We start from the raw sequence: 144,179 nt of genomic DNA, 5'->3' as shown, positions 1-144,179 counted from the left end.
CAAAATGTCAGCGCAAAGTTCAGCCAGGTTTTTGTGTGTGTGTGTGTGGGGGGGTAACTGATATATTTTGATGTTTGTTCCTAATCACCTAAACACGTTGGCAAAAGCAAAACAAACCAAAATGGTTTGTGCTCAGGAATCTGAAGACAAGACTCTGGTGCCAGTGTGTGATGACAGAGTGCTGATGATAAATATAAGCAGCCTTTCTTTACACAAGCCACGGTGGTGTGCCTGTGGCTTTTGTGTGGTTGTGAGGGGGAAACAATATCACATATCTCTCCCTTCATCTGAGTAATGCACCAGGTATGATGTTTTCTGGTCTACCTGCGGAAAATTGGTGGTATCCTGACATCACCTCGAATGTCAAGGTTCACCTACACGGTGAATCATGTCAGCTTGTCAAACTTATAATGATTCAGCACTTTCATGTATGAAGCTGCCTTAGTGTTTTTCACTCTGTGTTTTCAACAAGTCCTTATAGACAAAACAAGGTAAAGCTCATCATGTTGTGAGTGTTTAAACCAATGTCAGACACCACAACATAACAGTGATGGAATGATTATGGCAATCCAGGGATAAGCCTTCTTTCCTGGAAGGCATCAAATTCTCTTATATCTTTTTTCCCCATATGGTGGAATCTTTATTTTTTGTTTTAACCAATCCTTTTGCCCTATGTGCCATCATTCAAGCTGGCGTGGATAATTGATTGGAACAGCTCCTCCTCCGTACACTGTCCTCCAGGCCATTTGTTTTCCATCTTTTGGGCAGATTGGAGTCATGCTTGGTGTGAGTCATGCAGGGTGGGTGAATGTCTGCACAGGGTGTGGTGAGCGAGGGTTCCTACTGGCGCTTGCGGCTGCCACTAGTGGAAAGCATCTAATCTGGCTCAAATTTGCAGAAATGCAAATTATCGGGTACTATGTTATGATTATGATCACAGTTAAATATATTTTGTCACACTGCTGGTGGTATAGCCCACGTGGGAGTCTCCTCAATGTAAATACAACTGCTCCTTGGTGAGGCAGCATGCAGCCTGATGTTGTATAAGATTATGAAATGGAAATATATTTTGGGGGTATGTCCTGCTTCACCAGTCTCTTTAAAGAGAGCACCAGCAGACAGAGCTCTGGAGTCCCCCTTCTGAAACAGAGATGACAGAAACTGATATACTGCCCTGTGCTAATGTTAGGCCTGCAAGTCAGTTTCTTATAATAAAGGCAACACAGAGTAAGGTGCTTAAATTTCACTCGCATGCCTCTGCTGCCTTAAATAAAAATATATAGGTTAAGTACTGTATGGTTATGTAATAGTACAGCAGCTGAAAATACCCCCAAAACTTCCCCTCTTTCTGCAATGTGTGCGCCAGATGTAATCCAGCTGGAATTGAATGGATTTGACGATGAACAATAGATCAGCATATGGAATGTATGGGTGCGGGGGGCACGTGGGTGCTCACACCTATTTGTCTGTATGGGTGGGGTAGGTGGGTGGGTGAGACTTGGCACCGTCTCCCTTGCAATGGCCAAAAAAAAAAAAAAAAAAAAAGAGAGAGAGAGAGAGAGAGAGAGAGAGAGAGAGAAGAAAAAGAAACCACCCCCAAGAGCAGCGCGCTCCCTCTTCCTAAAAAACTTTGTCAGCTCCGAAAGAATCCTAGTGGAGGAGCTCACCACTTTGTTTGCAGAGTTGCTAAGCTGACTATCTGTCTCTCTTGTGGAGAGGGATTGACAACTTAATTGATTCCCTGAGGTGCTGTTTTTTTATATTCAGGCTTTCGTGCCGTCTGCTACACCTGCCTGCCAAGCTGCACTGCTTGATGGGCGCGGCTGGGACAAAAGCCCAAATCTCTGTTATGACTTGCCTGGGAAAGTTGTGCGAAAAGACACAAAAAAGTGAGAGGACTTAAACGCCCCACCAGCGTGCGTCAGCGCCATAATAAACATTATCCCCCTGTGGACTGGATCACCTTATCCAATCTGGGGATTTGATTGACAAATACATCGACTTGGCTGGAAGTGAAGGTATGGGACTTTTCACCTTGATTATAGCAGTGGAATAATCCGTGAATATGTGGCGCTGCTGCACAGCTAAGGAGACTAAAAAAAGATGTTTTATGCTGGATGCATCTGTTTCGGATGTTGTTTCCCCCCCTGGCAGAGGCACCTTTGACCTGCACTAATTTTGCCCCGCACTTTGGGAGCCTGGTGATGGGGTGTCAGATACTTAAGAGGTGTTATTTGCATTTCCTCGGAGCTCGAAGTTTTTCTGAACCACAAATTGATCCACTTTGTTAGATTAGATTGACGTTAGGCAAAAAAACGCACTTTAATATTCATATAGCCTAACTAGTCCGTATTGACTTAGTGTGCATGTGAAATTAAACAGTGAGTGAACAGTATCATTTTCTCTCCCAATGGAAGTTATACAGGACTTCTTATTATAGTGACACCTCAGGGGAGAAAATGATAGCCTGCAAACTACTGAGGTCTGCATAACAGTTTGGGTGTGATATTTGTACGGCGCCCTTAAAAATGTATGGGGGGTTACTATGCATTGTATTCTTTGCGCTAAACATTCAAGAAACGCCGCACCGACTTTTCATTCAGTCCCAGTTTTGGTGTTCATAACCCATTATAGACTGTTTATTAGTTTGTTTTGGTGAGCACATGTGCGCAGCCGCTCCGCTGACATAACTTGGGAAAAACCGGATTTAGATCAATGATAACTGTTGGTTTGATACATTTTCACATGACGGCTTCCCAGTTCTAGTAATAATCGTCGATGCACTTTAATTATCAAGTATTTAAATATGAAGTTTGTGGCTGGATGCACATTATGAAGAGAAGAACGGCAAAACCCTTTATCTGGTTTGGAAAAACTTTCTCCTTTTTTCAAATCCTTCAGGTGCTTTTTTGGGAAATCTTTTCACCTTCTCAGGCACTTCAAATGGTTTTGTGATTCTTTTTCCTTTTTCAAACCCTGCAGCTGGCTTTGGTATTTTTTTTTTCTACTTTTTTTTTTTTTTTAACCCCCAAAACGTTGTAGTGAAGTCGCCACTAGGTGAAGCACATGCTATTGATTTAAAAGTCTTCAGCTGGGAGGGAGTGGTGAGAAGTTCTGCTCTTTTGTGCTTTCACAACTGTACACTGATCCACTGGCCTCTTTTGTTCCTTTGTTAGTGTGGCCTTCAAAGTCACTGTCCCCAAGTCCATTGAAATCTATAGGTAGTCTCTCCCTCTGATGGTGATGCTTTATGGCCTCCAGAGCCTTTCGTGTGGTATCTGCCATTGAAATCTGTTTGAAATACGTCTGCAGAGTTTTATTGTTTCAGAAAGGCCGTGAGTGTTTTTAGTTCTTTACCTGGTCCGTCTGAGGCCTGCTGTAGTTTTGCTGCCTTTGTAAGGTCATGAGAAGCAGGTTGTTTGGAAGATTGAGAATGGGAATCTCATAAACTGGCAGCACTTGAACAAATATTTCCCTAGCAGAACTAATAACCACAGTACCACCAGGGTACACTTAATACATTGCGTAGAGGTGTTAGAGAGAGCTATGATTAGACAGGGATGTATTTCCGTTATGTTAAAAGTTACTTAACGTGATTGGTCAGTGAAATGAGACTTTTCTCTATTAATTTCCAGTTTATGGAATACACTTGCTCTGACATAATCGGCGTAATCTTTAATCCAAATCCTTGGATGTTGCTGGTACGGCCCTATTGTGACATGTTTACCCTTTTAACTTGAAATGTCTTGCAGAATGACATTTCAACACAGTGACATGTCAAGAAACAAACTTATGAGCAGTATTTGGAGCAGTTTTTATGATCCTGGTCAACATTTTTATCATTTTACCAGATAACATGGGATGGATGAATTAACAAGACAGAGAACCTTCTCCAGTGAGATATCTGGAGAAAAGGGTGAGATTTTGTTTTAAAGCTCATAGTTTATAGAAACTGTTACATAACATTAACCGCATCCCTCAGACAAAGAGCCAGATAAGCCTGTGTGAAGCTCTCAGGTGACTCTGCAGATCTCGGCATGTGAAGGCTGGTTGCAACAAAGCCGCACTCACACGTGTGATTTAAACTGGCTGTACAAATGCATTGGCCTCTGCGGAAATTTCAAAACAAGCGTGAGTCTGCATTTGAATGCTTAGTGACATGTTGTAATACGACTGGAGTAATATTACACAGCGTCATTTTGTGTTCAGAGACTTGTTGATGAGGTTTCTTGTTTCCTTTGTGCGGCTTTGGGCCACTTTCATTGCAATTCTAATTAATGTGTCAGGCCTCACAAAAAAGAAAAGCCCCCAATAAACCAATGCATTTTTTCAGTGCATGTTTGTGTGACTTTTTATTCTTCTCTTGGGTATTGCTTTTTGTCTCTCATTTCAGTCTTACTTTTACTAACAACAATGCATGCCTTCACTAGTGTTGCTCTTCATTCCCATCAAAGCTTAATTAGTAGTTCCAGCACGCCTCCTGCCACAGTCTTCCCTACTCCTCTTCCTCCAGCAGTGACAATGAAAGCCATGCTCATTTAGATAGGACAACTCAACTTGGCCCTAACGCCTTTGACACAAGGCTGGATTGAAAGGTCAGGAATGGCTGATTATATGTTTGACACTGACCCATGCTAACATGTAATCAGTCATTTTGTCCTGCCTTGTTTTATGTGTGACCTCTATAGGGGAGGAAGAGGGCAAGACAAAATAGGAATGGAACTTCCACTGTCTATAACAGGAGCAAGTAAAACTGAATGGTTGAACTGATTGTGTGCAGGAGGCCTCCCAGTGGACACATTATGTTATTAATATCATTGATCTGCTCGCTGACAAGCTTCATGTACAGTTTGAGCAAACTCAATGTGTCACGCTGTTGCCGACACGCATTAATAAACGAAAAACATGAGTATGAATTTGGGGTGACAGTTTCTGTTTTAAGAGTGAAAACACACTGTTCAGTGGTAAAAAGTCCATTTTGCTGTCATGGCATTGTATAAAGTTTGACTTTACAAAAGAAAGTTTTTGAATTGCAATTAGGGCAACTTTTCCAATAGATTTTTGCCCCGTAAATTTGTTACTATTAATTTCTAATCAGACATGCTTGTGTGATATTGATGAAGAATGTGTTACTCCCATGACTGAGCTGACTAAACACTAAAGGCCAGATTTCACCACAAAACTTATTTATTTATTTATTTATTTTAACTTCCCTCCGGTGCAATTTGTCTCTCTTTTTTTCATTTTTCTGTTTCATCTCATTGTGTAAATAAACTTGAACATGAACTCAAACCTGATTGGCAACACTTACAGATCCAGTACCACAACAAAATCATTGCAACATTGCTGTCACCCAACAGATGTAATTTAACACTTTTAGATTAGTTTTGACCAGTGGCCTCAGAGCCATAGCAACAGAAAACTCTTAAATCAACAGCTGTCAACCCCAAATAATTGTCACTGAAAAATCAACACTTCCTAGTGCTCAAAAAATTGCTCTGTAGATAAAATACAGAGGATTTTGTGTTCAGCAAAGCTACAAACTTTCTTTGTTTTGTTTTCACTCAGTTGTGACAGAAACTATAACAACGACTACACTGACGTCTCTACCACCAAGTGAGTGTCTGTCTCCGTCTCCTAGTCACGTTCTGCATGCTTTAATTATTGTTAGGACGGTTAAATATACCAAAATAATTATAGTTAAGGAAGTACCCCATGAGTAACAACTCCTTCTTGTTTTGCTGTGTATCTTCTGGTTGCTAGAGGGAACAAGCGGATCAAATCACAGGAATATGTCCAGCGGTGCTGGAGGGCTGGGCTTGGAGAAGAATGTCTTAACCCAGAACAGCAGTACAAGTTATTTCTCTTCATGTGAGAGGAACTGTTAAACTCATGATCTTGCATTTGTAAAGCTCTAAATCTGTCTTCAGACTCACTTTGAGATCCTGAATGGTTTCACTTCCCGTAGAATAATGTCACCTTTTTAATGACCAATTTGTACGTACCTAGATGTTCATTTTCAGAGTCCCAACCTCATCTGACAACTGTTGAATACCTTACTTTTAAAAAGCCATACATTTCATTTCATTGATCATTGATCCTTTGCATTTAAAACATAAATTTGATTCAAGCATATTTTTTTTATGGTGTTGGATAATATGAGTTCAGTGTAACGGAACAGCAGTACTGACTTGTGCATATCTCTCCTCCTCCAGCGTCTGTGGGCGTGAATGCCAGTGGCTTCATCTCCTCCTCAGGAGTTTACCTAGGAGACTCCTCAGGAGGAGGCGATGGAGGAGGGGGGGGCTACGGAGACGCAGACGGCTATGGAAGTGGAGCTGGAAGTGGAGCTGGAAGCGGAGGGAGCTATGCGGTGAGCTCGGTGTCAAAGGTGAGGTCCAGCTCGTCAGGCGGTGCCAGGAGAACACAGAATGCCTCTGCCGCGTTGGGAGGCCTGTCGCCAACTTTCCGGGACAGGAAGAACATATCCAGCCGCTCAGGAGGTTATGACGGTGAGTTTGGATCCTGTCACGCTTAATAAAACAAGCACTGGCATCTTGGTACGACTGTGCCAGAAACAGAAGTCTGCAAAACACAGGGAACTGCGGAACACGGGGGTGCAGTTTTCACCTCGCATAATCTGTTGTGTTTTCATGTAGGAAGTTCCAGTGGCAACTCCTCTCCCGAATTTACACGCAAGGATTATGGAAACTATTGTAAGTCAGAATGACAACAGATTGTGATTATGTGCCTCCTAATTGCACAGTTTTTGTGTCAACTTTATCCTAATTGTATGTGTTTGCATGTATTGGTGTGCCTGTGTCTGAATGTGTTTATGTTCCTGCGTGGGACTGCGTGTGTGTGTGGTCTTTGTGTATGTGTGCACGTGTGTTTTCTTTGCAGGCTCCAGCACCACCAGAGGGAGGAGCCAAAGCAGAGGTATGCTATAAGAGTTGCTCATTTTTTTCTTTCCTTTTCTCCACCCATTATTATTTCTGCACCATCTGACAGTGAATTATGCTTTGGGGATGGCTTAAATTTTTATTGAATCTGGCCTCCTTGGTCCATTGTGTGTTGTGATTTTTTCCAGAGAGCGAGATCAGAGCCAGATTACAAAGCGCCTCTCCCACTGCCTGCAGATGTAAGACAACTTCAGACAACATGGATCCACATTAGTTATCATTTTGGAATTATCTCTCAAAGCAGCAACGCATCTTTATTTGGGCATTTTTGTTAAAAGACCCAGCTGAATAATAAATGTCTTTTAAAAGCACATTCCTTCTCTTCCACATCACCATTGCATGTATTTATCTCCCATGCAGTCTCACCCCAAACCATTAAGTCCAACCAAACTGTACCGTGGGAGAACACTACTGCATTATTAACACTAAAGCTAAAGCACAGTAAATTTTCATGATCAGTGATGTTCCTCTGTTCCAACCACTCTTGCCTTTGTAAGAGTCTGGGCGCTGCTTTGATGTACCAATTCAAACTGAGTACTGATGAGGTTAATTGTTTGATTCATTTACTGCACTTGAAAAAGATAAATTAATCACTCGTGTACACTACTAAGGATTGTGGATATATAATTGAATAACAGGAAAACAGTCAGGCTTAAACAATAAAGCTCCACAGTTTATTTCCATTGTGGTCCTTTGGGGAGGATTAAGTGGGAGGGAATGGGGCAGCAGATCTGTAATGGCAAGAATGGCACACAGAGGAGCATGATTCACTCTGTAGCACCTCCTTTTTGAATCATTGCAGGGGAGGGTCAAATTACTGATATCTCTGATCGCCACCTGCTGATCACACTGGGCAACTACCACTGATTTTTATTGTTCTCACTTTTAGCCAACAGCAAGTCAGTCTGGTGAAGTTGTGAGCAAGAATAATGAGATGATGAAAATTCCACTTTGATCTTACACCTTAATGATACTCTAGAGCATGCATTGGACTATATACAGTCTATATGTTGTTTATGACTGTGTGGTGTGTTGTCCATGCTGGGTTAACAGGGTGAGTGTGTGTTTGCAGGGACAGAGCTGGGTGATGTGAAGAAGCTGCTGAAGACGGGGCGCTCCAGCAGCGTCAGCCCCACTCGCTCCTCCAGCACCTCTATCACCCTGCCTGTGCCCAGAAAGGCAAGCGTGGAAACCAAGGTCATCTCCCACACAACCTCACAGTCAGGTAGAGTCACACACACACAGCACTCACACCAGCACATCCTCATCCATACTTACATACACGTGCACATGCATTTTCTCCCACTTTATTGATGCATTTTGAAGAACACTTTCATACCTAATTTTTTTTTTCCTTTTTTCCCTGTAGTTTCAACCCCGTTTGAGAGCAGTCTGAGGTCAGGCCAGTATAGTGGCAGTGTGTCACCTGGCCTGTATGATACTGGTGTGAAATCAGGCCAATATGACATCAGCATTAAATCAGCCCAATATGATACTGGAGTGAAATCAGACCAATATGATATTAGTCTGAAATCAGGCCAGTATGATACTGGTGTGAAATCAGGCCAATATGATATGAGTCTGAAATCAGGTCAATATGACACCGGTGTGACATCAGGCCACTATGATATGAGTCTAAAATCAAGTCAATATGACACAGGTGTGAAATCAGGCCACTATGACATGAGTCTGAAATCAGGCCAGTATGATACCGGCGTGAGGACAGGAGCATTTGAAACTACTCTGAGATCAGGCCAATATGACACACTGGACTCTGCCCTTCAGTCCTTTGCTTGGGCCACCTCCACCCTCCCCTCCTCCTCAGCCGCCACCTCGGTGGCTGCTGCTGGCAGCGGCAGCAGCAGCACCTACACCTACCAGGTCAGCACCAACAACATGGCGTCAGGATCCACCGCTGTCAACGCCGGCTCGCCTACCGCCTTGTCAGGTGAGACTGACTTTGGCAAAAACGTGCCAAAGGGTAGAGATCCCTGCTCTAGTCTCACAGCAAATTAATCTCATGTCGGCCTGTTTGAAATGCTGCACTCTTCTGCGATGGTTTTTATCTTTTACATCTGCATTCTCTGTCTGCAGTTTATGGTTTCCAGAATAATCTGGCCCCCACTTCCGGCAGTGTGCTCACTACCAGTGGAGCTAACATAAATGCTAACCTAGGAGGTATGGTGGCCAGTTTCTGTACAGCTTCCATACACTTTATTGCGTATCTTAACAGTATGAATCTCCTGCAGCAGAATATAAAATAAATAAATAAATAAATAAATAACAGTGCCTTGATTATGTTTTTGTGTTGGGTGTATGTATGTGTTTTTACAGGGTATGGGGTGCAGAAGAATGTTTCAAATACTGGTGGTGTTGTCAGCACTGGAGTCTCTACAAGTAAGTTCACAGTGGTTTGTGTGACAATGGAAGGTCCAAACACTTATATACAGATTATATTATTATTATTGTGTAAGAACACAAATCAAATTAATTTAGAGAGTTTTTAAATTCTAAAAGTGTTAGTTGCTTTCTGTGGAGTATTTTCTTATGGTGCTGTTATGGCTTCAGCCACTAGGACCCAAACGGATGACGGCTACGGGAAAGACTTCAAGTACTTGCTGCTGGAAAAGGAGAACGTCCCAGTCAAAAGGGATGCAGAAGTGCTTGTTCTGGCTAAAGACAGCGGCAAGCAATTTACCAGCACCACTGCTCTTATAGGAGGAGGTCAGTCAGCTTCCTGCTGCCCCCTAGTGGAAAAACAATTCATTTTCTCTCAGCATAATGGATTTGTCAGCCTGCCTCCTCAAGTCCTCTTGGCCCATCCCACTGCACAGCACAGTCCCAACTATTCACTGTGACCTGAATGCATATGTCGCCACCTGTAAACACAACAAAGACACAAAAATATCTCTGTGCATGTAATAAACCAAACTGAATATGACTTTTACCTTCAGAAATATTTGAATGAAAGTTGCTGTGTGTTTCACAGGGTCAGTGTCGGGAGACTCCATTAAGAAAGAGAAAATTGTGTCCAGCTACTCTGAGGCGGCCCCTCTGAAGACAGAGTCAGGCAATTCTTACTGTGAGCAATAATTAAAAAATGTCCTCACATCCAAAATGGCATTAACACTGAAAAAACAATACAAAGCAGCCATAATGATTCTTAGTGATTGTGTAATATTTATTCAACAGATGGATCATCCGGAGTTGTAATGAAAGACAAAGCAACATATGCAGGTATTTAGGATTGCCCGTATGCTGAAATGATTATGTGATTTTGAGATGTGATAATAACACTTTTGTTGTCATGCATACTTTAGTATTTTAAAGTCACTGGTTCGTTCCTTCGTCTGCAGAGATTCACAGGGACAGCGGTCTCTTTGGAGCTGGTGGAGGATGGTGCTGTGGGAAAGACTCGTGTTGCTCGTGGTGGAAGTGGCTGCTTGGCCTCCTCCTCCTCTCTCTGCTTCTACTGGGGCTCTTGTTTGGGCTTATTGCTCTGGGTGAGTCACAGTAATGCCCTACTGTGCCTTTATTTGATGAACAACAGGTAGAAGGCTGCACTGTGACTTCCTGTTAGTGGGCAAGCACACTATGTTCCAAATGTGGTGAGAAAACAATGGCCTTATAAAACATTTTGTGGTTTTATGAAGCCTCTCAGTGCAGTTAAACATCTTGGGATATAATCAGAAAAATAGTCTGAAGCATAGACATGGAAAGCTGAATTCACATGCTGTAGTGCTTTTGCAAAGCAAAGCAAAACAAACCAAGACAAAACAAAAACAGGAACACAGAGTCACACAGTAATCTGTGATGTCAAGTCTCTAGAGTTGCTCTGCGCTGGAATCATCGTGAGGCTGTTTGTGGACTGGTAAATTGTTTGCTTCAGCTTTTACAGGCTGTAAGCATCATTTCACAGTGCTGCTCAGAGCTATTAGACAGAAAGTGTACCTCTGTTCCTGGAAAACTGACCCTGGGTACTGTCCCGGTGCCATAAAGGAGGTCTGGTATTCATTGTCAGTGGAGCGGCTCCAGAAATCGCTGTGTAATGACATCACAGACACAAGTTTTGGTTTCTAGCACTAGCAGAGACTGGTTGATGCATAGATTGAATTAATGCTGTCTAAGATCACGGGATAACATGAACTCTGTATTGGATTAATTTTGTCACATACAGTTATTACAACTTACTTATTACAGTCAGCCTAAGTATAAACAATAAGCACATGTTGTTCAACCATTAACAGAAGTTAAACCACGCTCTGCAGATAAAATTCCACAAAAAGATAGTGTTTTTCAGTAGTTTTTGTCTGCAGACATCCACAAAGGTAAACTGTAGCACTATGCATAGAGTTAAAAGTCAGTTTTAATGTATTTTTGAAGCTGCAACATGATTGGTTATCGTATCTGTGCATTATCTATAAACACTGAGATGAGGTTTATCCAGCAGACTGTCATTACACAGTATTAAGGTAGTCTTACATGTCTGTCCCATTTTTACTTTAAGCTATTTGGATTTAGATTGTAAGACTTTTGCAAAATATCATGCAAATAAATATACACTAACTTAAGTGCAGAATTTTGGCTTACAGGTGAATACAACAAAATAAATGAGTTAAATAATGCTGCTAAAAACAGAACTGGTACATTTGATATAGAAATATTTCAAAATAATTTTCTGTTTAGAGGTACAAAATAGCTGTATATCACCCTGAAGTGAAAATTAAAATGATTGATGTGTTAATCACACTAAGCAATAAGACTTTTATGGAGCCAAACTGACGCCAAATGTTTTGTTTGGTAAAAAAAAAAAAAAAAATGTAAAAGCTAAAAGCTGAATCTCATTTACAACAATTTGTTGTACCCCTTTTTGTTAATCCCACCTTCAGTATCAGAGGAGGGCAAAATTCAGCTCAGAAAAAAACAAAAAATGAAAAGACCTGCAATTTAAAAAAAAAGACTTGTGATTTAAAAAAATGTGACTAGATTACTATACTAGATTAATTATTCTTTTCATAAATACTTCAACTTTCAACTTTTAGCCTTTAGCAATTGTATTTTATTTTTTCAACATATTTTTAAAACATTTGGCTCTGATTTGGCTCCATAGAGGTTGAGGTTCCTGTCCAGAATCTGTGATCACAGTACTACATCAATATCTGATCCACTACCTGTTTGCATCATTGATATGATGTTCTGGGTTCAGATTTCATTATCCCCCAGTTTGAACTTATATTTTAATTGCATTTTGAAAGTAATTTTACTTTGATGAGCCAAATTATTTATTGGGCAGCTGAAATGTAATTTAACTCATTTGTTATTAGCTAACTATAAATGAAACAGTAGTTTACCAAATTACAGGTTTAGAGTAGTTTCTCAACACTGTCTTGTATGAAGCTTGTGTGTGTTTACCTATCTTAATTAATAACCCTGCACAACTCTTGATGCTCCTGTTGCAGCTGAGGAGATGAGAAAGCTGAAGAATCGAGTGGCTACCCTGGAGGCTGAGGCCTCCGCTGCTTCTGCTCATACAAGTCGGCTGTCAGGCTCTGCCAACGACATCCATCACGCTGGCACCTTTGTGGACAGTGGGGGGCATGGCCACATTGACAACACCTTACACCTAGGCGCCGCTGGAGGTGGCACTAGTGTTGGTGGTGGCACTAGCGTTAGTGGCGGCACTAGCGTTAGTGGCGGCACTAGCGTTAGTGGCGGCACTAGCGTTAGTGGCGGCACTAGAGTTGGTGTTGGCACTGGTGTTAGTGGTGGCACAAGCATTAGTGGCGGCACTAGCGTTAGTGGCGGCACTAGAGTTGGTGTTGGCACTGGCGTTAGTGGTGGCACTGGCGTTAGTGGTGGCACAGGTGTTAGTGGTGGCACTAGCGTTAGTGGCGGCACTAGTGTTAGTGGCGGCACTGGCACCAGCATTGGTGTCGGTGCTGGCACCAGCATTGGTGTCGGTGCTGGCACCAGCATTGGTGTCGGTGCTGGCAGAGGTGGAGCCAGCTCCAGTGGCCGAGTCAGTGGTGTTGGAGTTGATGTCATTGGTGGTGCTGACAGTGCTGGAACCAGTCACAGTGGCAGCAGTAGCACCAGCTATAGTAGTGTCAGCAGGACCAGCCACACCAGCATCTCTGGGTTTGACCTCAGCGAAGGACATATTGACAGCGCTTCCCTTCAGAGTTTCATCCGGAGCATGCTAAGAGCTGAAATACAGTCTGAGGCATTCAGAGGTAATAGTCATATACCAACTATACACACACACACACACACACACACACACACACATGAGTGTGCACACACACACACACACACACACACACACACGAGTGTGCACACACACACACACACACACACACACACACACACACACACACTGAATTGTTGTTTTGTGTTTCAGGTTTGCTAGCATCCTCAGTGAAAGTAGAGAGAGGACCTAAAGGTAAAATGTCTGCAACAAGTGTTTTTAATGAAATAAGCCTATTCCACATTTTTCCATAAGTTAAGGTGGATGATGAATATTTTTCATTTTTACTTTTCAGGGGATCCAGGAAGTCCTGGAATTAAAGGTTAGGGGTTCAAGAAATATCTTTTCCCTTTTTCAAATTTTTTCAGTCATATTTATGTTTTCCATCTGCTGAATACCATCCTCATTATTAAATTTATGTTTCACGCGTCACAGGAGATGCCGGTTTCCCTGGACTTCCAGGTAAGACATGTGACTGTTGATATTATTCTGGAATCATTATCGGTTTAGTTTTTTTCTTTGAGGCTTGATAAAGTCTGTTACAGCATCAGTTTTCTTACACTGACCTCTGACCTCAGGTCCTCCTGGTGCAATGGGCCATGCAGGCCCTGAGGGTCCGAGGGGGCAGAAAGGAAGTACAGGTACAGCAATCGATTTATATCTAAGTATATCATGCAAGTAGGCTGTTTAGCCCATTTGTATGAATATCTGTATGTGAATTGTCTAATCAGGTGAACAGGGATTAGAGGGGCCACCAGGTATTAGGGGTCGTGAGGGTCCAGCCGGCCCGAGAGGTGAGACAGGACCCCCAGGCTCTGGAGAGAAAGGTGACAGAGGTATGGCTTTGATTCACTGCAGTAACAGAACCTTTCTTCTTTACTGAGCATCCTAATAACACCCACACTGTATAAGGTAATGAAACTCATAAAGGCTATTTAACTATACCAGGGATCTCACCTTTTTGTTTTTATTCATGCAGGCTCTCCTGGAGAACCTGGGCTTCGTGGTTCTATTGGACCTGCCGGCCCGACTGGACCAAAAGGTAAGATCATTTTAAAGATAAAGGATTATAAATGGCAGTATCCAAGGGTTTTGAAAAGAGAGTGGACCAAGCAAGCATTTTTGGTGCTATTGGCCTGTGGGTTTTTGCACATTATCACTCAAGACATGCAAAGTGTTCTCTTCAAAATAATACCTCTAAAAATTTTGTCTGTGCTCCTCTGTGCAGGCTCACAGGGAGCTCCTGGGTCACCTGGGACACCAGGTCAGTTTTTCCCTGTGCTCATTCATTTAGAGTATTTCAAGTATGAGTTTTACCAGTGTCTTCTTCAGCACAAAATCATGAAAATGAAATGAAATGTTAGAAATGTCTTTACTTCAACCCTGGCATTTTACATGAACTGTTATATTGTAGGTCAGCCAGGCTCTCAGGGCTTCCGAGGCGAGGCAGGGCCACCTGGGCCTAAAGGTAAGATACATATAGGATGTATAGTCAGCTGCACAGTTAATATCGATCATGTTATTTGTTGTAATGTTGTTTGTTATGCTCTACAGGTGACAAAGGGTTTCCTGGCTCTCCAGGATTTAAAGGTTTGTTGCAACTATATCAAATTTCTGTAGGAAGGGATAGGTGTGTGGTTCTAGCTTTGGGGCCTAGGAAACCTCTCTAAATGTGTTTTCATTACTGTCCATCTTAGGTGATCATGGTGAAACAGGACAACGAGGTCTGCCAGGTGAGTAAAGTATCCTGGATGACTTCAAATAAACAAACAGGCACATAAAACAGTTTATTGCTACCAAATGGACATATAATATAGCCAGTGCAGTGTAAGTTGCTCCAACCAGTGGTCCTGCTCCTCAGGTAGCCCCGGTTTGCCAGGCCTGCCCGGGCAAGCTGGAGAGAGAGGAGCCAAAGGATCAGCAGGTGAGTGACAGCACCACATCAGAAGATCCCTTGGCTTATTTCACCAGCTTTGACCGGAGACAGGCTTTGTTTGGTTAAAGCTCTACACTTTGATTTTCATCACATGTATGGAACTGAGGTTGGGTACTAAAAACCATTATGTCTTCTGAATGAATTGCTCCCATGAATTGAATTCATCAGTGTGATCAAATCGAAAAGTTTCACCAATTCAAGAAAGTGGATTTTTTTCTTTAGAAAGGACTTATCATGAACTTTTGTTTGACAGTTTTTTATTATGTATCTTTAAATTGACTTTTAATTACACAAACTGCTAACTTACTAACTGACTTGTCTCTCTCATTTTACTCAAATTGAACTGCGAAATAGGTTAAAGTTATCAGCATCTTGTCGGCAGCTTAGCAACTGAAAGACTCATTAAGTGATTTTATCTTGGCAATAGTGAGACAGTTTGCACTCAATTACAAAATCCACTAGGTGGCAGTATAGAGATGGCTGCTGCTGATATCACCAAAGGACAAATCTTCCCATATTTGCCCTTTAAATTTTTGCTGTATCATCCAAGACACTTGTGAACTGATTTAGTTGATGTGTGTGTGCGTGTGCGTGTTTGTGTGTGTGTGTGTGTGTGTGTGTGTGTGTGTGTGTGTGTGTGTGTGTGTGTGTGCATGCATGCATGCATGCATGCGTGCATGCGTGCGTGTGTGTCTGTGTGATCCTTTCTGTGATCAGGACCTCCCGGAGTTGATGGTGCAAAAGGCTCAAGAGGTAAATGTGCCATTTTAAGGGTTACAAATGCTATTGCTGAAGTATTATGCATGCCGACTTTATAATAAAGTGCCTTATCAATCTTGTTATCACAAAAGCCTTGCAATTACAACTTTGATGATTTTCATGTTTTAGTTTCAGCAGAATAATATATTTGTTTATTGGCAGAGAAAATTCTGCAAACCCTGGGGTTTATGAAGGCCTTTCTAAACCCAGGGGAAATCTCAAAAATGCTTGGCGGTCAAGCTTAAAATGAGGCATTTTAATAGTTCCTGAAAAAAACATGATGTTGTTGAGACACAGTGTTTTCACCAAGCAGCTACAACACACTAAATTTCAGTTGTTTCAGTTCAATGATCTTTTTCTGTTTGGTCCCTAGGTGAACAAGGGTCTGCTGGTGCACCTGGAATCAGAGGTCCTGTTGGGCCTCCTGGAGATGCTGGCCTTGCAGGTAACATATGAGACAAATGCCATTCCAAAGAAGCATGACATTAAGCCAAATTAGAATTGTTGCAACACAATATTAATAATATATATCAATAATTTCTTCCTTATTCTAGGAGCACCTGGACTTCAGGGACCACCAGGTATGTCTGTCTCTTTAATGTATCTCACATTTTGGGTAGATTATAAATTCAGCATCATAACAAAGTGCAACAAACAGTTTGATAGAAATGCTTGTTTTTAATTTTATCACTGACACTGAAAATGTTCTCACATCATATTTTAGGGATACCAGGGAATCCAGGACGGCCTGGGGCCAAGGGTAAAATCACCAACAACTTCAGCACTTTAGATTTAGGCCACCTGCACTAGGAAATAGACATCTGCCTTTTAACACACTGGTTATACGCTATGGATTTCATGCTCTGCAGCTACAATAGTATGTGTTTGTTTCTTTTAGGCGACATGGGTCCACCAGGAAGAGTCATTAATGCAGGTATAGGATATGATTAAACTTTAAAAACAAGTGAACAGACAAAATTTCCACACACATTTATTGTTTGCACATGTATGCTAATTATTGTATTTTTCCAGCTGGTTCCAGCTCGGTGGCTATCCCTGGACCTCCAGGCCCTGCTGGTCCCCCCGGCCCACCTGGATCACCCGGATTATCAGGTCTGATCTTTTGCATCCAGAAAAAAGCCAGATGTCGTCCTTGGCATATACACTACTCACAAAAAGTTAGGGATATTCGGCTTCCGGGTGAAATTTCAGGATGAACCTAAAATGAATTCTAACCTTTACAGGTGAACTTAATGTGACCTTCTGTAAACTTTTGAATGCACATGTCCAACTGTTCAGTGTTTCAGTACTTTTTGCACAAGTTGCTGTTCTCTAACAAGGAGCTTAACGGCAAAATTCACATCAGGTGTTTGATGCTCCAGCTCATCGAGGTCGTATCATTAGGGAACGGCTGCTGGAGACTGGGGTACCTCAAATGGAGTGGCCTGCACTTTTTCAGACCTGAATCCCATAGAAAACCTCTGGGATCAGCTGAGTCGCCGTGTAGAGGCTGGAGCTCTGTACCCCAGAACCTCAATGTCCTGAGGGCCGCCCTTCAAGAAGAGTGGGATGCCATGCCTCAGCAGACAATAAGTCGACTTGTGAACAGCATGAGACGTCGTTGTCAAGCTGTAATTGATGCTCAAGGGCACATGACAAGTTATTGACACTGACATTTTTTGTTGTGGTATATCCACCACTGTTTTTGGCTTTTGTTTCAAGAAATTGTTTGAGGTGAGGAAATCACCAGTGTATGCTTCTACTTAAATGCCCTACTTTCATGATATAATATCACTGTAGCGTGAACATTTTACATTTTCCATAAATTTCACCCAAAAGCCAAATATCCCTAACTTTTTGTGAGTAGTGTATCTTGCATCTTAGCCCTGAATAATTATACCATATTGCAATTTACAATCCTCAGTACCTGCTCAATAACGTAGTGATACATTTCTTCATGTTTTCATTAATTCCTGTTTTTATGCATTCGATTCAATGTCCCTACTTTTTCTTTTCTTTTTCTTTTTTTTAAATGTTGTGTTAATTTACCTCCTCAGGTCCCATTGGCCCTGCTGGTCTGCCTGGCCAACCTGGTAGGTCATCACGTTTATAAAACCTAAAGGCAAACATTTTAGATTGAAAAATTTAGCTGTTCAATTGTTCTACATGCTTAAGTTTGTTTTGTTTTGCAGGTCCTAAAGGTGACAGAGGAGAAAAGGGAGACCAGGGAGAAGCAGGAATCTCAGTGAGAACTAGTGAAACTATCAGCTCATCCAGGGCTGAGAGTGAGTACTTTTTATGATGACTTTTCCACAGTAATTAGGGGTAAGAAATTTACTGCCATGTTTATGATGAAAGATTATCTGCTGCAGCTACACTCATATTTTTTTTTTCGCTGGCTTGTGGCTATGTACAGATCAGGGTGATGTCATTAAATACAGTTCATTCTGTAACATCGTGGTTTCTTGATTCTGCTTTAGGGCAATATGGCGCTGCTGGAATTCCGGGACCACCTGGCCCTCCTGGCCCACCTGGGTCTCCTGGGCGTCCAGGTAAATGACTTTCAACATGTCAATATATGCTGCAGTATGTTCAGAGTTTTTGTTAGTACTTGTTTGGGATCGTCAGAGAATAATTACATGCTGCTTTGTAGAAATTAGTAGCGAGGGGTCTAGCATCTCACATAGAAAATCTGTCAGAGAGTTAGAGTCTTTAAAATGTGTCACTGACTGTTTGAAATCTTTTTCATTAGGAGAATCAAGACAAGGACCTCCAGGGCCTCCTGGTCCTCCAGGTCAGCCAGGTAAGTCTTTGTGCACGTCAAAGACTTCAGTTCACTGTCTTAAATACCAAGGGTTGTGGTTGTGTATTGTACATTAGAGAAGGTAATATGCTAAAGTTGCATCAATTCTTCATATCAGAGTTTTCATTTGCATTGGCACTTTTTAGGATATGGAAGACCAGGACCAAGAGGGGAGAAAGGAGAACCAGGAGGCTTTGCAGCCAGCTCAGGTATGATCAGATATCTCAGTGGTGCTCTGTGTGAACATGGATCAGACATGCCAGTAGAACTAACAGATAGCATTAAAGACCATACTGGAAATCTGTGACATTGCTGATTGTGACTCTATTCTTCCTACAGGAACATTCTATACTGGGCCACCAGGACCTCCTGGACCTCCTGGACCTAAGGGATCAACAGGTTGGTACCAGGGGTCAACCCTGCTTGATTTTCTAAAACTATCTGACCTCTTTTTCCTGATGAAAAAAGCCTCCTTTCCCTCACTTTCAGTAACATTATACCATCTCCATCATTTTAGGTTCTCCTGGACCAAGGGGGTACCAAGGTAATTGACTTTGTTTATTTTGCATGTTGAATTGTTTGACATACTAATGATACTCACTAATTCTTTGACCGTGCATTTGTGTTTAGGTTGTGCTGAGAACTTTGCCCTTCAGTAACCATAATCTGACCAAAATGTCAGAATACAGTTGAACTATCTTTTGACGAAAAACATTCAATTATAAATAACGGTGACTCTTTATTTTGGTCTCAGGTGAAGCAGGCCAGCCAGGTTTGCCAGGCTCCCCAGGAAGACCGGGAAGCTCTGAGAGAGGTCAGCACTTCATTTGTGTTTGAAATCAGAGAATGTCGATTTTTGTGCAATTAAATCGTTGGAATTTTAGAAAGCATGACAAGAAATCCTCAAGGATGCTTGTTAACCCGCAATGCCAATTTGGTGGACAGCGGGTTGGCAACCATGAGCATAATAGCCTCTAGGACTGAGGATGTGGTGTGAACAGGCCTACAGCACAGTGCAATACAATTATATTTTTTTGTTTGTTTTGTTTCAAACAGTTTCAAGTTATGGTGTTGGACAAGTGCAACCTGGACCACCAGGACCTCCAGGACCTCCAGGGCCTCCAGGACCAGTGGGACCTAAAGGTAAATCTAACAACACTGGAAGCTTTTGGTGGCAAATGTTTGATCCAAAGCTCCTTGGTTGTGTGCATCACATGAAATACATTTTGGTAGTCATGTTGTTCTTTTTTATCATTTCAAAGGGGACACTGGAGCTCCTGGATTCCCTGGCTCTTCAAGAGGTACAATAAACTAACATAACTGTCCTTAGCCATTACAATAATGCACAAATTATTACATTTAACAACATAATAACATGAATGGCAAAGACTGACCAAAGACTTTTTTTCATACCAGCTGGTTAAGTTTGAGTCTTTACATTTTCTTCAGTAAGTTTATTTTCCAATTTTCCCTCAGGCTCAATCTCAGTCACCTCAGGGCCTCCTGGTCCCCCTGGTCCTCCTGGCCCTCCAGGCCAGCCAGGGTCCTTCTCATCTTCAACTGAGATGCGCCAGTACATCACTGACTATCTAAGTAAGAATCTCTCCACCAAACCTACCATGCATACCCTCTGCAACACCAAGCAAAGCTTGACAAAGGTCACATCATCTCAAAGGAACAGTGTACTATATGAACATGGTTTCTTTGTGCTTTGCAGGTAGAAGTAGACAGTCTGGCATCCCCGGTCCCCCAGGCCCTCCTGGACCACCAGGAGTCCCTGGATCCTTCTCAGGCTCCCTGGAGGACATTTCTGCTCGTGTCATTGCCTATCTGCGGCGTAAGGCATTGCCTTTCCCTAGAATTTCAACTGCCAAATGCTAATCTATGGAGTACATATTTGGTATACAAATGAGCACCACTGACAATATTGTACCATCTTAGGTTCAGGATCCGGTTTCAGCACGGGTGCTCAGGGTCCCCCAGGACCACCTGGCCCTCCTGGCACCCCTGGCACTAGTTCTGGATCCCTGTCAGTCAGCGCTCTCATTGCCATGCTTCAGAGTAAGTAGCTGAGACAACTTGTATCAGCATTGAACCATGATGTGTACTATTGTGACTCTTCCATTGTCCGAGTGTGCTGTCAGACAGTTTTTGAGGATAAAATTGAAACAATACATAGAACACCATAAGAATTGTTTTTCAGAAGGTGCCCTGATCTAAAAAATGTCTTGTCTGCACTGATGTCTGTGTTCAGGAGACGAAGTGAGGCGGTATTTGACAGGCCCACAAGGACCACCAGGGTTACCAGGGCCACCAGGGACACCAGGGACATCAGGAGGAAGTGTCGCCAGTTACAACGTACAGGAGATTGCTACTTATGTATTCAGAATCATGAATGGTAGGCCGAAGATATATATATGTGGAGTATAACTGTAGAGTCTAATCCATGTTTCACTTTTTTAACCACTAAGCCACTCAGTTGACCTTCTAAAACGTACTCAAGGATGCCACTCAAAACTGCTTGTTTGTTTGTTTTGTTTTCAGAGAGAGGAATTTCTGCAGGTCAGCCTGGACAACCAGGTCCTCGTGGGCCTCCAGGTCCTCCAGGGCCTGGCTTCTCTTCTGCTACAATTGACTACTCTGCCCTGATGAGAAGTAAGACTGTTTCCCTGGCTTTACCCATTGACAGTGACGTTGTCTACTATACTACCTACTTATGAGAGCTGAGTGAAGATGTAACAGACTACTAGGGTTTAGTAGATCTACCAAGCTTCCTGTTTTGCTTCTCGTTATTTACAGATTATGAGCCCAGTCATGGCTGTTCCAGATCGCTAAAGTGTAACACAAAAAACCCATTTGCTCATTTTGTATCCGTGTCTTCCCCTCCATTATTGTCACTTCCTCAGACTCAGAGTTCCGTGCATTGCTGAGCCGCTCAGCATCGCAGCCTGGCCCACCTGGTAGCCCAGGACTCCCAGGACCCCCCGGACCCATCGGACCCCCAGGCCCACAGGGACCCTCAGGAGGTTCCACATCCACTGTGTACGGGAGAGGAGGTTCTGGCTACAGCCTGGAGGAAATCCAACGTTATCTGCAGAGTGAGTCCAGCAAAGAGGATGCACATAATTCATTGTAATGTGCCGCTATCTGAATTTATCTGAATTTCTTTTACAAGACCAATCAGTGATTGTTTAGACCAAAAATAATGTTAATATCTAAAAAAATTAGTAAGTATGCCTCAGTTATACGTTTTATAATATACACTCATATGAAGTGATGATTTAAATTGTTGTGTAGGCTTTTATTATACATAGCTCAGGTCGCCTTATTTTGGAGACCACCATGTTTAGATCACACAATATGAAGGCTCTTCTACACCAGATCACTAGGAGACAGTACAGACTTCCAAAAGTAGTGTAAAATAGCTGTTTCAGAGGAAAATTGCTTACCTTTAATTAAAAAGTGAAAACTATCTTAGCTATTTTCATGCTTGCCAGTGGTGAGAAAATAGACAAATAAATATATAACAATAAAAACAAAATTAAATCACCAGTAACAGCTTATGACTACAACTTCATAAATACTGTTACCGTGGCTGACGATGTTAGGTCCTATAGGTTAATATGCAAAACGCAACAATCATGTACAGTTCAAAGTTATGAATGACTACGTCCAAGCATATTCAAATACAATGATGAAATTAATGCTATTGCTGCTGTAATCTAAAAGTTGTTTTGAGTAGATACAAAAAAAAGTGCTATCCAGGAAAGCACAGCACACCCTTTTAATGTAAATACTAAGTGTCCTGCAGCCAGCATACTTTATATTCACTTTGGTACTAAAAAACATTAATAAAATTTACATTTATACCACATTTTTGCCAGTAAGTAAAGAAATGTCTCCAGAGCTAAATATCTTATTTTACAGCAGCAGTGATAAGGAAAGGCAGATTATCACCTCAGCTGACAGAAACAGAGTACACACACACACACACACACACACACACACACACACACTTACATTATCTCAGGAAACTTTGAAAATAAACAACAGGGAACGACTACATGTTGGTCAGTTTCAATAACTGACTTCTTTAGTTGCCTATCATTTCATGAAGAGAATCCCAGTCTAACCCAGTCTTGCTTATTCTACTACGGGCACATCTTTCAAAGTGGATATCTGTGAAACACATTAAACAGCTGCTAAATATACATGTTTATAGAGCAAAAACAATTTAAGAGTTTTTATAAACATAAACCAAACACAATCTGGTTGCTAATCTGTGTTTTATTTCCCATTTGCTTACTTTAAATTACCACAGAAAATAACTAGGTTACTGCCACAAACACGTTAGACATGCACAATTTAAAAAAAAAAAAAAAAAAAAACCCTGAGAAAATCCCCACAGTCTCTCAGCAGCTTCAGCAGATATAGACTGTCAGCCTTCTGGTTAGCATAAAAAGTTAGAACAAAGAGAAGACCGTAAATCAGCAGAATATAGCAGATTCAACCTCTATCAGTTACCTCTCTGTGTTGAATATTTGTTTGCAACTGTGATGCTGATTTTAGCAGTGCACAGCGGTCAGTGTGACAGGAAGGCTCACCCCAAATATAGACTGTTTGCTCCCGCACCTTCTGGCAAAAAGTACGACAGCCCCTGGCCCAGAACCAGTAGACAAGTGAAAGGTTTTTATCCCAAAGCCATGAGAAAACTGAACAGGACTGTGACACACACACACACACACCCTGATGAACTTTACTGATCAGCATGCTTCTGCTGCACCTGCCATGTCTCTGACAAGCACAAAATATTATGTAATATATATTATAACATAGTATTACTACAACTCCAACAGCAGAATTTACACAACACACTCGGTGAAGTACCATTTAGACTCAACTGACTACGTGCTTATTCCATGTTTTTTGTTTGTTTGATTTTTGGCAGTTAATGTACTCCTTAAATCAACCCTTGGCAACTTTGCATCGTGGACCTTTAAATTCATGCTTGACTCTTTCTTTTAAAAATCCTGTAATGCTAGTTAATTTTCATGTCACATGCTATTTTGCTCTGTATTATTCATTCTGCTTTCTTTTTTTGAAAAAGAAAAAAAAAATTTAAAAAAAAGCTTTGTTGTGCTCTTGTGTAAGATGAAGTGACAATAAAATTGTCCTGAACATATCGCAGGCTCTGGGTTCAGAGGTCTTCAAGGCCCTGTTGGCCCTCCAGGCCCTCCAGGCCCTCAAGGACCACCAGGTGTTTCCCATGGAGTGGTTTCCTATGGGGGATCCTTCCCGCGAGAGAGCATCCGTGCTGAACTTCAGGAATATCTTAGCAGTAAGCTTGAACTCATGAACTATGTTTAACATGATCCAATCTGTGCATATGAATGTATCCCCACTGCCATTTCTACTGTCAATAAATTATATTGACACATATTTTTTTTTCTTATTGTACACATGCTTTACAAAAGCCAAAATAGTTCTTAAGTGAAAGCACAGTCAATAATTTCTTAACTTAAACAAGTGGATAATAATGGGTGTATTTTTCTGTTAGGGGACAACATTCGGCGTAGCATCATAGGACCTCCAGGGCCTCCAGGACCCAGGGGTCCAAAGGGAGATCGTGGAGAGCCAGGTTACATTCAGGGATACGCACATGGCCAGAGCTACTCTCAGGGTGACTCTCGATACGGCTCTCAGCGCCGTGAGGTCGACGTTAGCAAGCTGACTGAGACACTGGACTACTCCAACGTTGCCCTGAAAGTTACCGACTACATCAAGAGTGAGTATGCAGGGACATCCCAGTGGCCCAGTGGTCCAAAGTGCATACTGACTGTCGCATCCTGGCTTCAAATTCAGCCAAGGATGTTTTGTCATCTATCAACTGACTCTCTCCTTTCATCTTTCCTGTCTAAATAAACAACGGCTAAAATGTTACAACAGTAGAACATGGAGAGAAATGTCAACCTGAAATAAAGTTCTTGTGCCATTCATCAGTGTTTTTCACTTGAAATAAGTAATTAGAATGAACACAGCAAGAGATGTACAACCTTGTCCCTGGTAGAGTATAACAGAGACGCTGTGATCTAATCCCCTGCTCCAGACCAAGGCCTGCTGCAGCAGTACCTGGTTGAAGGCCCCGTGAGACAAACTGTCAGAGCAGTTCCAGGACCCCCTGGCCCACCTGGCCCCCCTGGACCCCCTGGCTACAGCCGTGTCATCGGCTCCTACGGCAACGTCACAGCTGACCTCATGGACTTCTTCAGAAGTGAGGATAAGGGCTAAACTCTCCAGCAACAGCAAACCACCAGGAAATGTGTAAATTTGGAAAAAAAAAAAAGCATTTTATTCCCACTGAATGTGCTTTTTCTCTTTTGCAGCCTACGGCACCATCCCTGGCCCTCCAGGAGGTCCTGGACCAAAGGGAGAGAGAGGGTACCCAGGACCCAAAGGAGACAAAGGTACAGTCAAATGGAGTTGACAGAAACAACAGTGAGCAGCCTCTGTTACATATGGGCATATATTTCGAGGGGTAATGTCAGTCTGAGAGTCTCATATGGTGTTCACAGGTGATGCTGGGCACCCAGGTCCACCAGGACCACCTGGCTTCCACACTATTACACACAGAGTGCAAAAGAGGGAAGCAGGTAAATGGATTTAACTGTGTTGTCAAGTCACTGAAAGAATGTTGAATGCAATACAGACCTGTGTATGTAATGCACCACCATAACATTTTTTTTTTTTGTCCATTCCAGAAAACGACGGAGTTAGTCATCGTCAGCACCGTCGAGCCAACGGTGGCTAAGATGTTCAAGGGCTACTATACTACTGGGTCATGCTAGTTCTCATTTCAGTTTTACTGTCTTTTTTCTGGAAATGTTAAACAGTATCAGTTCAAATATTAGAGAATGCTTTTTTCTTGCCGTTTAAATTGAAGTCAGTGGATAATACAGGAAAAATTGAAAGTGGCAAAAATGCAGCTGTTTCTTCAAAAAAAAAAAAAAAGGCTTAAGTAGAGATATGGATTTAGCTGCTGGTCAGTGTTTTGTGACACAGACAATTTTAAAATGATACATGTGGGTGTATGATGTTTACTGTGCTTATTTTTTTGTAGCTTGTTATTTGAAACTTTTTTTTTCAAGGGCCATCTTTGTTTGGGAAAATATTTGCAGCAACAACTAGCAATGGCTGATATTTTATTTGCACTTTGCATCTTTTTCTACTGCTTGTGTGACTCGAGTGTCTGATGTATTTTATTATAATTTCTTGTCTACTGAGGATTATATTGTATTGAGGACTATAAAAGTGTTCTACGTTGTTAATGTTATATCCAGGTAACCACTTTATTTGTTTCATGAAAGCTTTGAATAATGTCACAATGTCGCAAACAACACCAGTGGTTTGCCATATTACCCACTTCAATCAAGCGCAAAGTCCAGGCTTAAAGCCCCCCACCAGTGACCCCTTCACCCCAGACAAACTTCAAAGCATTTTTATTTTTTCATAAAGCAATTAATCATGTCAAAGTGACACAATTCCAATCAACTACACCGACTAAAGATAAGACTAAGGATTTATATGCATGATTGGTTTGGTTACTGGAGGGGGACTTTCTCGGAAATGGCTGACTGGATTGTATATTTTTTATGAGCGCACTGAAATTGATATATTTTCGTACCTTAAATGATGGAAAGAAATTAAATTATGAAAATGATGTAATAAATTGGTCCCAGATTTTATTTTACATTTTTTGAACTACTGACCTTTGGTCAACTTGCCCCAACCCAATTAATTTCCACAGACACACAAATAAATCTATTTTTCGATGCATGAGTCTTGGTATTTATATGATTTTTATTACAAATTCATCTGTAACAGCTGGTACAGTTAATAAGCTCTTGAAATAATTTCCATCCAGATGTCTGAAGACAGTTTAAATGGTAAATAAACAGTTAATATTTTTATTTACAACAAAAATGTCAACTTATAATGACACCTTAAATACATACGATCTCACAAATGCAAGTGAGTATTCAGTGTGGTAGAATGACAATTTATCAACATCAAATTGTTACAACATAATAAAATAAAATATTTGAAATCTATGGGGTTATGGTGTAATTCAAAGCCAAAATTTCCAATACCCCAATAAAAATCCAGCATTCAAGACACTTCATCATAGCTTTGTGAGAAAACAGATTTCACCTAAAACTAGATAATGTCAGCATACTTTGAACTTAGCACACAGAAATTATTACATGCACTGATGATATGTAGTGGCAAAATAAACTAATAATGTTATCTGCCTCTTGAAACAGGTCTCCATGTGAGCCATCAGTACTTTGTTCTTATCAGAAAATACAGCAAAAGGACACATTCTGATACGATGGGGTCCATACACTTAAAGACTCACAACACAATATTATACCTTTCATTCACCACTGGTCTCAAAAAGTCACCATAACAGTGACTACAGCATTGATATATCATGAATACATGTTGTGAAAACTAAATGCAGTCATAAAATACTAAGGGCATGTTCAAATGTATTGGGAGCCAAGGGTAAAATTAAAAGTAAAAAAATAAAAATAATCAAAAACAAAACAAAAAACAGAGGACTGCACTCAGCAGAGTGCAGAGCTCCACCAGGTTTCTTGTCTTACCTTGGCATGCAAATCTGGACAAGGACAATTCCAAAACCCAATTCTTAGACCCTTTTTTCCACCTACCTGGAGAAGGGATGCTATGGAGGCACTGCCTGCGTTTCTCCCCTTCTCCAGTGCTGGCAAAAAAACAGCTGACGGGTTAGCACTCAATTGCGATATACAAGTTTGTAAAAGGTTTTGAATCACTACAACCACTAGAGGTCTTTGATCATACAGTTATAATTGTGCACAAAAAATATTCGGCTAATAGGCCTGGTTTTATGTGAGATTAGCTGCGGACTGATGTACACACAGACAGATACACACGACCAAATGCATGATCCCCTCCAGGCTGCTGCTGGCAGAGATACAAAGCAGGCAAAATGTTGAAACAATTAAGTCAGTTTTGAGTTCAAATAGGCTTGGGTGAGGAAAAAAGGTGACTTGATAGAGGAAGTCTGAACATTCCTCCTCACTGCCAAATACACATGACAGTATCCTACTGCATATTTTCAGCTGGAGTGGCAAAACAGTGCAAATCAACAGCTTTACATTCCTTTAGTATAAGCCTGTGTTAAAATGTCTTATGAAAACGTCTCAAAAACGCATTCATTTATGTGAACAATATTCAAAATAACTCCAAGAAGTGATTTCACATATAAAAATGTTTTTTTTTTTTTTTTTTATGAGTATTAAGTCACTCCAAGAATTCTGACCGACAGAAATAACAAGTTACCCCTCTGTGAAATGATACAGGGGAATGTGTATTGTGGGGTAAAGCACTGAAATAAAACAATATACTAAAGCAAGAGATTTATTCTTCTCCAATAAAATCTGAAGACTGTAAAATCCTCAGTGTATGTTTAGCACAGTATCTAACTTCACTTCATACATACCAACATACAGTTAACAGTTTATTCAGCACATCATATACAAGACAGTACATTCCATTGGATTTTAACACAGCCTTGATCCCACTGGGGTGCATACAGGCATTTTGACCCCCATGACAACATCAGACAATGGGCACATAAGACTACAGAACCATGTGAAACCCCTGTTAACTAAGAGACTTCACTGGAGTCCCCTTGCCTCTCCCTTACAATAGCTCTGCCCCTGTACAGAGCCAAATAAGACCTCTTCACCTGGCTCGAGCACCAGCGCGTGTGAAATGATAAAAATAATGCTTCATACCTTGTAATTGTGGTTAGAAATGCTAACCGTTTTGTGTGATTAAGTGCAAAACATTCAGGGGACACTATTTACTGCACTCCGTAAGAAACACAGGCTGTAGCCTAGATGACTAAAAAAAAAAAAAAACTTATTAGGCACTGGAGATCATTCTTACTGTAGCAGGCTGTGCTTATATTTCATTTGATAAGCATGATTTGCCTTAGCTACCTACTGCAGATTTTTACAATTTGAAACATGCTCAGAAAAAGTGCATTGTCATTGGACATTTCCCAACAAGCTGAGAGAAGAGATAAAATGCGGGGACAGTATGTTTTTGTGTGTGTATGTTTTTGTACTTGAATTAGGCACGTCACACTCACCAATGGTGGAATCAAAGCAGTGCAGACAAAAACATTTACATGTTTAAGGGGATCTGTGACGGTCAGAGTAAATGTGGTCCACTCCACTTGGGAAGGGTCTATGAGCACAGCCATGTTTGTTAGGTGTGTCTGCTCAGTTGTACAGACTGACAGAGGGCTATAAGCCGGAGCTGTGCATGTTTGGTATGGGGTAAAATTTGGAGACTCGACTCTGGGTGGTGGGGTTAAGGCATTCGGATTCGCCACTCATCTTGAAGAAGACCTCCTGCTCTTGAAGCTTGCGTGTGAACTCCTCCTCCAGCGCCTGCAGGGGGCAGCAGATAAACACAACTGTGAGTTGGAGATGGATGTGTTTGAGCATGAAACTTGGAGGTTTTTCAAGTGTGGAAAAATGGCCTGGGGACAAAACAAATATTAAGAAACCCCACTGTATGTCTGAAAGCAGGTGTGCTCACTGAGACTATGCCATGTTACAAATGAATGACAACATTTGACCTTGCTGAGCTGTATATGACGCATACACACAAGGTGGCAAAAAAGAACAAAAACAAAAAAAGGACAGTGATGAATGACAGATCGGAGTAGACATTTTATTACTACACAAGAGGCAATCAAAAAATAGAAAGAGAAAATCTGTCTGTCTGCTGTCTGAGGTCTTGGGAACGAAAGGGAAAAGGCACAAAAATTTGGCCTTGCTTCTCCAGCTGCACTCTTACATGAAGGATCTAACAAGTGCAAGCTATGGTGTGGTGTGGTGGGACTCAGTGAAAGACCCATGAATTCTTTTGAGAAGAGCAGTAAAAGGATGTTGAGGTTACCTTCTTCCTGGGCCTTAGCTTCTCTCTCCACTCCTTTATCTCTTGGCTGTGCTCCTCATCCAGCTCCTTCAGCTTCTGGGTCTCATGCTCAATCAGCAGGTGGCACTTCTCATTCTGCAAGACAATATGGGATTATTTAAAGCATTTATTGCTCAATCAAGACTCCTCTATATATTCTTATGGCACTGAACCTGAACTCTGTCTCTCTTTGGCTTGTATTTTCTTTTCCTATAGTAACTTTATAGTCACAGACATGACCCTGATCATTGCAACCCTGCTAGTTGGAAGCAATTTTTCAATTTTGTGATGTACGCTCATTCTACTCATGGTCACTTTAAGTCACTCTGGATGTAATCGTAGGAGTTAAATGCTTGATGTGTAATATAAAATATAGAAGGAATGTGTGCGTGTAGGAGGCATGAAAAATGTGTGTGAGTGTTTGTGTTGGCCTCACCTGTAGCTGCTGCAGCTCTCTGATGTTTGAGTCACACTGCAGCTGCAGATCCCTCATCTGGTTCTCATGTTTCTGGTGCTGGTGCAGTCTCTCGCTCTTCTGCCTCTTGTCCTCTTGGGAAGCAAACTGGAGCCAACAGGCAAAACACAAGAGACCATTAGGATTCTCTTTTTTCTTCTCTCCACATGACAACATATAATGATGTACCATACATACGAGGCCATGTATTCCACCTGCATTATGACCACTGCAGGTGGTGGTTATGTGTCCAGTCATGTCTGCCTGTCTGTGTACCAGACACAATGTGTCCTGTTCTGATTCACTCACAATCAGACTTTACAGATATTTTCATAGTTAGTCAAGTTTTTTTTTAATCCAAATGAGGGAAAGCACAGTTAGCACAGTTTACCAAACTTGTTGCACTGAGATTAATGAAAATGCACGACCACGTTATTTCCAGGCCAAGTTCCATGACGCCTTGCATGTGTTTTAGCAATGTGTGAGGGTTATCATATTTGTTAATGCTGTAAGTATTCTTCCAAGTATTTCTGTTCATGCATATTAGAATTGTATGTATCTGGCTCTTCAAAAATCGAATGATTTACGAAAATGGGTGTATCCAATGGGTGTGTGTATTTATATGAATGCACCTTTACAATGAAAAATAAGAGAGAAGATTTATATTAATATTAATTACTCCATTATTATGGATCAATATTTCTGTTTATATTTACATTTAGTATGTATCAGCCTAGCATGAACATGGAAGCTCTGAATTGTTTATGTTGTGTTGTTCTTCTTATTATGCTTTCTAGTTTTCCTGTTTTAGCGCATCATAATTCTGTGTGATAGATGAACAATCTGGGGCCGGATTCTCCAAAAAGTTCTTACTAATAATCTTAAGACGTTTCTTAAGAGGAAAAATGAGAAGTTCATAAGAATGTTCTCAAGTCCTATTCCCCATTATTTTCTTAAGAACTGCACATTATCTTAAGAACTTCTTAATTTTTTCCACTTACGAACTTCTCAACTATCTACCTTTATGTAAACAAACAGCCTCGAGCTGCAACCCACAGCAGTTCCATCTAAAATACAACAAAACAATATCCATTATAGTCTCAACTTTGATTTGATGTTATAAAAGTGTTTTCTCAAAAATTGAGATACATACTTTGTATTGGACAGCGACGATATTACTAACCTATTAGTTAATGGAATCTAAATATAACTGACACTTGACAAAATGTCCTCATAGACTCAGAAACAATAGCCTACATGTGTCTAAATATTGGTTTAGATATTAGGCTGAATTACAGTTTCGATAACGATTATCACTATGTTAACATATACAATGTAAAATTATTAAGGTATTAGCCTACTACATTAATCTATGTTATATAATCAAATTCGGCTCTAAATTAATCAAAGATGTTTGAAAAATAGCTTACCTTCACAGCATGTGGTTACTTAAGACAACCTTTACCTGTCTTAAAGTTACGATACTATTTAAGAAAAATAGTAAGATAATTTCTTTCAAGAATCCCATTTATTCTTAAGAAAAATCTTAAGAATAAAGTTGAGAACATTCTTAAGATCTTTTGTTTGGATTCTTAAGATATTTTGTTTGTGAATTCGAAAATATCTTAAGATTCTTCTTAAACCCAAACTTAAGAAAAAAAGTGGAACTTAAGAAGAAATTTAATCTTAAGAACCTTTGGAGAATCCGGCCCCTGGTCATTATTATATCATTGTTTGTGCATTGTTTTTTTAGTGTGGGTTTGGTGTGACTTCTGATAAAAAGCCCCCGCTCCCAATGAAGAAGTAATGTCTGTAGCCATGGAGACAGACTCTCACTGGCTTGTTTTTGACAGAACAAGGTAATACAAGTGCACTGTGTCCCACTGAGCAGGAAATGGGTCTCTCTTACTGGTATGCTATTAGGCTGCACATGACAGACTTGTATTACAAAGCCGCAGACTTTGCACAGTATACAGGTGAAACTTCAGCAGCCCTTTTCCATGTTAAAAATGTGACTGTCATGTGTGACTTCCCTCATGACGATAAAAATTGTATTACAGGCAAGCAGAATGCATCTCTCTGAATTCAGCTCAAGCTGGGTTTGTTTGGTCCACACATGTAGACTGCAAGTCTTATTTTGAAACACATATGCTGCGGGCAGCACTGGCACATGGCACAAGGCCACTAGGGCAAATGATGAACATGGACTGGTCCACTTCTGAGACATACTACAATTATTTTAAAGACAAAAATCAAGCTTTTCTAGGCAAAATGCACCACATCAGAGGCTGGTTTTCACATGCCATTTCTGGCCTCTTGGTATGCTTTCCTTGTGGGTTATGCATGGCTCACATTTGGACGCAAGATGTGTGTTAACAGAAATGAGCTGCAGCACCATTTTGTCTTCACATGTGAGAAGAGGTGACTGGAAAGTTGCTGGCCTTAGTTACAACATTGCTGGTAAAATACAGAGAACAATAAAAGAGTAGTGCTGCTCTCGGGTGTGAATGTGTCAGGGTGCAGCAGCAAGTTTCTAAAAAAACAGACCAAGGGTGTTCTGTCAGCTCTCCTTAATATGACAAGTGGAACCTGTAAAACGACAAGGCAGTATGCATGCACTGTGCCATCACCTGTTTTATCCTCTCCCTCTCCTGCTCTGGCGTGCCAGCGGCAGCAGTGATGCGGAGGCTCTTCTTGTACATGGCCATGCGTGTCTTGGCCTCGCTGCGCTGGATCTTGGGCAGACGAGCTCTCTCCTGGGTTTGTTTGTTCTTCATCTCCTCTATCAGCCGCTGGTTGTAGCGCTGCATCTGCTCCATTTCCTGTGAAATGCACACATGCAAACAAGCAGGCATGCACAGACACATACACACGTAGTATCGAGTTAGTAGGCTTGTTTCATGAGAGCTAATTTAATGCTCTGACATAACATGTTGTAGTTCACAAAGTATGTTTCTTTATGTTTGCGCTTTAACCTTCTCATGCCGCTTTAGCAGCTGGTGTCTCTGCATGAAGTACTGGTCTTTCAGCTGCTGCTTTAGCTGCTGGTGCTTCTCCTGCAGATGGCGCTCCTCTAACTCCCACATTGCTGCTTCTCGAGCTAAACAAGCCAAATTGCACCCAAGCACACACATAGTAAATTCAATGAGTAACTTTGCAGACATGCACATGCATGTTAGTTAGTGATAAGTGGTGTGGAAAAAAAAAAAAAAAAAACTTCTAGTGATGACTAAAACAGACAGGAAGTACTATCAGCATGTTGGACAAGCTGCAACATGTCTCCTTAAAGGGCACCTCGGTATTCTTGCTTGTCTATAAGCTCCATAGTCATTATACACACACACATGTAAAGAGAACGAGTTCCCTTGACATATGTTGAGCAGATCACATTTTAGCTGGCATAAATTTAATGAGCCGATGCAGCATCCTCTAACATCTGTATTCATTTGTCACTATTACTAGGCTTTTCTCTGTCCCTTACCTCGCATCAGCTGCTGCTTGTGGTTGAGGCAGTCTCTTTCGATAGTGGCGATCTCAATTTTATGTTGCTGGATGATCTTCTTCAGAGCTCCATCCAGCTCCTGTTGTTGCCTCTGCAGAAACTCCTGCTCCTGATGAGCCAGAGAGACGAACAGCAGTGAGAAGGAGCCACAAAGTACAACAGGTTGAGAGACCAGGACAGTGGAGAACAGAACGAGAGACAGAGAGAAACTGGATTTGTACAATGTGTCAGAAGTATAGAGAGGGGCTGAAATTAAAACTTATAAATCTGATCAAGTCATCCACTACTCAAGATTGATTCAGAGGTCTGCAAGATATCATATCATCAATTGGAACCAGGAAGAGGAGACAGATATCATGGATGACAACGATCCACAATGGATATGGAGAGAGAAAGAGAGAAAAGTTAACATTTCAGCAGAGATTTAGATTCATAGTTTAATGCAAGACAACATCTACATTGACATTCATAGTGTCCAGAGTACATGTATATCCTACATTATGCATGACTCATTATGCAACATGCCTGGGTTATCTGATTATATTCTGTCTTTAACCTTTAAACATGATATTAACAAATGATATGGTAACTTATTTACTATTTTTGGTTACAGCACCTAGCTCCTGACAACTTGCATACACTGCCGTTATTTAGCACATTCAAAAGTGCACTGCATCAACAGATTAGACAGTTCATTTTGTCTCATCAGGAAAACCTAAGAAATATTCTTCTTAAAAAAGTTGGATCCAAAACAAGCCAGTTCAAACGAGACAGGTTTCCACAACCAACTAATGCAGAATGCAAACTCACTTTAAGAGCTGTGCATCTTTTTATAGCCTGGTGATGGAGGCATATTAGGGAAGGTTCAGTCAGTATTTGGACCTTGGGTAGTGGTAGAGCTCAGCGATATGGTAAAAGAACATTATATTTGAGATTAATTTTACAGGCAATGTAATTGCAATATGATTCACAATTTAATAGGAATGATCATTTTTGCATTCAAACCTTCATTTTTACTGATAAAGCTATTAAAATGATGACGGTGTGATTTTTGCTGGGGTCTGTACCAAACAAACACCTGGAAAATACAATTTGTAGGCCAGGGTGTCTTTGCAGCACCATAATACTTTATTTATGTCTTGTCACATTTTACCTTCAAAGGTAGATGGCGCAAAATGTTTCCAGACAGAGGGACATTTAAAAACTACAATATATGTAGGCAAGAGCAGTGTACATGTTGACTCCTGGTCCCCACCTAGTGTGATGTAAAAAGCGTAATATTGCAGAAAATACCCAGACAAGGTACAGGACATTTGCGACTTGGTGGAGAGAAAAAAACTGAGCAGAGGAGGAGAGAACCACTGCACAAACACAGTGACGACAACACTCCAAAAACAGCACTGCCCATGCTTGCATGTGCTGTTCTTAGAGTGAAACTGAACCATCACAAACTATCCTGTCACTATGTAGAAACACTGCACACATCTAAGTATGGGCCGGAGACGGAGAGAAAGGGGATTTCGGGGGACTTACATCCTGCATCTGAGCGTTGAAGAGTGCGCATGAGGACAACTGAAAAGACTGTATCATAACCTGGGCCACTGCCTGCGGAGGAGAGCACACAGCGCACTCGCCCTGATCAGGGACAGACAGCACACAGCAGGCTGAGGGTCTCTCACCCACTTACATTCACTCTCTCACTCACTCACACTCACACACACACACACACACACACACACACACACACACACACACACACACACACACACACACACACACACACACACACACACACACACACACAAGCACTGATTCCTCCTGGTTTATGTAAGAGATGGCCGCTTTCCACTTTGGGAGCATTGGTGAGTGTAAGGCGCACAGCAAAGTTCGAGGTAAATGTTAGGAGGAAGTCAATAAATTAGTTATTTATGTTCTTCTCATCTTCTCATGCTTGAGCGAGGCTCGGACATCAGGCACCTGATGTTTTAATCCAGCTTGTAGAAGAGCAGTTTTAAGCTACTTTCCATGCTACTCAAAAAAGTCAAGTGTTAATAATCAGCTATTTTGCAAAGAAAAGATGCATTTTCCCTTATGTGCATTTTTCAAAAATTGCATAGAGAAATTAATTGAAAAGGGCTTTGAATGCAGTTGAATGCAGATTTTTATGTGGGCGTCTGCATGTGTGAGTGAGTGCATATCTGTGTACAAGTGCATATGAATGACTTACAAGAATGAGTCAAGATATAATTGAGTGTGAAAAAGGAGAAAGAGGAGGAGAAAGAGAGAGAGGGAACAGACAGCAGGTGATGGTTTACCTCTGCAGTCTTAAGGAGCCATAGGTCCTCCTTTAAGCGTTTCAACAGCTCTTTTCTCATGTGTTTGGGTGACTGTCCAACTTCCTGTTTTGCCTATAGTGTGTGCAGACACTGGCTGTTGTAGTTTTTGTTTTTTTCTTGTCTCTGAAAAGCTATTAAGAATGGCCAACAATAGTAGAAAGGCATGCAAGGCCCAATTTGAGAGGAGATACTGCACCCCGCAGCCACTGTCTGATTAAAAGTCAGCATGCTCCATTCCCACAGGCTAGGTCTGATGTCTTCGGGAATCATTCAGCCTTTTGATTAGTAGCCTTTCACAGCACATTAAAAATGATTGAACTGAGATAGATTAGAGTCATGTAAGGAATCTGATAAAGAGAAACAGCTTTGACTTCTACATAGCAAAAGATGTTAGATTCAAAACAGTGTCCCTTGTCTAACCCTGCATTCAATTAAAACCCAAAGCAATTCACATGATTATTTGGCCTTATGAAATTAAGAAGTTAGAGTAACTGAGTTAGAGTGGTAACAAAGAAAAACTGACTCTTTAACAAATCTGAACTGCAGACTGCTAAGAGGCATTCAGTTTATTATTTGATCAAAATTCAGATAACTCTTAGTCTTGAGTCTTGTTAATATACTGTAGCCTAAGTGTTGAGGACTCCATGTCAGTTACTCTGACTCAAAATATTAATACTATCTCCTTATCTGAACCCAAAACCATATTGGAAAATCTCCAAAAGTTGACCATCCCATTACCAAAGCCACCTCACACACTCATACAGGAGACAGGGTTAGACACACAATATCAAGTTGTACATAGCTGAAATACATTTCTAGTTCATGATTAAGAATACAACATAACAGAATAATAGTAAAAAAAAATATATATACATGATATATAAGCAAATCAGTTAGCATAAACATATGTTTTTACAGCCACACATACTGTATTTACGTAGCTGAAAAAAGCTGAAGCAACTACTTTAAGCCAGCTGGCACCAACTAAAAGAGTATTGCTAAGCACACTGATAACATACTCTTAGCAGCCAGGTAAAGAAACAAAGAGAAGCACGACAACTAACCCAAGCATCATACGTCAAAATGTAGCGCAACACAGAAAAACTGCCGTGAAGAGACACGAAAGGCAAAATTCACAAACTAGGAGCACACCCGAAATACCAAGAAAGCAAGAACAGGCTGAAAAGCAGAGAAAGAGCCCAAAACAGACTGAGATTGTATTCAAAAACACAGCACATATAATGCATCATGAGTCAAGCACACTGTCTTGATGAGGTGTTATGCTTTCCCAGAGATTTAACTTTTTATTAAGCAGCTCTCTAAAAATAACAAATAGACTTTGGTAGCGCAGTATTGCTTAGGAAGCACCCGGAAGCCTCGGGGCAGATGAATAATGGATACAACAACGTGGAGCTAGCAGCATCTAGGAGAAAGATAGCATAGTCTGCCAGTTACCATCATTTGCACACATACTAGGCAGAACAGCAAGAAAAAAAGCCCACAGGATTGATATGACATTGTGTCACGGCAGAGAATGCCACTGGGCAAGATGTTAGACACATGCGCCATTAACTACTTTGCATTTGACATGCATGTGCTTGCAATCTCCAGCCTCCACCAGCAAGGACCAAATCCACCCAGCAAAGTCAATTCCATGCATAATCTTTCATGCAAAGCTTTACCTCTTTCTTCCGGTTCTTCAGCATGTTTTGGAACTTAGAGAGTTCCTTGTCTTGGTCTGCTTTGATGCGTTTGGCCTCGTCCCGGAGTCGGCTGGTGTGGTCCTGTTCCAGACGCTCAATGGTCTGCTTCTGCTTCTTTTCCAGGTTCTCCACCTCTAGATCATACTGACGCTTCTTACCCTGCATTTACAGCATCATCAGTTATTGTTATAAAATTATCAACAAGTGATAACTCTGAAAGTATTCATACGCGATACTGCACCATACCAGTGACACTTTGACATAAAGGCCTGTCTTTATGCTAAGAGGGTGGGAAAAAAATCAATAGCAGTAGGAGGAAGATAAAACATGGTATCCTTTAACCTAATCATAGCCAACTTTTTCAAGACAATAAAACTAAAATCTTTTCCATGATGACCACACATCACTGATAAAACCAGGTTGGCACTTGAAACATGAATGACGAAGCCAGATTTAGAGCTTTTCTATCTCAAGGAACCTTAGTACCCAGAAGGTGTTTTGGCTACATACTTCACTTAACTCCTGCTATTGGATTTATCAACTTGTCTCCTAGGAGCTGGCCAAATAAAAACATCACATTGCTCAAGGTCCCCATTCCCCTGCCCGCTGACTCACAGTGGTCTCCTGTTCAAAGCGTCGGTAGATCTGCTCTCTCTGCTGCTGCAGTTTGTTGCTGAGCTGCTGCTGGGCCCTCTGCTCCTCCTTCTGCAGGAGGCGCAGCTCCCTTAGCTCTTGGCGCCTGAGAATAACACAGTAACAATGAAATCACATTCCCAAGACATTTACCTATTCCATAGTTTTTCTTTGATAAGATAAATTGTGCTCCTATACAGTATGTGATATTTTGCTTTCCTAAGATATCTTTTTTATTGATTCTGTCATAATGCGCTTTTCATTTAGGCAACAGCTATTTATTTCTAATGAGAGATTGCTTTTTTTCTTGCTTTGGTGTTCCTGATCAAATCACACATTTTTGAATGAGTGGTAAATCAGTGGTAAATATTACTGAAATGAGGTTATGAGCAAAAGATAACAAAAGATAAAAAATAGCTCTTGTTGAAGCAGGGGATTTTATCTAGTGTCTTTAAAAAGAAACATGAAGATTAGTCAGAATGCTTCACAGCAGATAACCTATCTGGTATTTGGAAAAAGCTGTGGGAGTTGTGAATTGAAGGGGAACTATTTAAGGCAGGCATGTTAAATAGGTCATGTCCCACATTTAGGTCTACAGCAAACAGTCCTGGAAAAGACCCACCTCAGGAATCTCATCTCCTCATTCTTCGTGTCATTATCTGTCACTATCTTTGATGTGGTCACGCTGACCTCAACGCCATCCACTATGAACTTGCGTGTCTTCTTTAGAGTCTTCTTCTGACGTTTGGTATCCTGAAAAAGACAACAGGGATGTTCTGGGGCTGAAAACTTTGGTTTGAGTGTTCTCTTGGTGATAATTTATTTTCAAACTATCAAATTCATTTGTGTCGGTATGCAAAAATAGAAGCAGTCGTTCACCTGCACAGAAACAGAGCCCCCGTCTTTGCTCTTGGACAGGAAGCTGGAGATAGACAGATTGAGGTCAAGGCTGCTGCTATCAGCAGCAGAGCTGCTTCCAGAGTCTGAGTCCTTCTCCACATCTGGCTTGACCATGATGGCAGGGCTTCCCTGCTCTGTCTTGGTGTCTGACTCAGTTTCACTCTCCTGGACAGAAACAGCATCTTGATGAGTGCTTTCTTCTTCATGAGCAGCCTTGTCCTCTTCTTCCTTGTCAGGGCCAGCCTTAGACAGGGTCACTGTTTCCAAATCCTCAAAGGTGTCTTTGGTTTCCTCTTTGACTCCATTTATGGATTCAGTTGCTGTGTGGTCCTCTAGTTCACTCTCCTCTTTGGCCTGCTTATCTTGTGTAGACTGCTCTGCTTCCTCTAGGGCCTCATCCTCTGGCTTCTCTTCTGTCATTCCACTGAGTTCACTCTCTGTGGTCTCTTTCTCTACCAAAATGTCAGTGGAGCTCTCAGCCATGGTTAACTCTGTGTCCGTGGCTCCGTTTATGTCTATATCGACAACATTTGACCCCAGGTTTGATTCTATATCTTCTGATTTGTTCATTTTAATGTTGATACCATCATGCACGTGGGCCTCTGTCACCTCAGTAACTTGTTGTGGAGGCATGTCTTCAGCAGGTCCCTTGCTCTCTTCTTCTGCCTGTGTTACTTCTCCCGATATAGAATCTATTTCATCTCGGCCATGTTTAGGCTGCTCTTCTGAGTCTGTGGGTTCAGTAGGCTGAACACTCACCTCATTATCTACCGTGCTTGTTTCTTTTTCATCTTTCTCCTCTTCTCTCACCTCCTCAGGCTCTGTTTCTCTGGTTTCATAGGATATATCCTCTGTTGTCTTGTCTTGTGTCTCCGCCTGTCCCTCTTCTGTTTCTTGACTAACCACCACAGGTTCTTGCGTATCAGCTGTGTCTAAAGATTCTTCTAGCTGTGATACTACAGGCCCAGCAGAAATCTCCTCAGCTTGAGCCTCCTCTGGTTTAGGCTCTGCAGAATCCTCTGAGATTAAGCCCTTGGTAGGCTCCATTAGCCCAGTGGCCAGGTCCTCATTACTGGCGTCAGACACCTCATTGAGTTTCTCCTCCTCAGCCTTGTCAACCTCGCTTGTCCCCAGTCCTTCATCAGAGAGCTTATCGCTCGTCATGTCTTCAGCAGGCTCAGCCTCTATCTTCTCTGTAACAGACTCCAGAGTGGAGGTAGTGGCAGGAACTTTGTCATCCTCTGAGCTGGCCACACTGGCATCTGATGGTGCCCGCTTGTGTCCGGGAACCACCTGCAACAATGTGTTGAGAAACATGAACAACACAATAAATGACACATGAGTGGGAAATAAATGGTCACAGCACGGCCTTTTATGGATATCTCAAAAGTGCACTGTTGTGCGTAATATATCATTTTAAAAACATTAGGCTATTTATTCAATATCATCCCAATATACATATTATATATACCACAGGAACATCTGCTTCCTCCTCCTCCTCCTCCTCTTTGCCTTCTTCAATCTCCTCTGTTACTTCAGCTTTGGCCTCAGCAATCAGCTCTCTCAGAGGTTTGCTGTCAGCTACACTGGTGACAAAAGGGTGCTGTATGGATGAACAGGAATGCAAGGGAACAAAGTGAAAAATAAAATACTTATAATTACTTTACTTATAATTTGGTTGAATCAAATGAAAAAGACCATCTCATCCTTTAAAATATGGCACACTCAGAACACTTATTTCAATGTGTCTGCACTCTTTGTGGTTTAAAAAAATTTGTTGACTGTAGGGGCATGTTAATGTAGCATAATGTGAAGTGAAGGAGCAGGGTATCTAACCTGTAGGAGCTGCACTGTGCCCCATCGATTGTCCACATTCTTATCAAGTGCCTTCCGCAAAAAGTCATTAAATTCTGGTGACCTGTGAAAAATTAGACAGAATCGGTGTGTGGGATATTAAACATACTCAGCCTTATTTCTGTCTCCAGATTCCACTGAAAAGAATCATTTCAACCAATCTTAAACAATCTGGTGCCATTCAAGTGTATCATCTCTCACCAGCGAGAGGGGTGCATGAGTGTGGGTGGCTCAGACTTGGCTATTTTCAGTAGCACTCTCATAGGATTCATCTCGTGGTTGGGCGGCTCGATCTGCGCCAGCTCAATTAGGGTGACCCCAAGGGACCAGATATCAGCCTTGTAGTCGTACGGGCGGTCCTTGGAGGTTTCGCACATTACGACCTCTGGAGCCATCCTGCACAGAGAAGAGACAAGTCAGTAGGCTGGCAATGCTGGTAATTAGCATTGAGCAAAGTTTGTACATTATGTGGATGCGTGCATTGAGAAGTGTTTTGTGAAACTTTATGGATTACTCAGGGGGAATTCTTTCATCACATTTTCCAAGGCAAAAACATCATGAAAAAATACTGCATGTGTGCATGTGTGCATGTTTGCTACCAACTATTCGGAGCTGAGGTCACTAAACCCTCAAGTGCATTCAACACACCAACACAAAAGACTTTTCCTTTTCCCCCAGTCCATGGCGGCTCTCTTGACACCACAGAGAAAAATGATCACCCTGTGGCTGTGGGAAACTCTCAGGCGATTATCAAACGAGCAGGGGTGAAAACACCCCTTGATCAAAGCTGCATGACTCACCAATATGGAGTGCCAATGAAAGAGTCTCTTCTCTGTAATGTCTTGGTATTTTTAGCAGACACCCCAAAGTCAGCTGAAAGCAGAAATGAATTACGGTTCTCTTAAGTTCATAAATCAAATTACATAGTACAATCAACACTTGTGTGTCACACAATAAGGTCAACAGAGAGCAGTGACAGATGAGCAACAATGAACAACACATCTCTAACAGACAACATAGCTATGGGAAACATCTCTCTGAACTAGTCTGCTTCTAGCTATTGAACATGAACTGAGTCACTTAACAGAAGAGCCTCAAAAACCTCTTTATAATGCTCTTAGAGTACATCATGTCCAAGCAGATGTTGCCTGCATGATTATTTCAACCTGCACGCTTTCTCTTGAATCACTCATGTCCATGTGAGAGGCAAAAAGACATGTCATTACGTCCCTGGTGACTGCCTGATAATTATTGGTATGAAAGGCAGCATCATGGCTCTCTGCCTACATAACATGAACGATCAAAGATATAGCGGCTATGGAGTACAGCAGCAAGATGCATACACTACCAGTCAAAAGTTTGGGCACACCTTCGCATTCAATGTTTTTTCTTTATTTTTACTACTTCCTACATTGAAAATACATACTGAAGACATCAAATATATGAAGCAAAATATATGGAATTATGTAGCAAAGAAAAAATTGATAAATAACTCTAAATTTGTTTTATATCTTAGATTCCTCAAAGTAGCCACCCTTTGCTTTGTTGACAGCGCTGCAAACCCTTGGCCTTCTCTCAATGAGCTTCATGATGTAGTCACCTGAAATTGTTTTCACTTCACAGGTGTGCCTTGTCAGGGTTCATTTGTGGAATTTCGTGCCTTCTTAATGGGGTTGGGACTATCAGCTGTGTTGTGCAGAAGTCAGGTTGGTACACAGCTGACAGTGCTATTTGCTAACTGTTAGAATTCATATTATGGCAAGAACCAATGAGCTAAGTAAAGAGTAACGACAGTCCATCATTACTTTAAGAACTGTGGGTCAGTCAGTCCGGAAAATTGCAAAAACTTTGTGTCCCCAAGTGTGGTCGCAAAAACCATCAACCGCTACGACGGAACTGGCTCACGGGGACCACCGCAGGATAGGAAGACCAGTAGTCACCTCTGCTGCTGAGGATAAGTTCATCCGAGTCACCAGCCTCTGAAATCGCAAGTTAACAGCACCTCAGATTAGAGGCCAGATAAATGCCACACAGAGTTCTAGTGGCAGACACATCTCTACATCAACTGTGCAGACGAGACTGCGCGAATCAGGCCTTTATGGTCAAATAGCTGCTAAGAAACCACTACTAAGGAAAAGCAACAAGCAGAAGAAATTTATTTGGGCCAAGAAACACAAGGAATGGACATTAGACCAGTGGAAATCTGTGCTTTGGTCTGATGAGTCCAAATCTGAGATCTTTGGTTCTACCCGCCGTGTCTTTGTAAGACGCAGAAAAGGTGAACGGATGGATTCCACATGCCTGGTTCCCACTGTGAAGCATGGAGGAGGAGGTGTGATGGTGTGGGGGTGCTTTGCTGGTGACGCTGTTGGGGATTTATTCAAAATTGAAGGCACACTGAACCAGCATCCTGCAGCGACATGCCATCCCATCCGGTTTGCGTTTAGTTGGACCATCATTTTTTTTTTTTCCAACAGGACAATGAACCCAAACACACCTCCAGGCTGTGTAACGGCTATTTGACCAAGAAAGAGAGTGATGGAGTGCAGCGGCAGATGACCTGGCCTCCATAGTCACCTGACCTAAACCCAATCAAGATGGTTTGGGATGAGATGGACCGCAGAGTGAAGGCAAAAGGGCCAACAAGTGCTAAACACCTCTGGGAACTCCTTCAAGACTGTTGGAAAACCATTTCAGGTGACTACTTCATGAAGCTCATCGAGAGAATGCCAAGAGTGTGCAAAGCAGTAATCAAAGCAAAGGGTGGCTATTTTGAAGAATCTAAACATGTTTGAAACATGTTTTTGAGTTATTTCACACTTTCTTGTTTACTATATAATTCCATATGTGTTCATTCATAGTTTTGATGCCTTCAGTGAGAATCTACAATGTAAATAGTCATGAAAATAAAGAAAAAACATTAAATGAGAAGGTGTGTCCAAACTTTTGACTGGTAGTGTATATCTACTTTCACTCCTGGAAAATAATGTTACAAAGTCTGAACAACTAAATTACATGAGCATGTAGTTTGCAAAATAAAGTACGTGTCCTTACTAGCTACATCAGTAATGTGCTAAGAACAATTTGTTTTCTAACTACTGTTTTGAACTTTTGTGCCAGACCCTATCAGTCACTCACTCTGATTTTATTGTATGTACATAAAGTGTAGTATGCATTCCACCATTATCCTGAAGTCACAGAGCTCAGCCAGTTGCCAGAACACACATGGCAAAGACATTCACAGTGGACTTTACTAATTAGCTTTTTAAGCCTATTAGAGTTGGCCCTGCAGGAAGGTTCAGAGAGGCTACCAAGGACACTAGCTGGGAGAAAAGTCAGCTTTGAGAAAGTGAATCAACTATTATCCTGCATACTATTCTAGAGCAAGGGCCTTAAAGAGTGCTCCATCGGAATATGACTCATCTTTCCTTGTTGAATAATCCTTCACATTCAGTGAAATATTACAATTGCAAATGCAGCACCAGAGATTAGAGATTTTTACCCAGTTTCACATCTCCGTCCAAGGAAAGGAGAATGTTCCCAGCTTTCAGGTCTCTGTGGATGACCTTGTTCTCGTGGAGGTAAGCCAAGGCCTCCAAGGTCTGCTTACACACCACACGGATCTGAGGCTCCGTCAAGGGCCTCTCCAGTTCTGTGGATGTATATGCACACAATTATTTCCAGTCTGAATCTTTTGACTCTTTATGCAAGTGTTCCAAATCCTATTTTTATTATAGTTTATGTGTTGTACATTTAATACATAGATTAGGACATTTAGACATAACAATATCAAGTGATGGCCTGATGGTATCCCATAGCAACTAGAGAAGAACACTCCGCCTTTGCACCAGCCAGCTTGTATGACTGGTCCAGAGGGGTGGAAGAAATTTGTTATAGGTGAGTCAGACAACAGGTCAGACTCTGCCAAAAATCCCCAAAATGGATTCCTGTGGCAATACTGATTTGTGAAGATCTAACACTGAAATTAATTAATCATGCACTTTTTGATTCACAGTGATGCCTGTTAAACCAAGAGCATGCTAAAAGTGGAGTGGCGAGGTGTTTCTCCAAGCTTCAAAATAACAGTGAGAAAGTGCTGAGGCATTAGAAGTGGACTAACCACTCCTTGAAATCTGAGCTACAATAATTACACACTTGGAAAGGCCTCTCAAACTGCAGAGAGGGAAAAATCCCACAGAGGAGGTTTCTGGATGGAATAAAAGAGCTGGCACTCGAAGATGGAGCAAAGAAAAATGTCCAAAACTTTATAAGCTTTTTTTGTTTCTCTCTATGAAACATTAGTGAGGGACTTACCCAACATGATGGCATCCACTGCACCACCCGCACAGAACTCAATCAGAATCTGCAGAGGGAAAAACAGAGGAAGTGGAACAATAAGAGGGGTGTATTGTAAGGCAATTTATCCCCAGTTTTACCATTCACACGGGATATAACATATAACAGAAAGGACTTATGACCCAGTTATTCTAAACGTGTTTCAACAGAGTAATGCTACTAATACTGGACAGACATCAGTACATCCCACACTTCTTTGTTACTGGTCATCTGAGACATTCAAGAGACTAATCAATCAAAAACCAATCAGTCATAATGACTGTAATCTATGGACACATCTTTTCTATTTCACAACTGGGAAAAAAAAAATCCTATGGAAAGAGAACAAATGCTAGATGTGCAACAGCTTATAGCCAGGATATTTCATCATATATTCTGGTGAAAAGGGGCTTCCTCATTTTGCTTGGTGTTATTGTATATTTAGGAGATAGTGCCTTAACCAAACCCCCTCTCCCAAGTCAAGATGTCAATATACCAGTTAACATGCAGTACATACGGTTTGACTCCTGGACACAAATTGTTTTTGAAAAAAGGCCCCTCTTCATTCCTCTACAGTACCTTTTCAAATCCGTCCACACTATTTATATTACAGGAAGAGGTGAAGGGAAGCTAAACGTTCTGGCTCAGTTAGTCAGTGACTCACTAACTGTTTTCTGAGACAAACTGCTTGTCAGCTGCAGAATGAAGGTCTACATAATGCCATACGACTCAAACCTAAAAGCCTAGACCCCAGTCTAGAGAGGGAACGCTGAAATGGCAGAAGGGTTTTCAATGGAAGATAATTCATTTCTGAGGCATGTACACCCAGTGACCTGTTGGCTGAGCCTCTGAATTCAGCAGTTTATTGAATGCATTTGAGCTATCTCTGTGAGGCTGCGGTGCATTAGATGAGCATAATGACATACGCTAATACTGTTACAGAGATGTGAAGCTGACCAGTGTCTGACCTCAGTGGTAATGGCGGATGCAACGCAGTCGACCACCAGTTACTCTATACTGGCTTTGCAAGCAGTCAACACCTCAAGGTATCAGATGATAGAAAAAAAAGAAAGAATAAAAGAAAAAAAATCTAGCACCACCCTCCATTCAGGCACTGGAACAAAAAAAAGAGAAACCTAGTGGTTGTTCCTGTTCTGCATCCCATTCTATCGTTACATGGAAAGCTTGTTTGTCATTTACCTTATTTTGATTCTAACATGTGTTACAATTGGGTATAAACTTTAAAATTCTATTCTAATTACAAAATCAGATTTAAGTGGCATCACATATGCAAGGCAAGTATCAACATACAGCATTAAACTTGATTAATCTTTTAATAAAAAAATTAAAAAATAAAAAATAAACAGCTGCAGCAACACCAAAACAATCCAAAACATTAAATCCACCCCAGACTCTACACATTAACTCAACACCTAACACATGCAGAGGGGAGGCAGTTATACATTCATCATGCTGCTCAAAGAGTGGGCCGGAGGGAAAACCTGCATGCAGCTCTGAATTATTAACAGGCACTTTCTCCAGCCACCAAAACCACTCCATTATCTTTCCATAGAAGTGGCCGGCTCGCAGAGGCAGAGGGACAGTCACATGACACCACCTGCCAAGACCTAATTGCTCTGGGGCCTGTCCCCACACGCAGGATGAAATCCACTGACAATGTTTGGACTGCACTGTTCAAGGTATACTGTACCTTAACACAACTGTACCTGTAGAAATGGGATTTCGCAATGTGGATTCTTTTATTGTCACTGGGAGACTGGGAAAAATGTCAACATGGGAAGTACTTATTTGACAAAGGTGTTGCAAAAACCATTTTGGCTAACATGCATACTGATGAAAAATAATGTGTTTCACAATCTGTCCAGTATGAAATAGAGCAGAACACAATACAATGTTGCTTAAGAATAATATGGGAGTCCTTTGAGGATCTGCAGTGTCTTCTCCTGTAGCATGTGTGTCTCTGAGTATGGGTGCATGACTGGCCCACTGCCTCTGTGTCTTCTTGGCTTTAAATCAACATCAACACATGAGAGAAAACTACCTCCCCCTGTTGGGATCTTACTTACCCAAAGTTTGGTTTCATAATAGAAGGCATCCAGCAGTTTGACAATGTGATGATGGTTGCAGGAGGCCAGGATATCAATCTCCACCATGTAGTCCTCCAGCTCCTCCTCTGTCTTAGTGTCAATCACCTTGGCAGCAGCCAGCGTCCCATTCTGCTTGTTCTGAGCCTGCGACAAACATTTATACAGAACATATTCTTGAAGATGGAACATATTCTTGAAGAAATGAGAAATATGTAAATGTGCAAGAATAATAAACAACGAAAGTGGTTATGTCAATTAAGAATGTTTTTTTTTTTTTTTTTTTTTTTTTTTAATAACCAGGGCAGCCCTGCAAAGAAAGAGGCTACTGTGAAAGAACATTTATTGATATTAAGATTTTCATGAAGAGACCCAAGCCATTTTGGAGTTAGAGCAATGAACACCGATGTGGTTTATGGCCTGTGTAGCAGAAAGCACTTCTCTAAAAGGTCACATATATTTAGGCAATAGATCCATTTCACAGAAGCATAAAAGGTGGTTTTATACTTAAAAGATAAAAGGCTTAAAGACAAACACAGTAGCCATCTGTGGTCAGAATATTTACAGTAAGCAAATCATCATCTAATCTACTTCAGGACAAACTATCCAGATCTGTCTTTGCTGCTTGCCTCCTCGTCCCTTCCTCTCACTCTCCTCTCCTTCCTTTCAGTCTTCCTCTCTGGTATATCTTAGGTCAAACATGAATAGCGGCATCAATTTAGAACAGAAGATGAAAAATTAGATGGTTTAATAATGATTCAAGTGAAATAGGTAATGATTCAAGTGAAAATAGGTTACACACACCCAAAACACCACACAGTGGGCTGTAGCTGAAGAGGAAGAGGTTGATGGAAGAATGACATTTTAAGCCACACTTCCTCTGTCACACAAGCAGTACTGCAGTTATTTTAAGACTAGCTTTGGGCTTAATGTTTATACATACAGACACAATCTCATGGAGTTAAGGAAAAAGAAGGGAGGGAGTGTTAATGTGAAGTTGCCAACTACTGCAGTGTGTCAGACTCTATATTTACACACTCCTGACCTGACACACACCCATTCTCCTCCTCTTGTGCTGGCTGACGCCTGTCTAGCACAGGCCATTATCCAGATAAATGCCAGTTCAACATAAGATAAACAGCGCTACTGCAGGCTGAAGAGGGTGACATTTCATAATTTGCTCTGACTGTCAAAGAATTATTCTAATGAAGCGTATAAACCTCAATTGTTTTGTGCATGGCATTTCACGCTTCATCAAAAACTACACACCGTTTTGTTTTCAGTGGTCAAACAAAAGTGGTCGTGGGTGGCATAACAACACTGAGGTGTGATGCTGAACCGCGCTTCACACAGCGCCAAAACAATGATCCACATCATTAAAGGGGCTTCAGTGTCACCAAGCCGAAAACTGTCAAAATTCAGACCAAATAATTTCTAACTGAATAGGAGTCAAGTATAATAAGGACAGTCAGTAGGTGGTGGGTGGAGTTACTTGTCTAACTATGTGAACTAACTAGCTTTGTACAGTTTCATTTCATCAGGGTGCGCTGTTATTAATGGATAAACACAATGCTCTGGCATATGTCAGTCCTCACACCCTCCTCACTAGATGAAAGTAGAGTACACCTCCAGCCATGTTTGAGTGTGCATGTGTATGTCAGGCCAGGGCTCACCTCTTTCACAACCCAAACAGCTAATTCATCCGCTGCTAAGAATCATACACTGTTACCACGCCCAAATGAGGTAATCATCAAACTCCTGTGAAATAACTGATGAAATACTCAGTGATAATATTGTGACCTAATGGAGACAACTCCCTACACTTCCATACATATGAACGTCACAAAAAGCCTGTGTACTGTAGTGAATAGTAGGCTACAACTTTAGTGTTGGAAGACATCAGTGTCTTCTGGCTTTCATCACTGCAAGCTAATCTGCTAATGAAGTCTTGGGAACCAGCAAATTAAGATTTCTGGCCAATCAACCACATTATTTGATCAATGAACTTCCAGGAAGCAACAGCAGTAGCCTAACACACACACAGAGCTGGTCTACTGGGATTTCCGAAGTGTCCTGACCTAGTGCAAATATGGAACTTCATGTTATGTTACTTTGTAATTATCAAATACTACACCTCACACAAAAAGAAACCAAATTATAACATTATATTGACAATATTGAATAACAACATTAAGTTGCAATGTGAATTTAGCAACTGAATACATTTCCTGCAAATTATGTAAACTAGGTTATATCAACAAGTTTTGATCTTCCTCATTTTTCTATTTCAAACGATGATATCAGCCTAATATAGATTCACACATAAGTAATACGGATATCACAAGAATTAATATGTGAGTTGTAACTTGTGTTATTTTTCTAACGTTCCCTTCCCTTAGGCAACCTCTTTGGTTTAAATGCCTGAAAAACACACAATTACAATCACGCTTTCAGGATGGTAAACCAAAATGAGAGCACATAATCATATCATTGGACTTGTTACAGCAAGACGTTCCATGCAGCCTCTTATTTGAAATTTGTTTAGATGCTTTGTTTTCTGCTTGAGGGCTACAGGCTAGTGTTGTAACTTGTACTTCAGTGGTCTTATTCTAATACAGCCGAAATGTTTCAATAATTGAAAACACATCAAGTTTGTGTATATGATAATGATTATACAGCGTTTTTAAATACAGAAGTGTATGCGGAATGGGATTCCTATTTTAATCGTGGTATTGAATCAGGAATTATTAATTATCTTGGAATTTCACTGACACTGGTATCTACTACCCAATTTCTGGTAATGGCACCCCTAATTGGCAAACATTATGGATAGATGACAGCTGTGTGTTCTACCCTCTCAAAAAACAGGAAATCCCACTTTTGGCTCACTGGTAAACCTTCAGCTAGTGGTGTAGAAATACCCTATCAGCGTCAAAGCAAGAACTGCCATTTAAGTAGGCCTACTACAGGAAATGTACATTCATAGCTGTGCACCTGCCACAGCATATGGCATTATCAAACACCCTACTTGCCCTTGTCTGTGTAAACAAAGTCTTTGTTTACAAAAGGCTGACTCTACATGGCTGCAAGTAACAGTGTAACTGCCAAGGGATTTTGTACTGCTCTATGGGTCCTGTGATCTTTCACAGCAGCCATCCTCAGACACCTCAAACAATAAACTTGGCATTTGACAGGCCCTGTTTACTCTGTGAGGCTGGGCCACACCTTTCAACACCTGAATGTCGACTAAAGCCAAGTACAACTCAATGACAAGCCAAAGTCAGATTACCAATATGTCAGTGTATTTGGGCCTGCTTTGAACATGTAAACAGGATATGCCTCAGAGACATTTCTAAGAGAGAAAACTACTACCAAAGATAGCCACTAGGCCATGTTTGCCTTACATTTCCTCAAGAAGATGCAGGGAAGATGCAATTGGGTGAATTGTCATAGCATGTATCTGAGACAAAACGTGAATACACATACATCTGATTTCAAATACCACCAGGTCGAGGAGCCCGGAGGATGCTGTCAGTGGTCATCTGCATTGCAAGGCAGTCATGAGATAGCCTATGACCAAATCGCAATAGGCAACACAACCGAGGCTACTGACAAGAAGAGGCTGAGAAAGGCCACCGTGTATATTACCTTGTATACTTTCCCAAACGCCCCATCTCCCAGTTCCCCAATGATCTCCCATATTTCCTCAGGATTCACGTCTCGGTGAACATGTTCGTACTGCTTCTTTTTCTTATCCGGTCCTAATTTGAATATCTTCCGAAAATTGAAAAAAGACATCTTCGGAGGAGAGAACTAGGCGCTCAGCTCACGTTATTTCCGCCAAGAAAATGTATTCCGGACGCAGAGTTCAAGTGACTATCGACAAAACAGCATGTAAGCAAGCCGGCAGGTAGTGTAGCCATCCAGCTGTGATAAATACAAAAAAAATCTCAATGATAATTCGCCTCGACAGCAGCTGTTAACATCGTAACATTGTTAACAGGACGCTGGTCAAGATGGATAGCTAACGTACAAAGTAGAGTTGGCTGTTCAACACGGGGCGACGTTTCTGTTTCCAACGGCTGGGAGGTTAAAAAAAAATCAAATACTGACTATATCTTCACAGCCTTGACGGTACAATAGACGACAGTATCCACGGTTAAAAAGAAAAATAGCCGAGAGACCTCATGCTTCGACTGGCTGACCACACAGAAGTTAGCGGACCACCGTCAAGTCGCTAGTTTAAAAATACCACTTCCTGTCGAAATTTCCAAAATAAAACCGTTATCTGCTACAGTGGGCGGTGAAACGCTTAAAGGTGGAATTTATCGTTATCTCAGGTAGGGTGATGGCCATACAACGTCGCTGTCTTACGAAATAGCCGCTGTGGAAATTTAGCTTTGATGTCAGCAGGAAAAACCGTGAGAACAAGCATGTAAATTATTTGATGTTTTAAGTGTAAGCCTCCCATTTCTCACAGACTGTTGAATGAAACTGCAGTTGCTTCATGTCCTGTTCACACTACATAATTATTTTAGCATAGACCAGTTCAAAATGCTGATGATTTGTTTGATTGTTGTTGTAAAAACATAGTGATCGCATTTTTGTGCCTTTATTTTGAAGGTAAAAATTCATAATTTCCGGCGTGAGTCTGCCCGTGTGTGTTTACCTTGACGCGGCTGGTTAGCGGTATCTGTATCCTGAAACTCTTGTCAAAAAGATGTGCTCAGCCCCCTCGGCTCTACCACGCATGCGGCTTGGGCTGTTGTCGTCATGAAGAGGAAAAAACAAATGGAAGTTGTTCCACTGTAACCTAATTTAGCCCAAATTAGGGCCATGATATGCCGTTTTATATTATTGATGAGGACGTGATGCTACTCAGTTCAACAAATAAAATCCAAAAAGCAGTCGCATCTTATTGCAAATTATATATTTCCTCGCCTTTCCCGTATACTAGAGTCATGCATAGCTTTAATTGAAACTATAACTTTACAAAAAGGTTTAGTAGGCCTTTATTCAAATTTCACAGCAAAAGAAAAAGTCCTATTTGGGAACACTGCTTTATCAGGACAAATACAACAAAATGACCCCAGTTTTGATCATTGGGTAGTCTACCACACTACTGGTATGTTGTACTGAGAAGTTGGGCGGACACTAATGTATGTTGGCAGCGGAAACACAAACCACTACTTGTTGCGCATTTAAATTAATAAGAAGAGACCTAACACTGCATTGTGTAGCGCCACCACCTGGGAATTTGCTGTCAGTGTCTAACACAGTGGTGTAGGAGCGGAGCATCGCCTAATTGCTTTTCTTGTATTTTATACAAGAGACAGTTTCAGACAGAGCCGAAAATGGTCCCTAAGCACGCAAATTACCCACATCAAGCCCACACCCTTACCCTAAACACATTTCGAGAAAATTAATTCCCAGGCTCTCTTTAACCAATTTAAAAGCGTTAGTTGAACAGTGGATGGAGGTTGGGTTTTGGTCCAGTGTGCGCCTTGCTGCGTCTGCCTCCTCTGCTCCGCTAGGAGGAAGCAAAGTCATTTACTTTATGTGGCGTTCAAGACCTATTGGAAATATCGTTATTTTCATTGGTCATGTGAACTACCCCAGGAAGTCACGAGAAAAAGGTGATGTGTGTTGGGGCTGCATCTATCTCCCCTTGTCTTTCCTCTCTCTACTATCACTATCAAACAAAATGAAATGCCATGAAGGGTTACGTGTTTACGTGTGCTCTTTTTGTGAATCATCTGCATAGCCAACCATGTGAATGAATCTGTATTGTTCTATATTTCATTTTTACTCTTTACTGACACTATAGCCTATTCCATAGCCAAGGCGACTTGATTCACTACCTTGATGTTGAAGAGACAGTATTTTGCAAATCGTTTTTAGTATCGAGTTCATTACTTTATTATTTATTTATTAGAACAGATGACATGCCTACAATAAAATTAGGCGAACATTTTATCATTGGGGATAATAATAATAATAATAATAATAAGTGGGAATTATATGACCACTGCTGATTTTATTTTTATTTTTCCATTGCAGCATAAAAAAACTTTGGTCGCTTGACGTCTAGAGGAAAAAACAAGAGCGACTCAAAACTACTTTTCTTACGGGGCCAGTTTTACTTATGCTACCAGAGACAATTGCCCTGCAGGAGCGACTCAAGAGTGGGAGAGTTGAGAAGTGGGAGGTTACAGGAACACATGAAGGCAGCAACACTGCAACATCAGCCAAGTTAATGCCACCAGCCCATTTCCCATCATGTTTGTAGATATATATATATATATATATATATATATATATATATATATATATATATATATATATATATATATATATTTTTTTTTTTTTTCTCAGTTCAGTTAATGTTGTTATTAATCAGTATTTATGTTGTCTTTTCACCTCTAATACACCTGCCCCCGCCAAAGTTTTATTTTATCATGACATTTTAGTTTAGTACGACTGTTTCATGTGGGATAATTAAGGAAAAACATTGATCAGAGAGATTATAAATTAAACCGACTGGCCTCACTAGCCTATAAGATCCCAGTTTGCCTGCCATTTAAAGGGGGACGCCCCAGAAATTGACTTTTACGCACGGACTGCTGTCCTTCCCGTGCTTTGCTCCGGAGGTCCAGCCCCTCTTGAGGGAGGAGAAGATTGTTTAAACGCCTGTTTTATTGCCTTGTCGTGTTTGACAGAATATCCTTCTGCGTGGTCCGAGCATGGCCAGGAGCGCTTAGACCGCCTGGCACCATCATTTCATGGATACATCTGTAGCCAATAAGTGCGCAGACGTTCTTGCTTCTTCTATCAACTTTGCTGTCCCAAGGAAATTGTTTTCACAAGGCTGCCCCCCCATGATTTTCGAGACTCAGCAGCGATTTCATGGTGACCGTTCTGTCGTGTAGCGTTCACAAGTGTTTGTTGGTGTAAATAACATTTGACTCGTCAAGATGCAACTCAGAACTGTCCTTGACGTTAAAGTTGTGGATGTGCAGAAGAGAAGGAATCCATCTAAACACTATGTAAGTTGTCCTCTCCTTAATGCATTTCTGACTCTAACGTAATACGATGTTCTTCCACTGTAAAGTCACAGATTTACACGTTGCATGCCATTGCTGTTAAAGTTTTGAGTGCATTACCCTTAGTGACATACTCTTGAGTAATGCCATTAAAGCTCTTGGGACATGATGGTAGGACAGTTCAGGTCTCCATGGAGCTACACAAATCAATTAGTGCAGCAGGTTCAATTGGATTCATCAACCGGAGAGTTACAATCAATTGAGCCAATCCACTCTTGTCGAGGAGGGCTCCCGAAGGCCCATAAGCACAGAGCAGCGACTTTCCCTTGGGATAGAGGCATTTGGAGGTGAGGGGTTGACTGGGAAGTCCCCAAGGGGGGAAGACGAGAAGGGAAAAAATAAAATCGCATTATCTATGAGCTAAGCAACTGAAAATGCTTATCCGGTTTGAGAGAGAGGAAAGAAGCAACCCTTTGTCTTTTGTTTCCAAGGTTCAAGTGTGACTTCCTTCCAGGAGAGGGACTCGGGGCACTGGAGCCCGCAGAGTGCATGGCAACTAATCTTTGTTTACAGACTGAAACCACCTCGCCTGCGGCCACGATTTCAGAAGACATGAGGTCTGATGGAGGGGGCATTAGTTTGTGCAGAATTTCTACACATCACGCATTAAAACTTGGAGCCAAAACAAGTACCTGCAAACCATCCTCTTTGCACTCTTCATGCAAAGTGTACCGTCATATGGCTGTGTGCAAAACATCATTTATAATCGCGTAATTTGTTGGCAAATAAAAGCAATGATGCATAGATTCATAAGGTATCAGTAAAATTAGTTACGAGTAAGTTAGTAGTTGGCCTATTACCCACTACACCGAATTGTGCAATTATCATAATCCTTCCCTGAGGTTATTTTCAGCTGCAACATTCACAAAACTATGCATGAGATATGATTACGTGTTTCTACCATTGCATTGGTAATATTTTTATGTACGCCTTGTCTATCTGATGACTATATAGGAATGAGGAGGATTCTACATGGTAGTGTTAACCAGATAAGGTCTTTGAACTGTATTGTATCCTAAATTCAGAGCATTGGGTTATGCTGTCTGCATCTAATTAGCGAGCTGCAGGAGAGCTCGTTCCGCCCGGCCGCGCACTCCTTTCTGTAACGAACTGCTGTAAAATGAAGACTTGATTTGAAACGGGCAACCACTGTCCTTACAGATTGTTACCACATGTGTAAATGTTCCTTTCCTAACCACTCGGTGCCATGCGCTGACATGGAAGGGCATTAGGTTCAGGCATCTGTTGTAAACCTCAGGGCGTGCCCAATTGTTTGTGGGCCATATAATGTAGACTCATGTTCTGAGTGTCTTTTGGGGAAACTTCAGACAGGAGTCTTTTGTTATGTGACTGGCTGCCTGATGTAGCTGTCTGAGTAGGAAAATAATATCTCTATTTCAGGTTCTGTCTGAGTAAACAAACCTCCCTTTTGTTAGTCCTGGTGATGGGTATATAAAGATGTTGACATAATGGGAGTGACATTTGTTTCCTCAGACAGAGCATAGGCAAGGGCATCAAAGTAAAATGCAAAGATGTTACTGAAAATACAATACACTGTGCTGCAATCTTAGTGATTACCATACCAACACATATTTTTTTGGCTTACTGTTTGTGCACTAGGAATGACAGCTTCATGGCCCTGACTTACATAACACTGTAGAGCCATTTGTAAACTTCACCATCTTTCTTTGTCCTTAAATATTCCAGCACTGAAGTCAGAGCAAAGTTAGTTAAAATCATGCATACCATTTACTATTCTCGTCTTAAATGAGTTTAAATGTTTGAATGTGTCAGCAAGTACAAATTACATAATAGTTTAGAATCTACTGGCCCCTTGGCAGGTTTCCAATGTGTATCTGAAACAGACAGATGTAATGAGTTTATCTGACCTTTGGTGACCTCTTGAAGTTTAGTCAGGAGGGAATGCACTTTTTGTCGTTAGGGTAGTTCAAGCTGAAGTGGTGCCGCAGTGTTTTTTACAAAGTGCCTTTGTTCCTAATGGCCCTCCTTTGTTTATGTTTGTCTTTCTCTCACTAGGTGTACCTTATCAATGTCACTTACTGCGACTCCACTTCACATGTCATCTACAGAAGATACAGCAAATTCTTTGATCTACAGGTATGGTCACTAAATATTTTTTTGTACTGTTTCAAAGCCTAAGAGATTGTAATTAATGTTTGACTTGTTTTTTTCACATTTGGGAAACTGAGACTTAGTCATGTTATTACATGTTTGCATTTGGGTGAGAGATTGCCCAAAAGCAACAAAGTTGTATACATTATGGGTTCATTTGGCCTGCGTGTTTCCTGTTCATGTGGCCATACTAGAGTCTATGAGGTCATTTTGACCTTTTGATGAGCGGTCTGGTCAGTGGCTGGGATGCAAGCCTCAGTGTGTTTAGTATGCTCCCTATAAAGTGATGCACCAACCAGGGGAAGCCCCCCCATTGAAAGGTCTCATTGACAACCAGTGGAGCTTGGCGGAAATTTGGAAATGGGGGAAATCCTGTGAGCAGATGCATCAGATTCATTCACATGAGGAAGCGAGAGGAAAACATGACCTCAGTCAGCATGAGAAACAGTTATTCCTCAGTTAGTTTGAAGAATCCAAGTGAAATTTCAGCAAAATGTCCACATTTCCCAACTGTGAAACAAGTTTACACTTCAACCGCGCAGGCTCCAATCGTCTGTACTCTAGCTTGTTTGTCAGACAACAATTGTAAACAAAGCCTTAGATGGTAGAAGTAGCCCAAGGAACAGTATGGGGAGACAAATGAGAAGTTTGTGCTTAAAATGGGCATGCACTTTCCTTGTTAAAGGCAGTCTGGCTCCTCTCAGATAACCCACTCAACCCACTCAGCCAGGCTGCACGCCACAGCTCTGTGGCTCTGGTGGGCTGACTGTGTTGACGGCAGCAGAGGAAACCCTTTGTTCCAGGGTCTCATGCTAATAGCCAGGAAAATTCTGCCCTGCTCTGTTTGGTGGAAACAGAGCTTCTCTCCTGTCTCTGTAAACATTAATCTTGTCCATATAACCCTCCTGCCTGTGTCTGTATGCCTGGCCATGGAAATCAGCAAAGAACAACAGCCAGCAGCTGTCCATACAGAATGGGTGGGGTTAGTGTGTTTTAGTTGTACAGCTTATATGAACATAGTCATATGGCCAGAGATAAGGTGTCTGGGGTATAACACACAGGCCATTGCAGTATGGCGATCCAGTATTAGAACTGAAGTGAACAAGCATACACGAAAAGAAACATTTTCCCATAATGATGCTGTCATAACGTATCAAGAGGCGCTTGATTCAATGCTTGATTCAGAATCTGATTACATCTGATTCTGGAAACGAGTTCAGCCAGTGAGATGTGTGATAAGCACAAGGATGCAGATTGGGATCTGACAGGGCCAATCCCAGAAGACACTGGATGAAGACTGGGAGGAAGTCAGAATCAGGAAGATGTTAGGTCACCAGCAACTTGGATCATAGATACGCACTACTGCACATGTAAAGCACCCAGGAAATTACCATGCCCTTTAAGCTTAATCGTAAATTAGTGTTCAGTTTGTGCTCAGTCTAAATGAAGGGAAGATGCTGTCTCTTTGACAGCTATATTCAGTTTATTGTGCGCAGCATGTGTCTTATGTATTGATACTTGCGTTTCAATAATATTACACAATGACGGTCTACTTTAGTTTTCACTTTCCTCGTGCCTTGGATTAATTATCTTTCTGCTCATCCACTAAAGTGTTTGCTACATAAAATGTCTTTTTCCAAGTAGACACACAGCTTTTGTTTGTGTGTCTGCCAGCTGACACCTACAGTTGGTTTCAAACACTGCATTGCTCTTTGTCTCTGTGGCATTCAATTACATGCTCAGTGTGCACTTGAAGCTGACACGGAAAAGAAACACAGTTTACACCCTCTGTGTGACAAGTATGACCATGATCTCATTTGGTATTCAATGATCCAAAATGAACTAATGCAATGAGAGCCTGATGTTGTTTTGGATGTTGCGCCTGGTCAAAAGCTAAGAGTGGTCACAGCACAGGAATCTTGTGAAATACCTTTTAGCCAGTTGCTGGTAATTTGTGTGATGTCTGTCTAACATCAACCTTACGCAGCTGGTCATATAAAACCCTCTGCCAACATGAAGAAGCTTTGCTGTTTGTCTTGCAAGGATAAAGTATCTCTTTGCAGTGGCATGATGTCCTAAAGTGCACTTACCCCTAATGTTTCAAGCCTCTCTAGTGCACTCTTCATAACTTGTTACTGCCCCTCTGGGAAGCAATCATCATAAATCACCAGAATCCCATGTCCTTTTCATCTGATTCCCCCTTTCCTCATCCTTTTTTGCTGACCTCAGAGCGCGCATACTCTTTGTAATACATGTGCAAGATCCTGCGTATTTTGATCTATTTGTTTTTACGTAGAATAGTGCTGAGCCTGATTTCCAGCAAACGCCAGCTCTGGTGTCAAAGGAAAATGTTGTTGACCCACGCATGTTTGACGTGAGCAGAATTGGTCAGTGTGTCAAACAGAGTTTATCCTGAGAGTGAAGTGAGTAAGGTCTCCCCCTCCACACCCTTCAACCACAGAGGACAGAGCACATGGGTCACGGCATACCACAGGGGGATTGTGGAGTGCGCAAGCTGGCCTGGTTTCCTTTTGGATAGAAACTCCTCCAAAGATCCCTTAGTCGTCATTATTTTTGGATTGGGGAATTGGACCAGGGTCAGCTCTACCCTGTCTGCACTGTAATTTGTCTGGCCTACATTCTCGACCTAAGCTGGGCCTTTAACAAGGTTATTTTTCTCAATGCACTCCTCTATCAAACCTGAGGTACTTTGCAGTCATACGAGGGTGGAAGGACTAATGGTTGAGCATTAATGTAAAAGACAGACTCATGTTACCCTGAAGTGGAGGATTACTGAATCAATAAACTGACCAAGGCTAATTGAACCAGTGGTGTGCAGAGATAAATGGCCCAAAGGTGATGAGGTGAATTTCTTAAGGGCTTGCTGAATGTAAATACTCTTCCCCTGTGTAGCAGCTGTTCAGCACCACAAAAGGCATACAAATGTCTATATATTATTCAACTGATTTGTCTCCCTGGTAATAATGCCAGTGGAGCATTTGCAGCAATACATACATGCACAATAAAACGTGATTGTCTCCAAGTAGGATAAAAATATTTTCTGACCAAGAGGGCAGTTGCAGATAATCTCTCTGCAGTAAACAAATGTCAGATGGATGTCAAAACACAATCCAGAGATGGAATTCGATTGTTTTCCCACTCAAACATTCTTCTAAACTCCTCCTGTCTTGAGATTCTGTGCAGAACAGCTTCTTTGTCTGCACACTGCAGTCTCTCTCCCCCTCTCTCTGTCTCTCCCACTCCTGTCCCTTGAGTAGTGCAATTAAGTTTGAGTGCTTCAAATTATTATCATTATACTATACAGAAGCTATCTGGGTTTTTCTGTCTCAATAATTCAAATCTGTAGTGTCATAATGTCAAAACAGCGATGCATCTGGTGACTGCATGTGTGTTGCACTTTCTTTCCAGACCATTTATTCACAGTGCTGATTATAAAGTACAAATCCCAGAGAAAAAGACATGGAAATATGACCACATCGTAACACCTGTTGCTACACAGACATGTTCATTTTCCCAGTGGGAACACTTGGCTGACACCACAACTTACACTGCAGTGTCTTGCACAGAGTTTAGGAAAGCAATGCAGTGCAAATACAGCTTCAAGCTGCTGCATTAGAAGTGCCTGAAATTGGAGAAATTTTTGCCCTGCAAGTTTTGTTCCAAGTTGTTGGGCTGTTGCCATAGGGACGGCTTTCCCACCTGTCCTGTGGAGCAGTGAGTGTATCCAGGCAGGGCCTCAGGGGGGATATCATCATCGCTCCTGGATGAGAAGCCTCTCTATCAGCCTGGGCGGTTTTGGAGGTGTTGAGTGAATGCTCCCAGCTTGGAGGGAGTACACTGCTACATCCAGCAGAGCAACTGATAACTTGATGAGCGTGTGGCTTAGTGTGTCATACAAACAATAAAATGACCAATTCTCCTACATGCTGTTAAAATAACAGTGTGAAAGTTGTGGATTTTAGAAAACATACTGTACAATGATGTACTGTTTACCCAATAGTAGCGTAGTAGGATTTTTACATTTATTGCTGTTGCATCTGGACACGAAATAGTTTGGTCTATGTAGATATTTGGTGGTCTTCCTTCGAAAACTCCTTTCATGAGCAGATCTGTGCATTACTGCCTACTTAGACAGCTTTGGTTAACCAGAGCAGTTCTTTATGTTCAGCGTTTTACCTTTTACTCAAAACACAATAATCATGGCTGCTTGCTTCAAAGGAAACCACTCCTCATTTTGCTGTCTATATTTCTGAGGAGGGGGGAAATGCCAATGCCAGAAAGATTTGGAGTTTTAGCAAAGGCAGCAGACGTGTAGAGAAAAAGAAAGAACCACAAAAAGAGAACCACACCACCTCTGACTGGAAAAGTCCCACAAACAACTCCTACAGACCCAGACAGACTGGATCCAACTTTACCCTCCAAGCAGGCTTGATTCTGTTTGTCCACCTGGTTCTTTTTGGCTCTCTGTACACTGAGACTAGTCTCCCGGTCTCCTTATTCTAGATGAGTGTGCTTTAGGTTGCCGTTCACAGCCGTTGCCATTCAACAGAGCACATCTGGAACAAGGCAAGGCAGAACCAAGGCGGAGCTACATCTGGATGTCGAGCGTGCTTTCACTGTACTGTAGGATGTTCTCATGTGCATTCATTTACCTCAGGGCTTTGCTATGATTTATTAGACAAGGAAACTAGAAACTATGTGGCCATGATACGAACACACATGGACATACACTTAACATTCAAGCCACTTACAGTATGCTTCTTAGGCACTCAACAAAATGTACTCATACATCATGCATGACACAGCACAGGTTTGCTTGTACACATGGGACACGTGCACATATGTACATGTATCTGAATGGACACAGGCTGAAACACAAATTGCTGCACTGAGAAGACAGTGCTTGCATGCTGTCATCAAAAAAGACAACACAATATACGTTCTGTAGCTATAACTGGACTCTGGACACTGGACTTCACTGTATAAATTGTCTATATGTATACTCCACTTGTTTTTGTGCTTGAATAGTTCACACATCAAAGTGTTAACTATCTGCCCTGAACTTTTTTGTGAACCTCTCATGTGGAACTTGCTGTTGAGAGCGTTTTCAGATGAGTGTGGGTGACGTAACCTTGTCCACTGCTCCAGAGATCAAAGTGACCCTGTGTGTAGTTACACCACACAGTAGCCTTTCAGAGGACAGTAATTGCACCCTGTATTGCAGTCATTTAGCATGGTAGGGGCGGGGGGTTGTCTACTCCTGGAGAGTTTGTGACCCTCGTGTTTTTCTATCGGTGTCCTCATCTCAGATTCCTTCACTTTTAACCCTCTCTGATAAACTTGTGCGAGATGAAAGCAGATTCTTGTTTTATAGCCATCAAATAGTCAGCTGACAATGATTGCTGGCCATTTAGCTTGGTGGCATTTTCCTCACGAGCTGTCCTTCAAAGCAGCTGAGTGGTGGCTAAAAATGGGTGTTTTTCAGTTTTGCTCAGTTATGCTCTGTTCAATGTCTGCCACCTAGCTCACTCTCTCCGTCGCTTTTCTAGATGCAGATCCTTGACAAATTTCCAATTGACGGAGGACAGAAGGACCCCAAAAAGAGGATCATACCCTTTTTGCCAGGTGATAAGCACCCACAGTACAACATAACATGAACAAAACTTTACCTTTCTACCAGTAAACTCTCACTAGTTTGTCTCACATCCACTCTGCTTCCATTCAAGAGCTTATAGTGCTGACACGCTTTACAAATACAAGCAACAGAATGGGCTGCAGACATTTCCATGAACAACAGATGTTTGTTGGTACTCCTACATGCTCCATAGCATGGCCTACCACATTGTATTGTGTTAGAATCTGCTCTGCTCAACCCAAGCCAAATGAGTTTGTGGTCTGTCATGGAAGTAGGAGGCTGGCAGAGAACGATTAGTCTAATCTGATAAACTCAGTGTGGCCCAGAGCGGTGTAGTGCAGTGAAGAGCTCCTTTGTTACACAAGCTGCACAGCTCTAGTCTGGTTAATGCTGTTTTGATCTCTCTTCAAGCCCACCATGGTGTGTACTGTATTCACTTACACACAGGGAGGTAAATAATCACCATTTGAAAATGGGCTCTATGCCTTTAGACACTGATAATAGAAGACAGTTTCCCTAAAATCATACTTTAAAGGAAAGTAATCAAGTCCATGTTTTTGCTCCATTCCTAATAGATTTATGCATTGTATAGCTTTTGGAGTACATTTATTTATAGACTCAAGCCTGTGCGGTGATTCTGATTACAAAAGATGAAAAAAAAAACCTTTTCTTTTATTTACTTTTGTTTGAATTTGCTATTGGTAAGGCATACAGTGATTTCTAGCAAATGCAGGGAAACAGTTGCTTTCAACCTCTGGTACTCGGAACTAAGTATACCCTGTGCATTTACTTGGTAGTCACTTAAAAAAATCACTCCTTTGATGTGTAAATTGCAAATGTCCAAGACAGCACTACAAGATTCTACTGTAGTAATATTCCTTGATGTTTTTCCTACTTTTATTCCACTGGTACTTTTACAAATGCATAGTAACCATGCAGACCTTTTAATAAGTTCTTTCAGTTGTCTAAAAGCTGAATACTTAAATCTAATATTTTTAGGGTTGCACATTGTTCATAATTCATTGTGTTGGAAGTCAGAACAGGAAGAAAATCTCATAGTTGCTGATAAAAGGCAGTGTTTTGTGTGTGTGTTTTTTTTTTTTTTTTTTTTGCCTTAGGTAAAGTCTTGTTTCGTCGAAGTCACATAAGAGATGTCGCTGTCAAAAGACTGAAACACCTGGATAACTACTGCAAAGTAAGACAAAGCCTCATGTCTCAAAATGAACTCTTTGAGTCCATAATGAACTCTTTGAGTCCATAATGTGTTTGTTTTATTGCTGACGCCCCTCAAATTATTATGATGATGCTGCAGGCAGTAAATGTTTGGTGCTTACTTCTGGTTTATCTGTGGTTTATGTTTATACCATACTCCCTGCACATATTTTCCCCAACATTTGCAAAGCAGACCTCATCATGTATCTCTTCCACCAGCCTCAGCAGGAAAGCAGCAGCTCTATCTGCACTGGTCATTTCCTTTTGCCAGTGTAAATAGGCAGCTTATCAAGGAAGTGGGGGAAACAGGGGCGCAGAGGGCAAAAGCAGCATCCGCAGAGCCAGAATGAATCAGCAGACGTGTAGTAATGTGTAGTAGTGAATGCAGCTGGCTACCTGACCTTCTTTTATTCATTAGGTCAGAGAAGGAAATGTGGGGCAGGCAGGTTGCCAACTATGGCAACATTAGTGTTACCTTTTTTCCCACAAAAAGTGGTAACACTTTATTTTAACCCCCCAAATGAAGCATTTAAAAATAGTGTATAAACAGTAATGCTTTCTAACACGCTATAATGTATGCGTAAAGCACATATATTGCTACCGTTAACACATCTTAAACTGTGAATTCATTTTTAAAAGTTATATATCCTTACCATTGTGTTAAATTGTGTTAGAAAGCATTTGGTAACTTGTTAGCTGTTTATGTATAAATGCTTAATGTGTGAGGGTAAAATTAAGTGTAAGATTTCTATGCATTTTTTTAAAGACCTTTTTTCCCATTCTAATGCCATGGTTTGAAGTATCTCATGTTAAATGCATACCTCTCTACAGTGACAAGATTGCACTGTATCACCCTCCATCTATTTTCCTTTGTCTTATCCCTCCCTCTGGGCTCTGAACCCTCTTCCTTCCCCTCCACGCCCTCCAAGTCTGTCCTTCGTACTCCCATCGGACTGACCATACAATGACGAGCTTAAATACGTATTCATTACTCATTGCCATTCAAACCAAACTAGCACTTTTGGATATGTGGCCTGTTACGAAGCAGTATGTGTGCCACAGAGGAACTGCCATTGTGTGTCTGGAAATGCACTGAGTAAACTAGTTGCTGTCTTCCTCCCTACCCTCCCTTAGGCTCTGATGAAGCTTCCCTCCCACATTTCCCAGAGCGAGGAGGTTCTGAAGTTTTTTGAGACCAAGGCAGAGGACCTCAACCCTCCCAAAGAGTGAGTGTTATTGATTGTATACATTAGTCATCAGCCTGTTTATACAGGCTATCATTGAGCATTAGAATCACCTCACTGGCCCTAATGGTAAGGATATCAAACAATGCCCTCTGGCAGGTTATAAAAGTAGTTTAAAAAAGGCTGTAAAAGTGGCTGAGTGTATGTGTGTGGATGTGTTTTTTGTGTGTAGTTCAGCAACTGGGACAGATGCCTGTCACCCACACTATCTCATCCAGGCTCCGCAGGCTCTGCTGTGTCTCAGAGATGATTGATTGCTGCTTGAGAGGCACTGTGTTTTATTAATGATGATATCTGGGAGGTGACACCTGATCCCCCCGTCTCAATGCGTAAGGTTTAGTGGCATCATGAGAGGGCAGCTAAGTTCAAGTTTCAGGGCAGATGAGGCTCTGAACCCATTCATTTGTCATACCCAGCTCAAAGTCAGAGTGGGAGCAATTACAGAGTCGTCCTCTTGAATGGGTGTCAGATAGCCTTTGGGTTAAGGGTTTTTCTCTGTTGTTGCTGTTGCCTGTGATTTATGTTCAGCTGAGTTTGTTGAAAGCAAAAATGTCTGTATGTCTGTGAAACTATGTTTCTTTACCAAAATCATGACTGTTCAACGCTGTATGTTGTTTTTGCACTATGCCGAGACGTTGTGGGAGAAAAATAACATGTGCAGAACAATGTCCTGAACGCCTCTCTGCTACCACTAGTGTCACCCAATCTAACCTCCTTTAAAATACACATACATGATAATCCCACTTCAAAGTGAGATCCTCCCTCAGTCTCTCAGATGGCCCAGCACAGCTTAAAATGAGATGTTTATGTCTCAGAGCCATACCACCCAAATGTTCGGTTCACAGCACTGAACGTGGGAGATCTGGACCACTTCAAAGTGACTTTTTGGATGTTATTCTGGGATAAAAATAGACATTCACCTATATTATTTTGCTTGGAATTTGAATTGTGACTCAAAATTCAAGCTTGAGTCACAAGTTCTCAAGATCAAGATCAAGAAACGGTGCCATTGCCATTTAATTTGAAAGCTTGACAAGCTTTTTTGTTTATTAATTTACTGTATTTAACAGGTATGGTCTTGAGAAATGTATAATATTGAAATCAGGTTCGGAAAATGAATATACAGCTATCTCAGACAATGTAGTACAGTGACACCACTTTTTAGAGCCTGAACATCAAACTTAACAAAAGAGAAGAAAAGTCTTTTAAGTTCTTGAAAAAAATCCACTTTTATAGGATAACAGGATCAAAGTCAGTTTCCAAAAAAAAAAAAAACCCTTTTAATCCTATTAGATTAACAGTGCTGATCTGGTCTCAGTTTTGCTGCTCAGGTAGTAATGAGTTGATAAAGGCCCTCAGTCAGCAGTTTTAGTAAGAGAAACTTGATGTATACTCGCTGTAAACAGCAAAAAGTCCAGCTGTTCTCCACTGAGTCCAGCATGGCCCGAATACAGTGATGTAACCAAGTAAGTTGATTCCATGATGCAATTGGTTATATTTTCTTGTTGAAATATGATTCAGACCCATTTCACTATTGGCTCTCTGCTAATAGCCACAAGGTATTACCAGCTGTTAGACAGCACTTCATCCACTGCTGCCATCTAATGGTCCTTTAGATTGCACTGCACACATTTTTGCAAGCATAGAAAAATAAAGGGCCATTATATTGTTCCGTCACAAGAGGGAGCCATGCATCAGTGTGGGGTTCTTAAAAATGTAAGAGGGATTGAGAAAACACTGTGTATCTCTTCCATCCAGCACAAGTGATTGGTGCTATTGGAAATTCATAATGTAGAGTCTTGACTAGAACATTCAAGGAGGTGGATTCTTTCTCTTTTGAACAAAAGATGGAAGTGCAAGTGATGATTAGTAGAAATTTGTGTGAAACTGAGAGCCTTTGCCTGATTGTAATTGTGGATGTGATTGAGTTTTATCTCCTGGAAGAGATGTTCAGGGCGGGTGTTCATTTGAGCATCAACTTCACTACCATGTGTATCTATGTGCATGTGTGCCTGTGTGTGTGTGTGTGTGTGTGTGTGTGTGGTGTGTGTGTGTGTGTGTGTGTGTGTGTGTGTGTGTGTGCGTGCGTGCGTGTGTGTGTGTGTGTGTGTGTGCGCACGCGCGTGTGTGCCTGTGTGTGTGTGTCTGTGGTGTTGTACATAGAGGATAGAATAGCATTATTCAGCTGAAGTGATTTGTCCTCTGTAATAATGATGAAGTCGCACATGCACACATCATACTCACTCCCCGGCAATAAACACTTCTGCTCTGAAAAATTCATGTTGCCTGGCCTGTGTTTAATAGCCCAATTACACTCTTAATGTCGGCCTTTTTTAGAGTCTTTGTGATTAACATCTTGAAGACAGTGCAACTCTGGCAGGTTTGTTAAATATATATGCACTGTGGTAATGTCCATGAGAAAAACCTGCATGAAGTGCCGGCCACAAAATCTTTAATGCTTTTACCCAAGTGGAAACCAAATGGGAAATTTTAAGCCTGAGGAGAGTGAGAAGGGGTTATAAATTGCTTGTTCTCCTTTGATTAATGTATATCTTTAAGTGTTGAAATACTAGTATCAACATGATTGTGCACACAGCAGTCTGCAAACAAGCTTTCCTTAGCAGGATACTGATCGTCTGAAGTGAGTAACTGAACTTGTTTGAACATTCAAACCTGACATAATTTAAAGATCAACGGTTTAAGAGTCAGAAAGGCTGTGTTTTTCTCTGCACATCTTCTCATGGTAACAGCACCTCCAATGACTGGCTGTGATGGAATGCATGCTGAGAATATCTAATTGTTGAATTTAGATTCCCATTGTGAAAATGGATGGCACTGGCCGGAGATAAAATGCAAGCAGAAATTTTTCATTATCTTTCATTTGTTACATATCACCAGCTTGTTATAATGCAGTTCCAGTTTGACACACCATTTCAGTTTGGAAAAAAAAGGCAATTATGGAGAGCAATTTGTATCAGAAGAGGCAATTTTACAGTATTGATATTTTTGAGATCAGTTAAACTGTTAAACTATTTTGCTAGAAGAATACATGAAAAAAAACTGTTTGTCTGGATGTGTTTTTTTTAATGAAGTCTTTACATCCACTACTTTCTTATCTGCATTGGAATTTTCCTATGTTCTTTAGTTTTTAATATAAAAAAATTAATTATTTTATTGTACAGATAGGCTTAGCTTAATCATGCCAGTTGGCTTATGTTTGTTTATCTTTTTCAGTTTTTGGTGACATGTTGCTATACCTTTATTCATTTTCCCAACATGGATCCAAGCAGTTACATCAGAGCTCCTAATAGAGGTAGTTATGATTGCATGTCCTTTGATTTTGCAAAAGTTTTTGGTTAGAAGCCCCAACATGTCGTATCTCAGACGTGGTACTACAGGTCAGCCAGATTTCATTCTATTGGGAAACAGCATGCACAAAAATAACAGGATCAATGGATGCTGCATTCAGAGGAAATGACCAGCAATCCAATTGCAAAGACTTAATATGCACGGACCATCATGTCTTCATTCATTCTTAAAACAGCCCTGGGCCATGAGCACATTTGTCTGCTGCTGCTGCTGCTGCTGCTGCTGCTGTGTTTTAACAATAGATGAACACATTCCATGCATTTGGAGTGATGGTCATTTCTTTTTTAAATGGAGGATTGTATTCTGTCCTTGGAACATCAGTCTGTTGTTGGCTCCAAATCTACATCTGGTCGTCTTCAACGTAATGGTACCCAACTGTCAATACACAACCAGCATGAAAACTTTGAAAGATGAATTCATATCTCTGATTTTGGACTACCAGGATGTTTATGTTGCTTGTTGATATTTCATGTGGCCATGAAAAAGGAGGTTGTAAAGATAGTGTGGCTGTTCAGGCAGCTTAATATGCTCCCCATAGTTCTGACTACAGTCATTGCATATGCGGATGCTATAAAGAGGTAGCTGTTAAGAAGTATTTTAATGCACATTTTTGCATTCCTGGTTGACTGCTCTCCAGCCTGTGGGCCCATCCATCTTGATAAATGGGAATCAGTAGTCTGTGCACATTTTGAACTCCCTCATTTCCTTCTGGATTTAAGGAAAGCAGGAAGAGAAACAAGTTCATGACACTGACATCAAGGCTTCTTTCACCATAACCCTGGAGACTGTCCCTTCTGCCATCACAGTTACAGAGGCCAAGATCCTGATCTGTGTAGTTCTAGTTAACATCAAAGCAGCAAATCCTCTGCAGCTAAGGACTTCTAACCCCCATGTAGAAAGTGAATCACTGCTGTCTAACTTTGGAGGTCAAACAACTGTCTTTTCATTCACGGGATCAAACCTTCTGGACCTTGTTGTCCAATTACCGCTTCTAAACAAAATAAAAAAGAGAGATGGAGTATTATAAGCATGGCTTTTTTTTTTTTTTTTTTGGCCCTTCCGCATATGCAGAAGGATGGAAGAACATGAAATCTGACCGTACAAGTTGCATTTTAAGTGATTATTCATGGTCAAATTGCTTCATTTAGTTACACTAAAAGCAGTAAATCCTGTAATCAAACCTATGGAACAGAGTTTTGCTCTTTTTTTATTCTTTGCAGCCTGCAAAGGCAAAGACTCTCACTACAAACCTGCCAAAAATGGGGAGCCGAGTAAAGCTGCCTGAGAGGATAACAAGGCTGTCTCACTTGCACAGCCTGCATCAGATTTGCGAAACTGAACCTTTAAAAAAAAAAAAAAAAATGAAATCATACTGTTGCTGCAAAACCAGTGAACATTTCCAAACATGCACATGAGGTATAGCTCGACCGCAACTGTGCCAGTGTACATAAACACATACACATGCACGCGCACTCAATCACTTTATAGTTGTTTTACAGTTTTTTTTCTTTACTGGCCAACAGTTAGTTTAATCTTACAACAGTGTTTCACCTCAAGGGATTTTATTAGTTGATATGTGGTCAAACTAACATTCTTTTTCCTTGACATCACTCTGCAGTCATGACCAAGATTTGCTGGAGATTTAGGGGTGTTGTGTATGAGTGTATTGCTTGTGTGTGTGTGTGTGTGTGTGTGTGTGTGTGAGAGAGAGAGAGAGAGAGAGAGAGAGCACAGGTTTATATCCATGCTCTCTCTGCACACGCATATTAGAGTGTGTGTGTGTGTGGATTTAAACAGGCAGCTTCATTATCTTATATCTCAAGGACACACAGACACACACATCCTGCATCATTTCTGTGTCCCCACCAGCTCACTGTTGAGCATAATGATTTCCCTTTCAATGACGTCGACCCATTGACCTCTGAGTTGGAGGGGTTAATCTGAGGTCAGCGTCAGGCAGCAGTGTCTGTTTAATGTATACTCGGAGCAGACCAGACACTTCCCTCCTCTGGCTTCAACCAAAACGTGAGCAACAGACTAATATCTCACACATTCCATCCCTAGTAGGCCCACCTACCAAGGCAGAGCTGCAGTTATGCACGGACAGATGGCTATTCTCAACTTGAGCTTAGGATGGACTCATGGACTTGGATTTTAACGATGTGTTCAATCCTTGCAATGTGTGTGTGTATGTGTGTTTATGCGTGCGTGTCCACACATGCATGTCCAGGGACCGGTCTGCATTGAATCAAAACTGGATGAATTATGAAGACTATCTCTCAACCTCTAAGACGCCCTCCAGTTAACCAAAGGTTAAACTCCACTCCTGAAAACACAGGCACAAAGTCTTAAACATTTAATAGTGTTTGGACATATTTTCTCTCCCCTTACCTTCCCCACATCTATTAGATTTTACTGGTGGTAGGAGGAAAGTGCATAGAGCCAGATTTGTGTGCTCAGTCTCCTCCTGGGAAGAATATTATTCCAGCTCAGTGCTAAGGGTCACTAGCTTGCAGGGCTGGTCAAGCATCCACTTTATCCCCATCATTTCTCCCCAGCTCTCCATCGTTCCCTCAGTTTCATCTCCACCCTACCAGAATTTGGCAAAAATATACACAGAATGCATCATTTCATACTTTAGAAATGTTTAACATTTAATTTGTCTCGCATGTTGTCACTTCTCTGGCCGATCAGCTGCCAGGCGAGCTACATCAAATGAACGGTATTTGAAACCAACGCCATAAGCACACTGTATTTCATCCATGTGTTTATACTACTTTTATCTAAAGAAATGATTTCATCACTCACCTCACTTGCTTTTCCACCATGAAAAGCAGTGAGTAAATTGAACTACAAGTTGTGAATTGTTCATACAATATGTGATGTGATTTTTTTTCAGTTTTGAAAGCTACTACATATTACTGATTTGCACTCACTGAGGTATCAGAGGGTATAAGCAGTCTGTTATGCCTTCTGTATCATCCTGCTTAGACTATGCATTCTCACCAGTATTTCTGATGAAAACTGCAGCCCTATTTATATTGGCTCAGCAAAGCATGTAACATTTTATTTTCCATCCATCCTATAATAAGTAATGAGATTCTGCGATTCTTATTCCACAATGTAGACATTTCCAGAACATCCAATGTAAACATTTTTACACTATATCGCAGTAAAGTTTTGTAATCAAATATGTATGCGTGGTTGAATTTGCTGTAAGGTAATATGTATTTTATGCTTTTTATGAAACACAAATATGTGATGGGAAATGTCTCATGGCTGCTCTGCCCCATGCTTATTTATGCATTCGGAAATTGAAAAGCTCTTTGCCAAAAATGACTTTAGCTTAAGTAACAGAGGAATGCAGTTATTGCAACAGAATTGTTTTGATTAAGCAAGAAGTGTTGCTTCACTTGAGATCTTTTTATAGCACTTGCCAATGGCTGACTTACCCTACATTCTGTCGTTTCAAATAGATGTGCTATTAATGTAATGCCAATGTGTGTCAGTTAATTGAAGTCCAAACCTCCCTGACTCTCTCTAATGCAGAAAACATGCCATATTGCCCTGTAATATCACAACAGTGTGTATTTATTTCCCTTTAAACATCAAAAACCATGTTGTAACAAGAAAAGGCTCATACACACCACAGTGCATACTGTATGAGTCAGAAGAGTCTACCACAGCAGTGACAAAAGTAGTTGAGATCCTACTTTTTCTGTGAAATTTAACTGTGACCAATGAAACACGGAGTTGACAAACAGGCTGTAACCTGGAAAATGTTTGACAGGGTTTATCCAAACATGCACTCATATCCATAACTGGCCATGGCTCCAGTCCTGCTGCTGGCCTCACTAAAGAGCCAGGTGTCTGTTTCCATCTGCCTCAAACCCTAGTTTCTCCTCACTGTGCTCACTCTGCAGCTCAGCTAACTTAATGAGGACCTGCAGATAGCCAGTGCTTCCTTAACATGTACATCAAGCTGCAGAGCATATTACTGCAAACACACACACGACTCCAGTATTTTGGTTTACACATCTCGGTGGTATGACACATTTCTGTTAGTCAGGATGAAGTAATTCCAGTGCAAATAAAGTAATATCATTCATGAAATTGTATTAAATTAAGTATGATAACTGATGAAACTGACTCAAAATGAAATAAAGTAAGCTGTGAATGAATTTAATTATATTCAGTTTGTATTCATATTGCCGATGCATGTCAAATCCTCAAAATCTTCTAAATGACTAATTGACATCAAACTGAAATAATTGAAGTGTATGTTCTCTGGGTACAAAGATCCAGTTACCATCATATTACAAAAAATATGTACATTCTAATAAATCAGTTCCAGTATAGTTCATAGTTGAACAAATGTGTGATATATTGTATTTTTTTTCTTAAAACTGTGTCTGCCTGATTAAAATCAACTGTAACTTGTCCTGTATTACTTTAAGAGAGTCAGTTTTCCCTTTTCTGAGTGCGTGGATGCAAATATGCAAGCAGGAGCTCACAGAAGGGTGGAGTTGCTGCTCTCCAGCCCTCTCAGCAGATGGGTGTCAATGAACAGCGTGGGTTCATTGACGCTAATGCATCCATTCAGAAAGAAATGTTTGGTACAGTGCAGGCTTTGGAACAGAAAGACACTTTCACAACTAAAAGTGAATGGGACTTTCCAAGGGATATGACACTGTTGTCGATGAAATGAATGCTGTTCTGTTGAACAGGGGCAGCTGCATCTCCCTATATTTCTGCCATTCATACAAACATGTTCAGACATGGCAGTGTATTGACTGTGATCACTTGCCCTGTTACTATTCTTGACACGCTTACTGTACACACCCATTTCTATCGCACCCAATCCCCCACCCCCCAAAATACTGTAAGCATTCTTAATTAGGGTTTGGCTGTTCGTTGGGACTGCTTTTGGCTGGTGACTGATTAGCGGCACAGATTTTTCCATGACTGATTGCTGGTATGGTGAGCCCTGCTTGTGCTCTGACCTCTTATCCATACAAACACACTTACCATGCCTCTCTGGTGTTGCTTCCTTTTCAGAGACTGTGGTGGATCTGGCAAACGCAAGTCAGGTAAGAGACCTGCAATTTTAAGATAATTCTGTGCTCCACCTATTGCTCTTTGTTGAATGTTTTCAGCGCTTACTGCAACAATATCATGATGATGAGGTCACTTTGACGCACAACTGATATCTTCAAAGGTTAGAAATGCTGCTGCCAGACCATTGCACAAAACTGCTTGAACTTTAAAAGCACTTCCCTGCTGTTGATAACCTTTCTCTGGACCGAACAAAGCAGCAAAGTAAAGTGCAGAATAATCCAACGCATGATAACACATCAGTACTGTACTTAATACTCACATCCTGACCCAACATGGCTTTAGTGTGATTAAACGGTTAACAGCTTTGGGTGTTTGTGAAACTATGATCTGCATTAGCTGTGCGAGGGTCGGGTATTAGAGTGGTGTTTGTGAGTGTGTGTGTGTGTGTAAGAGAAACAGAGAGAGAGAAAGAGAGAGAGAGAGGTTGAGAAAGAGAGAAAAAAGAGCAAAAGAGAAAAAGATAGTGACTCAGCTGAGCATGGGGATACAGGCGTGGGAGGCGGCAGGAAAAGTATGAGAGAGGTTTAGCGAACAGCTGTGCAACTGTAGTATGACTGTGTGTGTGTGCGCGTGCACTTGCATGCATGCAGTCTTAGAATAACCACATGCATTACTAAATAGCACATTTGTCTTGCAATCAGATACAAAATTGCTTTCTGCTGCAGTAAAGTATGGCTTAGTTGTGGTGGCATTCTCCCTAACTGACCTGTAAGTTCATTTTGCTGCTGGCGACCCACTGTGAAGGAAAGCTGCACTTAGGAGTTGCCACTAAATGAAATAAGACCCCAACCTAATTTCATTATGTGTTCCATGGTATTGGAGCTTTACGTAACAGGGAATTCCAGCTTCATAGGGAAATGGAAAGATTGTCTTATTTCAGCTGTGTGTGTGCGTCCAGTAGCCTGCATTCAGTCTGTGCAAGATATTAGATTGGTTTCAAGTTGTGGCCAGATCGGCTGCCTGGAAATTTGCTCATGCAGTGTCTGTCGTTTGCATGCAGATTTAAATGACACTCAGCTGTTTTATTCGGAATGGTTTGATGCCAAATACATTATCAGCTCTGTTGATTATAAGCTGCACCCTATTTATGATGACAAACAAAGCCCATCAGGCTTATTTGTCATGTTTGACATAAGGGTCAAGTCAACTGATCAAAATGATAATTCCATGTCCTCTGGTTTGCACAGATACAGAAGATGTCTTGCTGAATTACAAAATGAAAATGTGGATAAAATGAGGCACAAGACATCTAGATATTAAGTATTCAGTGAAATAGTGCAGCCAAAAAACAAATGGCATGCTGGGTTTGTATATTACATCACATTGTATACAAATGTGATGTGGCTTCAATGAAGTGTTGGAACCAGCAGATACGGACGATGTATTATTTGTGGAATTGTTATTCGAGATGGGAAAAATGCGTTTTTGTAACTTTGAAGGGGAATTTTCTGGTAAAATTGAGAGTTTAAGGAACTACCTGTCCAAAGTCAACACTGAGACCTCCATTCTTTCACTTCACCACAGCAACCATAGTGGATATTATGGGTTAATGCAGTGAAATATTGACATTTCTCCTTCAAAGTAGGACAGAAGGGAGAGTGCACTGTGAGTCTATGGTGAATTTGTGCTGTAGCTGCAGCTTATGGTTGCCATAATTACATGGTGCTGGTCTCCCTTAAGAGTTTACTAAGCCCCGGACCTAACGGGAGAATGTTGCCCCTGGCCACAAAACTGCAAGCGGTCGGAGGTTGGACTAGGAACTGTGTTTACCTGGCATGCTGCAGAAATCACAGTCTATCTGAAGAGCTTACTCTTACACACAGATAATCAGTCACTGTTGGCATCGTCGTCATCTCCCTCCTCCTTGTTGTTTCCTCCTCTCACTCACCTTCTCTATTATTCTCTTCAGTGGTGACTATTTTAGCACTAATACTAGATGATAGAGAGAGACCACTGAAAAAGACCCACCTGCATGGAAAGGAAATTGCATTATTTACTCGGGGATTTCATCCTTCATGTGGTTTCAGTAAGACTGAAGACTTGGCCTGTATCTCATTGTTCTCCAACTGCAGCTTCCCCTGCAATCAAATGAGGAGCCCTGTGGGGTTAAAGCAGTCAGCATTACTGACTCAACATTATATCTAAACCCACTATCTTTCTGAAGGTTCATAGAAGGACACACTGTCTATTATAACAGGGATATGATGGAGATGTCGGGATTGATTGCTGATAAGCACTTATCAGCATAAACCATAATCAGATAATTGGAAACTAAGAAGACACACGCTACAATAACTACAAGTTAAATGAGACATCTTTTTCCAATATACTTCTTTTGTCAATTTTCTCTCTTATACTTAATGGATAACGAGAACACGGGAGGACTCCTCAATAAGGAAGGGGATTGAATATGCCCACTCATTTAAGTTTTTAGGACTAACCCATTGCTTACACATTTTTTTATGAATAAACATGGACATTTTAGGATGTTATAAACATTGATTTTGCCTCTGATTGCCTTTAGAGTATCAGGGCTAATCTTAAGTTAAATTGGAATAGAGAAAGCTGGATGGAGACAGAGACAGTTAGAAAAAGATTGAGTAAGAGAGAAAAAGAGACAGAGCACTCGGGGGCGTAGTGCATGTGAAAAGCAGATGGAGAGGAGGTTTACGTGGCAAGTGGAAACCATTTCAGTGTTACGCACGGACTGAGGGAGTGTGTTTATGTGTGCAGCGTTGCTTGCTTTATTTGAGCTGCAGGTCCCGGGGGGCCTATAGGGTGTGTGTGTGTGTGTGTGGGTGTGTGCGGCATTAGTGTGTGTATGTGGGTGTTCGCAAGTTTGGGTATGTATATTTGTTTGTGTGTGTGCATGCTTTGTGGGAAGAGAAGGGTTAATCTACGCATGGGTTAGAGGGCGGGTCAAGAGGTCTGCACGTGTATGTGTGCACACACGTGTGTGTTTGTTTGTGGGAGCACATGATGAGATTTTAGCATGGAATAGGAAATCATTATGACGGATGAGAGCTCACCAAACACTTAAACAACTATATGCTGTTTCAGCAGCCACACTCCTCTTTCTCGACAAACAGCCACTGAATACTGAGCCTTTTGATGGATCCCACCTCCTAAACTTAGAGCCTTTATTCATGCATGGTGATGAGTTTCATAGCACCCAAAATACTGAATTACCTCAGTCTCACTGCCAGCTTACAATTGTACTCTTGTGGGCTGAACCAAGCTAGAATCAAATGTGCCATTCTTGCTTTTTCAGCTAATGCTTTTTCCAATCAAGGACACTGCATTTCAGTGCAAGGACACAGCCACAAAGTCACTGTAGAAAAGTTTTAAAAACTACCACAGCATTGAGAGCAGAAATCCAGTTGGTGCTGTGCACTGACAATGTCGGAGTGGCTATAGCAAGCTGGCAAACATCTGTCTTCCAGCACAGAGCTGATCCAATACAAACCACTATGCTTCTGAAAGTGTGACCATTTGTCACAGTGTGGCCAGATTATTTTTCTGTTTTTTAAATCGGTTATTCAGAGTGCCATGCTGTGCTGCAGTATGGCCTGGCTCAGCAGCGTATATAACTATATAATCAAATCAAACCTGCTGCATAATTCTTCTAAGTAATTCACAACAAGAGCAAGCTCAGATATGCTACCAGTATCTCCTGGGACTCCTCACATGTTTTAAATGCAGAATATCAGTTTATGCCCTCTAATACGTGATTTAGGGTCCCTCAGTTTCAACACAACAGGTTGAAGAATTCTTTTATGCATCAGTCTATTTTGTTGCAAAACCAAAATCAGTGTACTGCTAACTGAGATCTGGATGCAGAGGATATAATGTGGTATGTATGATGTCATGAATGCTTGATGTGTGTTGTACGTCTATGAAAAGTGTCACAACTGTATGTTTAATCTGTGTGTAATCTCTTGAACAGAGATGCCTAAGTATGCAAAATGAATCATGTTGAAAGCACAATGGTTAAGCCAGAAAAGAAATGTCCTGCAATGAATTTGACCACCAAATGAGGCAAAGAGGACAGCCTGATCCGCCCACCCACCAGATGTGGGCAGAATTCGGCAGTAGCATGCAACACCATCACTCTTACCAGCCACTGCAGTGGGTGGCTTTTTCTATAGCAAACAAAACAAAACAAAGCATAAAAACAAACAAAAAAAAAAAGTCGTTTGCAAAAGGCATCTGAAATAAGAGTTGCTCAAGGGTTAAATCATGTACATGTTGTACTACATGATACTACTACTCCCATGAGCACTGCCTGCACACTGTGTGCTCATCCCATTGGTCCATCCACATCATTTTCTTGCCAGTGACTTGTTCAAATTAAATGTAAAAATGCATGAAAAATGCATAAAAAATGCATGTTAGACTCTCCACTTCCCTTTAACAGTTGAAACCTCTTACTGTGATCACGCCATCCGGGCCAGATTGATCTATTTAAGCAGATGATTACTATCACTGATTTTTTCAAATTAATTTCTTCTGTGCATGGCAATCTTATTGATAGTTATATATTTATTACATGAACATAATGTGATGAAACCGACTGCTTCAGTATTTACTGGATTTTATTGACTGTTTGAAAGTATAGTACAGCTGTTTCAAACATTTGTCAAATTGCAAATTAATTTACTGTATAATTCAAATATAATACAGTACAGTATATAAAATATACTGTAAAACAGTGGATAAGTGCTTTACACTGCATAACTTCTGGTCTGCTGGTGCAAATGGAAAGTGGCTGGTAAGTTTGGAGAACCACTAGCCGCAGTGTCTGGTGAGCCAAATAGTTCATGTCAAGCCCTGGTTCTGAGTTTCTCCAGGGAGAACAGTCTGCTTTGTCCCTTGTTGAAGAGGGCTTAAGTGTTATGAGGCCAGTCCAATTTTTTTTTTTATTATATGGACCTTAGCGTACGTGTATGAGTCTTCTCTCTTCACTTCCTCTCCCTGGATGACAACCAGGACAGGGGGGGCTCCTGTTCCTCTGTATAAATAGTCTCTAAGTGACAACAGCATGCTTCTCACTGGAAGGTATTCACTGATAACTTCCAGTTTGCCAAAAAATACACTTATTACCTTTTGTTAAATTCTTTCAAAATCTTCACTTCAAATCGTATGAGAGACAGACAAAGACAGACATGGATGTAAGCTGCAACTTGACTGATTGGTGCAGGCATAAAACTGCGAGGTGGTATTTCTAGATCAGGAAAGTGTGGAATCATGAGTAGCACCAGATATTTTTCTTGTTGCACTCCCCTGCACACAGTTGTTGTCAGGACAGGTGATGGTCTGAAGCATCAGGGTTTGTCAGAGTTTTTTGACACTCAGCATATCAACATTTCAGCTCCTTGAACAAAGCGTTGCTAAAGTATTTGAAAAAAATGTTTTGAGAAAAATATAATATACATGCAGTATGTATAGCTAAAGCAGTGTTCATAATTGTTAAAAGCCATGTGAAGACTTCTACTGTAAGTTGACTGTGGAGGAAGTTTCTGTACTATTTGTTTGCGATCTACGCCTTCTCTCCCAGGGCCACATACTGATTCAATGACATGAGTGCATGTGCATGTCCCTTTCTAATCCAACTACACATCTGCTGCTGATGAGCCAAACAAAGGCATTGCACTTTGCCAAATTATGCTCCAATCCAAGCAAGTCCGCTCTCATGACGTTAGCCCAAGATTTGAAGCATGGCAGTTTCACATACTATATCAAGGCATACTATATCAACCAAGTTAGCCTGAAAAATGAAAACAAACAAACAAGCATTTCTTGTTTCCTGTCGTATTTCTTCTTATTTCTTAGAATGAGAATTTCTTGGTATAAACTGGCAGGGACTTTCAAATCCCTGACTCCCTGGTTTCCTCCTCTAGATGATGCATTATTGCGAAGTTCTGAACTGTCGTCGTCTTTGGATGGAGCTAATGATGAGTGGGCAGGGGGGAGAGAGGGAGTTAGGGCGAGTGGGAGTGCAAGGGTGGGAGCAGGAGGAGCATGTATAAATCTGAGTGAGGAGAGACATAAACAAAGAGAGTGGCTAATAGGGCTATCTGATAGGAGCCCAGTGGAGAATGCTTTCTTTTCATAGCTCATAGCACTTTAGGTGTATGTTGTACATAAAAGAGGGAAACCTGCCTAATACATACAAGATCCTACAGATATACACACATGCACAGCCACATGGACTCAAACACACACACAGTGTTGCGTATAGACTGTGAAATCCCCCTTTTTCAGGGAATGACCGATTGAAGTAACTTTACCTAGCTGACTAATTCAATTTAAATTCAGGTTTGTATGTAGCAAATGAATTTATACAGTTATTTTTTTTTACTCAGCCCATATTCCATTTGAAATTAGATCCCATCCTGTCCAAGGCAGTTTCTCTTCATTTTTCTCACTCGTGTACTCCTTGTTCTGGCCCTATCTTTCTGCCAATGCAAAACATTTCATTTCCTGAATGAGGTTAAAATGTTAGCTTTTGTTTTTCAAGCCTACCAAGTTTGCTGACAAAGTCTTTGCTCAGTTACCTTGGTCTCAGATATACCATTCAACTCCAAAAATAGTGAATTGTGTTTTTGAAACCTCCATTCACAGTAGTTGAGGGAGCGTTTGGATTCATAAAGTAATGTTTGAACATGTTTGATGGACATCTGTCTAGAAATTACATTGCATTGATGCTATAAACGTCCTTTCCTGTCCTTGATAAGATAATTCCCGAGATACGGCATTTATTTGATGTTGGATTGTCAGCCATTCCTCTTAATACCATTCATGACAGGTCATAAAAATACTTTTAGCTCTGGTTTTCCAAGGCCATGCTTTGGCACAAAGTAATGGAATATACTGTATAACCACAGGGTTGCTCTTGTTGCTGCTCTTATGCACTTGATTAGCTGAGCAGAGATAAAATTACTGATGTAAAAATCTACAATAATTGAGAAGAACGAAAGAGTAACTTGTTTTTTTTGTTGTTTTTTTAAATGCAAGACCTGTTAATGTTAGTGTCTGTGCAGACGTGCAAACAGCGTTTTCAGACCTGTAACTCCTGACAGACCAAGGCTGTGGAAGACGTCCAGGAGCCTGACTTGGATCTGTTGACACACACTGACTTAACTCTACCTTATTTCCCTCACTAATCACTTGAAACTTGGCCCATTTTTGCAGATTGCAAAAATCTGTGGTCTCTACCAGATGCCATTTACAGTGCAGCACGATTCAAAACATACTTAAGTAAAATAACTGATTAAAAAAAGACTCAAATCATGCGCTCTCAAAAAAAAAAAAAAAAAAAAATGCAGTTACAGCAATCATAGAGCTTATAATTTGTCACTTCTGACAGCCAAGCAGTACTTTACTCACACATCTCATGTCTTTCTCGAGCATACATTATCAGTGACCACTTTTAATTGATGTGTAAGTTGAACAAACCACGCAACCACATGCATTAGCAACAACATTGTCTAAAGAAATATCACTATTCACTGTAACTGAAGTAATTACTGTTATTTTATACGTTTCTGCACCCAACTTTGTGGTTTAACAGAACGTCTTGCACAAATAATGTGAAGCTTCGTAAACCACAGCCTAACCGCACCGATCAAGTGTCAGACTCTTTGGCAGCTTTACAATTCTAGATAGTAATGGTGCTGAGTTCATCTTCATAAGTTATTAGCTCCCTGACATTTCAGATTTAGTTCCTGTATTGGAACAGTGGATGCAAATATTATCTCAATTTACAGAAATGTTAATCTCTAGTCTGGGAGCCTGTCGCCAGGTCAGCTCTTTGGAGAACTGGCAGCTTAATCCAAGCTGTCTCAATCACTCCTTATCTAAGCCTCAAACCTTCCGTTTATTGGACTGGATTCTACTTATTTTCCATCCTCTGAATAAAATGGAGTTTCGCCTTCCAGAAACTGGAAAATGTTTTCATTTGGACTTGTTTGGCTTTTCCGAGCTGCTTTAGACATTATTTTCCTGGACATTTTTGTTGATTACGTGGGTCAAAAGCTCATGTATTTGATTTCTTTTTTCACTGACTATGGCAACTGATGTCAGCTTGCAGAGAAGCAGCACACTAAGCACCCTATTACGGTAATAGAGATGATCAGTTTTTACTGTTTGGCTGTAGATCTACATCTTGTTATTGAAATAAGCCCCATAAATGTATGTTGTTTATTACAGCTGGAGAGATATTCAGAATACATACATTGTTATGGTAAATAAGTGCAGTTGATCTGATCTGCATGCATAAAAGTCACATTTTTGTATCAGTAGCATTGAGCTCGATGGCCTTCATAAGCATACGATAATGTGTGAACTGAATGTCAGCTGGGGCTTCATCTGTTTTCCAGCTGACACTTGTTAGTTCTGCTCCTAAACAGAATCGTCATAGTTTATTCTGAGTTTCTTCTCAATGTATTTTACAAAACTCTTTTTTGGGATTTAGGCTTCAACAGGACTTAATCAGACCACCCTTACTCTTAAAAAAGATTTAAGATTTTTATTTATTTATTTATTTTATTTATTTATTTGTTTGTTTACATTTGTAATACATTTGTTATCATATTCTCTGAACCACCTCAAAAATGAGAGAAAATTATTTCTATTGGAGTTGGACTGAACCGTACTCTGGTTAGGTAATGGGTATTAATTCATGAAAGCGATGCCAAACTGCCAAAACTAAGTCACTGCTGGTGCTCATATGGTTAACCCAGTGAAGTAAAGAAAGGCAGATTTCCATTGGCTGGGCTGCATGCTGTAGTCAGAGCTCTAGTGTTTCATGCAGACAGAGGGCCGTCCCTCTCAGCACAGCCCCAGCCCCTTCATCTGGTTCTATTTAAGGCCTTTAGTGTCGACTCTTATGATTGGCGTACACAACCCCCTACTCTTCCTCCAGCTCCAGCCCCAACTGAGGAGAAGGAGGCTTTTTAGCAGATGGTTTATTTTCCAGGGGAAACCATTTCTTTCTCCCACTCTACTGTCCTGTCCTTAGTTGGCTATTGCTCACCTCTCTTTTACTGTCTGTCTAACTTTCTCTGCCTCCTGCTCTCTGGTCCCTTCCCACTCTATTTTCCCCTCAATGTGTCTTCCTACATCTATTGTACCTGTATCTCAGCTTTGTTGGACTATAAGGATGAGGCCTCCTCTTTAATAGAGAATGGATTCTCTTCAGTTGACTGCTTGATTCTTTACTTTTTGGAAAGAGGCTTTTCCAAGGCTTTCAGCCTCTCCATTGCCCTCAATGCTGGGCTGGAGAGGGATGCAGCTCTATGGCTAGACTCTCAGGAAGATGCACTGAGCCCCGTGAATATTGTGATTGGCTGAGCTCTACAGACAGATTGGCCTATGGCACAGCGAGTGCCCAGCAGTCGTTCTCGGGGACCTATGGCTGGCAGCTGGCTGACAGCGTGTTTTTTCCCATCAACCCCAGGTCTGGATGCCTCGGATCCCATGCTTCTGGAGCAGTATGTGGTGGTGGCCAATTATGATAAACAAGAGCCTGCTGAAATCAGTCTTCAAGCCGGAGAGGTGGTGGATGTTATCGAGAAGAGTGAGAGCGGTGAGTGATCAAAGCATACATACAGTGGGAAAAAAACATGTTCATCCATCAACAGATGGCCAGTGTACACATACATGGTTGCAGACTGTCGCCTAAACACTCAAACACAAACAAACACACACACATACACCTCCAAAAATTCCAATCTGGCTTGCTTCCTCAAATGTTCTTCCCCACTCTTCATTTTCCTATCTAAACTCTCTCACCTCCTTCTTTGTCTGCAGCCTGCTGGTTGTTCCTTAGCCCCATCTGGAGGCTCGCTTTGGCCTGCAGTCAGGCCTGTTTTTTCCCACTGTTGGTTTAGGCTGTGGGCCAGAATGTTGCCTCTAGCAGGAGGAATGTCTTCCAGACTCATATTAATTATTCCACCTCGCTTTCATGGAAAAAGAGGAAGACATGCTGGATTTACAAATGCCAGCTGCAGGGAGTCCTTAGTCAGCTGTTTAACCTCTGGAAAGGGCTTACAAACTGGGCCAAGATTGTGTTTCACAATATATATTTGTTCTGTTCTGGACTGCAATGAATATTTTCAGAGTCAGTGTGTTTCAAACTAAAAGTATGACTCCAAATGATATTTCAGGAGTATGCCACAGCATTTGTCATAATTCTTATAGGAATGAACATCTTTATGGAGGACAGAAGTATACAAAAAAAAAAAGGCCTTGAATATTGTTTAGCAAAGGAATATGAATCAGGTGATGTGCAATACAATGGTGAGTGCTATTTAAGTTGGTAATTATAGAACAATAAAAATGATAAAATTACCACCCCACTATCACTGAACTATATTTTAAAGGTGTAGTCCCTGATTTAGACCAAACAAGCTGTGTTTATTTTCTCAAATATATATTAAGGTACTAAATTTTGCATCTTAAGAACACCAACTCAAATTTCTTTTGTCTTAAAGAGGATTTGTCCCATGAATCTCAAAAGTGACTGGAGAGGGATAGGCCCAGTAAGAGGGTCAGACATACAGCTTTAATAGTGTGCTGAGACAGTAAAATAGTAATGGGACTCATGTGTTCTTCACAGGGAAGGAGAAAGGGAGAGGGAAGGGGAAACAGTGACCAGGAAAGCAATTGGACTTGGGTTTCATGTTGGGTGTGAGTGAAACCCCATGCCACAGTGGCCTTAAGGAAGAGAGTCAGTAGAGTGCGACTGCTTTGAAGTGTCACGTGCCTTGCCTTTGGGTTCATGTATTTGTTTTCACTCCCTGGTCCAGTAGGATTTCAACGCAATGGGGAGCCACTGTGAGGCGGATATTCCAGCACCATGAAGTCCTTTTACCAGGGGCCTTATATGAGAGCTTGCCTCCAGGATACGCACAAACTTGAAGTGCATGGTCCTGTGCTTTTAAGTAGAGGCCCCCTCACTTTTGTGAAAGGGTACTTTTGATTTTAGCTGATTGCTGTGCAAATTTATGTGTGGTTTAACCTGAGAAAGGTGATGATCCATGTGGAATGAGAAAACCATGCACTTAAGTGGTCTCATTGCAGATTTATTTATTTATTCCTGGGTGTCTGCATTATTTAATTTCATTGTCTTCTGTTATGGAAGTTATATTTTGATGCCCTTCTCAGTTCAGATCTTTCACCTCTCTGCAATCTGTCGTGAGTTTATATGAAGCAAAACAGTAGGCCGCGGTTAAAAAGCTACTTAAAACACAGCCTAAGGCCATCTGACATATTTATGATGCACTGATGGACACTTCCACAGTGAGCTGAAGTGAATACAACCTCCGCACGTCATGCTGCGGGGCCCATTTCCAGCAGCACAACCAGCATTTAGCTGAATGCTCAACACCTCCTGCAATGGAAGTAAGCTAAAGCTGCTCCGCTTGGCTGGATGACATCACCTCACATCCCTCTGCCAATGCTAACAAGGCCAGGTGCGCGCTAAGAAGATTTCAGAGCTCGTTTGGTTTACCATCCATTCCTTAGCAAGATAGGTGTGCACCTTTAATGGTTTCTGACAGACGGATCTGTGCATTATGGAGCGAAGTGGTTAACATGCTGAACATATGCGCTTTATGAACTCACAGTCCTAAAAGGTGTCTATTACCTTTGCAATGACAAAATGGTGGTGCAGATTTTTATGGATGTCTGAGCCAGGACCTGTGACACACACATTTTCCTCTGTAGAAATATTGCACATTTCAGCTAACATGGTTTTACTGCAGAGTTTTTGGATGCCGCCACTGGAAAATCTCCTTATATGCACACTCTCTTTTTCTAATTTCATTTCTGTGTCTAATTGGGTTTATATGAAATGTGTTGTATGTGTGAGAATGTGAGAGAACATGATAGTCATCAAGACATGGATTATTACCGGCACCTTGTTTTAGTAGTTCATCGTAGGTCATCAACAAGAGATATCTAGCTGTTATCTCACCCTTTATTAAAGCCACTGTAATATACAGTATATTGTCCTTGTGCAGTAATGGAGTTTTCCTTACCTTGTATTAGATAATATATGCCTGTGACAGGGCACTGAATCTAGGTCAGACCTATAAGCAAGCTCAGCTTTCTCCACTTTTCCAGCCTGCTGTCCCAAGCCAAGGCAGTATTTTCCTTTGCACTCGTTTGATGATACCATTTTTGTGTCCTGGCCTATTTTTTGTTTGGTACAGTATCATAGTTTATGTTGATTCATGTTTTGGCTTGTGGATATTTGTTGTTATTGAAATTGGTGCAGCATGTTGTAAATCAACAGGGAAGAAATGCAGACACAAATAAGTTTGATGTTGTTTTAGGTGGTCATTTTTGACATTTGTTTCAACTGGAATGATATTCTTGAAAGACAGACATTCTAATTTGCCAAGATCCCTAAAAACAAACACAAGGCTTGATCTTAATGTGCAATGTGAAAATGTTTGCAAAGTTGCAAAAGAGTGCAGTTATCACTGTCAGAAACTTTGCTGTAAGTGCTTAATCACAGTTTGTTTGATACTCACATTAATTTTGTCCTTTTTTTCTGTATAATTGCAGTGATTTTATTTGTCTATTTTTACGAGAGCTTGCCAGAGGGAGACGCTGGCTCAGGAGGGAAGAGTAGAGTGCAGGGAGAAAGTCGGAGGGAATATGGAAAAACCCATTTCCTGCCAAAGTTAGCGGTTCAGAGAGGTTGGTTCATTATAATGGCTTAATGGATCCTCCAGGATGCCTTCTCAGTTTACACTGTATTGGAGAGATGTTAACCAAAAGCTAAGCTAGCAGCCTTGCTGGTCAGTTCAAATGTACTGTGTTCAACAGTTTAAACTTTGGCTACTGATGGAATACCCCATAGGAAAAGGAAAATAATTTGCATTCTCTTTCCCTCTGGAAATACTGTATCCTTTGCAGCTTGTGTGCCTACACCTGAATGGCAGCGTTGGGTCTGTCGTGCTGGACTGATTTGGGTTTACCTGGGCCCCATTCCAAGTCAAGATCAACCCCCCTAAATTGTAATTTACCAAATGAACTCCTGGAATGTCTGCCAGTGTTGGCGAGGGCAGCTCAGATCTGACTTCCCCAGGCTTCCCCAAGACCCCTTTGTACTACCGCCCATGTATGCGCTGTATTTCCACCAATCCACCTTGCTTGAATAAGCACTGCCTCATTTAAAGACACTTATTAAGACAGTGAGCTTGTCTTCAGAGTGCTGCCCTCTTAATTTCAGCGACACGTACGATTTCAGGCTTGCCAAATCTTAGAGAGCAGAGCAGAGCAAAGGGCACACAAGAATATCTTGCAGTTGACATTTAACTCCCTGGATAAAAGCCCATAATGTCAAGATTACTGGAGTGAAATCCTTGCACTTGAAGAGGACCTCATAACACGACAGGGTGGCACAGATATGGCACAAAAGGTCCACCACTGAAAAACTTGACCTGTACAAATTAGGTGGGCGGTCTCCATCTTTATGCTCGGGGAAGGATGATCTATGGCCTTGGTCTAGCAGGAACTCGTTTTCCAGAAGGAGGGAGTATTTGACTAATCCAGCAAAGAGAGCACAAATCCCTACCAAAACTGAGCAGTTCTCCAGCCTCCTCTAACACACAAAGGCATCACTTCTATCACTTCAAGTGAAAATTAAATTGACTTTTTGTCCCTGCAAACATCAAGGCTCTATCTCCATCAGTTTCAGTGTTATGGCAAAAAAAAAAAAAAAAAAAAAGAATCATCTAATGGCAGAAATCCCAGATCCAGATTACCAACAATTGTTGCTTTCCCTGAGGCATATGCGTCCAACAGATTTCATGTAAATCTGCTTATGTGATTTTTAGATACCATGCTGACAGACAAACAAACAAACGGGGATGAAAATATGACCTCCTAGGCGGAGGTAATAAACTGTGACCGTCGGGGTCCCTCTACTCCCCCCTTGAGTCCTACAGTCCAAAGATCATGCTTCTCACATTTAGCCTGGACGAGGTTCAAATAATCAGAATGACAATTGACTTTCCGCTGGAAACTGAACTGGATAAAAGCATCTGATGCTCCAGCAGCTGTGTTGCCCCGTTCTTTAACACCCCTGCAGTGTGACTCTGTTGATGTCTTTATAGAGCCAAGTATTAGTTTGGATTTCCCCATGAAAGCGAGCAAGCATTGATTTTCTCACTGTTTCATTTTCAAGGAATCAGTGACCCTGTAAATGTGACACCATCAAAAATACAGGCCTCTCCACTGAAGCCTGTATGCAGGAGGCTTTTCTGGGTAAGACTGGTGGTCAGCTGGGGTCCTGTGTTCAAACCTTTAGCTCCCCACTTTGGTATGTTGCAGTTTCAGCAGAAATTAGTTTGGTGAATAAAACAATGTGAAAACCCCATAACTCTTGCTGCGGGACTACTGTTGAAAAGATGCAGAAAAAATTGCCAAGTGTTGAATGTGTTTTTACGCAAATGTTGCAAGAGCATACGGAAGACACATTATCCACTCAGCCCCCTCCACTCTCCACATTCATTCAACTCACTTTACTGTAGGAAGCAGCTGACCTTCGGTAATGATCACCTCAAGAACTGAACGGGGGTTTCAGTCATAACGGAGAACAAATTTGAGGTTTGCAACTGTATGGCATTGACATTTCAACATAGGAATTGATTGCTTTGTTCTCTAGTATGTTCTGAGAAATCAATCTGGGGAAATGGAAATGAAGAAATGAAGGAAGAACATTTCTCAAAAGCAAGAATGGTCTTTATGGATGATGTGAGAACATAGCAATCAGTCTGTGGGCTTGGACAAACAGATCTAGAAAAAAAAAAAAAAGGCACCTCTCTTTCACCTAAGAATTGACCATTGTGTTGAACCAGCATTTTAAGGGGTGGGCTGTCAAGCAGTGAAGGATTTCTGTGTCTCCAAATCAGTGAAGCTTAGAAAGTGCTCAAGCTGTGGGATGTAGCTTAGTTTAGACCATGAGGGGATCCTTTCAGAGGCTGGGAGCGGGAGAAGGTTGTTCCTTAGGTCAACATTAGCTCTTGAAAGTCGTTCTGTGCCGTTTTCACCTCCCCCCTTGTAGCAAAACCACTCAGGTAATTGAAACCCAGTGTTTTATGAAACCTGGAAGTGCGTGTGTGTATTGGGCTGGATACCTTTTCCCTTGTGATTTGATACTGGATATACTGTTAATAAATACAGAAGCTGGAAATTAATGTTTTTTTTTTTCTCTCCCCACTCTACTCAGTAGTGGTGTCAGATATCTGCAGGACTGCTGAACCACTGCATTCCTCATCATTTCAGGTCCCGAAAAAAAAGGCCCTTCATGCTGCTGAATATGTGGTTATGATATTCATCCCAAATCTGTTACAGATCTTTAGTGATTGTTGCATATCGACTCCAAAGCACAAAGTAATGTGTTTTGCGAAATGCACCATACGGTGCTTTACCAGGGTGTACAACAGGGTGACGAATAATGAGTTTTAATGAGTTTTATGCCTCGGTATCCTACTTTCCTAATTGACAGGAATGAGTGGAACGTCAAGAAATAGGTAATTCTTTGTATGAACGCGCTGTGTTATGCACTCTTTTGTGCAAGTATGCTTTTAGCTGGTTTGCTTTGGTTAGTCCTTTGGTTTACCGAGTCACTTTCACAAAAAAAAAAAAAAAAAAGAAGTGGCAGGATTCCAGTTTCTAGCTGCAGCAGAGGATCTGTTGTCGATTACAGTAAAAAGGAGGCATGAGTCTTAAACCTGATAGAGTTTCCAGATGGCAGGTACTGTATGGGAGATAAATAGAGCTCAGAAATGCTCCTCTCTCCCTCTCTGTCCCTCCCTCTCTCTCTGTGCTGTTGTAGAGGTTGAATGCAGGGTGAACAGGGTTATGACGACAGCTTCATCACTTTGAAGTCTGGTCCAAGCATCTGTTCACATGCCGTGCTTTTTCCTTTCAAAAAATATCTATCTCGATTGCAACTTTTTCACCCCTCGCAGCTACATTACAGCAGTGCATGCGACTTGCATAGTAAGCAGTGTTATTTTTTTTTTATTATGCATAGTCATCACATTTTTCAATGTATTTCTCATTGTTAGTGCTTTCGAAACTGGAATTGGGTTTGTCATGCTGCGTTAATTAGGCTGACATCACCAATTTTCCCACCATTGCAGTAATTGACTAGAATTTAATGCAGTCCATTGTTGGTACCTCACAGCAGGCTATATCATGCATAAACTTTGTCACATCTTGTCCTCTTTACATGCAATTTTTGATGGTCTCCTTGTAGTACAAAACAATAATGTTGTCAAGACAAACCATTTGGTCTCCCCCTTTGTGAGGCTGTGACATTTGAGGTTGATGTTTGCGGTCATGATCCTATGGTGTGATGGTGTTATATGAGATCCCCACCAGAGGGCTGTGGGTTTGACTATTGTCTCGCTCAACCGCTGAGCCAAAAGGGAGAGCTGAAAACTAAACTCTGCTCAAAAAATGTTCTAAAAGGATTTTTGATTTATTCAGGATGTTGACTGAGGACCTATAATCGTAATATTGAATAATGTTAAGCAAAGTGTATTGCCAGTCAGCATTTGGCTGTGGTTCTTTCCTTTGTGGTCAGAAATCTACAGCAGCCTAGAATTCTCCATGATCTATCTTTTCCTCGCACAGATCGCAAGGCAGCAGGGAGAGAGGCAGGTTGTGATACAGATTGATGTGGCTGCAGAAAGAGATGTAGTCACAAATCAGACGGCAGACAGTTATTAAAAAAAAGGAAGCCAAGATGGTCAGTGGTAGTTAAGATGGTCAATGAATCATATTTATACAAAAGCACACATGCAGATTGGCATGTATAAAGACACATACATCCTCATACACTTCCAGACATAAGACATGTCTTACTCACCTTTGTTCCTGCCACATCTGTACAGACCATCACTGCTATCCAGAAAACAGTTGAATCTGAATCAACAACTTCATGCACTTACCTGTCAGAATAGTGTTGTTGTTGTTGTTTTAACTGAGGTTAGTCATTGTTCTGTGCTCCATTTTTGTGTCTTTGTGGACTTTTTTTGTGATCTGATTTTTGCTTTTTTGTCATCTAAAAGGGAGAAAAACAGAAACCAATGCACAAAAAGCAAAATCTGGAGAGAAAAGGTGACCTGAAATCATCTGCTGAATAAAAACTAGAATGTGTGGCGATGTTTTCCAAGCTCCAGCAGTAAAAGTCTGAAGTCTTGCAGTAACACGGTGAAGATTAACACGTCAACAAACTGCTGTATGTATTCGAAATGATTTGATGGATGATGTTAGGCATCATCCAATTCTACAAACTCAGCAGTAGAAATGCCAGATAGCAACTATTCGTTAATCATGTCATATATGACTGCCTTGACATGATCCCTAAATGTGACAATCACATTCCCCTTTCAGCATATACAGAGAAATTTGAAAGAGTCAGTGCAACATGCCGTCTGTGATAATAGCGGGTGAGTTGCAGTTCAGTTTTAAATCTTTTTAAAGTTCTGTGGATAACTTGAGAATTAATGATGTGCTAAGTGTTTGGGTATTAAGTTGAGGCTGCACCACATATGTGTCTCAATCTGGATCTTTGTGATCATGTGTAACCCAAATACACTGAGTGGTTCAGTTGTTGAGCTGGTTTTGTGCAAGATTGGATTTCATTCACTCCTTAAACACATGCAATGAAAGACATGAAGCAGGCCCCTCATTATAAAGTGTATTTTTCACACTGTTTAATTCCCACCTGTCTGATATAAACCTGCATGGCCAGCAAATCAGCACTTGTGCAGTCGGTGTGTGTTTTTCAAAGTGCTTTTCTTTCCTCTTTTGAGGCTGAGTGAATTCAGCCTAAGCACCTGACATTTGGGAGGATGGTTGAAAAATACAGGTGAGGCAGTCCTGGCCATCACTAACAGCACATATTTACTCAGACCTCTAAAGTCACAGTGTGTCCTTGCTGTGTGTGTATATTCAAACTTTTAGCCGAGCACTCTCAATTAAAGTACATTCCTGCACCTTATTCTCATTATTTACCTACATTTCTACAGCTGCCACTTTGCAGAAGTGAAAGTGACATTTGCCCCAACTGGCATGCCAGTGGGAAAATGGTAATTTGCAAATTTAATGATTTTTTTCCCTAATGGCTTGAGACAGGATTTTTTTTGCTTTTGCCAAGCTGACCTATCTCCGTAATGGTCAATTTAATTTCATTTGCCAGTGATGTAGTTGCTGTTCACATGGTCACTATCAACCACAATTCATCAGATTTTATGACAGTTTTCAGTGACTTAATGAAGTGGAACATGACACGCTTGGATATTAAGCAAAATCTAGTTATACTGGACCTAATTAAAACTGCAGTGTCAGTGTTATTGGTGTCAAATTTACAGGGACAGTCCTGTAATGTTCCTTGCAGTACTAAACATCATCACTCCACAGGATTATGCACAAGCCTCCCTCCAACATGGAAGGAAACAGTCTGTGTTCTGCATCCTGTGGTCCTGAGGGCCACAGACACCATTTTATTTTTTTAGCTTGCCGCTCTCTTTCTGATTTATTGGCTTAGGGTTTTGCTGAAGCCACAGCTTTGGTGCAAAGACTGAGCACATTACACGGCTTGTTATGTCCTTGAATCGTGGCCAACATGGTAGTGAAGGCCAGATACTAACGGCACTGGCTTTTTCAAATGTGGACCCGCCCTGTCTCTATGCAAAATAGTTCTGATCTACAACAAATGTTGCGTTTTCTGTGTTGTAGCCTAGTACGTCTGTCATTTCGCATGAATCACGGCGGCCACCGTGTGTACTGTCGCTTGCAAGAATGAAAATTCTCTGTGTTATTACCTCCACCAAGGAGGTTACGTTTTTAATCATGTTCACTCGTTTTCTTGTCTCTCTGTCAGCAGAATATCTCAAAAACATTTCCACCAAATTTGGTGGATAGATAGGCCTTGCAACAGAAGAAACAACTGATTTCATTTTGATAGTTATCCAAATCTTGGGATTGCTGACAGTAGAGATTTTAGCCCTGAAAGTAGATGGATTTGGTGGCAAATCAAGCACCAAATCCTAAGGGTACATTTTCAGGGTCCAGAGATCAATTAAACTTAAACTCTAAGTGATAGGAATGATGTATTTGGGTGTAACTGCAAGTTGGAATTGTTCAGTATTGGCAGAGGTTCGTGCTCTTCGGGTACATTGTAGTTTGTTTTGTTGAAGGATTAGCTGCTGTGCTCCAACAGGAATTACACTGTGCTCATGCTGTCATTGCCCAAATTCTCTCTCTGCTTTTTTCAGAACAACTTATTTCCCATAAAGTTTGTACATCGGTGAGTGAGAGAAACCTTTGACAATATTGAGAAGGATCTTTCACCATACCTCAGCCTCACCCTGCACTGGGCATGCTTGGGAAGTCACTTGTCTTAAACTCTTTCAGTCTCAAGGGCCTTTTATTGCTCTCTCTCTGATATTGATACATGATGACTGCAACAATAAAAATGTTGTCATAAATGTACACTGATAAGTCCAGAATATATATGTCCTGGCCTTATCAGGTGTACTAACAGCAAAAAATATTGTCGACCTCTTTCGATGGTGACAGTTCTCTATAACTTTCATTCAGTCTTGTAAATTAAAATCAAATGGACAATCTTGGAAGGATTCTTTACCATCCTGTTCCATGTGGCCATTTTACCCTCTGCATCACTGTAATTTAACAGAACAACCCTCAAAACACACCAGTTCTTTAGAAAAATGCACGCTGCAGGCTTGCACCAGCTGTGAAAGCAAGATGGAACATTCATGTCGTCTTTATGGGATGTGAAGCCAGCTGTCAGGCATATTGTATTCCTGTTACCACAACAAATAGTGTATGTGGGGCATACCACATAGTGGACTATTTTTGTGAGGCCATTGTCACTTTAGCCTCCTGCAGAGAATAGGCACAGTCTTCAAAATGTTGACATTATTAGCATACTTGTTTGTACTTGCCGGTGTTTCCATCTAGAGAAAGCGCTGATTTAAATTTGCCCGAAGGCCTCATAAAACACACCTTATCTATTACAGCACATCACTTTACTCCACTCACTTCATTAATTTCAGTTTTTTTTTTTTCAATGGAACAGTGCTGTATATGTCTGCTACCTTTCCAAAACAGGAATTTGCCATAAAGCACTTATCAGAGCAATGCTGTCATACCCCAAAGAATCCGACCAAATCATCTAAAGCGAAGCTAATGGAGATTTTGGCCAGTTTCAACCACAGTGTTCTGCCCACTGAAATCATGATTGATGCTGATGAAATGCAGGTTTAACAAGATCTCGTCATGAGTCAAGCCACAGCCAGGCGGTCTTCCCTCTGATGTTTTTGGCTCGGGCCATAGATATAGATTCTGTTGGCTACACAGTGGATTTTTGGAAAGTTCTGTACACGTGTAGCTTTTCCATTGAGGGCCCATTGCCTAGAACAGACATACATCAGGGGATATAGGCCATGTTAGAAGATGTTGATCTATAGTCACAACAGCAGACATCAAATATGTTCAAACTGATGTGTTGTGAGTGTTCTGGCACAAAATGGCTGCCGTGCTTCACCCAGTTGGACATTACACATTGGTGGGGGTTGGGGTGAGTTCCCCCCCTTCACTGTGAAGCCCTTTGGATATCAAGATAAAGCGCTATATGAATGTAATCTTTTATTAGTACTATTAATAGTAGAAGTATCATTATAATTATTTCAATATCATTGTTCAGTGTTTTGTTTCACATGCTATATGCAGAGACCATTTGCATATAGGCAAATTAGAGATGTTTATGTGCATAGAGTGCCTCTCAAATATTATCCCAAATCCATCAGCAAAATCTGCACACAGTTCCAGTTTGTGTCATGCATTGCCTGCATCCCGTAATGCGTGACTTACTTTACCTTGCCTCTACCATATCCACTATATCACAAAAATGAGCACTGTGTTAAGGAAGAGCCTTATACAAATTTTATTTTAATAAATTGATATGGGAATGTTGTTTTAGTCTGTTTGTCACTCAAATTCTCCTATATATTGTATGTTTTATTAGTGTATCCCGGTCTTATGCAGTAGGTTGTATTTTAAAGCCTATTTGCACATCTTAAACTCTGTAGGGTGCTATAATGGGTCATGATCATGACGCATGCATCATTATTATATGTATATGTATTATATGTATTGTATCATAAGGTCCTACCGTACACGCCTCCCTCAGATTAGCTATTTTAAAATATTTCTTAAACATATATCACACTACACACCTGACTGCCTCAGTCTGTTCTACTTGGCTGTGATCTAGGTGATTGTCTATTTGTCTCTTCACAGGGTGGTGGTTTGTCAGTACAGCGGAGGAACAGGGTTGGGTCCCTGCGACCTACCTCAACTCTCACAGTGGAACACGGGATGATTTGGAGCTGGGGGCCTCCAAAGTCGGGGAAGGTAACACTGCAAACCCTACCACCTCTATCTGCCCACACACACACACAGACCTACTCTCACGTACAGATGCACACACACACACACCACCTCTGCCCTCAATCCTCAACGTTCAGTCTGACAAAATGCAGCAAAGTCACCCCGAGACCCACTGCCGGCCTGAGCTAACGGCTGACGCCTGGTTGGTGTGAACAACTTTCTCTGTCTGCTTGCCATCGTAAGCACCCCTGAACAGACTACAGATTCAACCCTGGGTAAATAGTGAGGAAGATTGCCAGGAGAGACCTGACCGCAGCTGCGTGCTCCGGTGCCCTGAGTGATGTGCCGTACAGTAAAGCACTGTACAGTAAAGATGCAATGCAATACTAAGTGATATGACCTCCTTGGGGTGGACTTGTGAAAGAGGCGTGTGTTTCTATCAACAGCAGGGAATGAAACATGGAGATATTTTATGAGTCACTCTCATTAAATACATGGTTATCACCAATTCCAGCAAACTTTGACATGAGTTATGGCGTTTCATGCAGTTTCTCCTTATCAGGGATTGTTTTAAGTAGGTTGCTGATGATGTACAGTACATTACAGCACATGAATGTTGAATGGATGTTCTGTGTTATGTTTGAGTCGGGGTCCGATCCAAACGTCTGAGAGGAAACACACCAGCGAAGGGCTTGGCTTGCCAGATTATCATGTTGACATGTGAGGCTAAAGATGGTGTTTAGTCATGCAATCCTGATTTCCCTCAAGTGGCCCTGTCAGATGTGGTTATCAAGCCATGTCACATTCTTCAAGTGTTTACAACGTTACCTCAGATGACTTTTTAAATCTCCATGCAGTAGAGCTGCAGTCGTGTTACCGACTCTGATTAATAGGCCTGCAGGGCTCAAGTTTGCAGATAGAGTAAGTCATTTTAAGGTTTCGACAGGTAGAACAGTGACTGCAGTGTGCCTGCTAGGATTTTTTTTTTTTTTTACTGTATTTATCTGAGAGAAAAGCTAACAAACTGGAGGCACGGAAATCATTAAGTTGCATCTTACACTTCCAAACAAACATCAGGATTTTCCAGTACTCTGGCCAAAACATCTTTTGCTGTACGATTTGTGTGCTCTGTAACAATGGGACACAGGATCCCCTTGGTATTGTATATCTTATGACTTCAGCAAGGGGGAGAGAGAACACATTAGGTTGAATAGTACTAAAGTTTCAAAATATCCTTCAATGCCCCTTTCCTTGCCATTTCGGCTTATATCATACATATTTACGACCACACACAGACAAACACACATATATACAAATATGTTCACTCAATATTGTTATCTAAATGGTCACACATAGCTGGAGTTTTCCTGCCAGGGGGTTTGGGGAGGACAATCTGTCAGTGCAATCAGTGTTTATGTGTCTAGTCAGTCATGGGAATAGCTGAAAACCCATAAAGCATCTCTCTGTCAGTCCTACTGTCTCCAGCAGTCTGTGCCACCTCTCTGTCACAGGGAAATGAATATATATTTCCAGAAAACTGGATCTAAAACTCATGATGCAGCACTCTAAATGCCAAGAAATGGACATGTTGAAAGCTCAGACAGTTGGAGATGCAAGTGTTGCTTTTCTGGTTAAATGAAGTGTGATTATGGCGACAACACGTGCATGTTGTATTCCTCCTTCTGGCGGTCATATTTCATAATGCATTTCAAAATGCATTGCTAAAATTTCATAATAGTTATGAGAGTTATTTCATGGTTTTAGCTGGACTTTGAGCCATTAGAGCACTTCAGCAGCTTTTTTTTTCACACAACTGTTCAGTTTTACTTTGCTTCTCCCAAAATCTCTCTCAAATTCTATCTGGTTTTTCGCCAGCCTTGGAAATTGAGAAGAGAATTAAATTATGGAAGGGCTTTTTCTTGCATAAGATCATTTACGTTAGCTTCACCTTTTATATGTGACAAGAGGTTTCTCAGTCGGATGAAATCATTCCCATCCCCTGTGTTTTAACCAACAAAAAGCCTCATGAATTATAGACCTGCTGAGGCGCACAACTCCAAGCAGCGGTGTTCTCAGCTGCTCTATTAATCGGATGGCATTCCTGGAGCAGCAATGTGTGTCCCAGATGCTCTAACACGACAGGATGGGAAAACCATGCTAATAGGCATCCTAATTACAAGCCATGGAGAAGATGACTCGGTTTAACACTTCCTCTGTAACCTTCACTCACCCATCCATCGATCCACCCTGTCTGCCATGTTTTGCAATGTGGTCTTGTTTTATATGTCCTTCCATGCATCTAATAATGGGGCTTGTTTGGTTGGATCCATGTTGTATGTGTGATGTTTGTGCTTGCTCTTTGTTTTTTTCATGTTTCTTCGTGTGTTTGTTTCTGGTCACCATGTGTGTCTGTCAGTTACTAAGCGACATAAGGCCCATTTGAAGAGGCTGGACCGGAGATGGACGTTGGGGGGTGTCATCAGCAGGCAGCAGAGCCGAGGTGAAATGAGACAGATGCTGCACCACCTCCTCCCTCCCTCTCTCCCTCCCTCTCTTCGTTATTGTTCCCCTCACCCCATCTTAACTATTGTCTCTTCTGTCCTATGTTCATACTCGTTCAGTCTTGCGTCTCATGTTGTCTTCCAGCAAATGCCTTTATCATGATCCATGACCCAAAACAAGTAACCACTAACAGACATTTAATATGTGCTGAGCCCACAAAGCAAAGGTGAAATCAGCAACTTTATGTGCACCAATTATGGAAACTGAGCTTGTATAATGTGACAAAGTTGTTCCGTGTAAGCACGTTATTATAATTAAGCACTGTGCGCCAAAAAGTCTTTTCTGACATACAAAATAAGAAAAAAACCTACCCACTCATCTAAATGTGGTGGAGTAATAGACCTTGGAATACCACATCTTGTACTTTTGGAACCTCGCTTAGTTTTTTATGAGCAAATGAAATGTATTACGTTTTTCTAAAGCAGTGTGAGGTGGAAACCCCAACATTTATCCTGTTGCGGTGCTGATAGCAAGTGAGACTTCTATTCATCAATCAGTTGGTTAGTGAAATAATCAATATTATTTGCTCTTGCACATGTTCCTCCCACCAAGGCCAAGAGTTTTTTTTTTTTTTTTGTGACAGGAGATGCAGTTGGAGTGCTGCGGAGTGAGGAGAGGCTGTTTGAATCCAGCCCAAAATTTGTGCTTGGCAGTGGTTTCCAGAGAACTTAGTGCTGCTCTCTGGAGTGGAGAGAGGGTTTTTTCCACCCAAGGATTGAAATCCTGCTTTGTTTAAAAAAAAAAAAAAAAAAAAAAAAGTATATTGTGCTGACTCTGCAAAAATAGTTTATAACAGTGATGGAGGCAATGCATGTTGTGGTTAACATAAGATCTGATTCAGAGTTTCCCTCGCCTGCTTGTTATTGTTTTGAAGAGGTTAAGGAGAGCCACATGAACATGGTTGCTAAGAGGGAAACGTTGCACCAGTCTTGAAACAAAAAAGGCCGTAAGCTCCAGAATTCAGGGGAGAGGAAAACAAAGCATTCAGAAATTTGCTTTCCCCAGGTCTATTTACAGTACATGGAACGTTATTTTTGCAAGTAAAGCAAGTTACTGTCCCACATCCATGCTGCCCCGCAGAACCTTGTAAAGGGCGGCAAAAAGGGAAATGGAAAAAAGTTGTGACTCGCTGTTTACTGGGAGCAAAACACACAGAACAGCCTCTCTTTCCTCTCCTCTCCCCTTTGAGCACACCTCCTTTGCCCATGCTGTGTATGTTTAGACAGGAAATGCTGTAATGACAGGAAATGCTGTCACTGAGTGTGCCCCTTCGGCACGGGGCCTCTGCTCTTTATCATGAGTTAGGTTTGCTTTACAGTGGTTAATTTATCAGTCTGCTATACTAGATAAGAAAAAAATGACATCTTGAGAAGTATGCAATACTACCTATCACCGCATATTGATAGTGTTTGCAAGTCCACAGAAAAAAAGTTAGGATATACGTCTTCTTTCTCTCTTTGGTGGATTTCCCCCATTTTATTATATTTTGTTATTTTAGACATGTCTTAGCTCTCAGAACCTGACCTTTGTTCTTATGTACCTGTCTGCTCTGGCCTTGGCAGAGGAGAAGTACATGACAGTGCAGCCGTACTCCAGCCAGGGAAAAGATGAAATTGCTTTTGAGAAAGGAGTTATTGTGGAGGTGATTCAGAAGAACCTGGAAGGCTGGTGGTTTATCAGGTAAACCATCTGCTTATACGGAGTTAAAATTTTAGGGCAGATATATTTGACTACTTTAGTTAGGCAGAGTGTATCTGCCCAGTCACACATTCTCTCTTTTTCCCAACAAATTTCCCAGGTACCAGGATAAGGAGGGTTGGGCTCCAGCCTCCTACTTGAAGAAGGTGAAGGATGACTTCAGTCCCCGTAAGAAGACAGTCACTGGCCCAGTGGAGATCATTGGCAACATCATGGAGATCAGCAACCTGCTTAACAAGAAAGCCCTAAGTGAAAAGGATGTGCAGACTGAGGGCCTGCCTGAGAGCCCCCAAGTGGCCAGGAGGGAGATCAGCTTGCCTGTCCCGTGCTCTGACTCCAGCCCTGGTAATGCCCCGCAGGAAGGCAAAGGCAAAGCAGAGCCTGCTTCTCCAGCCATAGCCCGCATTGCTCCTCATCGAGTGGAGATTGGTTAGTCATACCACTGTGAATGTGTGAATTTTTCACAGTATCTGAGGATTAATTAGCTTGTGATGTAATAGCAATTGGTAACACTATAGGATAATGAGGTAATGAATGTAATTGACTGAGTTACCAATGAATTAATAAGCTGAATCATTAATGTTTAAATCTCAGTAGTATTTTATTGCTGATATCAATCAGCCACCTCTCAATATTTTTTATTTATGCCCAAACCAGCTCATTCCAATGGAGAAAGTTATAGCTTAGAACTCGTTTGAAAGTTGTTGGCCATTGTTCCTTTGGCACCACATTGTTTTTTAAGCTTTATGACTGCATAAATTGTTTGTTGTTTGTTGTTATTGTTGATTAGGACCTGAAGGGGTTATTAATTTCAAGCAAATTTGTGGTTCGTTTTGTTTTCTTGTTTTATTTTGTCATATCATTTTGTTCTGTGATTAACAGTTAAATAGTTAAATCTAGTCTTTTGAGGCATGTTTGCAGTGACAGGCTATGCAAATTACTCAACTTCATTCAGCAGTCATAATTCATTTATTTAAGCATTATTTGATCCATGATGAACAAGTAATTCATTCATCATTTGTGAAACCAGTTTTGAGATCTTTGTAGTTAAAAAAAACAGCATTGGATAATGATGTACAATTAATGCTCTAGCAAATATATTCTTCATGAATCAGATGTAATTTTTAACGTGTCATTACAAATTACGGTTTAATTACTAATTATTCAGTTGCATTTTTTAATCAATTCCTCATCAAACTGCTTGTGAAGGCTTCTAAATCCCTCACTGTTTTTAAGTTGTAAATAACAATCTTACATTTATTCTCTCGATGCTTTACAGGTTCCCCAGTTCTCAGGCAGAAGCCTCCTCCTCGAAGAGATGCAACTCTGGTAAGAGGGTGTTTGTTTTCTTCTTCTGTCATTCACATCTATGGATGATAAATTATGCCCTTTGTGAGAAATTTCTAATTTCAGTGTGCAGATTGTACATTGGTTCTGTACTAAGAGTTTTCTCCATACATACTCCTAGATGTACAACAAACCAAGTAATCTAGAAAAAAAAAGATACTCAGAGCCATGCTGAAGAGTTTGTCTCCAAGTAACGCTCAAACATGCGTCACTGGCATCTTTTTCCTCTTTATATCTTGACATCCTGTCTTAAAGCATGTCTACTGTATTTTATTTCTATTTAGGGATTTCAGTTGCCCTCCCCACCAGAGCCCCCTACAGTTGAAGCAGAGTACTACACCATTGCAGAGTTTCAGTCTTGTATATCAGATGGTATCAGTTTCAACGGAGGACAGAAAGCAGAGGTAAGCTCTTTGTTACAAGGTGCTGTTCAATAACAAAATAATATTTTCCTTGTGTAAAAGCCATACTGTTCCTACCATAGTCCAGTAAGAGCACTAAACTGCATTACAATGTGTGATAATGCCACCATATAAAATTAAAGTGACATATTCTGGGATCTGTGTTTTAGGTCATTGAAAAGAACTCTGGTGGTTGGTGGTATGTCCAGATAGGAGAGAAGGAGGGCTGGGCTCCCTGCTCCTATATTGATAAACGCAAAAAGCCCAACCTGAATCGTAGAACAAGCACTCTGAGCCGCCCAAAAGTTCCACCTCCAGCTCCGCCAGTCAAAAAACAGGACTCAGTGGAAACTGCTCCTCCCAGCAGCCCTGGGTCTGAAGCCCCAGAGTCCCCAGTATCTCCTGGGAAGCCTGTGTATGAAGAGCCAGAATATGATGTTCCAGCCATTGGTGATTTGGACCTAGAGTCTGAGTTTGAGTTTCTCAGGGGAGATGGTTCTTTGGTGGATGGGAAGAATGAGGATGCTTCTTCAGAGAAAGGGTCCCATCTGTCTTCCAAGCCGTCCCCAGCTTCATCACTTCACAGTGCCTCCTTCAAGATGGGGGAGTCATTTGAAGATGGCCATGAGGCAGAGGTGGAGGGAGATGAAGAGTGTATCTATGAGAATGACAGCATCAGGGCCTTCAGAGAGGCCACAGAGAGGCAGTGCAGCAGGGACTCAAATTCTTCCAAGACAAGTGTCCTGTCAGAAACTGGCAGGACTGCAAACTTAAAGCCAATATTAGGAGGAAGAAAACCTACAGGGAACAAGCTCAAGATTGACTTGAATGCTACCCCGTTTTCAACCAAAGGTGAAGAGGCCTCTAGTCCTAAATCTGCCTCCACGGAGTCTACTCCAGATCTGTCCCAGCAGTCCAGATCTAAGAAAGACCAGGAGGAGAACAAAGCATCCTCCTCTACCAAGTCCTCTAAACTGAAGCCAGTGGTAAGACCCAAACCACAGCTAGCTAAAGCCTCCAGTTCAGAGAAGATGGACATAAGTACTCTGAGAAGACAACTACGGCCAACAGGGCAGCTTAAAAATGGCACCAAAACCTCCAAAGGTGAGGACTCAGAGACAGCTTCAGTCATCTCCTCTGAGGACTCCTTCTCTTCTCAGAGCACATCTGATCTCTCCTCCATCTACTCCAAGGGCAGTCGGGGAGACTCTGACCTAGAGGGCTGCAGCCTTTATCGCACCACAGATCCTTATGAGAAGGTCCAAGACTCTGAGCTCAGCTTCCCAGCTGGAGTTGAGGTGGAAGTGCTGGAGAAGCAGGAGAGCGGCTGGTGGTTCATTCGCTGGGGTGATGCAGAGGGCTGGGCTCCAACTTACTACCTGGAGCCTGTCAGGCAACAAGAGGACATGGCAGGGTCAGAGTCTGATGGCACCCCCACCAAACCGGGAAGCCTCAGCAAGTCCAACAGCCTGGAGAAGAATGAACAAAGGGTACAGGCTTTGAACAACATCAATCAGAACCTGAAGAGGGTTACCCCACCCATACCCTCCAAGCCGCCAGGCGGGCTCTCCAAACCCACAGGCCTGGTCAATGGGTCACTTAAGCAGAATGGCTTCAAACAACAGCAGGTTGTCAGACCCCAATCTGTCTTCATATCAGCCCCCATCATGGATGGGCCCAGCCCTATTGGCTCTCTCAGGAGGAATGAATCCCTCAACTCCGCTGACCACCCACGCTCAAGCCCCACTGTGCGACGCAATGCCTCGTTCGGCACTGTGTCACGCAGCCCAGCACCAAATAACTCACTGCTACCCAACAGGAATCGATCTGGGACCGGCAGCTCTGAGTCTCTCGGCCACAGCTCTCAGAAGAATGCCCTCCCTGTATCTACAGTGAAGCCCAAGCCCCACATCATCCATAACAATCTCAGAGAGGTATATGTTTCCATAGCAGATTACCATGGCGATGAGGAAACCATGGGATTTCCTGAGGGGACAAATCTTGAGGTTCTTGAAAGAAACCCCAATGGCTGGTGGTACTGCAAGGTTCTGGACAATGGCAGACCTCGAAAAGGATGGGTTCCCTCAAATTACCTCGAGAAAAAGCACTAGCACTCATGTTTGGAGCTGGCAGAACTCTGTACATGTGTGTAAAGACTACTTAAACAGACACAATTGTTTTGTGAAAAAAGATTAACACAAAGATGTCAAGAAAGGATTTAAAACTTAACCGGTACCTCTGCCAACCTGAGCAGGCAGATCAAATTGTTACTTCAAAATGAAATGAAATTCATCTACATAACACAGCACCTGAGACATTGCATTTTGAGCAATATTGGAATTTGGTGACAGTCAAGCAGAACACCAGGAAGAACAATGATTTGTGATAAGTGGTGGGCTCTGCTATTTGTCAGTGATTACCTTTAACTTGAAATAACATCTGAAAGCATTTGAGTCTTTTGGTGTTCGATCCTTGAACATTTTTGTAAGTTTACTATATATTTTTTATTTTTAAGCATTTAAAGCTTATTGCATGTTTGAAATATACTGACAATGCCTTGGGCTGTTAAAAGTAACATTTTCTCCCATATTTTGATGAAAAAAACAAACAAAAAAAAACTCAATTGTCGCCAAAGCTGCTTTGTGTTAGTCTCATCTTGATATTGTCTTTTTGCATGTTTTTTTTATATCCCTTTTATATGTCACCTTCATGTGAAATATTTTACCCACTTTATTGTGTAACGTTATTTTGCCTGATGAAACAATCTGTATGCTTCTCTATTTGTCATATTTTCTTCCCCTAAATGTGTTTCAAAATCCTTGATGATTTTTCTGAAATATATTGCCTTAAAATGAAATTGTGATTTCTCTTCCACTTCTATTAAGACTCCCTTACTTCAGCAGCCAACAATATTTATTCATTACTGAGAACATAAAACTATTTTTCTTCTTATTGTTTTATTATTAATGAATTCACAGATTAACAGTTGTTCACAACTGCAAAAACATTTCTAAAAACTACTCTATTAATCATGTTGATAACTTTCAATTTCTGCTGGGCGGTAAATTTGACATAAATCTTACATGCAGTGTTGTTTTATGTTAACTGTGTGACCAGTGATAACTGAAGTGCCAAATGAATGAAGCAAATAAATGCACTTTTGCACAATCAGTGCATTTTTTAGTCTGCATTACTCACAATTACTGTTTTCCTACACATCAAGTTTGTCGTTTTTGTTATCTAATATTTTAAACTTCATACTGATGATATGAAGTAGATCAAAATGGAGCTGAAAGAGCATCACCATGTGATTTTCCAGTGGTTATGTAGTAATAATAAATTCTTATTTTCTCTTGCATTGGTGGTAAGACAGCTTTTGCCTCTCATTTTGATTATTTGATTTAACCAGAACAGATACACATGATTATTGTTAACAAGTGAAAAAAAGAGTTAACTCTAGAAATACAAAAAAAAAAAAAAAAAAAAAAAAAAAAAAAATCACTATAACACCTTTGATCTGCAATTTCAATGATGAAATTGCTTTTATACTGGCTCCCACATAAAAAGAAGATATTTGAATCAGCAGTAAACCTGAAATTAGCCTAAGTTCTTCTTCTTACAAGATTTTTTTTTTTCATGCAGCTCATTTGGGCCTCTAATTTCTTTTACATGAACTCCTTTTTAAATTGTTGGGCAATGATGCATACAAGATAGGAACAGGTAATGTATAATAAATATAGCAAATTAATTAGTAATTAATGTGGACTAGCAACAGTTTCAGTGAACACTGACCACATTTATTGCTGCTATTTTTGCTACATCAGATGCTTTCCAGCTTTAATATCAGTTATGATATATCAGTACAGAATCTGCTAAATTCAAGAACCATGTCACTATTTTACCTCTTTTAAACATAACGTTTAGCCAGATGAAGGTAATGCAACATGTTACACAACTGAGCTGAAGCATCTAACCAGCTGGATTCTGTATTTTATGCACAGACTTTGTTTTTCAGCTTGGCTTTTATTTTTTTTTCCACCAAAGGATTGAGCCAGAAAGTGGTGGAATTCACTGAATAGCAACTTCCTCTGCACATTTGACTATGTCTTCGATGGTTTTTGTTGTGTAATCACTAGCCAGCTCCATTTAGTACACCTGAAACAGCAAAAATTTCTATTATGAATATGGATTTGCAATGTATGATACTGACGTCTTCAGATATAGAAGATGAAGAGCACTAAATCAAAGCACCAGTATAGTTTCCAATAGCAGACAGTGGATTTTGCTGATTTATTTTGCACATGAAATTTAGCAAACCTTCCAACCTCCAGGATTTTCATGTGAAATATGTTCATCCTATGATCTGTACGTCCAGACTAGACTCTACAGCTTAATGGGTGTCTGTGATCATCTGTTGTTTTACCTTTTTTTTCTAGTGGCTATGTGTCTCTGTGTGTATGCTTGCATTGTTTTCTCAGGTTTATATGTTTAATTTATAGTGTATGGGCATGAAAATCATAACCCAAAGGAATAAGAGAGGATAAAAAAGAAAAACAACTTGCGTAGATGAGATAAAGAAAGCCCAAGAGGCTTATAAATACATGTCACCTCAAAGATGGAGCCGTGGTATCAGTCATTATGTCAAACGATGGCATTCTATATGATGAAAATAAAACTGAGAAATGGCGACATATTCCCATTTTCATCGTAGAGAGATTCAGAAACACTATGTAAAATAACTCAGATGAGACATGTTTATTTTCCTTTTAAGATGAAGTAGCACATGTCAGTGCCGTGAAAGTATTTTTACACAGTGAATTTTCTGTCCAAGGGTTCTTGTTTTCATGATTTTGAAATAAATAAGTAGATATGCAAGCTCTACCATGAAAACAAAAATACCAAATACTACAACTATGAATTAATCTATTTGTGTATGTTGAATTTCTAATGCGGCACTCATATTTGTGTTAAAACAAAAAAGATTTGAATGTAATGTCTAGCAGTGGTAGGATGGATCATCCTTTCACAGTCATGTGCATACATTGCTATGAATAGCTGACAATAACACATCAGTGAATATTTTGTTGCTGTCGACCAATGTGTCCGAGCTCTTTATGGCCACTGGAGGGCAGCAGCACTCAGCAGCTCAGTGCAGACTGAGGACAGCACCACAGTAACCTTCAACTCCCTTTTCATCAACACACAAATTAGGCATTGTGGGAATCAATGGTCATTTTTGACTTTTTAGAGATTTCAACTTTTTCAAAATAATTGCAACCTTATTCCAAGGCCGGCCCTGAGCGTGGCGAATCTGACTGAGGAAAAGGCTTCTACATCAAACTGTAAGCCCAGAGCTTAAATCCTCAACTATAACTGAGGAACAAACTTAAACTCTATGGATCTGATGTCTAGTTAGGATGCAAAATCAGCTGCAATGTGCCTCCCTTGAATACAAAATGAATGTCCTAATTGAGCACATGTATATTTGCCCAAACAGCTGCCTTGAAAAGATATCGCAACACAACTCAAACAAGTCTGCCAAGCCCTTAAGCCCCCTGAAGGAAGGCGCCCAGGTTCACTGAGAGGTCTGAGTGGAAAGTCTGTGCATACACAGACACCGGAGAGATACTGTATTCATGTCACTTTTGCAAACCCTGGCTGTGTATTTCCCTCTCACCTCTGACAACACTTGGCCATGAACAACGGCCACCATCGCCTGTTTCATGTCCAGACGTCATGGACTGTATTTGTGCCTGTTGGAGTGCAGTATAAAACAGCCCCGCATTAGAGCCAGGCCTGCAGGGTAGTAAATAACAGATGATGTTCGCTCTGGCCAGGTCTACATACCACAGCTCTAAACAGTTTCTCGGTGAGTTATAGCTGTTTACTAAAAGCCCTCGCCTTGTTACTCATTCAGTATGGTGGGATGTTACAGCGGAATACTACTGTGGAGAGTGATCTTGCTGAGTATTAAGGATCTGAGACATGACTGCCTTTTTGTTCTTTGACTATTGCCCAATTTTAATCTTCTTGCTATAAAGGCTTTTAATCATCAGACATCTGTGTCTTTGGCACTGATATTCTGTCATTTCTAATCTCTTTGTCCAGACAGCTACATAAAAAATAATGACTGTAGCAAAGAAATGCTCAGTTTTAACTGTTTATTGCAAATTTGAGTAATTATACTGTATGCCTGCACCAAAGACAGATTGGCTTTACTTAAGACAGAGTAAGAAATTAAAGCCTGCAGTTTAGACCGTTGTTGAACTTTATTGAAAGCTGTGTTCATCTGAGAAACATAATGAACATAATTAGCAACTTCAGATTTTTTTTTTTTTTTTTTTTTTTTTGGACAACTGTTGGAAACTGTGGCACAGGAAACCAACATTATGAGCTAATTTTCCCCATCCAAAACACACCAGGCTCTTCTTTTGCTTACTTGCTGGTTTTATCTGGACTGTAAATATTTGGTCATATTCTCAAACAAGTTGTCAAGATTGTGTCTATAATGGCACTATTCATGCCAGCTCTACTATAACATCAATTGCAAGATAGAGCTGAAATGTGCAAAAGGAGGAAAATCAGAACTTGGATACCAACTAAACAATACCGACTTTACCCTCTATAATCCCATATTAATACCATATTTTGTAGTGAAAATCAGTCAAAACAACCACAGTGCCTCAGTAGGGAGTACTGTTTTCTTTAGTCTTTAACTCTGCAACAATAAAGTTACAAAACAATGCTTTTTTATATATATATATATATATATATATATATATATATATATATATATATATATATATATATACATATATATATATTTAACATGTGACATATAAAACAAACAGTGATAACTCAATATAGTAGCATTGACAAAATAAATAAATCTCATAATATACAGTTATAATTACACTCATCATCATCATCAATATATATTTTTTTCTATCAAAATGCTTCACAAGGTTTCATTTCTGCAAGGTCATATTTGGTCAGAAGAGAAAAGAACAGAAGAAAAGGAAAATGAAAACAGGTAGAAATGTAAAGGTTGAGCATTTATCAAGCACATCAAATTCCAGTATTATACAATATAGTGACAGAACGGATGAGGCGATATTTAGACATTTTGTCATCAGCAGTGAATGGCTTCATACACTGATACTGTAGCCTATTTAACACACTGAAAGTAAAAGTCAAACAGAATAGCTTTGCATTGGTACTCGATTTGTGTGATTATAGCTTCTTACATCAGAGACATCACAGCTATGTGAGAGTGACTCAGGATTGATGAACCTCAATATTCCTCCTACTACAGAATTGGTTTCCACAGTGTTGTAGCCGAACTGACAGATGCACGTCCAGATTCCTGTCTTAAAGGCACACAAGAACAGTAAGATGCCACTTGAACACAAACTCTCCTGCACAATTGCAAATCTTCCTCTGATAGTGGCGAGATGACCTTGGATGTAATAGTAAAAAAAAAAAAAAAAAAAACACCACTTTTTATTATCTTACAAATTACTGAGCAATATTTTGGTGAAACCAAACACCTGAAAATGGCTTGTCTTTTTACAATTCAAAGCGGTACATAATGCATTAGCGAAGTGAAAATGTCCTAGGAGTTTGCTTGAGCATTTAAAGACAGAAAGCAGCACTCAGCAGCTGATATGCAAATGTAAATCTCACACAGTCTAACAATAACAAGCTACATCTTTGACACCAACTGCACACGTGTGAATACAGTTCGTTTTTTTTTTTTTTCTCACTTCTGCACTGAAGTGCTATATCACGTTATCCAACACAAATATTTGTTCATGTTCTATTTTAACATACATATCAAGGAGAAAATGTGTAATCTGAAGTACGCAAACCCATCAACAGCTTATAATGGCAAAAGAAAACAATTTTATAAAAAGAAAAAAGTGAATTCATCATCTGCTTAAGCCATTTTGAAACTATTACATGGCTCACCAGTGGTTGCTTAGATGACTTTTCTCCTTGTGCATCATCCACCAGCCTTGTGGAGGTGCAACTCGTGCAAGTCCAACGCTTTACGGGCCTTTACACAGAGTTTTGATGAATGTGGTGTGCCTGAGCGAATACTATCTTCACACTAAACGCTGTGCAGACGCACTGCAAAGGTGCCCCTTCCTCCACTGTCTCACTTCTCTCAGTAAACACGCAACATCCTCTCTCCACCTCCTCTCGCTCTCTCCTTCTCCCTCTTCACTGATTTACATCCTCATCCACTGCGTGACCTTCTATGGCACGAGTGTTCACACATTGTGCCCTTCACACCGTGTCGCCTATCTGCCTGAGGTTCACAGAAGCGTAGCGTGTAGCAAGAGGATACTCTACACACTTCATCTATCACCTAAAATACAGCTTCTTTAATGATTCCTTTGGCTTTACGGGGTTCACACATTTCACTGAGTATTATTATTGCAAGAGGAGCACTGCTATAAAATAAATGCATTTGAAATTCTCAAAATGGATTTTAGAAGCACTCCAAGGCTTTTTTTTTTTTTTTTTTTGTTTCTTTTCCCACATGGCATCCCTTGACTGTCCAAATAAGCAACAGTACCTCTTCCTCTTTGTTTTTCCTCTTCATCCCTGCCTGGCTTCTGATACCAGCAACATTCAGAAAGCCTCTGGTAAAACTGTTTTGTGGTGATTTTCGCTCAGGTTCACTGGAGGATTGATTCGCACTCTAAAACAACACTTTTCAGCCTGATGTTTTCTGACAAGAGGTGGAGGAGCAGCTGATGAAGCCGCAGATAGTTCCTCTCCTTGCCTCCTCTGCAGCTCTGGACATCTTCACCTCTTTGAAACTACTGTTAGCAGCGATGCTATCAGCCGCGGAGTGGAGGGTTATTGTTCTGTGGTAAGTAAGACAGATGCCTCTTCAGATTACACTTCCTCTACAAAAGATGCACAGACCACAGACAGTTGCTGGACAATAGGAGGCCAAAGTCTGGGTGTAATTGAAGCATACATTTCGTCTTTGTTGACCTCTGATGAATCTCACTGCTGGCTCTTTTCTGAGAACTCACCGGTAGTAAGCCATACTGAGCTCTCCAAGGCTATGCATTTCATTAACATAGATATTAATGCTATTTATCATGGCATTTAATGTCCTGCTGTTAGTGTACCTGAGCCGGATTTCACACAAACAAACAAATGGTGTTTTTATGCTCTGCTAGGTCCATGTAATAATGTTTCTGACTGTCTGGCTAAGCCTTAAGTCACATGTGCTGTGTTTGTCTCTACAAGGTCTTACATGGCCTTTCAACAATCTCTGAACCTCAGCTGCAAAACATTGTCTATTTCAATCCTACGTACTTCGGTAGGTTTTTATGATGTCCTTGATTGTCCTCCTGCAGATGGGGCAGCAAGCGTTTGCCATCTTCTTGAGTTTGAGGCCACAGGCGTAGCAGAGACACATGTGTCCGCAGGCGTAAAGGACCGTGTCCACGACGTTCTCGTAGCAAATGGTGCACTCGTCGCTCCACGAGCCAGAGCATGATGGGAAGGTAGGAGACTCTGGGTGGCTGGAGAATGGAGAGCCTGGAGTTGTACCTAAGATGAAGAAAGAAACAGAGGGCAGATTTTAGATAAATGTAAATGAATGAGGAAGAGACTGAGGTGGTGACAAAATGAAAGAGAAGAAAAATTAAACCATGGACCAATAAGTGGAAGACGAAAGGACATAGCCTCTTCAACCCGGCCGATCTCATCAGAGTGTTCATTATTACAAATGCATGCTGCTTTCTGCAAACCCCCTGAACTTTCATTTAAAATTTAATCTAATTTTAATTTTAAATTCCAATGGGGATCCCACTGTTACAAAAGATACAAAATATGCCCAGCTGAATTACAGGGAAATGTGTATAATATGATGCATACAACATCTGGATGTTTTCTAGTTGATGTAATGGTGCAGCCATAAAACAATGGCATCTTGAATTTTAACATTTCACTCTCTAGAAGTGTGGTGTAGCTTCAATGAAGTGTTGCATCCAGCAGATACATAATCTATATGTGCCACTGTTGTACAATATAGAAAACATTTAGGAAAAAAATGTTTTTTGTTTGTTTGTTTTTTTCAAGTTTTGAAGCGGCTTAAGGAGAAATCTGAGGGAAAATCTGAGTTCAAGGGATTAAGCAGGAACCAGCAGGGAGAAATGGCCCAACCTGTGGAGGAAGTGAAGGCTGGCTGGTAGCTGGTGTTCTGGCTGGCGTTGAGGTTGATGTTCAAGGGTGTGTTGAGGTTTGGCTCTGAGCTGCCACTGCACAGCAGTGTGGGGGTGTTGGGCGTACAGGAGGGGGAGCTGGGGACCGACGGCCCGCGGAGATCTGGGTGTAGAGATGACCCTGGAAAATGATGCAGGAAGCACAACTGTCTCTCAATAAAAATGTCCTTTTTAACTTTTGGTCTGTTTTGTGTACAAACATACAGATAATGCATGAGCTCTATGGCTATGCTGTTGTAGGCAAACGCTGGGCAAACGCTAGTTGTGTAACAAAGTTCTCCATCCTTCACAGCATGTAGATCTGAGAGGCTAGTCAGAGCTGATAATTTGCAAATGGAGGAAAGCGGATGTCTTGGCACATTTCTCTTTCTCTCTCTGTCGCAATCTCTCTTTCACTCTCTCTCACACACACACACACATACACATATATACAAACTCTGTGCTATCTCATTGCAGAAGACTTGTGAGCCCACAGAGTGTATGTGGGTGTCTGTGAGTGAGTCAGGAGCCTGTGAGCTGGTGCAGTCTTGCTGGGGACGCCAAGGACCCCCCCTCCTTCCTTTCTCCTTCATTTGCCCATGATCCCTCTGGGCACGGAAGACAACGTTTCCACAGAGTGGCTGTTGTCTGTCCCATATCATCCATCCCCATCTGCCCCCCATTACCATCAGCCCTGGCATCAGTTCTCATATTGGCAGCTCATCTCACCTCACACAGGAGAATACCTACGCCAATCCCAGAGACAAATTCTGATCGAGTCTGTCTGGCGAGTGCAAAGCATTGTTGTTTACACATTGTCCTTCGGCTGACCATGATAGAAATATTATTACATTGTCAAGCTTGGCACAACCATTTTTCCTTGTGTCACGCATAATACACACATTTAACACTATTAGTTTACATCCTATCCAATTTTGTTAGTAATTTTCTCACCCAAATTTCCCTACGGTGACAGTTCCTTACTTCCCTGATAGTGTTCTGACCTTGCTCGCTAAGATGAAAAAGAAGAACCAAGGGTGAAAAGATATGAAATAAATGTTTTTTTTTTGTGAATCCTATTGCTATGACAAGAATGTAAACAATTTGGTGCATAACGCCAACAGGCCATATTAAAAAAAAGCTTTGAAAGCAATCCTGATCCACTTCCCTGAACTCTGGTGTCTTTAACTTGGACCACCCCAGCTACTGGAGTCTCTGTTTCTACCTACATAAGCAAACCTTGGTAATCTTTACAAACACACAGTCACGTGGCAATGCATTTTACTCTGAGGATCAACAGATATAACAAAGACATGTGCAAGTCCAAAAAGTGTGTGCACTGAGGAAGATTAGGAACATCTTTGCACCTATTTGCAGAGATGCATACACTCTCAGAGTAATCTCCACTATAATCTCCAAAGCTGTAGTGTGCATAGAAGCATGCATGCACACAACAACATATTTATATATACTGAGAGTACACAACTACAGATAAGTCCCTATCTTTACCTGCTTAACATGATCTATGTGACAGTCCAGCTCTTGGTTACCTCTAATAAGACAGAGTGAACAACCTTCACGTCTGCTTATGTATCCTTTCATCTAGGGTACCTTTAACCTTTTATCATAATATGAATTTACTGTAACACTGACTGTGTGACCAGGAATGTGCTGGTGAATGCAAGAGTGTGTATGGCGGCTTTCAACACATGCTAATCACATGTAGACGAGGCTCTTTGTCTACTTCTATGATGGTATCTGAGAAATTCATGATTTATGATTCGAGCCAGCCACAAGCAGATACACACACACACACACCAGCACCCAGGGAGACGGCTGTAATGCGGAAACAGATAAGTAGGACATTCATTACTGATTCCAAAATCTAACATGCGCAAATGTAAAACCTTGATTTCTAAAGATAACGCAGACAAAATGACCAAGTGACAGCAACAGACTCCCATCTGTTCCACTTCACAGGCCTGACAACACTCGACCGTGAAAAACTGTCACTTGCCTCAGCGGCTAGGTGTTTCCATGGCAACTCATGGTGTGCGGCTGCAGTGAGTGGGTGAGGAGAGACGTCACAACCGCACTCTCCACAGCTGGAGTGGGTAATGACTCGAGGAACGCTCATACCCCCAAGAATCTGAGCAAGGGGGAGCAAGGAGGAAGACGCATGGGGAAAGAGGAGATACAGAGAGATGATTGGAAGACCAGCGTTAAGGGAATGTGGTGTGGGAGGAAAACCCCAGTACCTCAAACATCCACGCAATTATATTTTAATAATGCATACAGAGGGCATCATAAGAAGCTATAACAGGCCCCCTCCAGATACATAATGCTCACTGCTGGGAGCCCACGCAAGACAGAAATAACGTCCTTAGCCCTGGTCTGACACTTCATGAGAGGAGAGGAGAGGAGAGGAAAAGATGGTATGAAACATGTAATGCCTTTTCCTTTTCTTCAACACATTGTAATCAGGAAATGAATTATAGGAGGAATACAGGAAAAAAGAAAAGAAGACATACCTAAGTCACCATGATCTCTGAGTGACAACATCACTCAAAGATCTCAGGAAACCTCCCCACTAATGATGTTTTCTGTAAGGAGAATTATCTAACAGGCTGGGACAGAATCATTATCATTAACAACATGATCAGCATACAAAGCTGGGATGGAGGAACAGAGTGTTCGAGGCTCAGAGACAAATGCCAGCCTGTGCAGAGGGCTTCTAAACAACTGAAAAGCACTCCTATGTGCTTGCAGGCATTCTACAGTACTTCACAGCTATATCGTAATGAAATAATAAACATCCAAATGGCACTACAGCTCCATCGTATGAAAAATAAAGAGAATTTTAAATCCCTGTCAGCTGTAATTTTAAATTGAATTCATGAATATGAAGTGTAGAGTTCTGCACTTCATTGAAACTTCACAAATTCAATTTGCTTCATTGTGGCCATGTATGCGTCCAAATCTCAAGATTCATAATGATTGACAGTACAGAAAAAAAGAAAAAGGTTAAGACTACTACTGAGTAGCTATGTAGCTCAGTAGAACTTGGTGATGTTAATAACTCCATTTGTGCATTCCCAACATTCAGTAAAATGATCAGAAATGTAAGACTTCACTGAAGAGGTTGGAAGCGTGCAAGCTTTCTCTGAGTCAAACCAGACGACTGCAGCTGCCACTAACCATCAAAGACACATCTTCCACTATCATCTTTTTTGTTCTGGCCTGTAATCATCACCACAACATGTGCACGGAAACACAAACAATATATCCATCTAATGAGTACAATACGGCAGGTACAGTTACAGTTATGCCTTTACATCAAAATCAGCCACTTGAAACACTTATAGAAAGAAAAATGACCTCAAACCACCAACCGCCGCCACTGCTTACCATTAATTCCCAATTTCCCACTGTTCCTGGGCCTGTCAGCCATTATTTATGTCTTTGACATGTTATTATTCTGGTCAGTTGGAGTCTGATACTCCTGAGCCTTCCCTGTGGTCTCAGATTCTGGGAGCTAGAATCTCAACACCAAACGGTGGGAACTTGCTTTGATCAAGGCAGATTTCTACCCCCTCATCCAGACAGGGTTGCCATGCATGCCAACTGGGCACAGCCTGTTAGTGTGTCAGTGTGTGCGAGTACTTATATAATAACTATGAATAATTTCAGAATAACCTCAGTTGATCTTGTGGTGAAAATTCCCACTGGAGTCAAATAATAATTGACTTGACCAAAATTCTGCAAGACTAAAGATACAAAGTTTACATTCATATGCGAACTATGGGTGGAGAATGTAAATTCCAAGGGAGATATGCGAGCTGATAAAGACACAGAGAGCAGCACAGAAAGCATGGGAGAGGGAAACTATTTCATGACTGGGCTGAGCTGGAATCCAGCCTCCAAGGGTCATTCAAGGATCAAAGACTGCATTTACTTCTGAATGGAAAAGTTACCTACATAACTTACCAACGCATTGAGAAGTGTTTTTTTTAACACCCCTGTATTTCCTGATTCATATGTTCTTCTTTTACTCAACTGGCAATCAATAACAGGATGATTTGTTTATCCCTGTAAATATATTTCTTATCTCCGTCCAGGGAGGCCAGAGCACAGGAAACATGACAGCATCAGTGGAGCTGGAGGGGAATCGACACCTTGCTGAAGGACACTTTAGCAGTGCAGAGTAGATGCTAACTGATACAGGAGTCCCTAATCTCTACACCATCAATGGTTGCCTCTGCATTGATCCATAAGTATCACTAAAATCTACTGAAATAAATTTCAATGGGAATTAAGTATGCTCTATGTCTTTTCTGTGTAATTGTCATGTTTTCTCTGCAGTCACATTGGTTTCCTTTGGGTGCTCTAGTTTCCTCCCACATTCCAAAGACATGCGAGTCAGGTAGATTCGAGACTCTAAGGGCTCTATTTTAACAATCTAAGCACACACCCTGAACAGTGTGGTGCAAGTGCATTTGTCCAAGTCCAAGTCCACTTTTGTTATTTTAACAGATGAAAAAAGGGTGGTTGCACAAGATGCACGGCGTGTTTTTTGGGCATACCATGCAATAAACCAATCGGAGTGCCATCTCCCTTTCCCTTTAAAAGCCAGATGCACTTGCACCTTGGCGGATTGACATTATAACGGTAGATTTTCCAGGTAAGAGGGAACACTTCTCTGCAGAGGAAACGGATCTGCTCATGTATGAAGTGAAAGCAAACGAGCAGATCATCTATGGCAACAGCGGGACTCCGCCAGAGCTCCCTGAGGTGAAGCAGGAGTGCTTAATGGTGGAAGTATGTAAGCGTGCATTACATTCTTGATAATGAATATCAATCTATCTTGATACGCCCAAAACAAACCCATGATTAATTAAGAGACTAAGCACATCCCTTTTGAACTATGTGCTGGCACAACAACCTTTTTTCCGCCATTAAAATAGCAAAGTGGACTTGGACACACCCTAAATGCTCTTGAGCAATGGTCTTCAGACCATGTGTTCAGATCGTTAAAATAGAGGGCCCTGTGAGCCTGGATAGGAATAAGCAGGTAATGAGCAAATTCAAAGCTGAAGGTAAAGTTTAGGAGTAGTCGTCTTTAGTCTCGAAAGGTATGGCAACGATAGAAGTCTTCAGTGTAAGTTTTCATTTTTCCAAAATGTTCACATTCCAAATACTGTTTGTTTTACAATCCAAAAGTCGTTTGTTGAGATAATCAATAGAGCTGCACAAGAAATCTATTCAGCTGAGTATTGCAGTGTCATTTTTCACACAAACTGTATTGATTCTTTATTCCCTTGTATTGATGTGAACTGTTTATGCTCTTCATTTTCATATGATGTTGACATTTCACATTTTAGCGCACTGTGTTAAGTCAGTGGATTGTGCTAATTCTGTTTTAATAAATTGGAGTAGGAATTTGGATTGTTTATCACCTGATTTATCATATGACAGGTTGTCAATTTTCTACTGAGGTGTTATGCAGTAGGCTGTAGCCCTTTATCTAGACATGCTCAATTCAATTTTTCAAGTCAATTTTGTATTGCTGTAATGAATTGTGATACAAATAGTGTTTGTGACCCATGTATTGTGCTATCTATTTTTTTTCAAGACTTCCTTGCTAATACCCAGCCTTCATAATCAAGTTTTTTTGTTTTGTTTTGTTTTTAACTAATTAACTTACAAGTTCAGAGTATTTCACTCACCCTTGCTTAGACTGCAGAGATTTTAATAGTCATTTTATTCTGTTTTGGGAACCCAAACCAGTGAAAAATAGTGCAACTAAGCTTACCTAAGATCCTGAGTTGCGTGATGGTGCCGTGCAGACCATAAAACATCCAGAGTGGCCTGGAGTTATCCACACATAACTGCATCCCTGCATTTATGCCATTATGGCTCATCATGACTTCGCCTTCTGCATTCACCACAAAGCCCAGGATATCTCCATTCTGGAGAGGCGCCGACACACGGCACACCGCCCAGAACTCCTTACGGTCAACCAGGGATTCTGGGTTGTAGGGCAGGTCGCTAGGCTTCAGGGTGCCTGGGTCACATGATGTCACACCATAGGAGAGAGAACCAAGCCGCGTGGCACCAGCCTTTGTCACCTTCACAAACACAGTCTCCGAGCAGCGCATCGGGCGGCTGGTGAACACCAGGGTCCTCTCATCACTGTGGTGATCCAGCCGTGCCACCGTCTGCTCATCCAGGGCTGTAACGTGGATGCCGTGCACTGAGTGGAAGCGCAGATCAGTGTCCAGCTGGGGCGGCAGCAGTGAGCACTGCTGGGAGTTTTGAGAGTTTTGGGGCACATGGCAAGAGAAAGAGTTGGAGCTCAGGGGCTGTAGCTGCTCCTCTTCCTCATCATCCTCTTCCAGATGCAGCTCTTGCTGCTGCAGGCTAAGGTCACACAGGCTGATAGAAAGCCGAGGGTCGTCACCGTTTTGCCGAATGGAGGCCCGGTGGGCAGCAGTAAAAGAGCAAGGACGCAAGCAGTCAAGAGGAACCATCTCACTGTCTGTGGAGAGAGAAAGGTTATGTAATCACTCCTTAATTAGATTATGAAATGAAGACTTTAACATAGAATATCACCATCCGCACACTCTAATCTGGAGGAGACACCTTATTTCATGTGTTCATTCAAGCATGCCTGTGTGTCTTATGCAGACCATTGGTTTGCTTTAAATTCATTCTCCATACTGTAAGCTATTCATTCATCATGAGAGCCATGGTAATCAAGTGGTGGCTTCAGGCTTCACTGCTTTTTAATAATTCTTTCTAATACATTTTCTCCGTGCTAAAGAATGTTGTACAAAAAGACGAACAAATAATTTAATGTTTATGTGTTCAGAAACAGATCAGGACTTTAAGTGGGGACATTGCTGGAGGCCACTGGTTGTATCACAATAAACGGGGAACAAAGGCTTTATGTAACATTGTAAAATAGGCGATTCAGCTGAAGCCGCTGCAAAGACCATTAAGCTCAGCTGTGTTCTAGGCACTCCAGTTGTACCCAGTGCCTTAGTCAAACCCATTACAGCTGTACCACACACAAGCACTTCAACTGTACAGGGTACCACTTTAATTAGGCTCTAAATCTCTCTATACCTTGGTTTCCTATGAAAATGGGCCGCATTCTTATCCACTATAGTTTACATGGAGTGTTACCACAATTAAGGGTCGAATGGATGAAAATGCAGACAATTTTTATGAGCTATTAAATCCCGAGTTTGAAATTTTATCAAAGGCTACTCCCTAATGAAGCCAACATGCCATCATTCTTTGTCTAAAGACTAAAGTGTATGTATCATAATTAGGTTTCAAATAGCTGCACTGAGCCATCACCAGTCCTATATGTTTACACACAGCCTCAGTAAAGATGGAATAATGTACTCTGATCTATTTTTACAGACTATTAACATTTTCAGCTATGTGTATGGCTGTTAAAAATGGCCCTTTCCTGTCACCAAAAGGGACAGGCACCCACATGTCTGTCTGTCCTCACAAATAGCCTTCTCAGTACTAATTTTGCTGACTCTGGAACAGGAACCACATGGGAAGTTCATTGACAGAAAATAACAAACCTGTCTATCCACACAGCACACAGCTGGTACAAACGGATCTGCATCATAGCACGCCAAGGGACACGCTGCCAAATTTAACATGGCCCTCTAACATGGGCTAAAATTAGCCTGATTGGACATTCGAGAAGGGCCTGGCCAAGGGATGACTGACATGAGGTCTAAGGTGTGTGGCTCTCATTCAGCTTTGGGCTTTCCCTATGAGAGGCAGATAGAGAGTAGAGGGAGAGTGTGACAGAGAAGAGAGAATGAAAGATAGGTACGGTGAAGAGGAGGAGGAGGAGGAGGAGGAGGAGGAGGGGTGGGCATTTAGTGCACAGAAAGAGCAAACCCTCACCAACCCCCCTTACGACTTTATCACACAAGGACAGCACATCACCGGCCAGCCACAGATAAACTGCTTGACCTTAATTACTTCCTAAGTCAAGAGTGTCCACAACCTCGCATGGGGCTCATATTATTAGCAGCCTTATCATCTTCAAGGCAGAGTTAGCCAACAATGGGCTACAAGAGATTATTTCTATTCTTGCCATTATAGCCTTTGGCAATTCAAAATTTCTGGTTTTGAGATTGACACAACAGTCAAAACAATTTGTGGGAAGAATCACAGCATTACCATAAAGTTTCGACCCATTTCAGAAACTTCTAAGATGAAAACAACAATAACAGCAACAAAAACAGAAAATAATTTAAGACAAAGCGATGCTCTGAATACATAAAACCTGATGAACATCAAGCACAACCTAAACTAACAGCTTGACATGCACTAAGCATGTGTGTGTGTGTGTGTGTGTGTGTGTGTGTGTGTGTGTGTGTGTGCACACACTAGCCTTTTCAACATGTTTGCATGGGTTTAAAGCTGGTTCCTCTCAGGCGACGTGCCCTGTGTTGCATTATCCCACTCATTACAATGTCAGTCACACACAGACATGTGCAGACTTGCATCTTTTGTCCTCTGAAGATCCTTTGAGTCAATTAGTTCAGAAAATTGAGCATGGAATTCATAATAAATTCACTGTGGCTCAAAGTAATGTGCCTTTTTTTTTTAGTTCCTCTTTTTTACTGCTTCATTTGGCAATGCTCCAATGGCTTTATAATAGCATAATGGTGATTATATTCTACTTTGAAACTTTAATGCTAAAGTCCTTGAAGCTTTTACATAGCAAGAGAAAGTTGTAATCACTTTTTTAATCACGACACAAAATAATACCAACGTGATTAAGCACATGGCTGAAATTACCCTTGTAAAATTAACTGGTCTTTGTGTCTTTGAAAAGCTGCAGCTACTCAATCTCTGCAAAACAAATTTCTCCTAGTGTTACAAAAAAGATAACCTTGAACCTTGGGGGAAAAAAAGCGCAGTTTACATGAGAAGAACACATACCAGACTGACACTGTTCTCTGTGGTCAGTGGCTGAACTTTTAGCTCTGGTGTTTTATTTCTGTAGTAGCCGTGAGAAAAATCAGAAATCAGACTTGCTCAGTTTGCCCTTGTTGATCATTAAGGAAGAATGTCTTGTCTAAGGGGAGTTAGGAAAACACACCCACACCTAAATCTGCACTAGCAAAATGAATGAATGGAGAGGTAAACATCTCCTATTCCAAATTTACCGATCCAAACAAGATTTCAGCTTGTCTGGATGAAAGACAAGCCTTCATCTGAGACAAGTCTTAACTCAATCTGGTAAAACCAGTTGCTGTGAATGGTGGATGTCGAGGACATGGCTGAAAAAGAAGCATCCTGTTTCACTCTTTGAACACATCCCAGAATAATGCCTAACTTAGCGCGCCTGCGAGGGCTTTTTTGACACTCCAGTGCCAAAACAAACAACCTCGCCCCACCTCTCACCCCTGAAACATATTTTAGTGGGACTCCAATGGGTTATCTGTATGCATTACCCTTAAGTGCTCTTAATTTGAATCATTCATTGTAATTCAGGAATTTTAGGCATCCTATGCCTTTTTTAGTCTTGAACAACACCACGTTAGACAATGGTGCTGAATTTGGTCAGGAGGGTTCAGCTCATTCCTTGGCCCAGTGGAGCAGGATTAGGGGGCTTTTGGGGGGGTTTTAGTGTAGCTCCAACCTCTACACAAGGTCAGCTCTCGACTGTGTGTGTGTGTACGCATGTGTATGTGTCTGTTTGGGGATTTGCCCTAAGTATGCATGCCTCAGGGGCCTATCCAGGGCTCTGTCCAGAATGAGTGAGTGAAGTCATCTGTCATGAGAAGGAAAGTTGGGGGGCTGGAGAGGGTGGGGGTCGCATGTCTGTCCCAAAAAGGAGAGAGAGGGGCTTTCGCTTATCAAAGAAAAATGAGAAAGGGCTCCGGGGAAAAACTACAGTGATGAGCTCTGAAGGAGTGATGTCCCAGCGAAGATAGTGCCAGAGTGTTAAGCATCGGGGCGGCGCTAGGAAAGTGATATGCGGGAGAAGTCCACGACTTTGAATGAACTGAGAGTCTATGAGATGCCATATGCAACAGGAGCCACATATGCGGCGTTGTGATGAGATCAAGGCGACTTCTTTGGTCTAGCGCCAGATGTTTCTGATTTCTGGACTGTGATCGTGCAAAGAAAGTGGGACACACTGAAGTGACAAATAGAAGCGGAAAAAGCCAGCTCAGCACTTCAGGGATGTCACGATTCCTCCAAGGTCACTTGTAAGCCACACGTGAACTGAAGTGTCTGAGTTTGCTGCAGGAATAAAAACACAATGTTTGACAGATCCCTGCTCTTAGGGTAACACACAAACTTTTTGTTTTTGCCAAATAGCGTACTTCTATTTGCAAAATCGCTCAAATATGTACAGTAAATTCAAGGTGTGAAAATTGCCCGTAAAAACCGTCCAGAATATTTTCATTTGTATGGGTAGACTCTTGTGTCTCTAGTGTTTCAGTCTGATCCCAAACACATTTCTCCAATTACAGTCTCATCTCACTGTTTTGATCCATGAGAGATGGAGCAAACCTCTGTGAAAACCACAGCACACACACTCATACAATAATGCAAAGACAAACACACACACACACACACACACACACACACACAAGTACACATCTCTATTGAGACAACTCTGGTCATCTGAAAGTGATTAGCTTCCTCTCTGAAGGCTTCCCCTTGTACAATTCAGCTCCTTAGATCCAAATCTGACAGGCTCCATTACGATTTCTATTTTGATTTCTCCGCAAATCTGTTCGATTCCATCTGGGCCGATTAAATAACAGCTGAGGCGCAGCAGCCTGTCCAGCGGCATTTATTTTGGTTCAGCAAATCAAATAAATTCCAAGCACTGAGATCATTTGAAACAGAGCTATCATAAATACATAGACCATAAGCCCAGTGTGTACATAGTGGCAGATGTTAGGTCAAAAGACAGTCTTCCAAAATCTTTGTTTGAACCAATCCCCTCCTCCCATTGTGTCCAGCTGTCTGATAGGCTTAGGTGTACAGAATTACTTTACTTTAGGGAAAACAAAGGTCCCAATGAGAAATGACGAAAAATCAAAATAGTATAGCAGTGAGTTATGTACAGTCTATCAACTTATCATGGTGGATAAGGAGCCTATAGTTTATGCAGAAAAGCTGAAGAGATTGGTTTAGTTTCCTACTATAACATTTAAACAAAGCACAATAAGCAAAGACAGGGAATATACCCTACAAGGATGATGGATGCACATTCCTTATTTGTTCTTTTACTTTTTAAGTCACAGTTGGCTTGACCATACTGTGAAATACCTTAACATAACAGTTCGTGTTATGGTTCATGAAGGCAGTGACTCAGAGGCTGTATCCGGGAAGGCTTTTAAGGCTCCTGAGAGCTCAGTTGATCACAAATCACCATCCCACCTCATCCCAGCATGTGTCTTATCACTGCTGTCCAACTACTTCGTCCAAATCCAGCTTAGTATGCTTTCTATGGACAAAGTTACCAACATAATGTCACTGCAAAGGCACATTTGTACAATTATCAAGTGTGGAACTTTGTTATTTATTTTTAATCCCTCTAGAGCAGCCCTAAAACACTACAGGACTAGCAGCCTGCAAGGAGGCTGGAAAATATGAATGCACTGCGACGTGGCAAAGTGGATAAGCATGTTTTTGTATCAGCCTCAGAGGAAACGTACAATGTTGGGCGACAGACATAATTTGACACAGAAATTGTACGCCCTATCAATAATCTGGATGCATTGGCGGATGTTTAATTTCTTAAAGATAGTAGCAGAAGCAATATGGAAATGGCCGATCAATATAAAAGAGATACATAGATATGATTAGTAAAATAAGATAAGTATTAGATTCGTGTTTAAATAAGTATTTAAGTATATTTTTAAGTCTCTGTTTGTGGAGACATTTAAACACCATACAGCAGGACAATGACAATTGGAAGGTTTCAGTGCTCTATAGGCTAATGGTCAAATTTTACAGTAAAAGCACCAGGGATAATGTTTCCATTTCATGTAGCCCAACATTATAATATTACGTAATTATCTGCAGAAAATGATATATGAAAGTGTCATATTTAACGTCTGTTCCAGTGCAGATATCTATAGAGCGTCAACTTTGCGCTGACCTCAATTACTGCTCCGAGGCGGGAAGTAGGAAATTCCAAGACGGAAATTCCCAGCTCCCACATCTCCTCTAATGCAGCATCAGCATTGGCCGTGGGACAAAACAGACAGACAAACTTGTAGCTCATAATGCGACAAATGCTCTACAGTCAGCTCAAGCTTGAAGATTTTTAACCAAAAAAGGTATCAAGAAAGGCCTTAATGGCTTTCTTGACATGACCTGCTTATTCTAACATACAGCTGTAGCCCTCAGTGATTTCCAAATAGGGGAACTTGGGACCGAATCTATAGTCTTGCAAAATCTTAATGTGACTTTAATCAGGTTTAAGTGTCCAATCACTTGAAACAGGAACCATTTTCAGATGATTTATTAGTGTGATCAGCATACACAAAGAGGGAATGAGGAAGGAGAGAGAGAGACAGAAAAAGTGAGACAGTACAAGGGAGACAAAGAGATAGGCTCTAGTATGATTCATGATTTTAGCCTAATTCTGCCAAAATAATTCAGCTCAAGGAAATTACTAAATGTTTATAATATGGAGACATTTAGCTTCTCCCTCTGCCTCTCTCGCACATTGTCTGCTGTTTGCCTTTGGCTGGGAACAGACTTTTGACAGATGACTTTGCACATTGTTATTACCGTGCTGAATTTCCAGTTTAATGTTTTTGGAGGATTTGGCTGTAAGAACCAGACCAGTAATTGGATGTATTAGTATAGAATCCATTTACATGAGGATAGTTAGAACCTTCAGGCATATCAAATGTCTTCATCAATCAAAATGAACAAAAGAGCTCAGATTTGCCTTCTTATTTAGTAATGAAAGCCCTGTGGACAGTAGAAGGAACACAATGTTCTGTGTATTAAACCCAACAATTTGGAGTAGTACATGATTAAATATACACTTTAGCAGGAAATATGCAAAATCCTGCCGGGAAAAAAAAAAACCATGTATTTCTTCTTTAATCCAATGCCTCATTTTTTTTTTTTTTTTTTTACATCATCATTTTGCTGTTTGTTGTTGGATTTAAAAACAGCCACCTGTATTGTCCTCACAGCTATGACCAGCCTGACCCTAACATTGTTTTGTGCCGTATGGTTATCTGGCGACTGACGTCAGATTGCACCTATCTGAACTCTCCTGACTGAAAGCAATTCTTATCCACATATCAAAGCCCCGTATAACTCCACATAATATCTGTGATGACAAGTGAAACAATAAGCGAGGTCTGTAGTATGTGAGCGCTGCGTGTGCGTGCCTTGTGCGAACACAGACAGAAATAGACACAAAGAGAGGAAAGTGCAACACAATCAGCTTGAAACAACTCAACATGTTGATGCAGCACCAGCTTTTTTAGCGCTATCTCTTCATCTGTTTGCAAAAAGGTAATAAGCAAAGGAACGGTAATCTTTAAAAAGGATCACACCGTTGCAGTTTCATTTTAACTAACCTGTGATGTGAAAGCTAAGAAGAGCTAAATGCTCAGAGGGTAGGGGTATCAGATATTGAACTGGCTGCGACAAGAGAACAAGGGGCCTACAAAATCCAGGTGGAATTTAAAAACTGTACTACCTTTACACCTTCAGCTCTAATCCCTGCGCTGGAAAAGGCAGCGATGGCCAGCAGAATGTTAGTAATATGGAAATCACGCAGCAGATGGTTTTCCCTACCATGATGCTTTACAGGTCTAATGTATTGCAATGCCATGTACACAGATGATTGATGTCAACACCCTCCTCTTAATCACCCGAGAGGCACACAGCCGCTTGACAATCTGGCAGCCATTTTGGATTCTTCTCTAATGACTAGAGAGCAGACAGGTTGTAGATGATGTTAGCTGACGCCAGTCTCATGGATCACTACCATTCTGTCAGTGATTAAGTGACTCATCTACCTCTAGTAAACAAACCCCCAGTGGACTGTCTTGCATCCATCAAAAGATGCCTTCGACTTTGCTGTGTTGATCTGCGTTGGAGGAAATCCATCATACCTGTAAGGAACAGTGGAGGCGGCGCCGTCTCTGGGGAGATGCGCCATAAGCAAACATACGCAGTTTGCACAACAGCCATACATGTGTAAACACAGGCGTGATGATTTCCCATTACTTTTTTGACAGCAGAAACTTACACCACTTTCAATGTGTTTTACCTCTGGGAAATAACACTAAAATCAAGTTGTTGTTTTTTTCCTAATTTCCGTTTTGTTTTGTTTTGTTTTGTTTTTTTGTTTTATTTTTTCCCAATAAGTCTGGATGACCCTAAAAAAATAAATAAATAGATATTCAAGGGCTGAGAAATATGCTGATATTATATCAATGTTACAGAATTAGATATCTTCAGGGATTTTGGATATTATAAAATTGTGATACAACAAAAGTGTTGTCTTTTCCTGGTTTTAGAGGCTCCATTACAACAAAAGGATGCAATTTTTTTCTGAGCTTATTGTACTGTTTTGTCTGATTTTTATTTACTTCTACCTGCATTGAGACCATATCCACATTAGTAATGACTGTTTATCAAAAATTTTTGTGTGTAAATACGTCATGAAACCAAAAACAGTCATCCCTCCAATACTGTCATAAAATTGATATTGAGGTATTGAGGTAAGATATTGTGATATTTAATTATGTACATATTGTCCTGCAATATTTTCAAAACATGTGATTAAAAAAAATGTGTCAACTGGGGATGTAGAACCGAATCGTAAAAAAACTACCCTACAAAGCTCTGGCCAGTGATGGTTGACCCTCCAGGGAAGCTGAGTGTTACCTGACCATGAGTGTTCATTATATATTGAACTGGTTATGTTACAAACACATCCGCTGTATGAGAGCCATACAACCACACACACACACACACACACGTATATATATATCTATATATATATAGATATATATATATATACACACATGTGTACACACATTTTTTTTTTTTTTTTTTGCAAAAATACTGAGACAAAATACTGAGAAAATTGGAAATGATAATGTTTTTTCCTCTGTAATGTACAAAACAAAACAAAACAAAACTGTGACCTAAAAACTGCAATAGAAAAATACTTTTACACCCCTAGTGTCAGCATTTCTTAACATTACAGTCATGATAAGCTACTGCTAGAAAATGGCCCCTATAAAATTATTTGTTAGGAAATGCCTGATTCCCCCTTCAATGTTGTATCTAAGGTTCTGTATAATAAAACTTGCAGGAATACAGTAAACAGAGATGACATTTGTGTGAATATAGCTGAACAAATAGAGCTTTGAAAACGTTCAGTCTGCATGAGAAATAAAAGACAGAAGAGGACACCTTTTGTTAGTCCTTCAAAGGGCTGATGTGTCTCTGTGAACTGTGTAGAGGCGCATCAGCACAGTCCATTCTGTACAAAACCCAAGCAAGGCACTTCAGCCTTTATTGATAGCTGTGTGAGTAGGAAGAGTGCGGTGATGTAACAGATCTTTCTTAAATTGCATGGGCAGCATTGTTGGTCTGGACACCCCCCGAGGCTCGGTTTGATTTCAGCAGATTAATTTAGCTTCCTCTCTTACGCAACAACATCTCAGCTTTCAAACTAGTCTCGCTGGTCTCGGGATCACCTCTGACTCCCTGCCTGGGTGGGTAGCTACCAAACTGCTCTCCCTTGATACTGGCTTAGAGAGGCAACAGAACTGCTCTTGAACAGATCGTTAAACATCACAATAAGATCTGATATCGGGCAAACTGCATGGTAGCAAGCGATGTTGAGAGAGAGAAAGAGCACAACCCAAAAGACAGAGATGGATGGCACCTTTGATGAATTCCTTAACACAGTATGTAACACTGTAAAAGATGAAACGGACACTGCTGCACGAGAAGCATGTGTTAGATCGAGATTATCCACTGAAAACACAAGCAAACACAAATTTTATTTGACTGTGGCCTTGTTAAAATGTTGCCCTCTCATAGCATACCGCTGCAGCTCGGTGAAAACCTGCCTTCTTCAAAGAGCCATGAATTTAGAGAAACAGTATTATTTTCGGCTTGATGCATTTTCAAGATTTTATCATATAGGCTCTGAATGGGCTTCACACAGACTCTCTCTGTTTTTGTGCAACTTGTTCAAACTTGTTCACTTCAATACAGATTTATTCTGCACTCATCCAATTCGGACAGAAAGGGCTATGGATGCAGATCGTTTGCATTGGGAAGAAAAAGTATTGCAGTCGGACTAACGTGCGCTGCCATGTGATCAGGGACAGTTATATAATTAATCCTCAAAATATGAAAAGCAAAATAGCCGAGTTGACCAGATACAGTTATGCTCTTGGACGACATGAAAGAAATGGAAAGTAAAAGCTGGTTGGGCTAAGTTGCAGGCTATGTCAGCTGGGGAATGAAGGCACCAGTGCAAAATTGGTTAAGCGTCCGTGGAACAACGGTTATCTGTTTTTGGGGAGGAGAACATTTGAATGGTGATCTCTATTCATGCTTTCATTTTCCCAAAATATTGTTGTCTTGGCTGCCGCATTCTTATCACGCTGAGGCATAATCTTCTCATGAGGTCACTAATGTACTATTTAAAGCAGTTTTTTATAGCACTTTTATAGCACTGGTTTACCAAAATTTAATTTCTCTTAAAGTTTTATTTGTTTTTCACATTTACCTCAAATCAAGGTTATCTAAATAAAACAAGTCTCTGCACTCCACAGAGTTTGTTCACAGCAACTCGCTCCATTTGTGCTCAGTGGAAAACAACTGCTGCAGACCTGTAATTCCCACCTGGACAGATTGTGTGATAAAGAACTTTGCTCACAACAGGTGAAATTTGCCTGAATTTATCAGCTGGTGTAGCGTTAATGTCAGACCCCGGTGTAAGCATCATTAAGTATAAGAATGCAACCCTTCTGTTAAAGGAAAATAAGCACATGTGCCAGTTCACAACACCAGACTTTGATGTACCCGCCCATATTTCAGGGACTAAGTGCTTGTTGAACTGCAGCCAACTGCCGAGACAATACTGGGGCTTTGAGATATACCATGCTCTTGACTGGTGACGTTCTCAGGCTACAGAGGAGAGCTGATAGCAAAGTGACCCTCAGCTGACTCAGGGTTAACACTGAACCATCAGTGTGGGCATCAATGTGCCATAACGCTACAGCATTAGGCTGTAGGGCTGCTCCAAGTGTGAACCAAAGGCAAAAATTACACAGTGGTGTCAAAATATAGACAAATAGCTCAGTTTCAATACTGACACAGTGCTGTCGGGATGACTTCCGGTGCTTTCAGACAAGCTCTTTCTTAAACAGTCATAAGTAAAGTGGATAATGATGATTAAGCAAGCTGAGGCAAATAACAGCTAAAACTGCATCACTTTACTATAATGCCACCTTTAAAACCACAAAAAGACAAAACACTGATGCCATATTGCGATATTACCATATCCAAAGGCCCTAGATGATATTTAGTAAAATGTTGCAATCAGAGGTGGAAAGATTATTATAAAGTGGTACTCGAGTGTTAGTACTGTTACTTTGCTGATATTTTACTGAGGTAGAAGCAGAAGTACTGCTGGAAAAGTCTCCTTCAGTAAAAGTAACAAGTAGCCTATCAAATGTACACACGGTTAAAGTTCCTGAGTTACTTTTTCAAAACTGTGACATTGTTAGGTGAGATGTTTTCCATAAAAAAGGATGAGAGAACACGGCTCATAGTTGATTCTCTTAAAGGTGCAGGTGAGGTGAGGACGCTGTAGAGTCAACTGTCAAATTTTTCAGACAAGGAATTTTTAGTTTTTCAAATGTACTGACTTTAAAAGTACAGAAGTGTACAAGGACCAAAAAAATTGCAGTAACACAAGTAAATGTAATTAGTTACTCCCACCTCTGATCACAAAAACACTGATATATTGCCAAATCCTACTTATGTTTCCTAAGTATTTGAGTAAAGACACAAGGCAATATGTTGATGTCCTGTTAAATGCATGAATCTGTGCTGAGGATAGTGGTGTTGTGGTCACACATGGTCCTGTCCTGGCTATCGCTGCATTGTCGTGAGTACAATTCAGAGCTGGAGCCACACACTGAGACATTCCTTTGGTTTGATTGTCTGGGCAAATGGCCCCAGACGTGTGAGTACCTGACATCATCCCTCCTCTTGTCTGTCGAAGAACAAGAGCTGTGTGCTGGTCACCACCACAAGGCCACTGAACTCCAGATAGTGGCACTCTGGTGCTGGATACTGAACCGCCCATCACTAGATAGCACTGTCAACTTCCACCACAAGAAATGAGGTTAAATGACACTATCTACACAATATGGGAGCCTCTTCTATTTTTATTAGTGCCGATGACAGCTTCTATTCTTTAAAGAGATGCAGTGCACTTCGTGGAAATGGTTATAAATAAGTGGTTATAAATAAGTAAGGTATTAGAAAGGATTCCTGATCATCCATTTTGCATAGTTTTGTTTTGACTGCCAGCTGTTTTCATCACATGATGAGTTCAACAAATGTATTTCAATCTTAAGTGTAAACATACCACCGATAAATCTATCAGTGCAGTGGAAAACCACTGCTAATGATTCAGCAGTAACTATTTACTCTTAATTTCTTCTATCTAAGGGCCCATCAAACAGGATCGTGAACTTCTTACTGCGGATTTCAGACATTGTGAAATTCCCCTTTAGGAACGTTTCTTTGATACTAATGACCGTAGTAACTATACAATTTCCCTAATCTCCCACCATCTTTTTTTCCACTGGGCTATTTGGTGCATGTGGGAAAAGTGTAGCAGCTGTATATAACATCACCTATGACGATTCACACTGGAAAACATCACATGCAGCACATTTCCAAATGAAAAGCAGTTTTTGGTTTTGGTACTTTATATTACATAAAGCACTGAAAATTGCTACTCAATCCAAAATAGAGATTTAAGATACAAATTAACTTCAAGTCAGCTACTACTGATAGATTCATCATCTCTCAGAGAGAATCTCCTCAACACTTGCTGACAAAAAGCTGGTCTAGCTCTGAAAGCAGGACTCACCTAGTAGCTGGACCCCTCGGGTGAGGCCGTAGACGTCTATGAGAGCCCAGAGGGGTTCGGAGGCATGAACCCCACTGAAGAACAGCATGGGACTGGACTCATTGATTCGGTAGAACACCCGGCCCTTCTTGTCCACCCAGAAGGAGATAATGTTGCCCTCGTTGGAAAGCTCCTCGGGCAGGGCTTTTGCCCAGAAGCCGCTCTGAGACACCAGGTCAGGACAGGCGTACTTAGGCAGGTTGTCTGGATTGATCCTGGACGGGTCTTTGGAGGTGAAGCCGAGCCGCAAAGCACCACTCCAGCAGCACTGTTTTTTAGTAATCTGGAGAGCATAATTTTGTCAATGAGGACATTTGGGAACAAACTAGATCTGTAATACTAAAGGTTTTTGTGTTATCTGTGTCACGCCGAAAACAACCCATCTGTCATACACAAGGACTAAGATCAGGTACCCTGGTATGTTTATCGCCTGCAAAGTTGCTATTTTTGTCTTATTTAGAACCTCTATTAACATTGCATTTGCCGTGCAAGATAACAGTATTCCTCACATGGCAATGCTTGCCTTGCTCTCTCACTTTTGAGACATAGATGGCCTGATAGGTGAAATGGAAACTTGTTCTAAGCTGCTGCTTTGGCCCACACAGGAGTAGAGAGAAAACAAGAAAAAAAAGCTCAGCAGAGCGGAGAAAAGTGAAAGGACAGAGCAAGAAACAGAAAGAGAAAGGGCAAGAGAGTGAGACAACAGAGTGTTTTGGTAGTGACTTGTTTTTGTAGGTCAACCTGGACGTTACATTGACCGATGGGTTCCTTTTCCATATTGCTTGCAAAAATTTCACGAAAACAAGCTCTGTGGCAAACAAAGCCTTATGACACTTCCACCTCCAAAAACCATTACCACCATTGTAATTTCAGTATAGCAACTTCTTAGCAACTTACTTTTTCAAGCACATAACACCTTAACATTTTCCTGCTGAGATGTTAATGGTTCTCTTAGCCTTATGTTAACCAACGGCCATGTTTTCTACCCTGAAAACCCCATGGGATAAAAAATTGTTGGAAATCAGGACAGGGTACCCATGGCTCAAAAATGCTAACTTGCTTTCGGGACTTAAGACTTTAAACTGTAAACTTTATAAAGAGAATTTTAAAAAAAAATGAGAGACCCTTGCCCATGGTTTAGTAACTGCGAGGTTTCCTGTTTACCTTCAGCCGAACTTGCTCATACAGAGCGATAGGTCTGTTGCTGAAGGTGATGGCATTGCAGAAGCTGGCCTGTCTCTTGACGGTCCTCTGGGACATATCCATTACTATCTGAGAGCCTTTGGCGCTCGGGTGGAAGAGCAGCGGGAAGGAGGACAGGCTGCCACACTGCTGAACAGGTAGAAAACGCTTGGGCTTGTGGTGACATCGGTGGGATGTGGTCGGAAAAGGCCCGTTCAGAGAATCTAGGTGGAAAATCAGACGAATTATGAGAAATATACAAGAGAATCATGCTTAGATTGGTTAGGCTGATGAGCTGAAAATGCATTACTGAATAATTCATTGTGCAGATAAGATTTTAAATGCCCCAGTCTTACAGATTTGAATAGTCCAAGCACTCTGTACCACAGCAAGCTTTGTTTTATACAATAAACTGCAATGTCATGAGTTTGAGTTCAGGCTGTGACCTGCTGTCACATGCTATTTCTTCTCTCACATTTTCACCTGTTACTATAATTTTCTATTCAGTAGAAATGCGATAAAACAGTCTAACACGCAGGTTCTATTTCCAAGTTCTGAAGGCAGCACATTACGACCACGTACCTCGACATGAAAGTGCACCGTGCCAGGTAATTTAAATACAAATTTCTCCTCAAATGACAAAAAACAAAGGCAGAATTGCTCTCACGGTGCTCGAGGAGAAGAGCGCAGCTGTGAGAAGTTGTTACGAAATGTGGTAATTTCAGTAATTGGTAATTTCTGCTAACACACTACTCTTTTTGTTATTCTACATCTTGCCAAATTTGAAGTGCTTGGTGTTTAAGCAGTTTGTTTCTCACTGTGCGGGGAAATATTTGGTGCTGAAGAGGAAAAGAAGAGGAGGAGGAAGAGATAGAGTGGATTGATAAAAAAGTAACCTAAGACAATTATAGATGCTGTAATTACAAATTCAGCGCCACAGTAACAGATTTTAGGACAACTATGTAAAGGAATGTATATGGTCAAAGCAACTGCTCTGGTGGTGAGGGTTGGGCATTATGGGTAACCCTAGATGTAGGTCATGTTTGTCTGACTGCCCTGGGAATGCATCAATCACAATCTTAATGAATGAGTGTCAAGCAGCTGCCAGCAAAAACAATGCCATAGCCTATGTGCCTTAACAGGGTGAAATAAACCTGAGTGACAATCCGTACACAAAAATCATCACCACCAAGTTTTGTTTTGGCCAAAGTGACTTCGCTGGTTTGACGAAAAGCCGAAATAAGAGTGGACCCACTTGAGAATGTCTGACTCATAATGTGTGTCCTAATGTGAGAAAAAATCCCAACAAATACCCGTGTGAATCACAACTGCTTAATGTTTAATGCTGTGTTTTTCACATCTGTGTTTTTGGTGAAGACTGATAAGGAATTTGCTCAAAGCCTTTATGCACACCAATTTCACAGTCACTCCCTTTCCACTCCTGCTTGATAAGCTGAATTCTCTTTCCCCATTCATGTTTTCCCACTGCTCTTCAAAGTGCTACACCATGGGGTTGCGGAGGTATTTTGAGGTGCTCTGAAACCCTCCTACACAACTTGCTCTTTTTAAACGTATACGGTCCCATTATATAAAAATGATGCATTAAATCCGCAAAAAACATTGACCGACTGAAAGCTACAGTATACTTCATGATATTTGACACAGTTGTTCTCTGCACTTCAACACCACGGTCCTCAATGTACAATCATTTAAAGGGGCTGACGTACCGTGGATTCAAGCCAACCTACCAAGACTGAAAGTCAAAGGAATCGTTAGACCTACATTAATCAAGACTTGGCCTTGGACTGCTTATATTGTGACACCGACATTTGTATTTGTGTGATGGAAATAGACTATGACACATGCTCTTACTAAAATACAGTTATTCTTGTGATTGCCCTCAAAGGGTCAAGAGCTTTATGATGTGCCCAAGAGACAAATCAATTAAGGCAGTCGGTCAGGACTGGCAACAACTCATCATGTGGCTTTAGAGAGGAGACCACAGGATGTTGCACAATCATCACGGTTTCAGTGGAGTGTGCAAGTGCAGTGGTTGACAACACAATTTTCATCCGTGCATGTCAGACAAAAAGGAAAAGAAAAAAAATTGAGGTGAAGCTACAATATAAAAAAAAAAAAAAAGAATGAGAATATTTTCAATTAGGTGTCCTTGTCACATACTTCAGCAGAGAGGTTTCCTTGTTGTTAAAGCACATTCAAATGGCCTTTGCCAAATGCTCTGCATGTTGGGAAAGTACAGTGCATTTGTTCAAGCAAAGTCTGGTGTCTTGAGGTCCTCGCATGCTCTTGTAACTCGAGAACAATGTCGAATTGTTGTCTATGCACAGCAATAGTCTAAAATGAAGTCATAACATATCCCTCAACCATACTGTGTCCGTGATGTCATGTCATAGTGATGTCCTCAGGAGAACACAACAAGAGTGTAATTGTGCTCAATCACAGACTGAAGTACAAGGCTGAATACAATTTTCCTTGTATGGTCTGAGGACAGCACAAAAACCTCAAACAGCGCAATAGCAGACATGCCTCACCATCTAATGAGGATTCAGACTCTCTTTCCTTTTTAATATATTAACATCACTTCTTCCGCCATGAAATGAAATCCTCCTTTATCCAGCAGCTCATCTTTTCAGGAATTAATTCAAACCGCCTTATTTTCAAATCCCGATCATTTATGAGTGTGTATACAGGCTTCATGATCAGACAGATAACTTAACACATGAAAGAGTGCATAAACCGTAAATGAAGTCAAATAAATAATTAAAGCCACAGATAAATGAAAGTACCAAAAGTTGAGGAACATGACAGCAGCGCTGCTGATCAGTGCCCACATCACTGATGACACAGTGACTGCCTGTGTCTATACAGTCATGCAACCTGACAGAGATGTCAAGGCTAACGCTGAGCAGAGGCCTGCAGTGATAAAGAGGTGCCACGTCAGATGCACAGGTTAAGGAAGGATAATGTTACTTGGTGCACCACCGCACACATTGTGACTGACTTTGCTGTCATTAATTGTAAAGCACAAACAATGGAGAGACATAGAGCGGCCCTGGTTAGTGTCACCTGGCCTCCTACGCAGATCTTCTGCATTTTATCCCCAGGCCTGGTCTTAGTAAGACACCTCAACAGAGGCCCTAATGTGGAGTGACGTTAGTATCAAGACTCGATGGCCCTCTGTTGTAGGAGTCGCACTCACAGGCAGCATCATAAAGAGCCAGGAGGCATACATGTATGGTTTCATTTATTTATTTAATTAATGTTTTGATTGTTTGTTTGCTATAGTAATATGTCATATCTTGTGTTCATTTAATAAAAAAGTAAATAAAAGTGACCCTCATGTGCTACAGCTTTACATCTTCCTGTAATCACTACTGTGTACCATAAATGGTAACTTTTTGAGATACTAGTGCGGTACCTTGTCGTATCCATTTGGTGTCAGGTTATGAGCTGGAAAGATCCAAGGAGTCAATAGAAAAGATGATGAATATATCAGTATGCTGAAACAATCAATTCACAGATTTTGAGGTTAGGTCATTGTATTGCTCTTCAAGAGAACAACTTTGTCTCATGACATACATAAGCAAAGGGTGCTGACAGGGATGTGTGCATTTGCTCTGCAATGCAATGTCTTGCCAGCTGGATGACGCATCTCTATCTAAATTCCTCTAGATCTCATTGTGACTGTAAGATTTTAATTTGGTCCTTGTTGAACTTTTTATGTCTTAAACACCTGTGGATAGTTACCTTTAGAGGCCAACTGATGGCCTTCAAAGGTTACTACCCAACATACATAATGAGCAGTATCATAAATGTACATAAGAGTCCCGTGTGGTCCCTAATAATCACTGACACATCTTACCCTTAACCCTTACCTGATTTAAATAACAACATCTAAACCTCAATAACACTTACCACACTATAACCTGTGACCATACACACATCCTCTGCATTGGGTTGCTTCAACAAAACACAAAACCAACAGGAAGCCTTATTTCCCCATCACACTTATAGGCTTCTACTTGACTGCTATATGGCAGATTTATAGGATCAGCATCAACTAATGCAATATAGGACATCTAGTGATCAGTGGGGAAAAAAAACACCAACTAGTAACATGAAAAATCAAGTCACCACACCCTCACAAATGTGCTGAACTTACTATAAGTCTACCTCATCATTCCAGGAAATGTCTGACAAGTCTGACAGTCTGAAGTCTGACAAATGTGAAATGGAAAAAGCAATTTGCAGCATTTCAGACATGCACAGTTGAACGAGGACCTAATAAAGATAATACCTCCGCTTAGTTACAACAATACATGCAGATACTTGTCTCTTGCCTCTGACAACCATGAAAAAAAAAAAAAAAAAAAAAAAAAAAAAAAAACACTTGTTACACTGCTTACCAACAAAATGAAACGCATGTAACTTGCACTAGTTCACTTGTGACTGACAGGTAAATGGGCAACATGGAGGAAAAGTGATGCCAACAGGGCTTATTTACCCACTGGCCTACTTGGTATCTGCCAGGTGTGACTTTAACATCTAGAATGTGGCAGATGAAGAGGAGGAAGAGGAGGAAGAGGAGGAAGGAGGAAGAAGAAGTTGTTTCCAATGCGCTGAGATACATATCACAACAGGAAAAACACTTAAAACACCTTTAACATTGCACTGAAAAATAGTTTCATGCTTTCCCACAGTTTACTTGATCTTGATAAACAAATTGGGAGTTAATGGTCACATGGTCGGTAACAACTTGACTACAGCAGCACCTTAACTCTTCATTTGTGCTATATTTTCATAATAACAGGCAGCCTTTACAGTACTGTAATATCAAGCGTGGGTTTAGAGGCAGGCTGCACAAGCATGCATGCATGCAACTTCTTTTTTATCCCAATTAGCTTCCATTTGACAAGAGCATGGGTTTTACGACATAATATATTTATAATATCCCACAGGATGTCAAATATCCTTACCGTAAAAGGTATTTCTGGTTATCTGACCTCCCATGGCTGGATGCAAGGTGAGTTCACCTCCTCTCTGACTGCCGGTGGATCCAAAATATTCACGGGGAGCTGCGCGTCGCCAGTGCCAGCATAATACCAACACGACGCCGTTCACCGAAGTCCCAGCACGGTTTCCGCGGCAGGTTGTGCCTGTCCAAGCGCTCCTCGAAATTAGACAGGCGGCTCAGCCAACGGATACGCAGCTCCTGTCCATGCAGCGATCACATTGAAATTAACATAAATGATGGTTGTGGAGGTGGGGCTTCCCAGGACTATTAACGCTATAGCTACCAAAGTGGTGACTTTAGGAGCGTCACTGTTTCTGCATGTGCCTGTGCTGTGACCTCAGCTGTGTGTTTATAGTGCCTGCTATTTCCAATTGTATCACTGTAATATTCCCTTTAGTATCTCTACAGACAGTTATAAAGGGTATTCAGTAGTAACGCCATTCTTTGGGGTATTAGAATATTCCCATAATATCTATATCGGTATATATTTGTCCGATATACAGTAACACCAGTTTTCTTAATGTCCCATGACATCACTGTAACAACACTGTAGTATCCCTATAGGTATTTAACCTGTGTCCGGTATGAAATACTGAGTTTGCAGTGACTCTACATCAGATTGCATGGTATTGTTTGAAACTCCTACTTTTGCTGTTTCCCAGTGGGGACTTTTTGTTTTGCATGTGATTTGTTTGTGGTGTCCTTCTGCAATTTATTCGAGGATTAATATTGTTATTTTTGTGTGGGCTCCCAATTACTGATGTTATTTTTTCCTTAAAAGCAAAGGGCTAATTTCCTTGTCATTAGTGTATTTTCATGCCTGCTGCCAGAAGTCCATTTCACCATCTCTTGATGTTTCCCACAAAGAACATGTACATTTACACTTATTACAGAACCCCAGATGATGAAAACTTGAACACAAGGTTTTTATGATCCCTCTATGCTGCACATGGGGAGATAAGAGTGCAGAGTAAACTCTTTGATCAAAATAGTTGTTCTTACACTTTGTCTCCTACTGGGAAAACTCTACTGAATGAAACAACAGTGACATAACACTCATAATCACTTTGGTTCATGACTGACTGGAAACCCCCTGATGGGTCCCGGTTTGGGAAACACTCTGCTGTAGTTTACGAGAAAAATAAATGGAACTTTCCGTACCTCAAATAGTTTAAAGCTGCCTTCCACTGTTTGCAAAACACAGACATGTCATGCTGGTGTTGCTTACAATAACTGTAGATTTGCTTGGTGTATGGGTTCTAGCTAACCCTAACCCTGACCCTATCCGAAGCCAAACTGTCTTTATTTAACTTTTTTTTTTTCCCAGGATGTACTTGGCAGTATGTGTTAAGATGAAAGCTGATGCATTTTGACAGTCTTAGCTGTGGAACCACAATGATGACCATGCAGAGACACAACTGGCTCCAGGCTTATCTTGATGCTGGAACTGAGAAATTGGGCTAGAACACCAAAACAGCAAGGTTGTGTGGTGAACACGCACAAACAACTCTCATGTCATATAGGTCAACAGCAACTTCTTCTTCCACAAGACTGACAATTTACATTTTGGGCATGTAAATCACAGTTTTCTCCCAAAGTGTTTACCGTGAGAAACTCAGATTCCAAGATCACAGTCATTGCAAACAACCAATAGTGAGGAAGGTGATGCAATGCAATCTCATGGATTTGTCTCTCAAGTGTAGTCTAACACATTTTCCAGAAAGATAACTGCAGTTTTATTACTTCCTCCTTTTGCTAAAGTAAAGGAAGCACTTGTTCTCTGCAGTGTCTGGCTTCAGAGATTGGCACGATGGTCATGATGGCTGTGGTCCCCGATGGGCACCTCTCACGATCTGCCTTGTCGCCTTAGCGTTTACATAACCCATGTCGGCAGCCAGGCCTGTGAGATACTGCATTGGCTTGGCAGCGTGAGCGATATTCTCATGCTGTTTACATAAACTGATTGTGGTTAACTTGTCTTGACTGTCTGTAAGCAATTTCCAATGAGGATAAAGACATAACATTGGACAAGTGTTTCTCAATGCAATGTTTTACATGGTGCTTTTAGAAGGAAACGGCCAAATACACAGTATCTGCTGTCTCAGGACACCGAGGTGAACCAGAGAAAGTGTGAACAGAACACTTAGGAATTTATGGCATAGCCCCTGTAGCTATCACAGTCATTCTTAATGGAGTTTGACATGCCACCTGATCTCTGGGCTGTCAAAATCTGATTGGCTATTCTGTAATACAAGGAGAAGTGATGTTCCATGTGAAATGATATAACATGATGCCTTTTGTCTCATAATATTCCCAAAACACCATGCTATAAATCGTTCTGATGGGCTACAAGTAATTTAATAACTGTCAGATATTGATTATAAAAGAGAAATAGCCAACTCTTTTAGTGTACAGCTAACTTAGTGCATCACAGTGTTTAATGTTCAAAAATATGTACAGCATATTGTCCATCACAATCTCACGGAAGTCCCATAGCACGTGTACATTGATCACCGCAGTTTGACAGTGTAAGAATACCTTCAATTCAAAAATATTATTATTTATCATCAATATCATTATCACAACTCATTTCAGGTTTGAGGGGACGAGAACATACCTTTCACATACATTGGGCTGAATTTACATGATGTAACCCTGACAGAACAGGTTGACACCTCCTCCCACAATAGATTATTTGTAGATGGGCGCCTGGCAGGCAGCAGCTGCCTGGTGGGGTGTGCTGGCATGGGGCCTTCTGCGGACATCTTGACAGCCTTGTTTGAGGCAGCCATGTGCACGCTTGTTCTCTTCGAGAGGATCCATGTCAAACAAAAACAGTATTCAACTCAGAGTTTGGCCCCTCGCCCTGGGGCCATGTGCAAAACATTACAACGCAACACAAGAGCATCATATGATCCTCGACAGGAGGCAACAGTTGAAAATCAACCTGAGCCAGCGGGTAAATTAAGAGGTGAAAAGGGGTAAAGAAATCAAGCTGACACAATGACAATGCAAAGTGACAGGGACACAACAAAGATAATCACAGCGGAAGTTGTGTGTGTTTGTAGTCACAAGTTCAGACAAGAGTTACAGTATCAAGGAAAAGTGTATTGATCATGAGATTGTCCTCAGGCACACCACATATCTGAGGATACATTATCACACACTGGAAGATACACTGGAGACTCACAACAGCCACTGTTAATAAAAATGATGTTACATCAGTGCATTCTCTTAATTCACTTCATCAGTTTCCATCACATGCATGCCTTTTCCCCCACTTTGATAGACAGTTGTGCAAATGCTTCAGATATTTTGGCTGCAATCGATCGTGGATCTGACTTGAGAAACATAAAAGCTTTATAAGCTGCGTTTTAGACTTTATTTAGCGCAGTGCTCAATGGTGTGCAGCAGCCCGGAGAATGTGGGATCGAAGGATCATCACCGGAATGATGATGTGTTTAATGAACCGATTGGACTATGGAATGACTCATAGGGAAGCAGGCGTGTTTCTGTATACTGTCAGACCAGCTAGAGCAACATTCAAGAATACCTTATTTATTCAATTTGGTTGCATGATTTCTAAAATGTTCTTAATGAGAGGGAATGCTATTCATACCATTTTTTTTTTTTTTTTTTGTGGTCTTATCAGTTAACTAAACGACTGCCTAAAAGCTGCTTTGATCAGTATGGTAGATCATTTAGTGGCACACTTGATAGGATCAGCAAAAACATCTTGACAGCCTTGTTTGAGGCAGCCATGTGCTAGCAAAAAATAAGTTTTGTAATTCTGAATGTACGTGTGTGGTGTGTGGTTGCGCTTGCTGCTCTACTTTGTCCATAAGTAAAGAAATAATTTTAACATCACTTATTATATGTATGGCACTGTATTTATTGTACACATGCATTACATTGATTAATTTCATAATTTCCATTCTGCGTCATGCTGGCTCCAGTGAATAAAAGCAGCTCTTCACTGATAAACATGGTGTTCAATTGATATAGGAGCTTCACTTCTGTATGTGAGGTTTTGTGAGATGCTTCACTGAATGTCAGCACCTGAGGGATTATGGTGATTTACAGCGGGTCTGCTGTACTCTGCTACATATTACTCTCCTGGCTTTTTACCTCCTTGTGGTGTAGGGGGAGCTACACTGAAAATACATTGAAACTTTGAAGCTACAGCAAAGCTACCCTAAGGAGAAATATAGTTACCTAAAGCTACTAAGCTGCATGCCTCTTCCATGATCACCTGCAGACGTCATGCTTGACTGGTGAGAGCAGACATGTAGACTGGTCGCTGTCACATGGACACTATGGCAATTACATGTAGAGAGTTTTTTTTTTTTTTTGTTAATTATTTTCTTTACATAATGGAGATGTTCACCCCATTATCTGCGCACCTCCATGTGACTCAAAACTCCACTGAACTTTGTACAACACCAAGCACCTGGCAAACTAATACTCCAATAGTTCCACCTCAGTCTTTTCCCAATCGACTGGATTGCTTTAAACCTCCAAAAAGCGTGTGGGTTTAAATGTCCAATACTTACCTCATTATCTCTTATTTTTTCCTCACTGACAATGCTTTGTTCTCGATGCTGCCAGCAGTCACACCGGTCCGCCAGATCACATGGAAAATATAGCAGATAGAAGGAAACTTGGATAAAACTGATAGACCTTTAAAAAAAAAAAAAGGAATCTGAAAAAAAAAAAAAAATGCCCCATTAACTTCAAAAGTTTATTTGTTCAGAAGTTTCTCTCACTGTGGATATATTGGTCCTGCAGTATATGTCAAGGTGATGTGTGTATTAAAATGCTTCTTTATCTTAGTAATATACCACACAGTTGATATATCCAGTTCAGAGTAAAGTCTGTATGCTGCACTGCTGTGTGGGAGACACTCTGCCTATACTTAAATAGTACTATGTTTACCGCCTCACTTTCTCAGCGGCGGAAATGCAATTTGAGTCTCCCTTCCTGATGTACAGTTCATTTACTTTGTTGGTAAAATTAGCAACTGGGTGGGTAATCTCTGTGCTGCATGTCTGCCTATGGATTTATCAGGTTGCAATAAATATATGTACTACTATATGGGGTGGTGAGTAGTGCACAGCTTTATTTCAGTGATTTAATTGCTGCAATGTCATATTTAAAGCCTCATATACGCCAGTTTCTCTTCCAGGGAAGATAAGTGTCTAAAATTATTGTATTTATTCCCCTTTTTAATCCATAGAGCCTGCAGACATATTAAAAAAGAGAATATTCATATTTTATCTGAGGATTCAGTCAAAATGAAATAAACACACTGCTAACAAGCCATCAATAGAATAGCCTATATTTCAGCAAAAAAATTCCACTCATAAATGCTACTAAATGATTTACTGTTCATTTATGTACCAGCAATTCTTCAGCCAAGACGAGACACGATACTTCTCAGTCCAACCTCTGGAGAGCCTTTTGTATTTGCTGTGAGTGTCATTTTGTTTAGTCTGATGTCTTTTACTGTGAATGTTGGGTTAAAGGAACGCCTTGAAAATGAGACGGCTCATCTCAAGGTGCAAAACCTCTCACAAAATTAGGAACTGAAAAGATTTTCATTATCATTGTGTATCATTGTGAATGTGCGGGATCATCTGGATCTTGTGATGCATTTCTTTCTTTGTGGAAGTTGTGGAGCGACACACTGAACTTATGAATAAGACAGCGGTTGCAACCCAAATAAAGACTGGATGTCAGCCATCATTTGATAGTCAGATATGATTGCAGCATCTGAGATGTTTTGCGTCACTTTAATGACTATGGAGAGCCCAGATGATTACACGTTATTGTTATTATGACCACTGATCTTACCTTCAGACGTCTGAAATCTATGCCACATAGAGCATTCTCCCATCATCATAGATCCCCCATCTCTAGTTATGTGAATAGAAGTGAGGAACAGTATGGACTCAATTTCCCACTGGTATGTATACCTCATGATCTAATAATCCAATCAAATTAAACTTGCAAAATGATGCAGTGATGATGGATAATGAAAGAACTGATCTGTAAAGTATTCGTTGCAATTCGGCAAACAGTGGTTATACAGAAACCACAATTACACTGGGGTATGCAAAGTGAGAGCTTGCTAATTAAGTGATAGATCTTTTCAGGGAACTTTTGCAAGTGTGAGGTTATTGTTTGTTCAGGCCCTGGGATCACTGAAGTTAGCTGGAGCTGAAATCAAGCACCATCCATTCCACAGATGTTCCCATCTGCTCAGTATGTAGTTCATCTGATGCAACACAACACAGCACATGAATCCAGGACAGCGTGTATTTTTTTCCCCCCTCAAACAGCAGCTACATCTATTCAGCCGAGCATTAACTATACAAGCATTAATAGGGAATGAAGCCCAGAAAACTGCAAGCCCTCTCCCATAAGGCCAACCAAAATGCAGTTTCAACTCTCATGACTCATTACTTTGGTAACTAACTGTCAGTTTTGGTTATTTAATAATAGAGCGGTTTGGTATTGTGTGAAACAAGGATACACTTCTCTCATAGCGCCTTTTCTACTTAGCATGGAATCCCCTAAACCTATGAACATCGCTGCGAAGAAGAAGAGAGAGCAGGACTCCTGTTTACAATCTTTCTACCCTTGTTAGCACTGTATTATAAACTGTTTAAACCTTCACCAATATAGAGCCTGTTAAGCATTGTTGGACTAGAGATGGACTGCAAACACATCAGAATGCAAACTGAGGCGCAAAGAGTAAACCAACCATGAATGAAGCATGTTTATAGTGAAATATAACATTTACAATCAATAAATATTTAAGCTGGTCCCCTAAGCCTTAGTCTAATGCATAATTAAAGCACTTTACATAAACTCATAATGTTGTGGGGACCATAAAGCACATAAAACAAACTTGAGTGTCTCCATATACTCATGAGACATAAACAGAGTTACAGGTTCCTACACCAACAACCACAATACTGGCCTCTATTTCTTTGAGTGGTGATAATGCTGAATAATATAATTATAACTCAGTATAATTTCATCAATATCATTTACCTGATCTTTAAAATGGTTTAGCTCTTTTATCATGCAATTTAAATATCTAAGATGTAGTTGCTCGGTGGTGGAAAAACAACTAGAAATTGTTACTCAGATAAGTGTATTGTTACTTTGGTGATATTTTAAGTATTTTTAAGCTGAAGTAGAAGTACTATTGAAAAACAAGCTTAAGTAAAACACAACTCAATGTGAAAAGAACTCAGACTAAAAGTTACCGAATTGTTTTTAAGACTAACTCCATGCAATTCTATAGAGAGTTCAACGTTCAAACGACATTATTTCACCTTACAAAGAATAAAAAGTACAACAAAAGCTTAAAAAAGTGCACCAACAAAGTAAAGCCAGATTTCTTCTCTCATCTAAGCTGACTGACTCTTTGCCATGAAAGGCTTCCTTTTTTTTCTGCTGAATTTGACAGTCACAGTAGAGAAAGACAGGAGAGGCAGGGGAGAGAGAGGAGATGACTCAGCCTTGATAAGGAGTACGCACTCTACTATAGGTGAGCTACCGGGGCGCCCCGCTGGTCCCGTTGCTTATTGAGAGCCTAAATCTGTACTTCGTAGTAGATGTGATTTTGAATGTGG

General features: G+C 41.0%; 4 protein-coding genes across 7 annotated transcripts; 2 read left to right on the top strand and 2 right to left on the bottom strand.

The window, feature by feature from the left end:
* Positions 1-1,904: 1,904 nt before the first annotated feature.
* col17a1b (collagen, type XVII, alpha 1b) lies at positions 1,905-26,206 on the top strand. The gene is made up of 56 exons (XM_030069884.1): positions 1,905-2,018; positions 3,852-3,916; positions 5,569-5,616; positions 5,764-5,871; positions 6,216-6,512; positions 6,660-6,716; positions 6,904-6,939; positions 7,091-7,141; positions 8,035-8,187; positions 8,332-8,910; positions 9,057-9,140; positions 9,297-9,359; positions 9,531-9,686; positions 9,952-10,044; positions 10,155-10,199; positions 10,319-10,465; positions 12,422-13,195; positions 13,363-13,404; positions 13,505-13,531; positions 13,645-13,671; positions 13,788-13,850; positions 13,941-14,045; positions 14,189-14,251; positions 14,438-14,473; positions 14,624-14,677; positions 14,764-14,799; positions 14,907-14,942; positions 15,071-15,133; positions 15,863-15,898; positions 16,278-16,349; positions 16,459-16,485; positions 16,629-16,664; positions 16,803-16,838; positions 16,937-17,017; positions 17,962-17,997; positions 18,097-18,189; positions 18,385-18,456; positions 18,657-18,707; positions 18,854-18,916; positions 19,047-19,106; positions 19,225-19,251; positions 19,462-19,521; positions 19,764-19,850; positions 19,970-20,008; positions 20,184-20,300; positions 20,425-20,544; positions 20,649-20,768; positions 20,962-21,105; positions 21,252-21,362; positions 21,614-21,805; positions 23,896-24,045; positions 24,265-24,492; positions 24,814-24,978; positions 25,091-25,171; positions 25,280-25,357; positions 25,466-26,206. Exons 2-56 carry the CDS (start codon positions 3,862-3,864, stop codon positions 25,513-25,515), a joined length of 5,730 nt encoding a protein of 1,909 aa, XP_029925744.1. The 5' UTR covers positions 1,905-2,018; positions 3,852-3,861; the 3' UTR covers positions 25,516-26,206.
* Positions 26,207-26,544: 338 nt separating this feature from the next.
* Positions 26,545-51,788, bottom strand: slka (STE20-like kinase a). 3 transcript variants are annotated; one of them, XM_030069885.1, is made up of 19 exons: positions 51,215-51,788; positions 47,549-47,713; positions 45,441-45,489; positions 44,629-44,778; positions 41,927-41,999; positions 41,328-41,522; positions 41,109-41,190; positions 40,744-40,875; positions 39,252-40,565; positions 38,995-39,125; positions 38,355-38,478; positions 37,719-37,898; positions 36,016-36,108; positions 33,680-33,809; positions 33,174-33,298; positions 32,829-33,020; positions 30,181-30,306; positions 29,727-29,840; positions 26,545-29,212 (listed from the first exon to the last, which is right to left on the bottom strand). In XM_030069885.1, exons 1-19 carry the CDS (start codon positions 51,362-51,364, stop codon positions 29,066-29,068), a joined length of 3,672 nt encoding a protein of 1,223 aa, XP_029925745.1. In that variant the 5' UTR covers positions 51,365-51,788; the 3' UTR covers positions 26,545-29,065. The 3 variants fall into 3 exon arrangements, with proteins under 3 accessions (XP_029925745.1, XP_029925746.1, XP_029925748.1); XM_030069886.1 differs by lacking the exon at positions 36,016-36,108 and adding an exon at positions 35,234-35,305; XM_030069888.1 differs by lacking the exon at positions 36,016-36,108.
* A 2,539-nt stretch (positions 51,789-54,327) lies between these two features.
* Positions 54,328-104,024, top strand: LOC115373085 (SH3 and PX domain-containing protein 2A-like). 2 transcript variants are annotated; one of them, XM_030071328.1, is made up of 14 exons: positions 54,328-54,612; positions 56,707-56,787; positions 62,373-62,448; positions 63,577-63,653; positions 64,805-64,896; positions 73,342-73,373; positions 82,862-82,990; positions 94,762-94,875; positions 97,268-97,351; positions 98,976-99,093; positions 99,212-99,540; positions 100,391-100,440; positions 100,743-100,862; positions 101,030-104,024. In XM_030071328.1, the coding sequence occupies exons 1-14, from the start codon at positions 54,541-54,543 to the stop codon at positions 102,968-102,970; spliced, it is 3,315 nt and encodes a 1,104-aa protein (XP_029927188.1). In that variant the 5' UTR covers positions 54,328-54,540; the 3' UTR covers positions 102,971-104,024. The 2 variants fall into 2 exon arrangements, with proteins under 2 accessions (XP_029927188.1, XP_029927189.1); XM_030071329.1 differs by lacking the exon at positions 97,268-97,351.
* Positions 104,025-107,696: 3,672 nt separating this feature from the next.
* On the bottom strand, positions 107,697-136,712 carry LOC115373101 (E3 ubiquitin-protein ligase NEURL1-like). Its single transcript, XM_030071359.1, has 6 exons — positions 136,496-136,712; positions 131,481-131,722; positions 130,278-130,599; positions 116,904-117,629; positions 111,054-111,233; positions 107,697-110,438 (listed from the first exon to the last, which is right to left on the bottom strand). The coding sequence occupies exons 1-6, from the start codon at positions 136,527-136,529 to the stop codon at positions 110,194-110,196; spliced, it is 1,749 nt and encodes a 582-aa protein (XP_029927219.1). The 5' UTR covers positions 136,530-136,712; the 3' UTR covers positions 107,697-110,193.
* Between the last annotated feature and the right edge of the window lie 7,467 nt (positions 136,713-144,179).

Source organism: Myripristis murdjan, chromosome 15 (genome assembly GCF_902150065.1).
Source record: "Myripristis murdjan chromosome 15, fMyrMur1.1, whole genome shotgun sequence".
In the NCBI taxonomy this organism is placed as follows: Eukaryota; Metazoa; Chordata; class Actinopteri; order Holocentriformes; family Holocentridae; genus Myripristis; species Myripristis murdjan.
The sequence above is the reverse complement of the archived record's forward strand: the minus strand, read 5'-3'. Positions and strand labels throughout refer to the sequence as shown.

Coding starts and splice junctions, on each gene's coding strand:
- LOC115373101 (XM_030071359.1), bottom strand. CDS start 136,529: ATGGGAGGTCAGATAACCAGAAATACCTTTTACG. Junction 131,723..136,495: donor AACCAGAAATACCTTTTACG/GTAAGGATATTT, acceptor TTTTCCACCTAG/ATTCTCTGAACGGGCCTTTT. Junction 111,234..116,903: donor CACGCAACTCAGGATCTTAG/GTAAGCTTAGTT, acceptor ATCATTTTCCAG/GGTCATCTCTACACCCAGAT.
- col17a1b (XM_030069884.1), top strand. CDS start 3,862: ATGGATGAATTAACAAGACAGAGAACCTTCTCCAGTGAGATATCTGGA. Junction 13,405..13,504: donor AGTAGAGAGAGGACCTAAAG/GTAAAATGTCTG, acceptor TTTACTTTTCAG/GGGATCCAGGAAGTCCTGGA. Junction 24,493..24,813: donor AGTTACCGACTACATCAAGA/GTGAGTATGCAG, acceptor CCCCTGCTCCAG/ACCAAGGCCTGCTGCAGCAG.
- slka (XM_030069885.1), bottom strand. CDS start 51,364: ATGTCTTTTTTCAATTTTCGGAAGATATTCAAATTAGGACCGGATAAG. Junction 40,876..41,108: donor GCACAGTGCAGCTCCTACAG/GTTAGATACCCT, acceptor TCATCCATACAG/CACCCTTTTGTCACCAGTGT. Junction 37,899..38,354: donor GCTTTGAACAGGAGACCACT/GTGAGTCAGCGG, acceptor CTGTAAATGCAG/GGTAAGAAGCGTCAGTATGA.
- LOC115373085 (XM_030071328.1), top strand. CDS start 54,541: ATGCAACTCAGAACTGTCCTTGACGTTAAAGTTGTGGATGTGCAGAAG. Junction 54,613..56,706: donor GGAATCCATCTAAACACTAT/GTAAGTTGTCCT, acceptor TTCTCTCACTAG/GTGTACCTTATCAATGTCAC. Junction 100,863..101,029: donor ACGGAGGACAGAAAGCAGAG/GTAAGCTCTTTG, acceptor TCTGTGTTTTAG/GTCATTGAAAAGAACTCTGG.